This window comes from Ovis aries, chromosome X, assembly GCF_016772045.2.
Source record: "Ovis aries strain OAR_USU_Benz2616 breed Rambouillet chromosome X, ARS-UI_Ramb_v3.0, whole genome shotgun sequence".
Taxonomy (NCBI): domain Eukaryota; kingdom Metazoa; phylum Chordata; class Mammalia; order Artiodactyla; family Bovidae; genus Ovis; species Ovis aries.
Genome location: NC_056080.1, coordinates 69244126 through 69388304, shown reverse-complemented (window position 1 = coordinate 69388304; position 144179 = coordinate 69244126). Strand labels below are relative to the sequence as shown.

The 144179-nt window shown below is 39.5% G+C and overlaps 2 protein-coding genes and 1 pseudogene across 4 annotated transcripts; 1 reads left to right on the top strand and 2 right to left on the bottom strand.

Moving 5' to 3' along the window:
• The first annotated feature begins 32954 nt into the window (after positions 1-32954).
• On the top strand, positions 32955-134359 carry LOC101106237 (fibronectin type III domain containing protein 3C1-like). 3 transcript variants are annotated; one of them, XM_060408117.1, is made up of 28 exons: positions 32955-33014; positions 74031-74164; positions 75118-75234; positions 77231-77350; positions 77660-77735; positions 81293-81369; positions 87675-87966; positions 88543-89370; positions 89881-89933; positions 90255-90397; positions 92128-92187; positions 92536-92674; positions 93208-93261; positions 93367-93488; positions 93573-93747; positions 94484-94570; positions 94796-94934; positions 95524-95592; positions 95998-96116; positions 96241-96346; positions 99473-99579; positions 99784-99897; positions 100892-101041; positions 114215-114489; positions 114856-115068; positions 115520-115686; positions 132978-133099; positions 133565-134359. In XM_060408117.1, exons 3-28 carry the CDS (start codon positions 75154-75156, stop codon positions 133901-133903), a joined length of 4227 nt encoding a protein of 1408 aa, XP_060264100.1. In that variant the 5' UTR covers positions 32955-33014; positions 74031-74164; positions 75118-75153; the 3' UTR covers positions 133904-134359. The 3 variants fall into 3 exon arrangements, with proteins under 3 accessions (XP_060264100.1, XP_014960198.1, XP_060264099.1); XM_015104712.4 differs by lacking the exon at positions 74031-74164; XM_060408116.1 differs by lacking the exon at positions 74031-74164 and having other exon boundaries at positions 94793-94934.
• Positions 36539-38440, bottom strand: LOC114111619 (MLV-related proviral Env polyprotein-like). Its single transcript, XM_027963442.1, is given in 1 exon segment — positions 36539-38440. A coding segment is annotated over 1 exon segment (1902 nt).
• LOC132658802 (endogenous retrovirus group PABLB member 1 Env polyprotein-like) lies at positions 55617-57495 on the bottom strand (annotated as a pseudogene).
• Positions 134360-144179: the final 9820 nt, after the last annotated feature.

Below are 144179 nucleotides of genomic sequence, written 5' to 3'. Positions count from 1 at the left end.
TCACATCAGGTGGCCAAAGTATTGGAATTTCAGCTTCAGCATCAGTCCTTCCAATGAGTATTCAGGACTGATTTCCTTTAGGATTGACTGGTTGGATCTCTTTGCAGTCCAAGGGACTCTCAAGAGTCTTCTCCAACACCACAGTTTGAAGGCATCAGTTCTTCGGGGCTCAGCCTTTTTTATTGTCCAGCTCTCACATCCGTACATGACTACTGGAAAAACCATAGCTTTGACTACACTAATCTTGGTAGGCAAAGTAATGTCTCTGCTTTTTAATATGTTGCCTAGGTTTGTCATTGCTTTTTCTTTCAAGGGGGGAGTGTCTTTCCATTCCATGGCTGCAATCACCATCCACAGTGATTTTGGAGCCCAAGAAAATAAAGTCTGTCACTGTTTCTGTTGTTTCCCCATCTATTTGCCATGAAGGACTGTACATAATAATAAAGTAGATAATCCTAGAAGAGATATAACATTCATAAACATATATTCACCTAACAAGGAAGCTGATAAATATATAAGCAAATATTTAAAGACATAAAGGAAAAAATTGACAATAAACATAATATTTAGAGACTTTAATATCTCACTTACATCAAGGGAGAGATTATTCAGACAGAAAATCAATAAGGAAACAGTGACCTTAAATGACACATTAGACCAGATGGACTTAACAGATATCTATAGAATGTTTCATATAAAAACAGTAGAATATATTCTTTTCAAATGAACATAGAAATTCTCCAGGATAAATCACATGATAGCTAGGAAAATACAAACACATAGAGACTAAACAACATGATACTAAACAACAATAGATCAGTGAAGAAATAAAAAAGGAGATCAAAAATACTTGAGACAAATGAAAATAGAAACACAACTATCCAAAATCTATAAGATGAAGCAAAGGCTATTCTAAGTAGAAAGTTTATAGCAATATAGGCCTACATTAAAAACAAGAAAAAGAAAAATCTCAAATAAGCAACCTAACTTTACAACTAAGGGATTTAGAAAAAAAGGACAACCAAGGACTAGTTAGAAGAAGAAAAAATAATAAAAATCAGAATAGAAATAAATATAATGGAGACTAAAACAAACAATAGAAAAGATCAATGAAACCAACAGATGGTTTTGAAAACTTAAAATTGATAAACATTTATCCAGATTCATCAAAAAATAAAACAGTGAGTGTGTTCTTTTTTTCTTCTAACTTTAGGCCTCGATTGTCCTTTTCTTCCTAATTCCTTAATTGTAAAGTTAGGTTGTTTATTTGAGATTTTTCATTAGAAATAAGAGAGGACCCGTGGAAGTGAAAAAGGAAAAATCACACTTGATTATCACAGAAATACAGATAATACTAAGATAATTCTATGGAACAATCTGAAAGAGGTGGATAAATTCTTAAAAATAGACAATCTTCCAGGACTTAATCAGAAAGAAAAAATCTGTATAAAATGATTACTAATAATGAAATTGAATCAATAATCCAAAAACTCCCCACAAATAAAAGATGGATTCACAGGGGAATTCTACCAAACTTTAAAGAAAAATTAATACCAACACGGACCTACTGTATAGTGCACGGAACTCTGCTCAATGTTATATAGCAGCCTGGATGGGATAGGAGTTTGGGGGAGAATGGACACTTGTATATATATGGCTAAGTCCCTTCACTGTTCACCTGAAGCTGTCACAACATTGTTAATCAGCTATACCTAATACAAAATTTTTAAAAAAAAATTTAACTAAAGGAAAAAGCAGTATACAGTGGTTAATTTTTTTAAAAAATAAAGAAAAGCTAATACCTATGCTTCTCAAACTGATTCAAAACACTGAAAAGGGGGAACACTTCCAAACTTATTCCATGAGGGCAGCATTACACTGATACCAAAACTATACAAAAAGACTAAAAAAAAAATTGCAGTCCAATACCGTTGATAAATATATATACAAAAATTCTCAAAAAATATTAACAACCTAAATTCAACAATATATATCATGACCAAATGAGATTTACTCCAGGGATGCAAGGATGGTTCAACATCTTCAAATTAATCAGTGTGATACACCACATTTATAAAACAAAGAATAAAAATCACAAGATCATCACAATCAATGAAGAAAAAGCATTTGACAAAATTCAATATCCATTCAACATCCAGAAGAGTGAGCCCCAAAATAAACCCATGCACATATGGTCAATTAATTTACAACAAAAATGACAAGAATATATATTGAGGAAAAGACAGTGTCTTTATAAGTGATGTTGGGGGAATTGGACACCTTCGTGTAAAAGAATAAAGCCGGACCATTTTCTCACACCATGTACCAAAAAAAAAACAAATTTCAAAGTGTATTAAACTTAAATGTAAGACCTGAAACCATGGAAGCCCTAAAAGAAAATAGCAGTACACTCTTTGGGATTGGTCTTAGCAATATTTTTTTGTTCTGCATCCTCAGCAAAGGGCAATAAAAGCAAAAATAGACAGATGGGACCATATCATACTAAAAAGCTTTGGCACCGAAAAACAAATCATCAAAATGAAAATGCAACCAACTGAAAGAGAAACGATTGTTGTAAATGATTAGTCTAATAAGGGGTTATATCCAAAATAGACAAAGAACTCATACAACTCAATGTCAAAAAATAAAACAATTCAATTAAAAAATGATCAGAGGAAATGTCCATTGACAGAGGAATGGATAAAAAGAAATGTGATATATACAATGGATTATTGTTGTTGTTTAGTCACTTAAACGTGTTCAACTCTTTGCGACACCATGGACTGCAAGTATGCTAGGTTTCCTGTTGTTCACCATTTCACAGAGTTGCCTCAAATTCATGTCCATTGAGTTGGTCATGCCATCCAGCTATCTGGTCCTCTGTCGTCCCCTTCTCCTCTGCCTTCATCTTTCCCAGCATCAGGGTCTTTCCCAATGAGTTAATCTTTCATATCAGGTGGCCAAAGTATTGGAGCTTCAGCTTCAGCATCAGTACTTCCAATGAATATTCAGGACTGATTTCCTTTAGGATTGACTGGTTTGATCTCTTTGCTGTCCAAGCGGCTCTCAAAAATCTTCTACAACACCACAGTTTCAATGCACCAATTCTTTGGCACTCAGCCATCTTTATGGTCCAATTCTCACATTCATATATGACTACTGGAAAAAACATAGCTTTGACAATATGGACTTTTGTAGGCAAAGAAATGTCTCTGCTTTTTAATCCACTGTCTAGGTTTGCCATACCTTTTCTTCCAAGGAGCAAGTGCCTTAATTTCGTGACTGCAGTCATGGTCCACAGTGATTTGGGAGCCCAAGAAAATAAAGTCTGTCCGTGTTTCCAATTTTTCTCCATCTACTTGCCTTGAAGTGATAGGACTGGATGGCATGATCTTCGTTTTTTGAATGCTGAGTCTTAAGCCAGCTTTTTCACTCTAGTCTTTAACGTTCCTCTTTAGTTTCTCTTCACTTTCTACTATACGGGTGGTGTCATCTGCATATTGGTGGTTATTGATATTTCTCCCAAAAATCTTTATCCCAGCTTGTGCTTCACCCATACTGGCATTTTGCATGATGTACTCTGAAATAAGCAGCTTTGATGTATTCCTTTCCCAATTTTGAACCAGGTTGTTGTTTCATGTCCAGTTCTAACTGTTGCTTCTTGACCTGCATACAGGTTTCACAGGAGGCAGGTAAGGTGATCTGGTATTCCTATCTCTTTAAAAATTCTCCACAATTTGTTGATATCCACAGAGTCAAAGATTTTAGAGTAAGCAATGAAGCAGAAGTAGATGTTTTTTCTGGAATTTTCTTGATTTTTCTATGATCCAGTGGATGTTGGCATTCTGATCTCTGATTCCTCTGCCTTGTCTAAATTCAGTTTGTACATCTGGAAGTTCTAAGTTCACATAATGTTGAAGCCTAATTTGACAAATTTTGAATATTACCTTGCCACCATGTGAAATGAGTGCAATTGTGTGGTAGTTTGAACATTCTTTGGTATTGCATTTCTTTGGGACTGGAATGAAAACTGACCTTTTCCAGTCTTGTGGCCACTGCTGGGTTTTCAAATTTGCTGCCATATTGGGTGCAACACTTTCACAGCATCATCTTTTAGTATTTGAAATAGCTGAGCTGCAATTCCATCACCTCCACTAGCTTTGTAGTGCTGTTTCCTAAAGCCCACTTGATTTCACACTCTAGAATGTCTGGCTCTAGGTAAGTGATCACACCATCGTGGTTAGCCAGGTCATTAAGATCTTTTTTGTATAGTTCTCCTGTATATTCTTACCACCTCTTAATATCTTCTGCTTCTGTTAGGTCCGTACCATCTCTGTCCTTTATTGTGCCCATCTTTGCATGAAGTACTCCCTTGGTATCACTAATTTTGTTGAAGAGATCTCTAGGCTTTCCCATTCTTTTGTGTTCCTCTATTTACACTGATCGCTGAGGAAGGCTTTCTTTTCTCTCCTTGCTATTCTTTGGAACTCTGCATTCAAATGGGTATATCTTTCCTTTTCTCCTTTGCCTTTCACTTCTCTTCCTTTCTCAGACAACCATTTTGCCTTTTTGCATTTCTTTTCTTGGGGAAGGTCTTGATCACCGTCTCCTATACAATGTTAAGAACCTCCATCCATAGTTCTTCAAGCACTCTATCAGATCTAATCCCTTGAATCTATTTGTCACTTCCACTGTATAATCATAGTGAAAGTGAAGTCGCTCAGTCGTGTCCAACTCTTAGCGACCTCATGGACTGCAGCCTACCAGGCTCCTCCATCCATTGGATTTTCCAGGCAATAGTACTGGAGTGGGTTTCCATTTAAGTTATACCTGACTCTGCATAGAAGTTAAATAAGCAGGGTGACAATATACAGCCTTGATGTACTCCTTTTCCTATTTGGAACCAGTCTGTTGTTCCATGTCCGGTTCTCACTGTTGCTTCCTGACCTGCATACAGATTTCTCAAGGGGCAGGTCAGGCGGTCTGGCACTCCCATCTCTTTCAGAATTTTCTACAGGTTATTGTGATCCACACAGTCAAAGGCTTTGGCATAGTCAATAAAGCAGAAATAGATGTTTTTCTGGAACTCTTTTGCTTTTTCGATGTTCCAGCAGAGTTTGGCAATTTGATCTCTGGTTCCTCTGCCTTTTCTAAAACCAGCTTTGCCATTCAGGTATGACCTAAATCAAATCCCTTATGACTATACATTGGAAGTGAGAAATAGATTTAAGCGACTAGATCTAATAGACAGAGTGCCTGATGAACTATGGGTGAAGGATCATGACATTGTACAGAAGACAGGAATCAAGACCACCCCCAAGAAAAAGAAATGTAAAAAATCGAAATGGCTGTCTGAGGAGGCCTTACAAATAGCTGTGAAAAGAAAGGAAGTGAAAAGGAAAGATACACCCATTTGAATGCAGTGTTCCGAAGAATAGCAAGGAGAGATAAGAAAGCCTTCCTCAGCAATCAATGTAAAGAAATAGAGGAAAATAACAGAATGGGAAAGACTAGAAATCTCTTCAAGAAAATGAGAGATACCAAGGGAACATTTAGGCAAAGATGAGCTCAATAAAGGAGAGAAATGGTAAGGACCTGACAGAAGCAGAAGATATTAAGAAGTGACCAGAATAAACAGAAGAAGTGTACAAGAAAGATCTTCACAGCCTAGATAATCACAATGGGTGATCACTCACCTAGAGCCAGACATCCCAGAATGTGAAGTCAAGTGGGCCTTAGGAAGCATCACTACGAACAAAGCTAGTGGAGGTGATGAAATTCCAGTTGAGCAATTGCAAATCCTGAAAGATGATGCTGTGAAAGTGCTGCACTCAATATGCCAGCAAATTTGGAAAACTCAGCAGTGGCCACAAGACTGGAAAAGGTCAGTTTTCATTCTAATCCCAAAGAAAGACAATGCCAAAGAATGCTCAAACTACCACACAACTGCACTCATCTCACACACTAGTAAAATAATGCTTAAAATTCTCCAAGCCAGACTTCAGCAATGCATGAACCATGAGCTTCCAGACATTCAAGCTGGTTTTAGAAAAGGCAGAGGAACGAGAGATCAAATTGCCAGCATCTGCTGGATCATGGAAAAAGCAAGAGAGTTCCAGAAAAACATCTATTTCTGCTTTATTGACTATGCCAAAGCCTTTGACTGTGTGAATCACAACAAACTGTGGAAAATTCTGAAAGAAATGGGAATACCAGACCACGTTACCCACCTCTTGAGAAGTCTATATGCAGGTCAGGAAGCAACAGTTAGAACTGGACATGGGACAACAGACTGGTTCCAAAGAGGGAAAGAAGTACATCAAGGCTGTATATTGTCACCCTGCTTATTTAATGTATATGCAGAGTACATCATGAGAAACACTGGGCTGGAGGAAGCACAAGCTGGAATCAAGATTGTGGGGAGAAATATCAATAACCTAAGATATGCAGATGACACCACCCTTATGGCAGAAAGTGAAGACGAACTAAAGAGCCTCTTGAAGAAAGTGAAAGAGGAGAGTGAAAAAGTTCGCTTAAGTTCAGTATTCAGAAAACTAAGATCATGGCATCCAGTCCCATCACTTCATCGCAAATAGATGGGGAAACAGTGGAAACAGTGGCTGGCTTTATTTTGGAATCTCCAAAATCACTGCAGACGGTGACTGCAGCCATGAAATTAAAAGACGCTTACTCCTTGGAAGGAAAGTTATGACCAACCTAGATAGTATATTCAAAAGCAGAGACATTACTTTGCCGACTAAGGTCCGTCTAGTCAAGGCTATGGTTTTTCCAGGAGTCATGTATGGATGTGAGAATTGGACTGTGAAGAAAGCTGAATGCTAAAGATTTGATGCTTTTGAACTGTGGTGTTGGAGAAGACTCTTGATCGTCCCTTGGACTGCAAGGAGATCCAACCAGTCCATCCTAAAGGAGATCATCCTGGGTGTTCATTGGAAGGACTGATGTTGAAGCCGAAACTCCAATACTTTGGCCACCTGATGTGAAGAGCTGACTCATTGGAAAAGATCCTGATACTGGGAAAGATTGAGGGCAGGAGGATAAGGGGAAGCAGAGAATGAGATGGTTAGATGGCATTACCACTCAATGAACTTGGGTTTGGGTGGACTCCGGAGTTGTTGATGAACAGCGAGGCCTGGCGTGCTGCAGTTCATGGGGTCGCAAAGAGTCAGACACGACTGAACTGAACTGAACTTGCACTGTTGGTGGGGATGTAAATTGATACAGCCACTATGGAAGATGGTATGGAAATTCCTTAAAATAACTGGGAATAAAACCACCTTATGACCCAGCAATCCCACTCCTAGGCATATACCCCGAGGAAACCAAAATTGAAAGAGACACATGTATCCCATTGATCATTGCAGCCCTGTTTACAATAGCTAGAACATGAAAGCAACCTAAACGTGCATCGACAGATGAATGGATAAAGAAGTTGTGGTACATGTGCACAATGGAATGTTGCTGCTGCTGCTGCTGCTAAGTCGCTTCAGTCGTGTCTGACTCTGTGTGACCCCATAGATGGCAGCTCACTATGCTCCAATGCATGAAAGTGAAAAGTGAAAATGAAGTCACTCAGTCGTGCCTGACTCTTAGCGACCCCATGGACTGCAGCCTACCAGGCTCCTCTGTCCATGGGATTTTCCAGGCAAGAGTACTGGAGTAGGTTTCCATTGCCTTCTCCGAATGGAATGTTACTCGGACATAAAAAGGAATGCACTTGAGTCAGTTCTGATGAGGTGGATGAACCTAGAATCTATTATACAGAGTAAAGCAAATCAGAAAAAGAAAGATAAATATTGTATTCTAATGCGTATATACAGAATCTAGAAAAATGGTACTGAAGAGTTTATTTACAGGACAGCAATGGAGAAACAGACATAGAGAATAGACTTATGGACATGGGAGATGGGAGGAGAGGTGATATATATGAAAAGAGTAACACAGAAACTCACAATACCATATGTAAAATAGATAGCCAACGGAAATTTGTTCTGTGGCTCAGGAAACTAAAACAAGAGCTCTATATCAATCTAGAGGGATGGGATGGGGTGGGAGATGGGAGGGAGTTTCAGAAGGGAGGGAATATATATATACCTATGGCTGATTCATGTTGAGGTATGACAGAAAAATAACAAAATTTTGTAAAGCAACTATCCTTCAATAAGAAATAAAATAAAAATAAATAAGGGACTACCATATGATCCAGCAATCCCACTCCTGGACATATAACCAGCTGCTGGTGCTGTTGCTGCTAAGTCACTTCAGTCATGTCTGACTCTGTGCAACCCCATAGATAGCAGCCCACCAGGCTGCCCCGTCCCTGGGATTCTCCAGGCAAGAACACTGGAGTGGGTTCCCATTTCCTTCTCCAATGCATTAAAGTGAAAAGTGAAAGAGAAGTCGCTCAGTCTGTTTGACTCTTAGCGACCCCATGGACTGCAGCCCACCAGGCTCCTCCATCCATGGGATTTTCCAGGCAAGAGTACTGGAGTGGGGTGCCATTGCCTTCTCCGGGGCATATAACCAGAGAAAACCATAATTCAAAAAGATACATGCACCCCAATGTTCACAACAAAACTATTTACAATAGCCAAGACAAGGGGGAGGTCCTAAGATGGGAGAGGAATACTCCAGGGAGAACACTTTCTCCCCCATAAACTCATTGAAAGATCATTCGAACTCTTAAAAAATTCCACAGAACAACTTCTGAATGCTGGCAGAGGACACCCATTGTCTTTGAAAGACAGCCCATTGTCTTCAAAAGGTGGGACAAAATATAAAAGATAAAACGGGAGACAAAAGAATTAGGGGCAGAGACCCATCCTGGGGAGGGAGTCATGAAACAGGAGAAGTTTCTAAACACCAGGAAACCCTCTCACCTGCAGGTCTTTGGGGAGTTTTGGAATCTCAGAGGGCAACATAAGCGGGAGGAAAAAATAAATAAGTAACACCCACAGATTACACACCTAACAGCAACTCCCAGCAGAGAAGTAGCCCAGACGCTCACGTTCACCACCATCAAGTGGGGGCTGAACAGGGAGGTGCGGGCTGCATTGCTTAGGGTAAGGACTGGGCCTGAATGACCTGAGGGCAATCTGAGGGAGCTAACGTGAGATAGCAACCCAAACTGTGGGATAGCCAGAGAAAGAAAGAAAAGGAAAGAGAGAGAGAGACAGAACTTTCCCGTGAAAAGCTCTAACCTAAGGTGCTGCCAGCCCACTCACAGAACAAAGGACTGAGCGAATACCAGAGGAGAGGAAGCCAGCTGCCCACTCCCTGCCTGAGGCAGAGAGGCAGGCAGGCAAAAGCCAGAGCTGGAAGGTGAGGGGCAATCTTGACAACAGAGATGGCATCCTCCACCAAACCGTCCTCCACCATGAGCAGGCTCCCAGTTGCTAATGAAGTCTTCCTGGGATCCTAGATGGTTGACATCCACCAAAAGGGTCACAGCCAGAGACCAGCTCCTCAGAGAGGCACACGGCACATGTGAGACAGTGCTCCCACTGCACGCCCAGGAAACCGAGCAGCTGGGACTGGGTAGTGGATAAGACACACGACCTACCTGGGGTGAGTGCGCTTGCCAGGCACCTGGTCACCTGAGTTGCTTGGACCTGGGGAGGGCACAAAATGCAGACCCAGCAGAGTATGTGCCTTTGTGGACTACCCGAGACCCTGAACTTGAATGGTTTAGACCTGGGAAGTGCACACAACCCAGGGCCCACTTTAGACAGTTTCCCTGCAGAGCAACCTGGAACCTAAACAGAGTAGACCAGGAAAGCACACACGCTTGTGAGCAGGGGCAAACCCAGTGTGGCCCAGACACTGAGAGCACTCCCCATATGTGCCAGTGATATTTGTCTGAAATGTTTCTCTCTCCCCACAGCACAACTGAACAAGTGAGCCTAAATAAGTGACCACCTTGGCCCCCTTGTGTCAGGGCAGAAACTAGGCACTGAAGAGACTTGCAAACAGAAGAAGACAAAATAAACAGAGGGAACCACTTTGGAAGTGACAGGTGCAACAGAATAAACCCTGTAGTTAGCACCGACCACATTGGAAGGGGCCTATAGACCTCGAGAACTATAAGCTGGATCAAGGAACTATCTGAAATTGAACTGACCCCACACTGCCCTCAACAACTCCAGAGAAATTCCTAGATATATTTCTATTATCATTTCTCTAATTTTTTTTTATTTTTAAGTTATTTATTACCCCCTTTAATTTTCATTTTTTATAACCTACATTGCAAAAAATCCTATTTTCAAAGCAAATTTCATATATATTTCTTATAATTTTTGTGATTTTTGTTTAGTTTTTTTAATATTGAATTTTTGATAGTCTAACCTCTACTACAGATTTTCAATCTTTGTCTTTTGATATTTGTTACCAATTTTGTACCTATATGCTGGGAGCCAGCACAGGAGATCCCACCCATGACAAGGTCATGTGGAAGAGAACTGTTAAGCAAGGCTTTAGAACTCAATGGGCTCCCTAGGCTTTTTCAAGCATCTACCACCAAAACCAAAATCTGTCTGTTTTACTATTTCATGACTTTTACCAACTCCTCTGACATTAACATGGGGCTATTCCTGACCACCTTTCTCTGGAAAAAATCAACTAAGGGCTATAGCTAATAAGTCTTCTGGACATGAGAAGAATATTTCCAATCAAAACCCCTCTGTTGGCATTTTAGCTTGCTTGGCAGATATATCCAGACTCTTGCAGCTACGCATATGATTATTTACATCCTCCCAACTGTGAGAGGCATGGAAAGCTTAAAACATAGAGCCTTTTAAAGAGTTAAAAGTTATTAGAGTAGTGTTAGTGTAGGATTTCATTATTTGACCAATGTTTGTTGCTAAGTTCCACAGGCCTCCAAGGCCAGAAGATAATGTACACAATATTGTTTATGGAAAAGGTTTGCAAAAAAAAATCCTGGTTTCGATAAAGACAAAACAGATGTAATGTTTGGGCTGACTCTGTATGACTTTGCATCTTTCATTTCCCTCTATGTACAAGTAAAAGTATAAAAGACCCTTTTAAAAATAAAAACAATGGGCCTCACTTGAAAAAGCTTGGTCACCCCGTGTTTTTCTTTTTTCTCTTTTTCTCTCTTACTTTCTTTTTTCAGGCTGATCCCTTGGAACATAGAGGCTCCCTGCATTCACTTATCTGCCCGGGTTTCTAAGACCTGAACGGGAAGACGTTCTGTGTCTTCACTCCCTCGGGAGACCAGGAAGGCACCTGTGGCCTCCGTGAACAGGGCAAACTTCTTGTCTCAAAGTTTTATTGGCTTTCTATGTAAACCAAGGAATATCAGCCTCTTTCTCTCCTCTATTTTCTTATCTACAATATTCTTTCCTTATCTCTCTCTCTAAATCATCTGCCGACGCCGTTTTTCCTTCAGGTTCCCCTGGATCCTGCGGGGGCTGGACCCCGGCACCTATAAGAATCCAATCTTCAGTACTCATTTTTACTTAAGAGTGTGATTAATGGCTTGATTGTCCCCCACCTTTTTGACTCTCCGTTTTCTCCCCCAGGTCACCTCTATCTCCTCCATCCCCCTTCTCTTCTCTATCCAGCTCTGTGAATCTCTTTTGGTATTCCGGGCTGTGAAGAACACTTAGGCAACTGATTATTGGCTGGATCTCTCTCTCTCCTTTTGACTTCCCTCTTCTCCTCCTGGTCACCTCTATCTCCTTCCTCCCTCTTCTGTTCTTTATGAAACTCTGTGAACTCTATGTGTGTTCCACGCTGTGGAGAGCCAATAGGTAATTGATTACTGGCTAGATTGCTCTCTCCCCCTTTTGATTTCCCCTCTTCTCTTCCTGGTCACCTCTGTCTCCCTCCTACCTCTTTTCTTCTCCACGTAACTCTGTGAACCTCTCTGGGTGTCCCTTACTGTGGAAAACCTTTACACCTTTAACCTAGATGTTTTATCATCGGTGCTGTATGGATGGAGAAGTCTTGAGGCTACTGTAAGAAAAAGACTGAAAGCCAAAGGCAAGAGGCTAAAATCCAAAACTTGAGAAGACCAGAGAACTAACTCCAGGGAACATTAATTGACAAGAGCTCATCCAAAGGCCTCCATACCTACACTGAACCCAACCTCCAGCCAAGAGCCAACAAGTTCCAGAGCAAGACATACCACACTAATTCTCCAGCAACACAGGAACATAGCCCTCAGCATTAATATACAGGCTGTCCAAAGTCACACTGAATCCACAGATGCCTCAAAACTCACTACTGGACACTTCATTGCACTCCAGAGAGAAGAGATCCAGCTCCACCAACCAGAACACCGACTCAAGCCTCCCTAACCAGGAAACCTTGACAAGCCACTCATTCAACCCCATCCACAAGGAGGGACCTCCAAAATAAAGAGGAACCACAAATTTCCAGCATACAGAAAGGCCACCCCAAAAAAAGCAATCTAAACAAGATTAAAGACAGAGAAATACTCAGCAGGTAAAGGAACATGATAAATGCTCACCAAACCAAACAAAAGAGGACATAGGGAGTCTATCTGAAAAACAATTCAGAATACTGATAATAAAAATGATCCAAAATCTTGAAAACAAAATGCAGTTACAGATAAACAGTCTGGAGACAAGGACTGAGAAGATGCAAGAAAGGTTTAACCAGGACCTACAAGAAATAAAAAAGAGTCAATCAATAATGAATAATGCAATAACTGAGATCAAAAAAATTCTGCAGAGAAACAGCAGTAGAATAACTGAGGCAGAAGATAGGATAAGTGAAGTGGAAGATAGAATGGTGGAAACAAACGAAGCAGAGAGGAAAAACGAAAAAAAAATTAAAAGAAATGAGGACATATTCAGAGACCTCTCAAACAATGTGAAACGCCCCAACTTTCAAATCTTAAGAGTCCCAGAATAAGAAGACAAAGTGAAACGCCATGAGAAAATACTTGAGGATATAATAGTTGAAAACTTCCCTAATATGGGGGAGGAAATATGCACCCAAGCCCAAGAAACCCAGAGAGTCCCAAACAGGATTAACCCAAGGCAAAACACCCCAAGACACATATTAATAAAATTAACAAAGATCAAACACAAACAACAAATATTAAAAGCAGCAAGGGAAAAACAAGAAATAGCACAAAGAAGATTCCCATAAGGATAACAGCTGATCTTTCCATAGAAACTCTTCAGGCCAGAAGGGAATGGCAGGACATACTTAAGTGATGGAAGAGAAAAACCTACAACCCAGATTACTGTACCCAACAAGGATCTCATTCACATATAAAGGAGAAATCAAAAGATTTACAGACAAGAAAAAGCTCAAAGAATTCAGCACCACCGAACCAGCTCTCCAACAAATGCTAAAGGATCTTCTCTAGACAGGAAACACAAAAAGAGTATATAAAGTCAAACCCAAAACAATAAAGTAAATGGCAATGGGATCATCAGTTCAGTTCAGTTGCTCAGTCATGTCCGACTGTTTGCGACCCCATGAATTGCAGCACACCAGGCCTCCCTATCCATCACCAACTCCCGGAGTTCACTCAAACTCATGTCCATCGAGTCGGTGATGCCATCCAGCCATCTCGTCCTCTGTCGTCCCCTTCTCTTCCTGCCCCCAATCCCTCCCAGCAACAGAGTCTTTTCCAATGAGTCAACTCTTCGCATGAGGTGGCCAAAGTACTGGAGTTTCAGCTTTAGCATCGTTCCTTCCAAAGGACACCCAGGACTGATCTCCTTTAGAATGGACTGGTTGGATCTCCTCGCAGTCCAAGGGACTCTCAAGAGTCTTCTCCAACACCACAGTTCAAAAGCATCAATTCTTCGGTGTTCAGCTTTCTTCACAGTCCAACTCTCACATCCATACATGACTACTGAAAAAACCATAGCCTTGACTAGATGGACCTTTGTTGGCAAAGTAATGTCTCTGCTTTTGAATATGCTATCTAGGTTGGTCATAACTTTCCTTCCAAGGAGGAAGCGTCTTTTAATTTCATGGCTGCAATCACCATATGCAGTGATTTTGGAGCCCAGAAAATAAACCTTTTACACTTGGTGGGAATGTAAACTAGTACAGCCACTATGGAGAACAGTGTGGCAATTCCTTTAAAAACTGGAAATAGAACTGCCATAAGACCCAGCAATCCCACTGCTGGGCATACACACTGAGGAAACCAGAAATGAAAGAGACACATGCACCCCAATGTTCATCGCAGCACTGTTTATAATAGCCAGGACATGGAAGCAACCTAAATGTCCATCAGCAGATGAATGGATAAGAAAGCTGTGGTACATTTACACAATGGAGTATTACTCAGCCATTCAAAAGAATACATCTGAAACAGTTCTAATGAAGTGGATGAAACTGGAGCCTATTATACAGAGTGAAGTAAGCCAGAAAGAAAAACACCAATATAGTATACTAACACATATATATGGAATTTAGAAAGATGATAATGATAACTCTGTATGCAAGACAGCAAAAGAGAAACCATGTATAGAACAGTCTTTTGGACACTGTGGAAGAGGTTAAGGGCAGGATGATATGGGAGAATGATATTGAAACATGTAAATTACCACATGTGAAGCGAATCGCCAGTCCAGGTTCAATGCATGATACAGGGTACTTGGGGCTGGTGCACTGGGATGTCCCAGAGGGATGGGATGGGGAGGGAGGTGTGAGGGGGTTTCAGGATGGGGAATACATGTACATCCATGGCGGATTCATGTCAATGTATGGCAAAACCAGTACAATATTGTAAAGTAAAAGAAAAGAAAAAAGACTATTTCCCCAAAATATATTATTGAGTTCAACAAAAAATAAAAAGCCACAACATCCAAAGAGAAACCATAGGCCTTTTTGAGATCTAAACATAATTTTTAAACTATGATAATTGTAGTAATAACTTTTCTTGAGTCCTTAATTTAAAAAAAAAAACCTTTTTACATAAGTATTTCTTTATGAATATACTTTTGGGTTAGAAATGCCATAGTACTTCAGCTGATGACCATGCATTTTGTAATCCATGATTTGTGGTGATACCAAGACACTTGATAACGTATATAGTTACCTCCTCTGACATCCTCCTCAGAAGAGTGGATATTAGGCCTTAGTTTTCATTAATAACCCAGTATTAATTGATCATCTTGAAATTTTCTATAGTTCCTTCTCAAATCTATTTATAGACTATATATTCACATTCTCTATCACAAATTGTATATATTATCTTGACTAACAGAACTACTTGTGGATATTTCCTGTAGGTTTCTTTCTGCCTTTAAACCATTTATTTGGCCATCATGTGGGCAAAAGGAGGATCTTGATTCTTGTATTCCAGTATTTCTTTACAGATGCCAATTTGTCCTAAACTTAGCCTCTCATTTCCTCTTTTTATGAAATAATGTGCTTTACTTTCAAAGATTAATAGAGTAATTTCAGAAAAAATTTAAAATAGAGAAAAGTTACCTTTAAAAATACAAGTCACTTTGTAATCCCACCCAATCAGAGACAGCCACAGGTAAAATCCTAGTATATTTCCATCAAGTCTATCATTTATGCATATATGTAATCTTCTTCTTCAGTCACTATGTCGTGTCCAAATCTTTGCAAGCCATGGACTGAAATACACCAGGCTCCCTTCCTTCGCTCTCTCTCAGAGTTTCATACTATCTAACCATCTCACCCTTTTATGCATATATTTATATATGTACATAAACTATTAGTCATAGTTGGATGCATGCTATATATATAATTTTATATTCAGCCACAGGACTGGAAAAGGTCAGTTTTCATTCCAATTCCAAAGAAAGACAATGCCAAAGAATGCTCAAACTACCACACAATTGCACTCATCTCACATGCTAGTAAAGTAATGTTAAAAATTCTCCAAGCCAGGCTTCAGCAATACGTGAACCATGAACTTCCTGATGTTCAAGCTGGTTTTAGAAAAGGCAGAGGAACCAGAGACCAAATTGCCAACATCTGCTGGATCATCGAAAAAGCAAAAGAGTTCCAGAAAAACATCTATTTCTGCTTTATTGACTATGCCAAAGCCTTTGACTATGTGGATCACAATAAACCGTGGAAAATTCTGAAAGAGATGGGAATACCAGACCACCTAATCTGCCTCTTGAGAAATCTGTATGCAGGTCAGGAAGCAACAGTTAGAACTGGACATGGAGCAACACACTGGTTCCAAATAGGAAAAGGAGTACATCAAGGCTATATATTGTCACCCTGCTTATTTAACTTTTATGCAGAGTACATCATGAGAAATGCTGGACTGGAAGAAACACAAGCTGGAATCAAGATTGCCAGGAGAAATATCAATCACCTCAGATATGAAGATGACACCACCCTTATGGCAGAAAGTGAAGAGGAACTAAAAGCCCCTTGATGAAAGTGAAAGAGGAGAGCGAAAATGTTGGCTTAAAGCTCAACATTCAGAAAACGAAGACCATGGCATCTGGTCCCATCACTTCATGGCAAATAGATGGGGAAACAATGGAAACAGTGTCAGACTTAATTTTGGGGGGCTCCAAAATCACTGCAGATGGTGACTGCAGCCATGAAATTAAAAGACGCTTACTCCTTGGAAGAAAAGTTATGACCAACCTAGATAGCATATTGAAAAGCAGAGACATTACTTTGCTGACTAAGGTCCGTCTAGTCAAGGCTATGGTTTTTCCAGTGGTCATGTATGGATATGAGAGTTGGACTGTGAAGAAGGCTGAGCGCCGAAGAGTTGATGCTTTTGAACTGTGGTGTTGAAGAAGACTCTTGAGAGTCCCTTGGACTGCAAGGAGATCCAACCAGTCCGTTCTGAAGGAGATCAACCCTGGGATTTCTTTGGAAGGAATGATGCTGAAGCTGAAACTCCCGTACTTTGGCCACCTCATGCAAAGAGTTGACTCATTGGAAAAGACTCTCATGCTGGGAAGGATTGGGGGCAGGAGGAGAAGGGGATGACAGAGGATGGCATCACGGACTCGATGGATGTGAGTCTGAGTGAACTCCAGGAGTTGGTGATGGACAGGGAGGCCTGGTGTGCTGCGATTCATGGGGTCGCAAAGAGTCAGACACGACTGAGAGACTGAACTGAACTGAACTGAACTGAATATTTATCCAACAGTATATCTTGTGTATTTTTTCATGTATTCAGAATTTATTAAGTTCCACTGTTATTCATTACTCCTCATTCTTTGTCTTCTTATACTTAAGTTCTAAATTTTTAAATCAGTCTCTAAGTAGCTTGCTTTATTGAGATTTGGAATCATTTTTGTATTTCAAAAATACCGATGCAAAGTACTGACTCACTGGAAAAGACCCTAATGCTGGGAAAGATTGAAGGTGGGAGGGGAAGGGGATGACAGAGGATGAGATGATTGGATGGCATCACCGAGTCGATGGACATGAGTTTGAGTGAGCTCCAAGAGTTGGTGATGGACAGGGAAGCCTGCTGTACTGCAGTCCATGGGGTCACAAAGAGTCAGACATGACTAAGCGACTGAACTGAACTGAACAGCATGTTAATCTGATACCTTTATATATTGTAATATGATTGCAATTTTAGCAAAAAATAACATTTCTACTGTTATATAAATATCATTGATTTATAATGGTTGGAAAAATTAAGCTCCAATTAACAAATGTGGTGATTATTATACAATATAATATTGTTGTCTATGTACACTATACTGTGCATTGTGTCTCTAGAACTTATTTACTAATCACTGCGAATTTGTATCCTTAAAGAATATCAGTCTCTTCTCTCCATCTCCTATTCTCTGGTAATCACCATTTTACTCTGGCTTCATGAGTATGGCTTTTTAAAATTTCAGGTATAAGTGATATCATATCATACTTGTCTTTCTTATCTCAGATTACATCTGACTTATCCCACTTAGCATAATGGTCTCAAGGTCCAAAACATCCATTCTTTATCATTGCATATACCAACTTGAAAAGCAAAAATATTTTTGATTTTGTGAATTTTTTACATTTTATTCTCCAATATTACCTCTTGTGTCCATTTTTGGGAAAACATCTCAGTGATATTTATTCTTTCTAATTCTCATCCTAACTATGTACAGTATTTTTACTAGAATATATTTTTCTCAACCTAAGTATTTCATAGCTTCAGAATGAGAAGATGGCACAATAAATGATAAATTGTTTATATATGACTTCTTTCTCTTAAGAGACAATTATCCTTCCTTCAAAATCTTAAAACTTTATCAGTCAAACCATGATTATTCAAATGTTGTGAATAAGCAGTTCCAGAGTTAAGTAGTTTTGAAAATCTTTTATCTCATAATAGGTGATATATACGCATAGTGGCATAGTGTGTATATATCTGGCCTGTGTCTAGGTTATCTATGTGTCTATGTTATTGATCTTCCACATTCTCCCAGGACTGACCTAAATTCCAGCAGGGGTCATGGTGGGTACTTGAATAAGAGTAACTCCATTCCCTTGGAAGACTTTATTCAAAGGCAAGTAGTACTATTAAAACAGGAAGACAGTTATTAGTAGGCCACCAACTATATGAAAGGAAATTTTATAGTTAAGGACATTAATAATTGCTCTATTTAACAACAAAAAAGGGTTGAAACTTTGGAGAACTCTCATTTGTATCCTGTGGCTTAAGTATGTAAAAGATTATTTTGTTTAAAATTTTTATATATTATCTCTTGTTTTACATTTTTAGTCTGTATATTTATATACTTATTTTCTATTCAAATTCTATTTGTTTTTATTTATATTGTATATGCTGTGCCGTTCTAAGTTGCTTCAGTTGTGTCTATCTCTGTGATCCTATGGACTGCAGCCTGCCAGGCTCCTCTGTCCATGGGATTCTCCTGGCAAGAATACTGGAGTGGATTGCTGTGTGCCCTCCTCCAGGGGGTCTTCCAGACCCAGGGATCAAATCCACATCTCTTACATCTACTGCCTTGGCCAACAGGTTCTTTATCACTGAGCCACCTGGGAAGTCACTATATTATAGATAGATAGATATAGATAGGCATAGACACAGATATATTATATAGATAGATAGATATGCTTCATATATATCTGCTAACCTAATTAAACATTCATAAGATAATGAAAGACCTTTGAAGTTAGCTAATATATATTTCCCAGCTCACTTCAAGTTTCAGCTGTCTGTAATAGTTTTAAACAGCATTGATCTCTCCCTTCCCTAGCTAATTCTGGAATTTATTGTCTGTTTCAAATATTTTAATGTTGTTTTATTATATTCAGTTAAGCATTTTGTTTTACATAAAACAAAAAAATCACTCCCTTCTTTTTAATGTGCAGGCTTATTAATCTTTTTAATAAGATTAATCTTATTAACTAATCTTTAATAACCTTTTTAACGAAATTTAATTAAACCCTTTTGGATTTCCTTTCTTATTGAAAAGGGTCCTAAGATGGCAGAGGAATAGGACGGGAGACCACTTTCTCCCCACAAATTCATCAAAAGAACATTTAAAGGCTGAGTAAATTCCACAAAACAACTTCTGAATGCTAGCAGAGGACATCAACCACCCAGAAAAGCAGCCCATTGTCTTCAAAAGGAGGTAGGAAAAGATATAAAAGACAAAAAATAAAAGAGACATGGAGATAGGGATGGAGCTCTGTCCCGGGAAGGGAGTCTTAAAAAGAGAGAAGTATCCAAACACCAGTAAACACTCTCACGGTGGTGAGTTGGAAGCACAGAGGGCAACATAACAGGGAGGAAAAATAAATAAATAATTAAAACCCACAGATTACGAACCCAACGGTAACTCACCCAGCGGAGAAGCAGCGCAGACACCTGCACCCGCCACTAGCAAGAGGGGGCTGGGCAGGGAGGTTCGGGCTGCATTGCTTAGAGTAGGGTCCACCTGAATGCCCCGAGGGCAATCTGAGCAAACTAACTTGGGCTAGCAAACCAACTTGGGCTAGCAAACCAGACTGTGGGATAGCTACCACGTGAAAAGCCCTAACCTAAGACACTGCCAGGGTTGCACACAGAACAAAGATCTGAACAGAACTAGCTGGCTACAGACCATCCCCCTCCAGTGACAGGCAGCGAGAGCCAGAAGGGGACGATCGCAGCCCCAGAGAGACATTATCTACCAAACTGCAAGCAGGCTTCTTTGCTAACTAAGACTTCTTGGGGTTCTGGACATCCGCCTGAGAAGGTGCGCCAGTTGTACACCCAGAAAACTGACCAGCAGGGACAGGGGAGGCGATAAGTCACAGCAAAGGTGCTCGCCAAACACCTCATCACCCGAGCTGCTCAGACCTAGGAAGGGTACAAAACACAGGTCCAACCGAGTCTGCACCTCTGAGGACTAACCGAGTGCATGAACCTGAGCGGCTTAGACCTGGGAGGTGTATGCAGCCCAGGGCCAGCCTCAGACGGTTCCCAGCAGAGCAACCTAGAGCCTGAGCAGTGTGGGCAGGGAGGGCACAGGTGACATGAGCAGGGGCAGGCCCAGTGTGACTGAGACACTGCGAGCACACGCCACTGTTACTGTTTTTAGCATCGCTCCCTCCCCACAGCGCGACTGAACAAATGAGCCTAAAAAATGTCCACCACCGCCCCCTCGTGTCAGGGAAGAAATCAGACACTGACGAGACCAGCAAACAGAAGAAGCTAAAAAAGAGGGAACCGCCTTGGAAGTGAAAGATGCAATAGATTAAAACCCTGTAGTTAGTACTGACTACATAGGAAGGGGCCTATGGATCTTGAGAAATATAAGCCGGACCAAGGAACTATCTAAAAATGAACTGACCCCACACTGCCCAAAACAACACCAGAGAAAGTTCTAGATATATTTTTACTATTTTCATGATCATTCTTTTTTTTTAATTTTTTTGAAATTTTTAAGTCCTCTATTACTCCATTAATTTTCATTTTTATAACTTACTATTACTTTGCAAAAAAAGACCCTATTTTTGAAGCAAACTTCATATATATATATATATATATATATATATAATTTTTGAGACTTTGGTTTTTTTCTACTTTTCTTTAATATTGTATTTTTTAAAATCCAACCTCTACCCTAGATTTTTTTTTTTACCCTAGATTTTTAACCTTTGCTTTTTGGTATTTGTTATCAATTTTTTACATTTAAGAACCCAATATTCAGTACCCATTTTTACTTGGGACCGAGATTACTTGCTTGACTTGCTATCTCCCCCTTTGGACTGTCCTTTTTCTCCACCAGGTCACCTCTGTCTCCTCCCTCCCCCTTCTCTTCTCTACCCAACTCTGTGAATCTCTGTGTGTTCCAGATGGTGGAGAACACTTAGGGAACTGATTACTGGCTGGATCTGTCTCTCTCCTTTTGATTCCCCCCTTTCATCCTCCTGGTCACCTTTGTCTCCTTCCTCTCTCTTCTCTTCTCTGTATAACTCTGTGAACATCTCTGAGGGGTCCAGACTGTGGAGCACACATAAGGAAGTCATTACTGCCTAGCTACTCTCTCCTCTTTGGATTCCACCTCATCTCATTCAAGTCACCTCTAGCTCCCTCCTCCCTCTTCTCTTCTCCATGTAACTCTGTGAACCTCTCTGGGTGTCTCTCACTGTGGAGAAACTTTTTATCTTTAACCTAGATATTTTATCAATGCTGCTGCATCGAATGAGAAGCCTTGAGACTACAAAAAAATAAGACTGAAAACCAGAAGCAGGAGGCTTAAGTTCAAATCCTGAGAACACCAGAGAAGTGACTCCAGGGAACATTAATCAACAGGAGCTCATCAAACGCCTCCAACCTACAATGAAACCAAGCACCACCCAAGGGCCAACAAGTTCCAGAGCAAGACATACCATGTAAATTCTCCAGCAACACAGTAACACAGCCTTGAGCTTCAAAATACAGGCTCCCCAAGGTCACTCCAAACCCACTGACATCTCATAACTCATTACTGGACACTTCATTGCACTCCACAGAGAAGAAATCCAGCCCCACCCACCAGAACACCCACACAAGCTTCCCTAACCAAGAAACCTTGACAAGCCACCCGTACAACCCCACCCACAGTGAGGAAACTCCACAATAAAGAGAACTCCACAAACTGCCAGAATACAGAAAAGCCAAACCAAACTCAGCAATAAAAACAAGAAAAGACAGAGGAATACCCAGCAGGTAAAGGAACAGGATAAATGCCCACCAAACCAAACAAAAGAGGAAGAGATAGGGAATCTACCTGATAAAGAATTTCAAATAATCATAGTGAAAATGATCCAAAACCTTGAAATCAAAATGGAATCATAGATAAATAGCCTGGAGACAAGGATTGAGAAGATGCAAGAAAGGTTTAACAAGGACCTAGAAGAAATAAAAAAGAGTCAATATATAATGAATAATGCAATAAATGAGATCAAAAACACTCTGGAGGGAACAAATAGAATAATGGAGGCAGAAGATAGGATTAGTGAAGTAGAAGATGGGATGGTAGAAATAAATGGATCAGAAAGGAAAAAAGAAAAAGGAATTAAAAGAAATGAGGACAATCTCAGAGACCTCCAGGACAATATTAAACGTCCCAACATTCGAATCATTGAAGCCCCAGAAGAAGAAGACAAAAAGAAAGACCATGAGAAAATACTTGAGAAGATAATAGTTGAAAACTTCCCTAAAATGGGAAGGAAATAATCACCCAAGTCCAAGAAATCCAGAGAGTCCCAAACAGGATAAACCTAAGGTGAAACACCCCAAAACACATATTAATCAAATTAACAAAGATCAAACACAAAGAAAAAAAATTTTTTAAAAAAAAGGGAAAAACAACAAATAACACACAAGGGGATTCCCATAAGGATAACAGCTGATCTTTCCATAGAAACTCTTCAGTCCAGGAGGGACTGGCAGGACATACTCAAAGTGATGAAAGAAAATAACCTACAGCCCAGATTACTGTACCCAGCAAGGATCTCACTCAAATATGAAGGAAAAATCAAAAGCTTTACAGACAAGCAAAAGCTGAGAGAATTCAGCACCACCAAACCAGCTCTCCAACAAATGCTAAAGATCTTCTCTAGACAGTGAGAGAGTCATTTCCTAGGCAGGTTGATAAGAAGTCTAGGGGTCCCCAAGGAAAGAAGGGTCTGGAATTCTCAAGGAGGAAGAAAGGACAAACTTTTTTTTTCCTTCTCTACATTCCTTAGGATTATATGACAACAATGTATTCTGCCTGAGGACAGTCTCTGGATTAAACCTTCTGGCTAATTCTGTTATCTTAAAATGTAAATTATGGGAGTAGGTCTGGTGAGGCCTTTACAACCTCCAGACATTCTTTGCATTCACTGGAGACTATATAAACTCATTGCTAACACTAACAAGCAGGCACTCTTTCTGCCCCCTTCTGATGCCTATGTCAGAAGCTTTCTCTATCTCCTTTATACTTTAATAAAACTTTATTACACAAAAGCTCTGAGCGGTCAAGCCTCACCTCTGGCCCAGGATTGAATTCTTCTCCTCTGGGGGGCCAAGAATCCTGGCATTGTGATTCAACAACAACCTTTCATCTTGGGAGCTCATCCAGGATCCTTCAGGACAAGGTAAGGATGCTTGGAGCTCTAGTTCTTTGTTCTCTTAGCGAACACGTTTTCTGCTATGCTTTACTAACTCTACGGTGTGCTTGTGTGAATTAATGACATGCCCTGCGTGAAGCAAGTAAGGAGCCCTGCTCTGCGGTTCCATGGTGGTCTCATACGACTTATGGCAGAAACCTGTCAGGGGTTTATACTAACCTGCCAATGCCAAGAGGCACCCAATGACTTCTTTGGGAACCGACCAGAAATGGGCAAAGCATGTGGACTGAACTCTCCTTTCTCAGTCCAACTTTTCAGTCTCTTTGACCATTTCATAACTCCTTGGGAATTAGAAGTACTAACCTAATCTATTGGATCTTAGACTTTCAAGGGACTTGTGATCTATACTGTTACTGTGTACTGTGGCTTAGGTCCCAAACTTGGATTGGTAATCAAGAAAGCGCCTAGCCTCGCCAGGAATTGGAAGTTCAGAAACTAGATGGAGCTCTAGCTCCAAGAGCATCTCTGAGGTTAAAGGTTACTCAGATTGGGACTGCAATGGGTTTTTTCCTTTGATAATGCTGGCTCTTAGTGGACCAGAGGAGGCTCTCATACTGGTATGGTGATACTTGAAAAGAACGTCTCAGCTTTATGTTCATATTGGTCTTACTGTGGTCAGGAATATACTCAGGGTCGTGCACAGGCACTCAGGTGACAAATGTTTCCCACAGCAGCCTTAGCTTGGGAGGCATTCTGGAAGGTTACTCTTCACCCCAGGTAACATCAGAGGCAAGCAAAGTTAAAGGTGAAGAGCTGGACATCAGGTAGAGATGCTATCAGGTCTACCTCTGGTACATCCCCACCCCATCTCGGTGGTAGAACCGGGAGGGTCGAGATGGCGCCTGCATCAGTAAGGGACAGACTAAGTCCAACCAGGAAGGAAAAGCTTTTGGTGTAAAGTCTGTCTACACCCCCATCTAGAGCAGGGAGGGATGCCTTCAGTAGAAAAATGGCCCTGGTCGCTTTTTTTCTCTCTTACAGATGGGAGCTAACAAATCCAGCCTCACTCCTTTGAACTGTATCCTGAAAAACTGGGATAGATTTGATCCCCAGGGCTTAAAGAAGACTCACCTGGTCTTCCTATGTGATACTGCATGGCCACGGTATCCATTGGAGGATAGTGAATGGTGGCCGGTTGGAGGATCTCTTAAGTATAATACTGTTTTACAATTAGACCGGTTCTGTAAGGAACAAGGGAAGTAGGTAGAAGTAGCATATGTGTTGCCCTTTTTCTCTCTGCGAAATATGCCAAACTTATGTCCTAAGGGTATAGATTTGGGTGTGAATCCTTCAGCTCCCTCCTGTCCTCCTACTTTGCCCTTGTACCTGGGGCTCCAAGCTGAGCAAACTGAAAACCAGAGAACAGCACCCCCCCTTAGAAGGGTTGCCTTTGTCTCAGTGGAAATCCAAACTGAGATTCAAACTGCCAACGTGGAGGTCCAAACAACTCCTGTCTCAGTATGACCTCAGACTACTCTGGTTTCAGTAGAAACTCAGACCATTGAAGTAAGAGATGAGATGGAGGACAAGAGACAAAGAGAAAAAGAAAAACATGTTTCTCCAGTCTATCCCTGGGATCATATGTGCAGAGCAGCCAGAGAGACTGAGGAACAGCCATGTAAGCTGTTGCCTCTTAATGAAACACCCACTGGGAGAAATAATCAGTCTATGAGAGTTAATAAGCCTTTTTCTTATCAAGAAATACAAAGAATCAAGGAGTATCTGGGAGACTATTTAAAAGACCCCCAAAAATATATTAGAGCTTTTAAAGGTGTTACTCTGCTTTATGACCTTACTTGGAAGGATGTGATGTATATATTGGGTGGTCCCAACTATAGAACCAGACTGGGACTACAACACAGCTAAAGGAAGATGGGATCACAGTCATTTTGTCAGATGCATTCTTGAAGGACTCAGGTGCATTCTAATCCTTTAAACTATAGCAAATTAGCAGACATAGAACAGGAGGAGAAGGAAGCTCCAGGTAAATTCCTAGATAGACTAAGAGAAGCCCTTCGCAGATTGACCAAGATTGATCCCAAAAGTGAAGAAGGAAAAGTGATCTTAAAAGATAGATTTCTCACTCAGTCAGCTCCAGATATCTGCTGTAAGCTACAAAAACGAGCGTATGGACCAAATCAGTCTTTAGATACTCTGTTACAACTGGCTCAGACTGTCTATTATGGTAGGAAATATGAGGACAAGAAAGAAAGGCAAAAAAAAAAAAAAAAGACAAAGGAAAAGGCGGAAGCCATCGCAATGGCTATGAAAACCGTTCTTAAACAGCCGGAGAAAAATGCCCAGAGGGACCCAGGAGAAAAGGGATGGGCTTGCTATTACTGTGGAAAGGAGAGGCATCTCAAGCGGGATTGCCCTCAGGCATCTAAGCTGCCCCCGGCTCCATGTCTGCAAAGGACCACACTGGAAGAGAGACTGCCCTCAGAGGCGCAGGTCTCCGGGGTCAGACTCTCAAGACAATCAGGACTGAAGGTGCCTCGGGGTCCCCACACAAGCTCCCATCCTAATTACACCTGAGGAACCCTGGGTATTAATAATTGCGGGGGGCCAATCCTTTTAGATACTGGGGCAACTTACTCCGTGCTTACTGAAGCCCCTGGCCCACTTTCTTCCCAATCCGCTTCTGTAATGGGACTGTCTGGATGAGCCGAAAGGTATTATTTCAGTTATTCTTTATCTTGCAACTGGGATTCTGTGCTATTTTCACACGAGTTTCTGATCGTGCCAAAATCTCCCTCAGCCCCTTTTGGGGAGGGATATACTGAGCAAGGCCCATGTCTCTGTTTTTATGAATATGGAGCCCTCCCTTTCTCTCCTTTAGTTGAACAAAATGTAAATCCGAGAGTATGGGCTGATGGAAAATCTGTGGATTGAGCACAAAATACTATTCCTATAGTTGTCAAGCTCAAAGACCCACACTTATTTCCACATAAGAAGCAGTATCCACTGAAACCTGAGGTTAAGGCAAGGTTAAAACCCATCATCAAAAATTTAAAGGAACAGGGACTATTAATTCCTTATAACAGTCCTTGCAACACCCCTATTTTGGGTATAAAGAAATCAAATGGTAAATGGAGACTAGTTCAAGATTTACGTATAATAAATGAGGCTGCAGTTCCTTTACACCCCGTGGTGCCTAATCCTTTTACTCTATTGTCTGTAGTAATTGATTTAAAGGATGCCTTCTATTCAGTACTTTTGGCGGAGGAAAGTCAATTTCTATTTGCCTTTGAAGACCCTACTCAGCCAGCTTCTCAGTTAACCTGGACAGTTTTGCCCCAGGGATTTCATGACAGTCCTCGCTTATTTGGACAAAGTTTGTCACGGGATCTACAAAACTTTAATAGCTCTGAAGCGGTGGTGTTACAATATGTAGATGATATTTTGCTCAGTGCTGAGACAGGAAGCTTGTTCGTGAGCCTCAGAAGATTTCTTAAACTTCCTGGCCGGCTGTGGTTACAAGACATCAAGACAAAAGGCTTAGCTTTGTCAACAATCTGTTAGATATTTGGGCCTAATCATATCAGAAGGGACTAGGGCCATAGGCCCTAAGAGAATTAAACCTATACTAAATCATCCCCTACCTATGACTTTGAAACAATTGAGAGGATTTTTGGAAATCACAGGTTACTGTCGCATTTGGATTCCGGGTTATGGGGAATTTGCCCAGCCTTTATATAAACTTATAGCTGAAACTCAGCAGGCCCAAACTGACAAACTGGTTTGGTCTCCAGATACTCGAAATAAGGTTCTTCAGACTGCTCTCCTGCAAGCTCCAGCTCTGAGCTTGCCCACAGGGTCAAAATTTAATTTGTTTGTCACTGAAAGAAAAGATATGGCCTTGGGAGTTTTGACACAACCCCAAGGGCCTCACCAGCAACCTATTGCTTATCTAAGCAGAGAATCAGATGTAATTTCACATGGGTGGCCCCACTGCCTAAGAGTAATTGGGGCAGAGAGTTTATTAGCACCTGAAGCTTTAAAAATAATTAATGGACAAAACCTTACTGTACTGACTTCTCATGATGTGAGTGGAATCTTAAATTCTAAGGTTAATATTTGGATGACAGACAGTAGGCTTCTTAAATACCAGTCATTGTTGTTAGAAGGACCAGTACATAAGCTTAAAGTTTGTGGAAATTTAAATCCTGCCACTTTCCTTCCTGAGAAGGAAAATGAAACACGTGATCATGATTGTTCTCAATTCCTAACTTTAAACTATGCAGCTCGGGAAGATCTAACAGATACCCCATTAAACAATCCTGACATGGAAATATTTAGAGATGGCAGTTATTTTGTTCAGCATGGAAAGCATAAAGCAGGTTATGCCATGGTGACTGCTGAACAGGATTTAGAAGCAAAATCTGGATTACAAGGAAGTGGGAAGTATCCTGGAGAGGACTGGGAAATTGATTTTACTCATATGCCAAAAGCTAATGGATATTCTTGCTTACAAGTTTGGGTAGATACTTTTACTGGATGGATTGAGGCTTTTCTCTGTCGTAGTGAACAGGCTAAGGAGGTTATAAAGATTCTCTTCATCAGTGGAAGGCTTCCCGTGGTGGACATCTCCACTTCAAGGAAAGGACTTTCTCCAAGTCTGTGAATACCTTCGAGAACAATCACATGCGATGCCTCTTCTTCATCTGATGACATCTACCAACACTAAAATGGACTGGTGCAATATGTGGCACTTTAACTATGGACTTAATGTGTCTTTTAATTTTGATTTTAACTTGTTTTAATGACTATGTTGCCTTACATCTGTAACTGTATAACTGAATTTGTTTCTAGCCACATGTAAGCTTTTAAGTTACAAATGGTTGCTCAAACTCCTGCTACTGCTGCACCTTCCTCCAACTACTATTTGGGGCCCCTGGATCAAATATCGTCAATATGAAGATTAGGAGAATATGTTGCCTTGCCAATTTAGGGACAATGCCCCTTCTGAACTTGGAAGCAGTCATGGAACGAGAACGACACCCCTTTTCCCTAGGCAACATAATTCTCTTAAAGAAAAGGGGTAAATGACCAATGTTCATCGCAGCACTGTTTATAATAGCCAGGACATGGAAACAACCTAGATGTCCATCAGCAGATGAATGGATAAGAAAGCTGTGGTACATATACACAATGGAGTATTACTCAGCCGTTAAAAAGAATTCATTTGAATCAGTTCTGATGAGATGGATGAAACTGGAGCCGATTATACAGAGTGAAGTAAGCCAGAAAGAAAAACACCAATACAGTATACTAACACATATATATGGAATTTAGGAAGATGGCAATGACGACCCTGTATTCAAGACAGGGAAAGAGACACAGATGTGTATAACGGACTTTTGGTCTCAGAGGGAGAGGGAGAGGGTGGGATGATTTGGGAGAATGACATTCTAACATGTATACTATCATGTGAATTGAATCGCCAGTCTATGTCTGACGCAGGATGCAGCATGCTTGGGGCTGGTGCATGGGGATGACCCAGAAAGATGTTATGGGGAGGGAGGTGGGAGGGGGGTTCATGTTTGGGAATGCATGTAAGAATTAAAGATTTTAAAATTTAAAAAATAAAAAACTAAAAAAAAAAAAAGAAATAAGCAGTCCAAGAAAAAAAAATAAATAAATAAAGAAAAGGGGTAAATGAGACAGTCATTTCATAGACAGGTTGATAAGAAGTCTAGGGGTCCTCAAGGAGAGAGGGGTATGGTTTTCTGAAGGAGGAAGAAAGGACAAACATTTTTTTCCTTCTCTACATTCCTTAGGATTATACAACAACATTGTATTCTGCCTGAGGACAGTCTCTGGATTAAACCTTCTGGCTAATTCTGCAAATTATGGGAGTAGACCGGCTGTTTACAAGGATTCAGTTCAGTTCAGTCACACAGTCGTGTCCGACTCTGCAACCCCATGAATCGCAGCACGCCAGGCCTCCCTGTTCATCACCATCTCCCGGAGTTCACTCAGACTCATGTCCATCGAGTCAGTGATGCCATCTAGCCATCTCATCCTCGGTCGTCCCCTTCTCCTCCTGCCCCTAATCCCTCCGAGCATGAGAGTCTTTTCCAATGAGTCAACTCTTCGCATGAGGTGGCCAAAGTACGGGAGTTTCAGCTTCAGCATCATTCCTTCCAAAGAACACCCAGGGCTGATCTCCTTCAGAATGGACTGGTTGGATCTCCTTGCAGTCCAAGGGACTCTCAAGAGTCTTCTCCAACACCACAGTTCAAAAGCATCAACTCTTCAGCACTCAGCCTTCTTCACAGTCCAACTCTCACATCCATACATGACCACTGGAAAACCATAGCCTTGACTAGACGGACCTTAGTCGGCAAAGTAATGTCTCTGCTTTTGAATATACTATCTAGGTTGGTCATAACTTTTCTTCCAAGGAGTAAGCATCTTTTAATTTCATGGCTGCAGTCACCATCTGCAGTGATTTTGGAGCCCCCCAAAATTAAGCCTGACACTGTTTCCATTGTTTCCCCATCTATTTGCCATGAAGTGATGGGACCAGATGCCATGGTCTTCGTTTTCTGAATGTTGAGCTTTAAGCCAACATTTTCGCTCTCCTCTTTCACTTTCAGAAAGAGGCTCTTTAGCTCCTCTTCACTTTCTGCCATAAGGGTGGTTTCATCTGCATATCTGAGGTTATTGATATTTCCCCCAGCAATCTTGATTCCAGCTTGTGTTTTTTCCAGTCCAGCGTTTCTCATGATGTACTCTGCATAGAAGTTAAATAAGCAGGGTGACAATATACAGCCTTGATGTACTCCTTTTCCTATTTGGAACCAGTCTGCTGTTCCATGTCCAGTTCTAACTGTTGCTTCCTGACCTGCATACAGATTTCTCAAGAGGCAGGTTAGGTGGTCTGGTATTCCCATCTCTTTCAGAATTTTCCACAGTTTATTGGGATCCACACAGTCAAAGGCTTTGGCATAGTCAATAAAGCAGAAATAGATGGTTTTTTTTTCTGGAACTCTCTTGCTTTTTCCATGATACAGCAGATATTGGCAATTTGATCTCTAGTTCCTCTGCCTTTTCTAAAACCAGCTTGAACATCAGGGCTTTCACAATTCACATATTGCTGAAGCCTGGCTTGGAGAATTTTGAGGATTACTTTACTAGCATGTGAGATGAGTGCAATTGTGTGGTAGTTTGAGCATTCTTTGGCATTGCCTTTCTTTGGAATTGGAATGAAAACTGACCTTTTCCAGTCCTGTAGCCACTGCTGAGTTTTCCAAATTTGCTGGCATATTGAGTGCAGCACTTTCACAGCATCATCTTTCAGGATGTGAAAGAGCTCAACTGGAATTCCATCACCTCCACTAGCTTTGTTCATAGTGATGCTTTCTAAGGTCCACTTGACTTCACATTCCAAGATGTCTGGCTCTAAGTGAGTGATCACACCATCGTGATTATCTGGGTCATGAAGATCTTTTTTGTATAGTTATATGTATTCTTGCCACCTCTTCTTAATATCTTCTGCTTCTGTTAAACCCATACCATTTCTGTCCTTTATCAAACCCATCTTTGCATGAAATGTTCCCTTGGTATCTCTCATTTTCTTGAAGAGATCTCTAGTCTTTCCCATTCTGTTGTTTTCCTCTATTTCTTTGCATTGATCGCTGAAAAAGGCTTTCTTATCTCTTCTTGCTATTCTTTGGGACTCTGCATTCAGATGCTTATATCTTTCCTTCTCTCCTTTGCTTTTCGCTTCTTTTCTTTTCACAGCTATTTGTAAGGCCTCCCCGGACAGACATTTTGCTTTTTTGCATTTCTTTTCCATGGGAATGGTCTTGATCCCTGTCTCCTGTACAATGTCACGAACCTCATTCCATAGTTCATCAGGCACTCTATCTATCAGATCTAGGCCCTTAAATCTATTTCTCACTTCCAATGTATAGTCATAAGGGATTTTATTTAGGTCATACCTGAATGGTCTAGCGGTTTTCCCTACTTTCTTCAATTTAAGTCTGAATTTGGTAATAAGGAGTTCATGATCTGAGCCACAGTCAGCTCCTGGTCTGTTTTTGTTGACTGTATAGAGCTTCTCCATCTTTGGCTACATAGAATATGAAAGTAGTAATGAAAGTGAAGTTGCTCAGCCGTGTCCGACTCTTTGTGACCCCATAGACTGTAGCCCACCAGGCTCCTCCGTCCATGGAATTCTCCAGGCAAGAATACTGGAGTGGGTTGCCATTTCCTTCTCCAGGGCATCTTCCCGACCCAGGGATTGAACCCAAGTCTCCTGCATTGCATAATCAATCTGATTTTGGTGTTGACAATCTGGTGATGTCCATGTGTAGTCTTCTCTTGTGTTGTTGGAAGACGGTGTTTGCTATGACCAATGCATTTTCTTGGTACAACTCTATTAGTCTTTGCCCTGCTTCATTCCTCATTCCAAGGCAAAATTTGCCTGTTACTCCAGGTGTTTCTTGACTTCCTACTTTTGCATTCCAGTCTCCTATAATGAAAAGGACATCTTTTGGGGGTGTTAGTTCTAAAAGGTCTTGTAGGTCTTCATAAAACCATTCAACACAGCTTCTTCAGCCTTACTGGTTGCGGCATAGACTTGGATAACAAGGATTATATAACAACAATGTATTCTGCCTGAGGACAGTCTCTGGGTTAAACCTTCTGGCTAATTCTGTTATCTTAAAATGTAAATTATGGGAGTAGGTCTGGTGAGGTCTTTACAACCTCCAGACATTCTTTGCATTCACTGGAGACTATATAAACTCATTGCTAACTCTAACAAGCGGGCACTCTTTCTTCCCCCTTCTGATGCCTATGTCAGAAGCTTTCTCTATCTCCTTTATACTTTAATAAAACTTTATTACACAAAAGCTCTGAGCGATCAAGCCTCATCTCTGGCCCAGGATTGAATTCTTCTCCTCCGGGGGCCAAGAATCCTGGCGTCGTGATTCAACAACAACCTTTTTTAGGGAACAAGGTATAAGGAAGGTTGGGAAGTGCTTGCAAACAAGACTCTCAACCAGGGCTGAGCATTCTTGCAAATGAGATGTTCTGCCAAGAATCCTCTGTTTGTTCCCGTGGGAAAAGAACATTTCTTGCACACAAGGATGTTTCTCTGTTTCCTCAAAAGGGACAGACCCAGGGACAAAACGGATTCTAAGTTGATAAGGAAGTTCTCAATGCAAAGTCTTAGCTGCAGTAAATAAGTTAAGGTAAAGGTTATCTCGCCCCGCGCCTGCGCACTGTATAGTCGTTGAATCATAGTGCTTGGCAACTTGCCCTGTAGATTGTTGTGCAAAAGATGTAAAATAAAGCAGCTGCAAGAAGCAGCAGAAAGATTCAAACCACTCTGCAATGTTGGTGCTTCATTCCGTCGCTAGCATCTGGCTCCCAGCGTGGGGCACGATGGAACTGAAAGGGTAAGCACCCCGGGACGGGATGCTGAAAGGGGGACTTTCGGGAAAAAAGAAAAAAAAAAAGAGAAAAAGAAAAAACAAGAGAAAAGAAAAAACCATGGGGAATTCCCCGTCTTTAAAGTCACAATATATGGAGCTGGTTAAGGGGCTCCTGCATTCTATAGGAATTAAAACGTCTACTCCCCACTTGAGTGAGTTGTTCTGCCTTATAGAGCAGCATTGCTATTGGTTTCAATATCAAACAAAAGTACAGCTGAATTTGAAAGAATGGAAAGTGGTACAAAAGGAGTTAAGAAGGCAGCATCAAAAAGGAAATGTGATTCCTTTAAAGCTGTGGACTCTGTAGCGCTATAACACAGGCTTTAAAACTAATGGCTGCTGACAGTGAGGCTGCCTCATGTTTTCTTAAGAAGGATGATCCCCTGTATGAGGATGTGCCTGTGAGTGAGGAGAAGGAAGGAAAATGTGAAGGGGGACTTCACCTCAGCCTCTGCCCAAACCTCCGGATGATAGTACAGATTCATCCACTGAGCCAGATAGAGATGTAAGTTCGGGGGAGGATTCAGATTCTGTAGAGGCAATGACTGCTGCCTTTCAGAAGGTTTTATTAAATAGAAAACAAGCTTCCAAGGCTGTTAAATCTTCTGCACCACCTTACGCATCCTTATTTCCAGTAGCTGCCAACAAGGCTGAGGTAGGGAGAGAGAGTCAATGGTTTTGAAAGTATGGGGCAAAGTATATTTTGGGAAATGCTTAATAATGACTCTCGTCCTTTAATGTCACTGATTATTGAAGATAGACAATTTGAAGGATTAGTGGATACAGGAGCAGATGTTTCAGTTATTTCTCTCCAGCAGCGGCCTAATGACTGGAAAAAAGAAAAAAGCCCTCTTGTTTTAACAGGCTTAGGATCTATAGCAGATGTGTGGAGAAGCGCTCAACCTTTGTCATGCCAATTGTCTAATAGAAAGAAAGTATTTATTTCTTTTTACATTGTTAATATACCTATTAATATCTGGGGAAGGGATCTTTTATTTTCTTTAGGAACAACGCTCACCATCTCGTTGGAAAACTTGTAGCCACTGCTCAGATTCCTCAAGCTCTCCCATTGAAATGGTTAACTGATGTCCCTAAATGGGTTGAGCAGTGGCCGCTTCCAAAAGTGAAGCTCGAGGCTTTAGAACAATTAGTAGAAGAACAGCTTCAATCTGGCCATATCAAACCTTCCACGTCTCCTTGGAATTCCCCTGTTTTTGTCATTAAGAAAAAATCTGGTAAATGGAGAATGTTGACCGATTTAAGGGAAGTTAACAAATGTATAGAACCTATGGGGGCTTTGCAATTAAGTCTCCCTTCTCCTGCCTTGATTCCACAGAATTGGTCTTTGATGGTTTTAGATTTGAAGGATTGCTTTTTTACTATTCCTTTGCAATTGGAAGATAGAAATAAATTTGCTTTTACTATTCCAGTGTATAATCATGGGCAGCCCGTAAAACGTTATCAGTGGACAGTGTTGCCTCAAGGAATGATTAATAGCCCTACACTTTGTCAGGAGTTTGTTGATCGTGCTCTTATCACTGTGAGGCAACAATTTTCTAATTGTCTTCTCTATCATTATATGGACGGGAAATTTTACTTTGAATATTAATGATCCTAGAGGGCCATTTCAAGTTCATTTGCATATTAATCAATCTTACTTTACTATAGCATGTGTAAAATTTCCTTATTCTTTATTGTATGGGCAATGGATTTGGAATGAAATTTTGGGAGTTATATCATGTTCTGATTGTAACTTGACTCAATGTGTAAACCGTTCCTGGTGGGAAAATGTTGAAAACAAGATGGTTCATTCCAGTAATTACTCTTTGGTCATTGTGAAAGCACGGACTGAACTTTGATTACCTGTTAATCTTACTGGGCCTTGGTTTGACTCTTTTGCTGCCACTCATCTTGTGAACGCTGTACAAACTCTTCTCCATCGATCCCAAAGAATGCTTGGCATTGTCATCACATCAATTCTCGCCGTGGCTTCAGTAACAGCAACAGCAACTGTAGCAGGTCTTGCTTTGCATCAGGGCATACAGACTGCTGATTTTGACAGGGAGTGGCATAAGGATGCTTATTTATTATGGCAACAACAGCATGATTTGTACTCTCAATTGGCTACTGATGTATTGAATTTACAACACACTGTTTTCTGGTTAGGAGATCAAGTGACTCTGTTAGCTACAAGGAGTCTGTTAAAATGTGATTGGAATTCATCCCACCTATGTGTAACCCCTGTTCCCTTTAATATGAGTGAGGGTTGGGAAAAGGTGAAAGATCTTTGGTGGGACATCAGAATTTAACTGCTGAAATTATGGAACTGGAACAAACTATATTGTCAACTTTTAGTAAGACGCTGCCTGATCTTATTGGTTCTGATATACTGAAGAGTCTTCAAGAAGGATTAGCTAACCTCAATACTTTAGGGCATGTATCTACATTGTTAACAACATCCTTTGTGAATACTTTGTTAATTGTTTCTTTATGTTTCATTGCTTTTATAGTCTACCGATGCTGGCGAAAAGGGAAACAATTGAAAGAAAAAGCTTTGCGTATTCAAGCGTTTATTCAGCACCTGCAAGAAAAGAAAGGGGGAGATGTAGGGAACAAGGTATAAGGAAGGTTGGGAAGTGCTTGCAAACAAGACTCTCAACCAGGGCTGAATATTCTTGCAAACGAGATGTTCTGCCCAGAATCCTCTGTTTGTTCCCGTGGGAAAAGAACATTTCTTGCACACAAGGATGTTTCTCTGATTCCTCAAAAGGAACAGACCCAGGGGCAAAACGGATTCTAAGTTGATAAGGAAGTTCTCAACACAAAGTCTTAGCTGCAGTAAATAAGTTAAGGTAAAGGTTATCTCGCCCCGCACCTGCGCACTGTATAGTCGTTGAATCATAGTGCTTGGCAACTTGCCCTGTAGATTGTTGTGCAAAAGATGTAAAATAAAGCAGCTGCAAGATTCAAACCACTCTGCAGTGTTGGTGTTTCATTCCGTCGCTAGCACCTTTCATCTGGAAACACAAAAAGGGTGTATAAACTTGAACCCCAAACAATAAAGTAAATGGCAACAGGATCATACTTATCAATAATTACCTTAAACTGTTATGCCCAGTGTCCGAGTCCCCAAAACTTGAGAGAATAAGACGTCCACAGCAATGCAAAAGCATAAAGGGGTTTATTGCTAGCTCAAGCTAGGGCTCAAGTCTCATCCAGTGCAGTGGAGTCTTGACGAGAGCCCTGAGCTCTGAATCACAGCTGCTTATATACAGGCGGTCTTTTGTCTCAGCAATAGTGTAGTTGGCGTGTGGTGATTGACTCAACCTTGGCATCATCGGGGGGGGACCTTGGTGTCATCGGGGACCTTGGTGGGGCTTCCCAGAATTATGACTCATGCTTACAAGAACCTGAGGCTTAGGCCTAGTGTGGCCTGTTGAGCCTGTCATGGCTCAGGTCAGGTCCCATCATTCCCCCCTGTCTCCTGATCATATAGAGGAATCTTCCTCTTTGTTTTGGGACAAGGCCTGGTATTGTTGCCTGAGTACGAGTAGTTGGACTGTATTAATACGTTCCTTTACAAAAGTTACAAGCTTGTTTAGGATATATGGGCCAAAAGTGAGTATTAATAATAGCACCATAAGAGGCCCCACCAGGGTGGAAATCAGTGTTGTTAGTCATGGAGATTGTTGGAACCAAGACTCAAACCATCCCTGTTGGGCTTCTTGTTCTCTTTTCCGTTGAGCTAGTCCTTCCCTTACTTTGGCCATAGATTCTCTCACTACCCCGGTGTGGTCTATGTAAAAACATTCTTCTCCCAGAGCTGCGCAGAGCCTCCCTTGTTGCAAGAAAACCAGATCTAACCCCCTTCTGTTCTGCAAGACTACCTCGGACAGGAAAGTCAATGACCTTTCTAGATGACTAATTGACTCTTCTATGTGGGTAATGTCTTCATCTATAGCTGCCCGAAACGACGTAAACCCTTGGCCTTGGAGGGACAAGGCCGTTATCCCAGTTCCCGCTCCGGCAACCCCAAGGCTGAACATGGTTGCTAGTGTGATGGCCATAATGGGCTCTCTCTTAATTCTGTTTCCTGCCATCTGATTTGATATTTCTCCAGTCCAATAGCTATACATAACTTCTTCAAGGTGGTATAAGATTTTGGGCATGACAGCCACCAATATGCAAAACTCTCTATTTTGATTAAAAACTGAGACATGTAAGCAAGGAGTCAGTCCGGCATGAGAGCAGACCCATCAACCCCCTGCCTCTGGCACAATCCATTTTGTCTTATCTAACTCTGTGAGTTCAGCTGATTGAGTGCACAAGGGAGATCTCTCTGATGGGACTTTACCTACACAAAGTCCTTTTCCCCATACTTCTCTCATCGTGAGGCTCACCTTTTGTTCTCCCCAGTGGCATTTAGGTGGATCTATGCTAGTGGTCAGGCTGTAAGAAGCATTTAAGCCTATTGCTTCGTAATAGGGAGGGTATAGAGTGTAGCAGAGCCAACAGGATTCAGTTGCTTCTGGGTTGGTTTGGTTTAGGGTTGTATAGGCTGCCCTAACTAATTTCCATAATGGGTCTGATTTCCCGAGGTTGGGGATGTGGACCGAGGGACCGAGGGAACTGGAGGATGTGGAATCCAGTGTAGCAAGGCTCAGTGTCGGGTATGTCTCAGCTATTTTTAGTGAATCAATCTTTTCAACCAAGTTGGGACCTATACTATGCACCTGTGTTGGCTCTATGATCTGGCTGACAATTATAATTCCTCCAAAATACCCATGGGTCCATTGGGCACTAGTTTGTATTCCCCAGGACAGACTGGAAAACCAAGATCTCTCTTTTTTCGCAGCCTCTTGATTGAACCTTATTTTAACTTGTGAATAGTCAACACAGTGATGGTATGGGTCTCCGAGGGCTTGGGCCAAGGGCCCTGCAAACGAGAAGTTGAGTAGGTCTCTGTTTCCTACCTCCCAACGCCATTTTCCATCATTAGAAGTTCCACAACTCCAGGACGTACAGAAGTAGTTCTGTAGACCCCCACAAGTCTTCCGGTTGCTCCTTTGGTGGCCAGGACATGCCCAGAACCTGTAAAGTCGGAGGAGATCCTTTGCCCAGGGTACACCCACCACCTCTTTTAGGTCAAAGTACAGACCTGGCCACCAGGTGTTCGGGGGGTGTGTTCCTGAGGTTAAATTAAGTACCTCTCGCATCAGTCCATTTTGAAGTTTCCAGGTGATCCTGGCCGGCTGGTGTGGGTTTCCATTGGTGGCTCCCAGGTCGAGGAGGATGGTCACCAACAGGAGGGTCAGGGTGATTCGTCTGAGTCCTGTTGACGGGTGAGCTTCATCTTTAAAGGGTTGGAGGGATGTGGTGTCACCTTCCATTCTCTCTGGGCCTTTTCCTGTTCCTCCGGAGTGGCACAGCGCACATGGTTACAGTGCACCCAAGGTCCAATGCCATCGACCTTCAGGGCAGTAGGGGTAGTAAGAAGAACAACATAAAGGCCCTTCCATCTAGGCTCTAATGTCTTGACTTGATGCCGTTTGACCCAAACCCAGTCCCCTGGACCAATGTTGTGTGAAGGAATTGTTCCCTTCTCTTGGGCTTTATGGATTTCTTTGAGTAAAGTCCAGATGTGCAAATGCACCTTGCTTAAGGCCAACAGAGCTTTTTGGAACTGCCACAATGAAGGAGGCGGCTGGATTCTTCCCTCGAAGATAGGACACACTGGAGGGGGCCCCCCATAAACAATTTTAAAGGGGGTCAGGTTCAACTTGTAGGGGGTATTATGCGCTCAGAAGAGGGCGAAGGGAAGGAGAGTCACCCAGTCCCCACCAGTCTCTATTGCCAGTTTTGCCAAAGTGTCTTTTAAAGTCCGATTCATTCTTTCTACCTGTCCTGAGCTCTGGGGATTTTATTTGCAATGTAGTTTCCATTTGGTCCCCAGAGCTAAGGCCAGTCCCTGAACAATTTGACTCACAAAAGCAGGTCCATTATCAGAGCCAATGGTTACTGGCAGCCCAAACCTAGGCACTATCTCTTCTAGGAGTTTTTTAACTACCATTGTTGCTGTTTCCTTTTTAGTGGGATATGCTTCCACCCACCCAGATAAAGTATCGACCAGAACTAACAGATAACGGTACTCATACTTGCCTGGTCTTACCTCTGTAAAATCTATCTCCCAGTGTTGTCCCGGCCTTTCTCCCCAGTACCTTATACCCGTGTTCTGTCTCTTTCCTGGTCTCATCATCTGGCACGCCTTACAGGCACAGACTATGTCTTGTATAGTTGCCTTTTGTCTGGGAAATCGCAGATGCGCTGTCTGTAAGAGTGCTAGAGTCTTTTTTTTCCTCCCAAATGGGTGGTCTGATGTAGGTGCGTGCAAAGGTGTCGACCCAAGTTAGCCGGAAGCAACAAGTTGTCATTTTGGTCTCGATACCATCCGTCTTTGCCCTCCGGACAGTTGGTATTCTCTTGGATCCAACTTAGATCGGAAGAGGAACACTCGGGGGTTAGGGGCAGGGTTCCCATTCCCGGGGGTGGCAATCCCACAGTCAATATGGGGGCTTTACAGTCTCCGAGGACTGCTTGAGAATCCCTTCAATGGCATGGGGAGTGTAGACCAGGAGCTGTTGTCCTTACGTTTACTTGTTGGCATCATGGACCAGGAGAGCAGTGGCTGCAATGATTCGGAGGCAGGGTGGTTACCCCATGGCCACTGGGTCCAGTCTTTTAGAGAAGTAGGCTATAGGTCGCTTCCAGGGCCCCTATTGCTGCGTCAAGACTCCCTTTCTTATTCCCTGTTTTTCGTCCACAAACAGTTGGAAGGGCTTAGATGGGTTAGGGAGAGCAAGGGCCAGGGCTTTCAGCAGAGCCTGCCGAAGTTCTTGAAATGCCTGTCTCATTGGCTCAGTCCAAGTCCAGTTTTTATTCTCTTTGCTCCCTTCATACAATGGCTGGGCCTTTTCAGCAAACCCCAAGATCCACAGTCTGCAATACCCAACAGTCCCAAGAAATTCTCTCACTTGATGAGGAGTTGCTGGCTCAGGGATCTGAAAAATAGTCTCTTTCATAGCCTGTGTCAGCCATCTCTTCCCCTGCTTTATCTTATATCCTAAATAGGTGGCCTCCTGTCTAGCAATTTGGGCTTTCTTTGCACTAGCCTGGTATCCCAATGTCCCCAAAGTTTGGAGGAGGATGCCTGTCGCCTCTAGGCATGCCTCCTCGGTAGCAGCAGCTAGCATAAGGTCATCCAGATACTGCAACAAGACAACGTTGGGGTGATCAGCCCGGTACTCACGGAGGTCTTCACCCAGAGCCTCATTAAATAGCATTGGTGAGTTTTTGAAGCCCTGCAGGAGGCGAGTCCAGGTTAGTTGTCCTGTGGTCTGGCTGCCCTCCTCGGCCCACTCAAAAGGGAAGATATCTTGGCTCAAATGGGCCCGTGGCAAACTGAAAAAGGCATCCTTCAAGTCCAGGACTGTATACCAGACATAGTCTGGTGGCAGGCCACTCAAGAGGGTGTATGGGTTAGGGACAGTGGGATGAATGTCACTCATCCATTTGTTGACTTCACAAAGATCTTGGACCAGTCTAAAGTCCATTCCCCCAGGCCTTTTCACAGGTAACAGGGGAGCATTCCATGGAGATCGACACCTTCTGAGAATCCCTACCTTCAAGAGCCGCTGGATATGTGGTGTGATTCCTCGTTGGGCCTCCAGACTCAGGGGGTACTGTTTCACCCATACAGGGGTGGCATCTGCTTTCAGTTCAACAATGATGGGGGGGTCTCTGTTTGGCTAGTCCTACTCCTGCTGTTTCTGCCCAAGCCATAAGGTATTTTTGGACACAAGGCTGCACATTAGGGTCAATAGCCATGGGAGGCCTCGGCTGGTACAGTCTATATTTGTCCCTCAGCACCAAGGACAAAACCTGTGTAAGGTGCCTGGTCCCATCCATAACTGATATCCCTCCGTGGTCAAAGTGGATTTGAGCATTGACCTTAGACAATAAATCCCTCCCTAGTAAGGGAGCTGGGCATTCTGGTATCACAAGAAATGAGTGGGACACTTGTTGGGCCCCCAAGTCCACCTGACGTTTAGTAGTCCATCCATATCGTTTAGTTCTGGTGGCCTGTTGTACCCAGCTGGTTTTCTCGGACATTGGTCCATCTTTCTGGTTAAGGACTGAGTATTGGGCCCCTGTGTCCACCATGAAGCCGACTGGTTTCCCCTCCACATGTATAGTTACCCAGGACTCAGGGAGGGGGGCTGAGCCCTGACCCCCTTAATCGCTATCATCTCCTTCATATAAGATGTGGGGAAGGTGCTTCTTTCCCTGGTGGGCTTTTCCCCCGGTTTTCTTTTAGGGCACTCTCTTCTCCAGTGTTCTCACTCCTGACAATATGCACATTGGTCCTTTCTTAGTCTCTGTCCAACTTGCTTTCCTTCGTCTCTCGGCCTGACTTTACTAGTTCCCTGAGAATTAGCTCCCTGTCTTACCCCTGCAAAGAATATCTGGGCTAATTCTTTCTGATTCCTGTGGTTTTCCTTGGCCCTGAACTCTCTCTCTTCCCGTCTAACACCTTCTTTTCTTTCTTCTGGAGTTTCCCTATGGTTAAAAGCCCTCTTTGCTGCCCTCACCAGGTCTTGTATGGATTGTTCCCCTAATCTCTCTATTTTCTGCAGTTTCCTCCTGATATCTGGGGCTGCTTGATTTACAAATGCTAGCATAACTGCCATGCATGACTCATCGGCCTGTGGGTCCATGGGGGTATACTGCCTAAAAGCTTCCATTAATCTCTCAAGGAAGGCTGCTAGGCTCTCATTTGGCTCCTGTCTAACCAGATTTACCTTTGCCAAATTCGTTGGCTTCCTGGCAGCTGCTCAGAATCCAGCCATAAGAGTCTGGCGGTACACTCGGAGATGCTCCCTACCTTCAGCGCGTCAGGGGGAATCCCTCATCAGTCAGATTAGGTTGCGTTGTAGGTCTCCCATCTACCCCTGGAACATTCTTCTGTGCTTCCGACAATATCCATTCGCGTTCCTCTGTGGTGAAAAGCACTTGTAATAGCTGCTGACAATCATCCCAAGTGGGGTTATGGGTGAAAAGAATGGATTCTAAAAGGTCAATGAGGCCCTGAGGCTTTTCCGAGAACAAAGGGGTTTGAGGTTTTCAATTATATAAATCACTAGTGGAAAAGGGCCAGTATTGGTTCGTGGAGGTGGGAGCTTCTGGGTTATTTTCATCCGCCATACTGGGGACTCCCCTAGTTCTTCTTCGATTTCCCTGGGTGGGGCCCCCTTCCTGGATTGGGGCTGAAGGTTTGGTATCCCTTCGTGTTCCTCCAGACGAAATCTGAGGTACTTGAGGGGGCAAAGGTGGATGCGCATAGCGGAGTGGGAAGAGATCGGTTTCTAGGTCAATTAGGTTAGGATATACTGAGGATTCCTGGAGTAGCGGCTTTATTTGGCCGTTGTGCTCTTTGTGTTCTTCCTCTTTGGATGTTTCCACAAGAAGTACCTGTGGGATAGACGAAGTGGGGGAAGGGGAAGTAAAGGGCTGGGGAATAAAAGGTCTCAGCCAGGCCAGTGGATCTTCTACCAAATCCTGCCAGACCAAAATATAGGGAGTTCGGTCTGGGTGTTCAGACAGGCCAGGAGCAAGCACTTTCTCTCTAACTGCTTGAATAATTGGCAGGCTGAAGGTTCCCTCTCGTGGCCAGCCGACATTAAAGGCAGGCCACTTGGCGGAACAAAAAATCATTAGTTTGTTCTTCTTCACCAACACTGATAGATTTCGTGCTCTAGACTTAAAATCAGAAAAGTGGCCAGTCATAAGGGACAAAGGAGTAGAAGTTGCTTGCCCCATGATTACAGAGAAGAACACAGGAGACAAAATGAACACCCAAAGAGCAGAGACAATGCCGGCACTCACACAGACACGACAAACAGATAACAAACACACATCGGCCGAGAACACAGCACTAGGTCTACCTGGGCCCCCCTGAAACTTCTTTCCCTTGAGGTTATCTTACCAACAAGGTGTCCACAGAGCCAGCCACCTTCCCAGCATGATGCCGGGCCTCGGCCTTATGCCAGCTAGGTGTAATCCCCTTACAGAGCCAGCCGCCTTCCCAGCATGATGCCGGGCCTTGGCCTTATACCGGCTAGGTCGACCTCTTTCAGGTTAAGGAACCCCTTCTGCCAGAAGGGTGTTATTCCCCTCAGTTAAAAGGAATCCCAGATGAGACCCCAAATGTTATGCCCAGTGTCTGAGTCCCCAAAACTGAGAGAATAAGACATCCACAGCAATGCAAAAGCATAAAGGGGTTTATTGCTAGCTCGAACTAGGGCGCAAGTCTCATCCAGTGCAGTGGAGTCTTGACGAGAGCCCTGAGCTCTGAATCACAGCTGCTTATATACAGGCGGTCTTTTGTCTCAGCAATAGTATAGTTGGCATGTGGTGATTGACTCAACCTTGGGTCATCGTGGTGACTGACTTAACCTTGGTATCATTGGGGGGGACCTTGGTGTCATCAGGGACCTTGGTGTCATCGGGGACCTTGGTGTCATCGGGGACCTTGGTGGGGCTTCCCAGAATTATGACTCATGCTTACAAGAACCTGAGGCTTAGGCCTAGTGTGGCCTGTTGAGCCTGTCATGGCTCAGGTCAGGTCCCAACAAAACATAAATGGATTGAATGCCCCAATGAAAAGACAAAGACTGGCTGAATGGATACAAAAACAAAACCCCATGTATGTTGTCTACAAGAGACCCACCTCAAAACAAGGGACACATACAGACTGAAAGTGAAGGGCTGGAAAAAGATATTCCATACAAATAGAGACCAAAAGAAAGCAGGAGTGGCAATACTCATATCCGATAAAATAGACTTTAAAACAAAGACTGTGAAAAGAGACAGAGAAGGACACTACATAATGATCAAAGGATAAGTACAAGAAGAAGATATAACAATTATAAATATATATGCACCCAACATAGGAGCACTGCAATATATAAGACAAATATTAACAAGTATGAAAGGGGAAATTAACAATAACACAATAATAGTGGGAGACTTTAATACCCCACTCAAACCTATGGATAGATCAACTAAACAGGAAATCAAGAAGGAAACACAAACTTTAAATGATACAATACATCAGTGAGACCTAATTGATATCTATACGACATTGCACAGCAAAACAATGAATTTCAACTTTTTCTTAAGTGCACACAGAAGCATCTCGAGGATAGATCACATCCTGGGCCACAAATCTATCCTTGGTAAATTCAAAAAGATTGAAATCATTTCAAGCATCTTTCCTGACCACAAGGCAGTAAGATTAGATCTCATTTACAGGAGAAAAACTGTTAAAAATTCCAACATATGGAGGTTGAACTACACACTTCTGAATAACCAACAAATCACAGAAGAAATCAAAAAAGAAATCAAAATATGCATAGAAAAGAATGAAAATGAAAACACAACAACCCAAAACCTGTGGGACACTGTAAAAGCAGTGCTAAGGGGAAAGTTCATAGCAATACAGGCATACCTCAAGAAACAAGAAAAAAGTCAAAGAAATAACCTAACTCTACACCTAAAGCAACTAGAAAAGGAAGAAACGGATAACCCCAGGGTTAGTAGAAGGAAAGAAATCTTAAAAATTAGAGCAGAAATTAATGCGAAAGAAACAAGAGACCATAGCAAAACTCAACAAAGCCAAAAGCTGGTTCTTTGAAAGGATAAATAAAATTGACAAACCATTAATAAGACTCATCAAGAAACAAAGGGAGAAAAATCAAATCAAGAAAATTAGAAATGAAAATGGAGAGATCACAACAAACAACACAGAAATACAAAGGATCATAAGAGACTACTATCAGCAATTATATGCCAATAAAACAGACAACGTGGAAGAAATGGACAAATTCTTAGAAAAGTACAACTTTCCAAAACTGAACCAGGAAGAAATAGAAAATCTTCACAGACCCATCACAAGCACGGAATTGAAACTGTAATCAGAAATTTTCCAGCAAACAAAAGCCCAGGTCCAGACGACTTCACAGCTGAATTCTACCAAAAATTTAGAGAAGAGCTAACACCTATCCTACTCAAATTCTTCCAGATAATTGCAGAGGAAGGTAAACTTCCAAACTCATTCTATGAGGCCACCATTACCGTAATACCAAAACCTGACAAAGATGCCACAAAAAAAGAAAAATGCAGGCCAATCTCATTGATGAACATAGAAACAAAAATCCTTAAGAAAATCCTAGGAAACAGAATCCAATAACATATTAAAATGATCATACATCATGACCAAGTGGGATTTATCCCAGGGATGCAAGGATTCTTCAATATCTGCAAATCAATCAATGTAATACACCACATTAACAAATTGAAAAATAAAGGCCATACGATTATCTCAATAGATGCAGAGAAAGCCTTTGACAAAATTCAACGTCCATTTACGATAAAAACTCTCCAGAAAGCAGGAATAGAAGGAACATATCTCAACATAATAAACGCTATATATGACAAAACCACAGCAAACATGATACTCAGTGGTGAAAAATTGAAAGCATTTCCCCTAAGTCAAGAAAAAGACAAGGGTGCCCACTCTTAACACTACTATTCAACATAGTTTTGGAAGTTTTGGCCACAGCAATCAGAGCAGAAAAAAAAAAAAAACAGGAATCCAGATTGGAAAAGAAGAAGTAAAACTCTCACTGTTTGCAGATGACATAGAAAACCCTAAAGACTCCACCAGAAAAGTACTAGAGCTAATCAATGAATATAGTAAAGTGGCAGGATATAAAATCAACACACAAAAATCCCTTGCATTCCTATAAACTAATAATGAGAAAATAGAAAGAGAAATTAAGGAAACAATTCTATTCACCATTGCAATGAAAAGAAGAAAATACTTAGGAATATATCTACCTAAAGAAACTAAGGACCTACATATAGAAAACTATAAAACACTGATGAATGAAATCAAAGAGGACACTAATAGATGGAGAAATACACCATGTTCATGGATCAGAAGAATCAACATATTGAAAATGAGTATACTACCCAAAGCAATCTACAGATTCAATGCAATCCCTATCAAGCTACCAACGGTATTTTTCACAGAGCTAAACAAATAATTTCACAATTTGTATGGAAATACAAAAAAACCTCGAATAGCCAAAGCAATCTTGAGAAAGAATAGAACTGGAGGAATCACCCTGCCTGACTTCAGTCTCTACTACAAAGCCACAGTCATCAAGACAGTATGGTACTGGCACAAAGACAGAAATATAGATCAATGGAACAAAATAGAAAGTCCAGAGATAAATCCACACACCTATGGACACCTTATCTTTGACAAAGGAGGCAAGAATATACAGTGGATTAAAGACAATCTCTTTAACAAGTGGTGCTAGGAAAACTGGTCAACCACTTGTAAAAGAATGAAACTAGAACACTTTCTAACACCATACACAAAAATAACTCAAAATGGATTAAAGATCTAAACATAAGACCAGAAACTATAAAACTCTTAGAGGAGAACATAGGCAAAACACTCTCGGACATAAATCACAGCAGGACCCTCTATACCCACCTCCAAGAATATTGGAAATAAAAGCAAAAATAAACAAATTGGACCTAATTAAAATTAAAAGCTTCTGCACAACAAAGGAAACTATAAGCAAGGTGAAAAGACAGCCTTCAGAATGGGAGAAAATAATAGCAAATGAAGCAACTGACAAACAACTAATCTCAAAAATATATAAGCAAATCCTGCAGCTCAAATCCAGAAAAATAAACAACCAAATCAAAAAATGGGTCAAACAACTAAATAGACATTTCTCCAAAGAAGACATACAGATGGCTAACAAACATATGAAAAGATGCTCAACGTCACTCATTATCAGAGAAATGCAAATCAAAACCTCAATGAGGTACCATTTCACGCCAGTCAGAATGTCTGTGACCCAAAAGTCTACAGGCAATAAAAGCTGGAGAGGGTGTGGAGAAAAAGGAACCCTCTTACACTGTTGGTGGGAATGCAAGCAGGCAGCTGCAACCGGCCAGCGCACTAAGCACAGGCAGCTGGGCCCGGCCAGCACACTAAGTGTGGCCAAGAGGAGCTACCCCACGTCCGAGGTAAAGGAGCAGAAGCCGAGCATGCCAGGCTGCGACGGCACAGGAACAGCCGAGAACAGTTAGCCCGCAGCCGAGGTCAGGGGCGACATCCAAGAGGAGCTACCCTCCGTCTGAGGTCAGGGGCGACTTCCAGAGGAGCCAGCCTGCAACCAAGGCCAGGGGCAGCGGCCGGGAGGAGCCACCCCATATCCAAGGAGCCGTGGTTGCCTGGGCGCAGGAGGGCCTAGAGGAGCCATCCCACGTTGAAGGTCAGGAAAGGTGGCAGTGAGGAGACACCCCTCATCAAAGTAAGGAGCAGCAGCTGCGCTTTGCTAGAGCAGCCGTGAAGAGATACCCCACGCCCAGGGTAAGAGAAACCCAAGTAAGATGGTAGGTGTTGCAAGAGGGCATCAGAGGGCAGACACACTGAAACCATACTCACAGAAAAATAGTCAATCTAATCACACTAGGACCACAGCCTTGTCTAACTCAATGAAACTGAGCCATGCCTGTGGGGTAACCCAAGACTGGCGGGTCATGGTGGAAAGGCCTAACAGAATGTGGTCCACTGGAGAAGGGAATGGCAAGCCACTTCAGTATTCTTGCCTTGAGAACCCCATGAACAGTATGAAAAGGCAAAATGATAGGATACTGAAAGAGGAACTCCCCAGTCAGTAGGTGCCCAATATGCTACTGGAGATCAGTGGAGAAATAACTCTAGAAAGAATGAAAGGATGGAGCCAAAGCAAAAACAATACCTAGTTGTGGACAGAAGCAAGGTCCAATGCTGTAAAGACCAATATTGCATAGGAACCTGGAATGTCAAGTCCATGAATCAAAGCAAATTGGAAGTGGTCAAACAAGAGATGACAAGAGTGAACGTTGACATTCTAGGAATCAGCAAACTAAAATGGACTGGAATGGGTGAATTTAACTCAGATGATCATTATATCTACTACTGTGGGCAGGAATCCCTCAGAAGAAATGGAGTAGCCATCATGATCAAGAAAAGAGTCCGAAATGCAGTACTTGGATGCAATCTCAAAAACGACAGAATGATCTCTGTTCGTTTCCAAGGCAAACCATTCAATATCACTGTAATCCAAGTCTATGCCCCAACCAGTAATGCTGAAGAAGCTGAAGTTGAATGGTTTCATGAAGACCTACAAGACCTTCTAGAACTAACACCCAAAAAAGATGTCCTTTTCATGATAGGGGACTGGAATGAAAAAGTAAGAAGTCAAGAAACACCTGGAGTAACAGGCAAATTTGGCCTTGGAATGTGTGATCAAGCAGGGCAAAGTCTAATACAGTTTTGCCAAGAAAATGCACTGGTCATAGCAAACACCCTCTTCCAACAACACAAGAGAAGACTCTACACTTGGACATCACCAGATGGTCAACACTGAAATCAGACTGTTTATATTCTTTGCAGCCAAAGATAGAGAAGCTCTATACAGTCAACAAAAACAAGACCAGGAGCTGACTGTGGCTCAGATCATGAACTCCTTATTACCAAATTCAGACTTAAACTGAAGAAAGTAGGGAAAACCGCTAGACCATTCAGGTGTGACCTAAATCAAATCCCTTATGATTATACAGTGGAAGTGAGAAATAGATTTAAGGGCCTAGATCTGATAGATAGAGTGCCTGATGAACTATGGACAGAGGTTCATGACATTGTACAGGAGACAGGGACTGAGACCATCCCCATTGAAAAGAAATGCAAAAAAGCAAAATGGCTGTCTGGGCAGGCCTTACAAATAGCTGTGAAAAGAAGAGAAACAAAAAGCAAAGGAGAAAAGGAAAGATATACCCATCTGAATGCAGAGTTCCAAAGAACAGCAAGAAGAGATAAGAAAGCCTTCTTCAGCGATCAATGCAAAGAAATAGAGGAAAAGAACAGAATGGGAAAGACTAGAGATCTCTTCAAGAAAATGAGAGCTACCAAGGGAACACTTCATGCAAAGATGGGCTCAATAAAGGACAGAAATGGTATGGACCTAACAGAAGCAGAAGATATTAAGAAGAGGTGGCAGGAATACACAGAAGAACTGTACAAAAAAGATCTTCACGACCAAGATAATCACAATGGTGTGATCACTCAGCTAGAACCAGACATCCTGGAATGTGAAGTCAAGTGGGCCTTAGAAAGCATCACTACCAACAAAGCTAGTGGAGGTGATGGAATTCCAGTTGAGCTATTTCAAACCCTGAAAGATGATGCTGTGAAAGTGCTGCACTCAATATGCCAGCAAATTTGGAAAACTCAGCAGCGGCTACAGGACTGGAAAAGGTCAGTTTTCATTCCAATTCCAAAGAAAGGCAATGCCAAAGAATGCTCAAACTACCACACAATTGCACTCATCTCACATGCTAGTAAAGTAATGCTTAAAAATCTCCAAGCCAGGCTTCAGCAATACGGGAATCGTGAACTTCCTGATGTTCAAGCTGGTTTTAGAAAAGGCAGAGGAACCAGAGATCAAATTACCAACATCCGCTGGATCACGGAAAAAGCAAGAGAGTTCCAGAAAACCATCTATTTCTGCTTTATTGATTATGCCAAAGCCTTTGATTGTGTGGATCCGAAAAAAACTGTGGGAAATTCGGAAAGAGATGGGAATATCAGACCACCTGACCTGTCTCTTGAGAAATCTGTATGCAGGTCAGGAAGCAACATTTAGAACTGGACATAGAGCAACAGACTGATTCCCAATAGGAAAAGGAGTACATCAAGGCTGTATATTGTCACCCTGCTTATTTAACTTATATGCAGAGTACATCATGAGAAATGCTGGACTGGAAGAAACACAAGCTGGAATCAAGATTGCCAGGAGAAATATCAATAACCTCAGATATGCAGATGACACCACTCTTATGGCAGAAAGTGAAGAGGAACTAAAAAGCCCCTTGATGAAAGTGAAAGAGGAGAGTGAAAAAGTTGGCTTAAAGCTCAACACTCAGAAAACGAAGATCATGGCATCTGGTCCATTCACTTCATGAGAAATAGATGGGGAAACAGTAGAAACAGTGTCAGACTTTATTTTTTTGTGCTCCAAAATCATGGCAGACGGTGACTGCAGCCATGAAATTAAAAGACGCTTACTCCTTGGAAGAAAAGCAATGACCAACCTAAACAGCATATTCAAAAGCAGAGACATTAGTTTGCCGACTAAGGTCTGTCCAGTCAAGGCTATGGTTTTTTCAGTAGTCATGTATGGATGTGAAAGTTGGACTGTGAAGAAGGCTGAGCGCCGAAGAGTTGATGCTTTTGAACTGTAGTATTGGAGAAGACTCTTGAGATTCTCTTGGACTGCAAGGAAATCCAACCAGTCCATTCTGAAGGAGATCAGCCCTTGGATTTCTTTGGAAGGAATGATGCTGAAATTGAAGCTCCAGTACACTGGCCACCTCATGCCAAGAGTTGACTCATTGGAAAAAACTTTGATGTTGGGAGGGATTAGGGGCAGGAGGAGAAGGGGATGACAGAGGATGAGATGGCTGGATGGCATCACTGACTCGTTGGACGTGAATCTGGGTGAACTCAGGGAGTTGGGTACGGACAGGGAGGCCTGGCATGCTGCGATTCATGGGGTCGCAAAGAGTCAGACATGACTGAGCGACTGAACTGAACTGAACTGAAATGAATAGGCACTATGGAGAACAATGTGGCGATTCCTTAAAAAACTGGAAATAGAACTGCTTTATGACCCAGCAATCCCACTGCTGGGCATACACACTGAGGAAACCAAAATTGAAAGAGACACGTGTACCCCAATATTCATCACAGCACTGTTTATAATAGTCAGGACATGGAAGCAACCTAGATGTCCATCAGCAGATGAATGGAAAAGAAAGCTGTGGTACATATACACAATGGAGTATTATTCAGCCATTCAAAAGAATACATTTGAAACAGTTCTAATAAGGTGGATGAAACTGGAGCCTGTTATACAGAGTGAAGTAAGCCAGTAAGAAATACACCAATACAGTATACTAAGGCATATATATGGAATTTAGAAAGATGGTAATGATAACCCTGTATGCAAGACAACAATAGAGACACAGATGTATAGAACAGTCTTATGGACTCTGTGGGAGAGGGTGAGCGTGGGATGATTTGGGAGAATGGCATTGAATCATGTATAATATCATATATGAAACGAATCACCACTTCAGGTTCTATGCATGATATAGGATGCTCAGGGCTTGTGCACTGGGATGACACAGAGAGGTGGTATAGGGAGGGAGGTAGGAGAGGTGTTCAGGATGGGAACATGTGTACCCCTGTGGTGGCTTCATGTTGATGTATGGCAAAACCAATACAATATTGTAAAGTAATTAGCCTCCAATTAAAATAAATAAATTTAAATTTTTAAAAATCCTTTCTCTTTGAAAATTTAGTACTCGTACTTGAGGAAGGAAAGAGACTAAATTAAAAGACAGTGAAAACATAATGGGTAAAGTCATGGGAATTCTTAAGAAACTTCTGGGCAAGCAAGTGGATGGTATTTGTTGGTCATATATAATTTCACTTTTAAACTTAACACTTTGCTTTAGATTTATTACCAGCTCTATTCTTTATTAATGGACTATGGAAAGCTTTTTTTCTTCCTTAGGCTCACAAATTACGGAGGAATTTTCTGTGGGAATTGTGCAAGAGTTAAAAGACCAAGGAAATAAGACATGTGAGGAAAATATTGTCTGTAGTAAAGTTAACTAAGTAGGGAAACTATAGGCTATAGATATTAGTCAGCGTTAAAGTGCAAGGAAAATGATCTTAGGTCAGTTATCTATTTTGGCTACCAGATTATGATCAGGCCCTAGTTAGGTTGAAGGGGTGTGGGCAGTCCAGGAGACAGACAGGACTCAGAAAATGACTACACTGAATTGTCTTGTTTTATTTCTGAACGCCCTTCCACAAAAGGAGAACTTACCTTGAGGTCAGGAAGCATATAGTGTCTTTCTTTTGTGTTCCACACAAAAGAATATACCAGCCAATACATAACAGATGATAAACATGCAGTAACAACATTATTTCATATCCTTATTATGGGGATTAAAAGAGTTAATGCATGTATAATGCTTAGAAGAGTGCCTGGCACATGGTAAAAGGGCAATGTGTGTTTACTACTGTCTTTACTATTAGTAACTACTATTATTAGCTTTCTTTCATTCAACCTCTTACACACATCCCTGATAGTTACAAAGATGATGAAATTTGGCTGGCCAATCCCATTAGAAGGTACCATACAATAGGAGTAGACTCCAGCCTTGACCTCAGAATTAAACTGGTGTTTTGAAGGAGGGACTGAGGTTGGGCTGAAAGAAGCATAGAGGTAAGCTCAGACTACATTGTCTAAGGTTGACTGACCTCTCTGTGCCCTCTTATTTAGTGAAAAGCAAGAAAGATTGAAAAACTTTGGTTTCATGGTTGCATCTCTCACAACACATTTCTATGACCCCAATCCAATCATTTACTCATGAAAAATTTTACCGGGAGTGTGCCTCTAATAGACAATAGTAGACAACTTTATTTTTTAATGTTTTCATTTAAATAAAATAGATTTATCTGAAATAAGCCATTTATCAATTTTAAAATGCACATTAAATACACTGGATGGTTTTTATACAACTACTCATCTCCAAAATTATAATATTTAATTCTTAGCTTTGAAAAACACATATCCACTAATCTTAGACACCAATAAATTGGGTATTTTAGAAACAATGACTCCTTTAGATAGTAAGGCATTTTTATTTTTTAGTGTTCTCCCTTCCTTGAAAATTGAATATTGGATTTTGAATAGTTTGTAAGTAGGAATATTGTTTAATGATTGCCTACTGGAGTGTGATGTTTTCAGGTAAAATGTTTGTCATTTATTCAAAATTTATACTTTCCAGCTTTACTGAGATATAATTGTCACATACATTGTGACACCAACATGGCAGACTTAGAGTTTTTTACTATCTTTTCCCTATCCCTGGTGGCTCAGAAGGTAAAGTGTCTGCCTGCAATGCGGGAGACCTGGGTTTGATCCCTGGCTCAGAAAGATCCAGTTTAAAGTGTACAACATAATTGATACATGTATATATTGAGAAATGATTACCACAATAAGGGTAATTAACATATTCATCGCCTTACATAATTACCTTTTTTTAGTGGTAAGAACATTTAAGAGTTAATCTCATAGAAACTTTTCTGTATATAATACAGTATTGTTAACTGTAGTGACCATGCAGTACATTAGATTCCCAGAATTCACTCATTTTATAGCTGGAAGGTTATAACCTTTGATCAATATTTCCCCAGTTTCTTGCCACCAATTTACTCGTTGTTTCTATTAATTTGACTTTTTTTAGATTCCATGTAAGTGAGATCATAAATTTTTGTCTTTCTCTTTCTGGCTTATTTCACATAGCATAATGGCCTCAAGATCCATCCATGTTGCCACAAATGACAGAATTTCTTTTGTTTTTATGGCTAAATAATATTCCATTCTGTGTGTGTGTGTGTATGTTCCCTTTTCTCCATATCCTCACCAAAACTTTTTTTTCAATGTCATCCAAAACTTTTTAAATCTCATCTTTTCAATAATAACCATGCTAACAAGTGTGAAGTGATGCCTCCCAGACTTCCATAATGGCACACTTGACTGTGAGTGATTGTCAAAATGGGTGCTCTTTGGGTCAGGGGAAGTGAAATGGTGAAGTGTCTCAGTCGTGTCTGACTCTGCAACCCCATGGACTATAGCCTACCAGGCTCCTCCATCCATGGAATTTTCCAGGCCAGAGTACTGTAGTGAGTTGCCATTTCCTTCTCCAGGGGATCTTCCCAACCCAAGAATCAAACCCAGGTCTCCCACATTGCAGGCAGATGCTTTACCTTCTGAGCCACCAGGGGCAGGGGAAGGATAGTAGAAAACTCTAAGTCTGCCATGTTGGTGGCATCACTCAATCTAACATTTCTAAAGTGCCTACTGTGTGCTCACCAATGCAGAATACAAAAACAGGAAGACTTGCATAATCAGGGGTAAAGCAGGACTTTGACCTCGGGTCCTTAGACTCAGACTTATTGCTATGAAACAATGCAATTTTACATTATTTAGAAAACTAAAATAATGATAATAAGATCACGTGTTTTCTTGCAGAAATATTCGGTTTGCCTTATTGGTGGCTTACCCAATTAATATTTGTTTCAAGGGAATAAAGAATATACCTTTATCAAGGTAGAAGTTAATTTTAAAAAGCAGCTCTTGGCAAGAGTATATTGTAGAAGACTTTTAATAACTTATTTCCAGTTTTAAAAATATTTGTGACTTTGAAATTGGACTTTTAAAAGGCTGTAGTTTTTCAGTTGCTCAGCCATGTCTGACTCTATGTGATCCCATGGACTGCAGCATGCCAGGCTTCCCTATCCTTCACTATCTCCTGGAATTTCCTCAAATTCATGTCCATTGAGTCAGTGATGCCATCTAACCATTGCATCCTCTATCAACCCCATCTCCTCCTGTCTTCAATCTTTCTCAGTATTAATGCCTTTTCCAAAGAGTTGGCCCTTCATATTGAAAGGTTGTTGTTGAACCATGAAACGACGCCAGGATTCTTGGCCTCTGGAGGAGAGGAATTCAATCTGGGGCCAGAGACGAGACTTGATCGCTCAGAGCTTTTGTGTAATAAAGTTTTATTAAAGTATAAAGGAGATGGAGAAAGCTTCTGACATAGGTATCAAAAGGGGGCAGAAAGAGTACTCCCCTGCTAGTCTTCAGCTGGATGTTATATAGTCACTAGCAGTTTGTTAATGAAAGAAAGGAATGTCTTAAAACTCAGAATGGCACCAGGCCCCTCGTCCATAAGATGTATTTGGGGATAATCTTGGCACCAGACAAGCCATCCCGGGCCATAAAATGATTGACTTGAATCTTGTAGAAGGGCAGATTAATATACAAATAGTTTCGTTTACATAGATTAGGGGAACAATGTCTGAGTATAACATAATGGTTTGTCAAGTAGGTTCTGAGCCATTAGGCGGAACTGACTTGAAGACAGAGTCTGGGGTAAATGCATAGTACATTAACATAGATTAAGACAAACATTTCCATAAGAAAAATGCATTGGTTAACTCAAGGTTTGAGAATAGTTAACTTCAGATAGAACCAGGTGTCATTATGGCAACACAGTATTTTAAGAGTAACCTCCTTTTAAATTTAAAAGAGAGAAAAATGTCTGACACTTGCAGCCTATTTCCTCTGTTTGGAGACCCTTGGCCTTCCTGCCTATTACCCTCTCATTACCCCCTTTTCTTTTAGGAGAAATTATTGCCTAGGGAAAAGGGGCATTATTCTCATTCCATAACTATTTCTGAGCTGACAAGGGGCATTGTCCCTAAATTGGTGAGGCAACATCTTCTCCTAACCCTCATACTGAGGACACGGAGGATTTCTGATCCAGGGGCCCCAAGTAGTAGTTGGAAGAAGCTGTAGCAGTAGCAGGAGTTTGAGCAACTATTTGTAACTTAAAAGCTTTCATGTGACTAGAAACAAATCAGTTACACAGTTACAGATGCACGGAGCAAACACCAAAAACAAAACAATCAGAATTATTGTTATTAAGATGACTTTCCACCATGGGGAACTAGTTAATGTCTCCCAAAGTGAGGCAATTGAGGCTGTTGAGGCCTGATAGAGGCCATGACTAAAATAGGCTGGAGCAAGCATCCCAGAAACAGCTGAGACACTGCCCAGGTGGGATCAAAATTAATTACCCCCGATGGGAGGACTCAGCCTGTCAGCATGCTCCCCGTAGCCTGGTCTGTGCCAGTCGGGACGGGGATAGAAATCTCCTAAGAAAGCCCACGCACGTGAGAATCTAGCCAATTGGTAGATGCAAAGAAACCCTTGTAACCAATCCAACTTTGCCAATTCCCTGTCTTTGTCCTAAACCTATAAATACTACTGTAATACAGGGCTCGGGGCTCTGGCTTTATTCCACTGTGCTGGATGTGGCCAGGGCCCTGGCTGGAGCTAGCAATAAATTCTCTTTTTGCGTTTGCATTGCTGTGAATGTCTTGTTTTCTCAGCTGTGGGGACTTGGACTGGGGGCATAACAAGGCTTCAAAAGTATCCATAGCCCCAATCATCTTGTTCATGTGTTTAGTAAAATGAGTAACATTAGTGCTCATATCAGGTATATATGTACAGCATTGGGTATAAATAATGGCACAAGTTCCTCCTTGTGCAGCTGTCAGAATATCTAAATCCAATCTGTTTTGTAAAACCACCTTTCTAATTTGTGCTTGTTCAGCATTAGAGCTGAAATAGCTTTTTGAGAATCTTGTAATGCCTGTTGAGTAAAATTAGTCAAAGCATCCACTCATAACATAACATCTGTAGTTCCCAAAGAGGGAACAAACACTGCAGCCAAATAATCATATCAGTGAAATACCGACCTTGCCCACTGAATTTTAAGGTGGGGTAAATTAGCAGGATTTTCTGGAAGCTCTGAAAATATAAAGCCGTGAGTAAAGGCTAGACCCAGGGTGCATCTCCCTATCCAACCAGGGAGAAGAGATGTTCATAGGTAAGAGCCACATATCCAATAAGTCCCATGTGGACCAAGCCAGTGTGACTGAGATATCCAGTCCCAATTAGTGCCTGGCCAGACAAAGGGAGGACCTGAACTGGGGTTGGAAAACAGGGGAATGATTACATTGCATATTTCCTGAGGCAAAAATCCCAATTGTTTCCAATCATTGTAATTAAGTTGTTGGCTAACTTTTGGGGATGGCTCTGTTCCCAGCATATAGGGGCAGTAGATATTAGACGTCCTTTTTCAGGAGTTAGCCGTATAACCTCATCCCATATTTGATAAACGTCAGGTAAAAAACCATTAGATCTAGAACTATTTGCCGTATGTGTAGCAAAATGGTCATTAAACCAAGACAATGTATTATCAAAATTAAAAGTCACATTATGTTCATCGTTAAAGTACAAAGTGTTGCAGCAGCCCATTTTAGGGTTGTTAGATGTCATCAGAAGAAGAAGAGGCATCACATATGACTGTTGTCAAAGGTATTCGCAGACTTAGAGAAAGTCTTTTCCTTGAAGTGGAGATGTCCACCATGGGAAGCCTTCCACTGATGAAGAGGTGAGTGCTCCACAGACCCAGCAGTTAGACTGATTGTGGAATGCAGCGTAGGAGTGAGCCCAGGACAAGAAGGCATTGTCTTGAGGATCAAATGGTAGATTCAGAATTTTGGAGTCAGCAGAAGTAGGCTCACATAGATTATCAGGCCCATCTGAAAAGTACAAAATCAAAGCAGAGAAAGTAAAGACATAAATGATGTCACTTAGTTCTGGTCAGGGTGCCAACCTCTTAACTTGAGTGTGATGTACCCACGAATCAATTCCTGGCACTTTGACAACTGTGGGAGAAGAAAGAATATCCTGGTAAAGGCCTTCCCAGAGGGGCTTGAGGGATGGGCCCCCAGACCCCAGTGTTTTTATGAGGACCTTGGTTCCTGGCTCAAATAGAGTCTTGCTTTACTCAGAGGTTGGGTCAGGAGTCGTCTCCCAGAGTTCTGTTAATGCCTGTTGAAAAGCTGAGAGCTGAGTTACATAACTAATTAATTCCAAGGCTTCAGGGTCTATAACAATGTCTGTGTATAAGAAAGGCCTTCCATAAATATATTCAAAGGGGGACAGTCCCTTCTTTTGGGGAGCAGTTCGAGCCCTCATTAAAGCTATGGGTAGGACTTTAATCCAATTGTCCTGCGTCTCTTGAGTTAATTGGCGTAGATGTCTTTTGATGTCATTAGCTTTTTCAACCTTCCCTGAGGATTGGGATCTCCAAGAGCAGTGTAAGTGATATTCTATTCCTAGAGCTTTAGACACACCCTGAGTTACATTAGCTTTAAAGGCAGAGCCATTGTCACACTGAAGGCTCTGTGGCAGCCCAAACCTGGGGATAATTTCATGGATTAAAATCTTTATAACCTCCATAGCCTGTTCACTATGACAGAGAAAAGCCTCAATCCATCCAGTAAAAGTATTTACCCAAACTTGTAAGCAAGAATATCCATTAGCTTTTGGCATATGAGTAAAATCAATTTCCCAGTCCTATCCAGGATACTTCCCACTTCCTTGTAATCCAGATTTTGCTAGCTTTTGTCTTTGGGTTATTTTTCTAACAAACCTCACACCTTTTGATAATGTTCTTTAAAGTATTTATTACATTTTTACCTTCAAACAAATGAGAAGCCATCTGGTAAGTACTCTCTGCACCCAAATGAAAACTCTGATGTAAACCCTTAAGAATTTTCCACTGAGCATTTTCAGGAATTATTAATTGTCCATCCTCGGACTGTAACCATCCTTTATCAGTAATCTTTGCTCTTCTTTTCTCATATCTTTCTAATTCTTCCTCAGTATATTGTGTTTTTTTCTGTTCCACAGGATCTGTCCAAATCAAAGGCATCTGTAGTGAAGGGGTTTCCTAAAGTGCTGCTTTTCTGGCTTGACAGTCAGCCAGCTGATTACCTTCAGATACTCTACTCCTATCCCTGCTGTGTCCTTTGCAATGCATAACAGCTACTTCTTTAGGACAATATATAGCAGTTAAAAGTCTCTCATCTCTCTGAAATGCTTAATAGGTTCTCCTGTTGCTGTTTTAAACTATCTTTCTTTCCATATTGCAGCATGAGCATGTGAAGTCAAATAAGCATACTTAGAATCAGTGTAGATATTTACTCGCTGCCCTTTGCTTAACTCTAGAGCTCGGGTCAGAGCCACAGGCTCTGCTAACTGAGAGCACTGGTTCCCTGGGGGAGAGATTTTGCTTCTAAAACCTGTTCAGCAGTCACCACGGTGTAAACTGCTTTATGCTTTCCATCCCGAACAAAATAACTGCCATCTGTAAATATTTCCATGTCAGGATTGTCTAATGGGGTATCCATTAGATCTTCCCAAGCTGCATAGTTTAAAGTTAGAAATTGGGAACAATGGTGATTGGATGTTTCATTTTCCTTTCTCAGGAAGGAAAGTGGCAGAATTTAAATTTCCACAAACTTTAAGATTAGTTATTGGTCTTTCTAACAACAATGTTAGAAAATATAAGAAGCCTACTGTCTGTCATCCAAATATTAACCTTAGAATTTAAGATTCCACTCACATCATGAGAAGTCAGTACAGTGAGGTTTCGTCCATTAATTAATTGTTTTTAAAGCTTCAGGTGCTAATTAAGCCGCTGCCCCAATTACCCTTAGGCAGTGGGGCCACCCATGTGAAATTACATCTAATTCTCTGCTTAGAGAAGCAACAGGTTGCTGGTGAGGCCCTCAGGGTTGTGTCAAAACTCCCAAGGCCATACCTTTCCTTTCAGTGACAAACAAATTAAATTTTGACCCTGTGGGCAAGCTCAAAGTGGGAGCTTGTAGGAGAACAGTCTGAAGAACCTTAAAAGCCTTTTGAGTATCTGGAGACCAAACCAGTCTGTTGGTTTGGGCCTGCTGAGTCTCAGCTATAAGTGTATATAAAGGCTGGGCAAGTTCCCCATAACCCAGAATCCAAATGTGACAGCAGTCTGATTTCCAAAAATCTTCTCAGTTGTCTTAATGTTATAAGTGAAGCAAAGTGAAGTGAAGTGAAGTCGCTCAGTCGTGTCCGACTCTTTGCGACCCCATGAACTGTAGCCTATCAGGCTCCTCCATCCATGGGATTCTCCAGGTAAGAGTGCTGGAGTGGATTGCCATTTCCTTTTCCAGGGGATCTTCCCGACCCAGGAATCGAACCCAGGTCTCCTGCATTGCAGGCAGGCGCTTTTACCGTCTGAGCCACCAGGGAAGCCAAAGTTATAAGTAGGGAGTGATTTAGTTTAGGTTTAATTTTCTCAGAGCCTATGGCCCTAGTCTCTTTTGATATGATTAGGCCCAAATATCTAACAGATTGTTGACAAAGCTAAGCCTTTTCTCTTGATGTCTTGTAACCGCAGCCTGTCAGAAAGTTTAAGAAATCTTTTGAGGCTCGTGAACAAGCTTTTTCTGTCTCAGCACAGTGCAGAATATCATCTACATATTGTAACACCACTATTTCACAATTATTAAAGTTTTGTAGATCTCATGACAAACTTTGTCCAAATAAATGAGGACTGACATGAAATCTCTGGGGCAAAACTGTCCAGGTTAACTGAGAAACTGGCTGTGTAGGGTCTTTAAGGGCAAATAGAAATTGACTTTTTTCAGCCAAAGGCACTGAATAAAAGACATCTTTCAAATCAATAACTGAGAAATATTTGGCTCGTTCAGGAATTTTAGACAATAGAGTATAAGGATTAGACAGGGTGTAAAGGAAGTACAGCCTCATTTATTATTTGTAAATCTTGAACTAGTCTCTATTTATCATTTGATTTTTTTATATCTAAAATAGGAGTGTTGCATGGACTGTTAAAGGGAATTAATAGTCTCTGTTCCTTTAAATTTTTGATGATGGGTTTTAACTCTTTTTTAATCTCAAGTTTTAGTGGATACTGTTTCTTATGAGGAAATAAGTGTGAGTCTTTGAGCTTGACAACTACAGGAATAGCATTTTGCGTTTGACCCACAGATTTTTGATCAGCCCACACTCTAGGATTTACATTTTGTTCAATTAAAGGGAGAGAAAGGGAGGGCCCCATATTCATGAAAACAGAGGCATGGACCTTGTTCAGTATACCCCTCCCCAAAAGGGGTGAGGGAGACTCTAGAACAATCAGAAACTCGTGTGAAAATAGCACAGAATCTCAGTTACAACTTAGAGAATAACTGAAATAATATCTTTTGGCTCACCTAGACAGTCTCATTACAGAAGCATATCAGGAAGAAAGTGGGCCAGGGGCTTCAGTAAGCACAGAGTAAGTTGTCCTAGTATCTAAAAAGAAATTGACAGATTGGCTCCCCACAGTTATTAATACCCAGGGTTCTTCAGGTGTAATTAGGATGGGAGCTTGTGTGGGGACCCCGAGGCACCTTCATTCCTGATTGTCTTTAGATTCTGACACCTGAAACCTACGTCTCTGGAGGCAGTCTCTCCTTCAGTGTGGTCCCTTGTACACCAGACATGAAGCCAGGGGCGGCTTGGATGCCTGAGAACAATCCCACTTGAGGTGTCCCTGCTTTCTACAGTAATAGCAAGCCCATCTCTTTTTACCTGGGTCCCACTGGGCATTTTTTTTCAGGTTCTTGAAGAACCGTTTTCACAGCCATTGTGAAGGCTTCGACCTGTTTCTTTGTCTTTTTTTGCCGTTTTTTTCTTTTTTTTCATATTCCCTACCATAATAGACTGTCTGAGCCAGTTGTAACAGAGTATCTAAAGGCTGATTTGGTCCATATGCCCGTTTTAATAGCTTACAGCGGATATCCGGAGCAGACTAAGTGAGAAATCTATCTTTTAAGATCACTTTTTTCTCTTCACTTTCGGGATCAAATTCAGGGAATCTGCAAAGGGCTTCTCTCAGTTTATCTAGGAATTAACCAGGACCTTCCTTTTCCTCCTGCTCTATGTTTGTCAATTTGCCATAGTAGACTGTGAAGTCAAGTGGGCCTTAGAAAGCATCACTACCAACAAAGCTAGTGAAGGTGATGGAATTCCAGTTGAGCTATTTCAAATCCTGAAAGATGATGCTGTGAAAGTGCTGCACTCAATATGCCAGCAAATTTGGAAAACTCAGCAGTGGCCACAGGACTGCAAATGGTCAGTTTTCATTCCAATCCCAAAGAAAGGCAATGCCAAAGAATGCTCAGACTACTGCACAATTGCACTCATCTCACACACTAGTAAAGTAATGCTCAAAATTCTTCAAGCCAGGCTTCAGCAATATGTGAACCATGAACTTTCAGATGTTCAAGTTGGTTTTAGAAAAGGCAGAGAAACCAGAGATCAAATTGCCAACATCTGCTGGATCATCGAAAAAGCAAGAGAGTTCCAGGAAAACATCTATTTCTGCTTTATTGATTATGCTAAGCCTTTGACTGTGTGGATCCAAATAAACTGTGGGAAATTCTGAAAGAGATGGGAATACCAGACCACCTGACCTGTCTCTTGAGAAACCTGTATGCAGGTCAGGAAGCAACAGTTAGAACTGGACATGGAACAGCAGACTGGTTCCAAATAGGAAAAGGAGTATGTCAAGGCTGTATATTGTCACCCTGCTTAATTAACTTATATGCAGAGTACATCATGAGAAATGCTGGACTAGAAGAAGCATAAGCTGGAATCAAGATTGCCAGGAGAAATATCAATAACCTCAGGTATGCAGATGACAACACCCTTATGGCAGAAAATAAAGAGGAACTAAAAAGCCTCTTCATGAAAGGGAAAGAGGAGAGTGAAAAAGTTGGCTTAAAGTTCAACATTCAGAAAGCGAAGATCATGGCATCCGGTCCCATCACTTCATGGGAAATAGATGGGAAACAGTGGAAACAGTGTCAGACTATTTTTGGGGCTCCAAAATCACTGCAGATGGTAACTGCAGCCATGAAATTAAAAGACACTTACTCCTTGGAAGAAAAGTTATGACCAACCTAGATAGCATATTAAAAAGCAGAGACATTACTTTGCCAACAAAGGTCCGTCTAGTCAAGGCTATAGTTTTTCCAGTGGTCATGTATGGATGTGAGAGTTGAACTGTGAAGAAGGCTGAGCACTGAAGAGTTGATGCTTTTGAACTGTGGTGTTGGAGAAGACTCTTGAGAGTCCCTTGAACTGCAAGGAGATCCAACCAGTCCATTCTAAAGGAGATCAGCCCTGGGATTTCTTTGCAAGGAATGATGCTAAAGCTGAAACTCCAGTACTTTGGCCACCTCATGCCAAGAGTTGACTCATTGGAGAAGATCTGATGCTGGGAGAGATGGAGGGAAGGAGGACAAGGGGACGACAGAGGATGAGATGGCTGGATGGCATCACCGACTCGATGGACGTGAGTCTGAGTGAACTGAGGGAGTTGGTGATGGACAGGGAGGCCTGGCCAGCTACAATTCATGGAGGCACAAAGAGTCAGACACAACTGAGCTACTGAACTGAACTGAAAGGCTTAGCACGCACCTGCCTGAGTCCTTCAAGAATACATCTGACAAAATGACTCTGATCTCATCTTCCTTTAGCTGTGTTGTTGTCCCAATCTGGTTCTGTAATTTGGACCGCCTGATTTCCAGTGGGAGGGTGGTTATCTTGTCCTCCCTCTTTCTTCCTGATTCATTACCAAGCCATTTATCTCCGTAGGCAACCGCTTTTCCCAAAACTCGACTTTTTGAGTCAGGAGTCAGCGTTTGTCCCAATGTATACATCACATCTTTCTTAGTAAGGTCATAAAGCAGAATAACACCTTTAAAAGCTCTAATGTATTTTGGGGGGTCTTCTAAATAGTCTCCCAGATCTTCCTTGATTCTTTGTATTTTTTGATAAGAAAAATGTTTATTAACTCTCACAGACTGATTATTTCTCTCAGTGGGTGCTTCGTGAAGAAGAAACAGCCTGTGTGGCTGTTCCTCAGTCTCTCTGGCTGCTCTGCACATATGATCTCGGGGATAGATTGGAGAAACCTGTTTGTTTGTTTGTTTATCTGTTTGTCTCCTGTCCTCCATCTCATCTCTTACTTTAATGGTCTGAGTCTCTATTGAAACCAAGGAATTCTGAGGTCGTACTGAGACAGGAGTTGTTTGGACCCCTACTTGGGCAGTTTGAATCTCAGTTTGGGTTTCCACTGAAACCAAGGCAATCTTTTTTTTTTTTTTTTTTTGGTAAGGGTGGGGGGGGGTGGTTCTGGCTTTTAGTTTGTTCAGTTCGGAGCCCTGGGTACAAGGGCAAAGTTGGAGGACAGGAGTGAGCTGAAGGTGTCACACCCAAATCTGTACCCTTAGAACATAAGTCTGGCATATTTCACAGAGAGAAAAATGGCAACACATATGTTACTTTTACCCATTTCCCATGTTTTCTACAGAACCAGTCTAATCGTAAAACAGTATTATACTTAAGAGACCCTCTAACTGGCCACCATTCGCCATCTTCCAGTGGCTACCACGGCCATGTAGTATTACATAGGAAAACCAGGTGAGTCTTCTTTAAGCCCTGGGAATCAAATATATCCCAGCTTTTCAGGATACATTTCAAAGGAGTGAAGCTGGAATTGTTAGCTCCCATCTGTAAGAGAGAAAAAAAGCAACCAGCGCCATTTGTTTATCAGAGGTGTCCCTCCCTGTTTTAGATAGGGGTGTAGACAGACTTTACACCAAAGCTTTTCTTTTCTGGTCAGACTTAGTCCATCTCTTACCAATGCAGGCATCATACTCATCCCTCTTGGTTTTATCACCAAGACAGGGTGGGGATGCACCAGGGGTAGACCTGATGGCATCCCTGACTGACGTCCAGCTCCTCACCATTAAAACCTTGTTTGTCTCTGATGCCACCCGGGGTGCAATCAGAGTAACCTTCCAAAATACCTCTCATGCTAAGACCACTGAGGGAAACATTTGTCACCTGAGTGCCTGTGCATGACCCTGAGTATATTCTTGACCACAATAAGACCGATACAAACATAAAACTGAGATGTTTCTTTCAAGCATCATCACATCAGTATAAGAGCCTCCTCTGGTCCACTAAGAGCCAGCGTTACCAAAGGAAAAAAAAAAAAATTGTAGTTCCAATCTGAGAAACCTTTAACCTCAGAGATGCTCATGGAGCTAGAGCTCCATCTAGCTTCTGAACTTCTGATTCCTAGCAAAGCTAGGCACTTCCTAACTACCAATCTAAGTTTGGGACCTAAGTCACAGTACCCAGTAACAGCATAGATCACAAGTCCCTTGAAAGTCTATGATCTGATAAATTAGGTTAGTACTTCTAATTCCCAAGGAGTTATGAAATGGTCAAAGAGATCAAAAAGTTTGACTGAGAAAGGAGAGTTCGGTCCACACGCTTTGTCCATTTCTGGTCTGTCCCTGAAGGAGACATTGGGTGCCTCTTGGCATTGGCGGGTCGGTATAAACCCCCGACAAGTTTTTGCCATAAGCCATATGAGATCACTGTGGAACCGCAGAGCAGGGCTCCTCACTTGCTTCGCACAGGGCATGTCACTCATTCACACAACCACACCATAGAGTTGGTAAAGTACAGCAGAAAACGTGTTCACTAGGAGAACAAAGAACTAGAGCTCCAAGCATTCTTTCCTTGTCCTAAAGGATCCCGGGTGAGCCCCCAAGATGAAAGGTTGTTGCTGAACCACGAAATGATGCCGGGATTCTTGGCCTCTAGAGGAGAGGAATTCAATCTGGGGCCAGAGACGAGGCTTGATTGCTCAGAGCTTTTGTGTAATAAAGTTTTATTAAAGTATAAAGGAGATAGAGAAAGCTTCTGACACAGGCATCAGAAGGGGGCAGAAAGAGTACCCCCCTGCTAGTCTTCAGCTGGATGTTATATAGTCACTAGCAGTTTGTTAATGAAAGAAAGGAATGTCTTAAAACTCAAAATGGCACCAGGCCCCTCGTCCATAAGCTGTATTTGGGGATAATCTTGCACCAGACAAGTCATCCCGGGCCACAAAATGATTGACTTGAATCTTGTAGAAGGGCAGATTAATATACAAATAGTTTCGTTTACATAGATTAGGGGAACAATGTCTGAGTATAACATAATGGTTTGTCAAGTAGGTTCTGAGCCATTAGGTGCAACTGACTTGAAGACAAGAGTCTGGGGTAAATACACAGTACATTAACATAGCTTAAGACAAACATTTCCATAAGAAAAATGCATTGGTTAACTCAAGGTTTGAGAATAGTTAACTTCAGGTGGAACCAGGTGTCATTATGGCAACACAGTATTTTAAGAGAAACCTCCTTTTAAATTTAAGAGAGAGAAGAATGTCTGACACTTGCAGCCTATTTCCTCTCTTTGGAGACCCCTGACCTTCCTGCCTGTTACCCTCTTTATATCAGGTGGCCAAAGTATTGGAGCATCAGCTTCAGCATCAGTCTTTCCAGTTAATATTCAGGGTTGATTTCCTTTAGGATTGACTGGGTAGATCTTGCAGTCCAAGGGACTCTCAAGAGCTTCCCCCAGCACCACAGTTGGAAAGCATCAATTCTTTGGCTTTCAGACTTCTTTATGGTCCAACTCTCACATCTGTACATGACTACTGGAATAACCATATCTTTGAATATAAATCTTTGTCTGTAAAGTGATGTTTCTGTTTTTTAATATGCTGTCAAGCTTTCTCATAGCTTTTCTTCCAAGGAGCAAGTGTCTTTTAATTTCATGGCTGCAGTCAATCTGCAGTGATTTTGGAGCCCAAGAAAATAAAGTCTCTCACTGTTTCCATTGTTTCCCCAACCATTTGTGATGGAGTGATGGGACCAGATATCATGATCTTAGTTTTTTGAATGTTGAGTTTTAAGCCAGCTTTTTCACTCTCCTCTTTCACCTTCATCAAGAGGCTCTTTAGTTCCTCTTCACTTTCTGCCATAAGGGTGGTGTTATCTGCATATCTGAGGTTATTGATATTTCTCCCAGCAATCTTGATTCCAGCTTGTGCTTCTTCCAGCCCAGCATTTTGCATGATGTACTCTGCATATAAGTTAAATAAGCAGGGTGACAATATACAGCCTTAATATATTCCTTTCCCAATTTTGAACCAGTCCATTGTAACGTGTAGGGTTCTAACTGTTGCTTCTTGACCTGCATATGGGTTTCACAGGAGGCAGGCAAGGCCATCTGATATTCTCATCTCTTTAAGAATCTTCCACCATTTGTTATGATCCACACAGTCAAAGGCTTTAGCATAGTCAATGAAGCAGAAGTAGATGTTTTTCTGGAATTCCCTTGTTTTGTCTATGATCCGACGGATGTTGGCAACTTGATCTCTGGCTCCTCGGCCTTTTCTAAATCCACCCTGTACATCTGGAAGCTCTTGGTTCATATACTGTTGAAGCCTGGCTTGAAGGATTTTGAGCATTACCTTGATAGTGTGTGATAAGAGCACAATTGTGTGGTACTTTTAACAATCTTTGGCTTTGCCTTCTTTGGGATTAAAATGAAAACTGACCTTTTCTAGTCTTGTGGCACTGCTGAATTTTCCAAATTCGCTTGCATAATGAGTGCAGCACTTTCACAGCATCATTTTTAAGGATTTGAAAGAACTCAGCTGCAATTCCATCACCTCCACTAGCTTTTTCCATAGTAATGCTTCCTAAGGCCCACTTGACTTCACATTCCAGAGTGTCTGGCTCTAAGTGAGGGACCACAATATTGTGTTTTCCTCAGTCATTAAGATCTTTTTTGTACAGTTCTTCAGTGTATTCTTGACACCTCTTTTCAATATCCTCTGCTTCTGTTAGGTCTATACCATTTCTGTCCTTTATTGTGTCCATCTTTGCATGAAATGGTCCCTTGGTACCTCTAATCTTGAAGAGCTCTCTAGTCTTTCCCATTCTATTGCATTCCTCTATTTCTTTGCACTGTTCACTGAAGAAGGCTTTCATATCTCTCCTTGCTATTCTTTGGAACTCTGCATTCAGAAGAATATATCTTTCCTTTCCTCCTTTGCCTTTTCCTTCTCTTCTTTTCTCAGTAGGCCTTTTTGTAAGGCCTCCTCAGACAACCATTTTGCCTTTTTTCATTTCTTTTTCTTGGGGATCGTTTTGCTAACCACCTCCTGTACAATGTTTTGAACCTCCATCATAATTCTCTAGCACTCTGTCTTCCAGATCTAATCCTTTTAATCTATTTATCACTTCCACTGTATAATCATATGGGATTTTATTTAGATCATATCTGAATGGCCTAGTGGTTTCCTCTATTTTCTTCAACGTAAGTCTAAATTTTTCCGTAAGCAGCTCATGAACTGAGCCAGTCAGCTCTAGGTCTTATTTTTGCTGACTGTATAGAGCATTTCAGCTGCAAAGAATATAATCAGTCTGACTTCCATATTGACCATCTGGTGATGTCCATGTGTAGAGTCATCTCTTGTGTTATTAGAAGAGAGTGTTTGGTATGACCAGTGTGTTCTCTTGGCAAAATTCTGTTAGCCTTTGCCCTGCTTCATTTTGTACTCTAAGGCCAAACTTGCCTGTTTCTCCAGGTATCTCTTGATTTCCTTGAATTTGCCAAGGCTAGATTTATGGCCCAGGATGTGATCTATCCTGGAGACGGTTCTGCGTGCACTTGAGAAAAAGGTAAAATTCATTGTTTTGGGGTGAAATGTCCTATAGATATCAATTAGATCTAGCTGGTCTATTGTATCATTTAAAGTTTGTGTTTCCTTTTTGATTTCCTGTTTAGTTGATCTATCCATAGGTGTGAATGGGGTATTAAAGTCTCCCAGTATTATTGTGTTATTGTTAATTTCCCCTTTCATACTTGTTAACATTTGTCTTACACATTGCAGTGCTCCTATGTTGGGTGCATATATATTTATAATTGTTATATCTTCTTCTTGGATTGATCCTTTGATCATTATGTCATGTCCTTCTTTATCTCTTTTCACAGCCTTTGTTTTAAAGTATTTTATCTGGTATGAGTATTACTACTCCTGCTTTCTTTTGGCCTCTATTTGCATGGAATATCTTTTCCCAGCCCTTCACTTTCAGTCTATAAGTGTCCCTTGTTTCGAGGTGGGTCTCCTGTAGGCAACATATATAGAGGCCTTTTTTTTTTTTTAATCCATTCAGCCAGTCTGTGTCTTTTGCTTGGGGCATTGGGTACAGTAATCTGGGCTGTAGGTTATTTTCTTTCATCACTTTAAGTATGTCTTGCCATTCCCTCCTGGCCTGAAGAGTTTCTATTGAAAGATCAGCTCTTATCCTTATGGGAATCCCCTTGTGTGTTATTTGTTGCTTTTCCCTTGCAGCTTTTAATCTTTGTTCTTTGTGTTGATCTCTGTTAATTTGATTAATATGTGTCTTGGGTGTTTTGCCTTGGGTTGGGGTCTGCCCTGGTGGCTCAGAGATTAAACCCTCTGCCTGCAATGTGGGAGACCTGGGTTTGATCCGTGGGTCTGAAAGATTCCCTGGAGAAGGAAATGGCAGCCCACTCCAGTATCTTGCCTGGAGAATCCCATGGACGGCGGAGCCTGGTGGGCTACAGTCCATGGGGTCACAAAGAGTCAGAAACCACTGAGTGACTTCATTTCCTTTCTTTCTTTCTTTATCTTGTTTGGGATTCTCTGGGTTTCTTGGACTTGGGTGATTATTTCCTTCCCCATTTTAGGGAAGTTTTCAACTATTATCTCCTCAAGTATTTTCTCATGTTCTTTCTTTTTGTCTTCTTCTGGGATTCCTATGATTCGAATGTTGGGGCATTTAACATTGTCAGAGGTCTCTGAGATTGTCCTCATTTCTTTTAATTCGTTTTTCTTTTTTCTTCTCTGTTTCATTTATTTCTGCCATTCTATCTTCTACCTCACTTATCCTATCTTCTACCTCCGTTATTCTACTGTTGGTTCCCTCCAGAGTGTTTTTCATCTCATTTATTGCATTATTCATTATATATTGACTCTTTTTTATTTCTTCTAGGTCCTTGTTAAATCTTTCTTGCATCTTCTCAATCCTTGTCTCCAGGCTCTTTATCTGTAACTCCAGTTTGTTTTCAAGATTTTGGATCATTTTCACTATCATTATTCAGGATTCTTTATCAGGTAGATTCCCTATCTCTTCCTCTTTTGTTTGGTTTGGTGGGCATTTATCTTGTTCTTTTACCTGATGGGTATTTCTCTGCCTTTTCATCATGTTTATATTGGTGTGTTTGGGGTGGCCTTTCTGTATTCTGGCAGTTTGTGGGGTTCTCTTTATTGTGGAGTTTCCTCGCTGTGGGTGGGGTTGGATGGGTGGTTTGTCAAGGTTTTCTGGTTAGGGAAGCTTGTGTCTGTGTTCTGGTGAGTGGAGCTGGATTTCTTCTTTCTGGACTGTAATGAAGTGTCCAGTAATGAATTGTGAGATGTCAGTGTGTTTGGTGTGACTTTGGGCAGCCTGAATATTGAAGTTCAGGGCTATATTCCTGTGTTGCTGGAGAATTTGCATGGTATGTCTTGCTCTGAAACTTGTTTGCCCTTTGGTGGTGCTTGGTTTCAGTGTAGGTATGGAGGCGTTTGATGAGTTCCTGTCAATTAATGTTCCCTGGTGTCAGGAGTTCTCTGGTGTTCTCAGGTTTTGGACTTAAGCCTCCTGACTCTAATTTTCAGTCTTATTCTTACAGTAGCCTCAAGACTTCTCCATCTATACAGCACCATTGATAAAACATCTAGGTTAAAGATGAAAAGTTTCTCCACAGTGAGGGACACCTGGAGAGGTACACAGAATAACATGGAGAAGAGAAGAGGGAGGAGGGAGATAGAGGTGACCAGGATGAGGTGAGGTGGAATCAAAGAGGAGAGAGCAAGCTAGCCAGTAATCAATTCCCTATGTACTCTTTACAGTCAGTAACACTCAGAGAGGTTCACAGAGTTACATAGAGAAGAGAATAGGGAGGAGGGAGACAAAGGTGGCCAGGAGGATAAAGGGGGGAATCAAAAGGAGAGAGACAGATCCAGCCAGTAATCAGTTTCCTAAGTGTTCTCCACCGTCCAGAACACACACAGAGATTCACAGAGTTGGGTAGAGAAGAGAAGGGGGAGGGAGGAGATAGAGGTGACCTGGTGGAGGAAAAAGAGTCCAAAGTGGGAGGGAGCAGTCAAGCCAGTAATCTCACTCCCAAGTAGAAATAGGTACTGAAGATTGGATTCTTAAAGGTGCAAAATTGATAACAAATATGAAAAAGCAAAGATTAAAAATCTAGAGTAGAGGTTGGATTCTCAAAAATACAATATTAAAGAGAAAAGTAACAAAAATTATAAAATATATATATGAATTTTCTTTTAAAAAATAGAGTCTTTTTTGCACAGTAATAGTAAGTAATAAAAGTGAAAATTAAAGGAGTAATAGAGGACTTAAAATAGTTGTTTTTTTTTTAATTTAAAAAATGATAATAGTAAAAATATATCTAGGACTTCCTCCGGTGTTGTTGTGGAGAGTGTGGGGTCAGTTCATTTTCAGATAGTTCCTTGATCCAGCTTATACTTCTCAAGATCTATAAGCCCCTTCCTATGCAGTCGGTGCTAACTACAGGGTTTTGGTCTATTGCACATGTCACTTCCAAGGCTGTTCCTTCTGTTTGTTTTAGCTTCTTCTGTTTGCTGGTCTCTTCAGTGTCTAATTTCTGCCCTGATACAAGGGGGCGGTGGTGGACATTTCTTTAGGCTCATTTGTTCAGTCGTGTTGTGGGGAGGGAGGAACACTGCAAATAAATAACACTGGTGTATGTGCGCAGTGTCTTCACCACACTGGGTTTGCCCCTACTCACAGCATGTGTGCTTTCCCTGTCTACACTGCTTAGGCTCTAGGTTGCTTTGCCAGGAAATGTCTGAGGCCAGTTCTGGGTTGTACGCACTTCCCAGGTCTACGCTGCTCAGATTCAGGTACTCAGGTACTCCACAAAGGTGCAGACTTGGTTGGGCCTGCGTTTTGTGTCCTTCCCAGGTCCAAGAAGCTCAGGTGACCAGGAGCTTGGCTAGTGCGGTCACTGCGACTTATCGCTTCCCCCGTCCCTGCTGCTCTGTTTTCTGTGTGTACAACTGGCGCGCCTTCTCAGGTGTGCCGTGTGTCTCTTCTGGGGAGCTAATCTCTGTCTGAGACCCTCCCGGCAGATGTCAACCATCCAGAATCCCAAGTCTTGGTTAGCAACAAAGCCTGTTTGCAGTTTGGTAGATGATGCCCTTCTGTGGCAGTGATTGCTCCCTTCTGGCTCTGGCTGCCCTTGCCTGCCTGTCTCAGGCGGGGGATGGGCCAGTCCACAGCCAGCTAGCTCTGCTCAGTCCTTTGTTCTGTGAGCAGGACTGGTGGTGTCTTAGGTTGGGGCTTTTCACGGGATAGCTATCCCACAGTCTGGTTTGCTATCTCAAGTTAGTTCCCTCAGATTGCCCTTGGGGCATTCAGGCCCAGTTCTTACCCTAAGCAAGGCAGCCTGAGCCTTCCTGCCCAGTCCCCACTTGCTAGTGGCAGATGCTGGTGTCTGCACTGTTTCTCTGCTGGGAGTTATTGTTGGGCACGTAATCTGTGGGGTTTAATTATTTATTTATTTTTCCTCCTGGTTATGTTGGTTTTAGAAAAGGCAGAGGAACCAGAGATCAAATTGCCAACATCTGCTGGATCATCGAAAAAGCAAGAGAGTTCCAGAAAACATCTATTTCTGCTTTATTGATTATGCCAAAGCCTTTGACTGTGTGGATCCCAATAAACTGTGGGAAATTCTGAAAGAGATGGGAATACAGACCACCTGACCTGCCTCTTGAGAAACCTATATGCAGGTCAGGAAGCAACAGTTAGAACTGGACATGGAACAGTAGACTGGTTCCAAATAGGAAAAGGAGTGTGTCAAGGCTGTATATTGTCACCCTGCTTATTTAACTTATATGTAGGGTACATCATGAGAAACACTGGACTGGAAGAAACACAAGCTGGAATCAAGATTGCCAGGAGAAATATCAATAACCTCAGATATGCAGATGACACCACCCTTATGGCAGAAAGTGAAGAGGAACTAAAAAGCCTCTTGATGAAAGTGAAAGAGGAGAGTGAAAAAATTGGCTTAAAGCTCAGCATTCAGAAAACGAAGATCATGGCATCTGGTCCCATCACTTCATGGGAAATAGATGGGGAAACAGTGGAAACTGAAATACTGAAATACTTGAAACAATCTATCTAAATGGGGCATTTAATCATCTGTAACATTGACTTATTAACAAATAAGAATACTTAAAACATTTATACGTTAGGGAATCTAATTCCAATAAATTTTAGTTTCAAAGTAATTGAAACTCCCTTCTCAATTTTTACTGAGAGATAGTTACCCGTCTGCTTAGAATCTGTTAATGAATGGATGTCACCCAAGATTGACTCAATGATTAAATTAATCCTAGGTCTAAATTGGTGCAGAGCTATAGCAAAGATAAAGAGGTGAATAACAAACTCTATTAATATGACATACCCTGGGCACCAATAATTGTAAGTTCTAGTGGAAATGAACAGTAAGGAATGGGAGGATATATATATATACACACACATATACGCACACACACATACACACACACACATACACACACACACACAAAAACAGTTTGTTGCCAGTCTCCATTTTTTAAATGTCTTTGTAGGTTGTTTTAAATCTTGATCAATCCCATCATTAAAATGGCCTAAGAAAACAATTACTAGTCATGAATGAAACAAATTTTTGGCTATACATGTTGATGTATGGCAGAAACCAACACAATATTGTAAAAAAAATTACCCTTCAATTAAAAATAAATTGTTTTAAAAAGTCAAACCGATCCAGATTTTGACATGTTACATGAATACAATGATATCATAGCTAACATGAAAAAAAAAAACAATAAATTAGTCTAAGGTGCTTTTCACAGTTGAGTAGTATTTAAAACATTAAGTTTGTAACTGTTTCTTATAATCCTAAGCTAAGAGAATATATGCATTTTCCTGCTAGATGCATTCCATACTTCTTTAAATCTTTCATTTTTGAAAAGCTATATTCACAAGTAAAAAGTATCCAAAGACTGCATTTAAAAAAAAAAAAAACTTGGTAAGGAAATGATGTAAGCAGTGACTAGAATTATGACATAGTGAAAATTCTTTTGCATCAGTAGTTACCACGGAGATGTAGAACCACAGCAACACATTTCATTTGGAGACCTGCCTAGCTCCAAGAGGTTTCTTCTTGAGTATCCTCTTTCTCCACCTTCAAAAACATATTTTTCTTTCTGATTTTTGTCCAGGTGTATATGGACCCAAGGATCTGGACTGTTACACCATATTTTATCACTTGGTTCCATCTACACATGCAGTATTTGAACCTGGAAAGTATTCTAAGTTTAAAGGTTTGGATTTAAAGCTTTGAGCTATATTTAAGGTACTTGATTTTAGTATCTGAAACAGTTAAGATAAATATCTGTGGTCCTATCATTTTAAAAGGGATCTAGTTAATTTTTAAAGCCTTCTAAGCAATATGAAGTCTTATTTGGCAGTTATCATAGATTGGAAATTAACTGAACTTGATCTGAGTGAATCAAATGACCAATAACTTGTTTAAATCATTCTTCACACTGTAAAATGAAGCTATCTTTATTTAATGAGTGAAGAGTGAACACTCAAAGCTCTACTCTTAACTTTCGATTTTTTCATTTATGAAAACAAATGATTATTTTGAAATGTAGCCATGACACAATTTCAGTTAAGTAAATATTTCTGGAGAGAAAAATTATTTGATGGATTTTCCTAGGAATATTTCATCAGGTTTTGTCATTTAAAATCACTCAGCCGTTAGAAAGAATACATTTGAATCAGTTCCAATGAGGTGGATGAAACTGGAGCCTATTATACAGAGTGAAGTAAGCCAGAAAGAAAAACGCCAATACAGTATACTAAGGAATAGATATGGAATTTAGAAAGATGGTAATGATAACCCTGTATGCGAGACAGCAAAAGAGACACAGATGTATAGAACAGTCTTATGGACTCTGTGGGAGAGGGCGAGCATGGGATGATTTGGGAGAATGGCATTGAAACATGTATAATATCATATATGAAATGAATCACCAGTCCAGGTTCGATGCATGATACTGGATGCTTGGGGCTGGTGCACTGAGACAACCCAGAGGGATGGTACAGGGAGGAAGGAGAGAGGGGGGTTCAGGATGGGGAACACGTGTATACCTGTGGTGGATTCATGTTGATGTATGGCAAAACCAATACAATATTGTAAAGTAATTAACCTGCAATTAAAATAAATAAATTTATATTAAAAAATAAAATAAAATCACTGTGATTTAATTTGATTAATCTAAGTTTTCACTCCCTTTTTAGAAACATCACTTTTTGTGAAAGCCAAACTTTTTAGACATGACTGAACATGGGCTTGCATCTACTCTTACTGAAATGCCTCTTTTAACTCCACTGATCAATGGAGATCCTATACATCAGGTAAGGGTAGTTTTGTTTTTTGTTTTTTGTTTTTTTTTTCATTAAAACTGTTCAAATTTTTATTGAATTCAGTATTAGCTTTTATTTGGAAAAACTGTGTCACTTTTAATGATTTGTCACTTATCTTGTAAGTTTTTAGTCTTTTTATCAACATCTACTTATCTTCTTAAAACTGCTTGAGTGATATTTAACCTCCTTTTGGGTGGATTTAGATTCTTTTGTAGCCTCCACTGGCAGGCTCAGAAGTCCTGGCAATGTGTCTCAAAGTTATATGGCCCAGAGTTTATTCTGTTGAATGATTTTAAATATGACTCTAAAGTAGATTCAATTTCCTTCATACTCATTCATAGCTGTAAGTTCAACTTGCTAATATTTAAAAGCATCATTTTGAGCAACAATGACATCTACCCACAGACTTGGTCTCCAGAAAGAAAGAGGGCGTGATTTGGATTTAGCATTTACCCATTTAAGATAATCTATTGAAGAAAAGTCTTATCTACATATGTAATCTAATTTCAGACTTAAATTTAAGAAAGTAGGGAAAACCACTACACCATTCAGGTATGACCTAAATCAAATCCCTTTTGATTATACAGTGGAAGTGAGAAATAGATTTAAGGGACTAGATCTGATAGACAGAGTGCCTGATGAACTATGGACAGAGGTTCGTGACATTGTACAGGAGACAGGGATCAAGACCATCCCTAAGAAGAAGAAATGTAAAAAAGCAAAATGGCTGTCTGAGGAGGCCTTACAAGTAGCTGTGAAAAGCAGAGAAGTGAAAAGCAAAGGAGAAAAGGAAAGCTATACCCATTTGAATGCAGAGTTCCCAAGAATAGCAAGGAGAGATAAGAAAGCCCTCCTTAGTGACCAGTGCAAAGAAATAAAGGAAAACAATAGAATGGGAAGGACCAGAGATCTCTTCAAGAAAATTAGGGATACCAAGGGAACATTTCATGCAAAGATGGGCTCAGTAAAGGACAGAAATGGTAGGGACCTAACAGAAGCAGATGAGAAGAGATGGCAAGAATATACAGAAGAACTGTACAAGAAAGATCTTCACGACCCAGATAATCACAATGGTGTGATCACTCACCTAGAGCCAGGCATCCTGGAATATGAAGTCAAGTGGGCCTTAGGAAGCATCACTATGAACAAAGCTAGTGGAGGTGATGGAATTCCAGTTGAGCTATTTCAAATCCTAAAAGATGATGCTGTGAAAGTGCTGACTCAATATGTCAGCAAATTTGGAAAACTCAGCAGTAGCCACAAGACTGGAAAAGGTCAGTTTTCATTCCAATCCCAAAGAAAGGCAATGCCAAAGAATGCTCAAACTACCACACAAATTCACTCATCTCACACACTAGCAAAGTAATGCTCAAAATTCTCCAATCCAGGCTTCAGAAATACGTGAACTGTGAACTTTCAGATGTTCAAGCTGGTTTTAGAAAAGCCAAAGGAACCAGAGATCAAATTGCCAACATCCACTGGATCAAAAAAGCAAGAGAGCTCCAGAAAAATTTCTATTTCTGCTTTATTGACTATGCCAAAGCCTTTGTGTGGATCACAATAAACAGTGGAAAATTCTTCAAGAGATGGGAATACCAGACCACCTGACTTTGGCCACGTGATGGGAAGAACTGACTCACTGGAAAATACCCTGATGCCGGGAAAGATTAAAGGTGGGAGGAGGAAGGGACGACAGAGGATAAGATGGTTGGATCACTGACCCGATGAACATGAGTTTGAGTAAACTCTGGGGGCTGGTGATGGACAGGGCAGCCTGACGTGCTGCAGTCCATGGTGTCGCAGAGAGTCGGACATGACTGAGCGACTGAACTGAACTGAACTGAATGTGAAAAGGTCTCTGTTTTTCTTCAGAGCTTAAAAAAAATGAGCAAATATTGTACTTCTAGCTTATCATTTTGACATCACCATGTCAAAAGCAGCCAGCATAAAAATGACCTTATTAAAATTAAAATTACTTTTTTACTAGATGGAGAGTTATCTGGATACCACTGTTGGAACACAGTGTACTACTAATTATTCACAAATGATGACTCATCCCAAGAGATATACCAGATGGCCTTCTTGTCCTCAATACTGGGTACAACAAGTATGTCTGAATTTTTCCTTCAGATAAGTTTAGTTTTCTGTTGTTTTTTTTTTAATTTTTTTGCAGATTTTTTTTTTGAGGGGTGGAATTTGGTTCCTCCATCTCAATATACCTATTTCCTATTATCCTATTATATTAAGTTTTACTTGGGTGAGGGAGGACCTCCTCTTAATTAGTGCCTAGTTGTACTCTACTCCTTGAGCATTTTCGACCCCAATTAGTGATTTTGAATATTTTTTTCAAAAAGATAATAATGATTTTTTCATAGATTAATAGAAAATATGCCATTAAAGAATGGTTTGTTTCTAGATTATATTGGTGCACGTTAACCCTGGGGAGATCCTCACCATCAAGTCCAATGATGGGAGCATTCAAAATATTCAAGGTCAGTAAAAGTATGTATGTTGTTTGATATCAAATAGAGGTGAATTTAAATATTGGTGTGAGATGATTTTACTAGTAATCTAATTCCCTAATATCCTTTTTTTGTTTGAGCCATATTGAGTGCTCTTAAGTTTATATACTCCTCATCAGTTCAGTTCAGTTCAGTTCAGTCACTCAGACATGTCCAACTCTTTGCAACCCCATGAAACACAGCACAGCGGGCCTCCCTGTCCATCACCAACACCCAGAGTTCACTAAGACTCACGTCCATTGAGTCAGTGATGCCATCCAGCCATCTCATCCTCTGTCATCCCCTTCTCCTCCTGCCCCCAATCCCTCCCAGCATCAGAGTCTTTTCCAATGAGTCAACTCTTCACATGAGGTGGCCAAAGTACTGGAGTTTCAGCTTCAGCATCATTTCCTCCAAAGAAATCCCAGGGCTAATCTCCTTCAGAATGGACTGGCTAGATCTCCTCATAGGAGCATAATATCAACAGAACAACCAGGACTCATCTTGCTAGTGTTACTACAAACCTTCATGTAAAGTATTTATAAAAATTAACAATTAATTAAGAATTCCATTTGAAAAGGTCCAGATTTGGCAACTATTCAAAGCCTTTGACTGTATGAACCACAATAAACTGTAGAAAATTCTGAAAGAGATGGGAATACCAGACCCCCTGACCTGCCTCTTGAGAAACCTGTATGCAGGTCAGGAAGCAATAGTTAGAACTGGACATGGAACAACAGACTGGTTCCAAATAGGAAAAAGAGTACATCAAGGTTGTATATTGTCACAAGTTGGAATCAAGATTGCCGGGAGAAATATCAATAATGTCAGATATGCAGATGACACCACCCTTATGACAGAAAGTGAAGAGGAACTAAAAAGCCTCTTGATGAAAAAGTTGGCTTAAAGCTCAACATTCAGAAAACTAAGATCATGGCATCTGGTCCCATCACTTCATGGGAAATAGATGGGAAACTGTGGAAACAGTGTCAAACTTTATTTTGGGGGGCTCCAAAATCACTGAGATCAGCCCTGGTATTTCTTTGGAAGGAATGATGCTAAAGCTGAAACTCCGGTACTTTGGCCACCTCATGCGAAGAGTTGATTCTTTGGAAAAGACTCTGATGCTGGGAGGGATTGGGGGCAGGAGAAGAAAGGGTCAAGGCTATGGTTTTTCCAGTGGTCATGTATGGATGTGAGAGTTGGTCTATGAAGAAAGCTTAGTGCACAATAATTGATGCTTTTGAACTGTGGTGTTCAAGAGAAGACTCTTGAGAGTCCCTTGGACTGCAAGGAGATCCAACTAGTCCATCTTAAAGGAGATCGGTCCTGGGTGTTCTTTGGAAGATTGATGCTGAAGCTGAAACTGCAATATTTTGGCCACCTCATGCGAAGAGTTGACTCATTGGAAAAGACTCTGATGCTGGGAGGGATTGGGGACAGGAGGAGAAGCGGACGGCAGAGGATGAGATGGCTGGATGGCATCACCCACTCGATGGACATGAGTTTGAGTGAACTCCGGGAGTTGGTGATGGACAGGGAGGCCTGGCGTGCTGTGATTCATGGGGTCGCAAAGAGTCAGACACGACTCAGTGACTGATCTGAATTGAACAACCACTGATAGTTTTAGACTATCCTCTGATAGGAGACTGGTGAGTGCTTCAGACAACTCATTCATTCATACATTCAACAAGTATTTCATTAATGCCTAGCCTATTCCAGCACTAAGCTAAGTCGCTTCAGTCATGTCCGACTCTTTGTGACCTTATGGATTGTAGCCCACCAGGCTCCTCTGTCCATGAGATTCTCCAGGCAAGAGTACTGGAGTGAGTTGCCATACCCTCTTCCAGGGGATCTTCCCTAACCAGGGATTGAACCTGCTTCTGTGACTCCTGCATTACAGGCAGATTGTTCACTACTGAGCCACCTAGGAAGCCCATTCTAGCACTACACTAAACATTTAAGATAGAAAAATGTATAAAAATGGGGAAATTATTTATATATAACTATTAAAAGTTTGATATCTATATACATGTGTATATAGCAAATGTGCAGCTGGAGACAGATTCGATCCCTGGCCCCAGAGGATCCCACATGCCACAGGGCAACTAAGCCCATGCGCCACAACTACTGAACCTGTGCTCTAGAGCTCGTGTGCTGCAACTACTGAAGTCTGCACACCCTAGACCTTGTGCTCAAGAGAAGCAACCACAATGAGAAGCCCACACACCTCAATTAGAGAGTAGTCCTTGCTTGCTATAACTAGAGAAAAGCCTGCACAGCAACAAAGACCCAGCACAGATAAAATAAATAAATAATAATAATAACTTTTTAAAAAGATTTACTACTAATTATTTCAAAGTGCAGTTATTGTTTCTGTTTTTATGCCAATTATTTTGCATCTGAAGGTGATTTTGAGCTATGTCTCAAAATGCTTTGAAACATCATTTAGCATTGGGTTCCATATGGCTGCTATATACAGTTTACCATAAACTCATCTTTATTATTTTCCCCCTTATTAACAGCTAATTACCATTCTAGGCCTTGAAAAAAAGCCACATATACTTTTACAACTAAGCACTAATTATGATAATTTCAGATAAACAAAAGAATGATGACATATAAATGCCTCTATTCTGTGTTGTATTTTTATTTCCTATGTAGTGTGTCTTTAAGATAGTAAGAATACCTAGTATAAATATAAGGCATCACATGAGTAGCATTGGGTCCTTTATGTTATGTTGTTCCTCCCAAATTATTTCACTTTGCTAATATTAGTTAAAAGCCTTCATGGTAAAATTAAATTTTTTATATAATATCATTATAAAATATATTTTATGATACAGAGTAAAGCTTCTATTATTCAACATACAACTATGATAGGTGAGTAAAATGGGTAAGTAAAAGACAATTATGTGTATGTGCTAAGTCACTTCAGTCATGTCCGACTCTTTGCGACCCTATGGACTGTAACCCACCATGCTCTTCCGTCCATGGGTTTCTCCAGGCAAGAATACTGGAGTGGATTGCCATGCCCTCCTCCATGGGACCTTCCCAACCCAGGGATCAAACCCATGTCTCCTGTGTCTCCTACATTGGCAGGCAGATTCTTTACCACTGGCACCACCTGAAAAGTGCAAAAACAATTATACTGGAAGTAAATACACTAGCTGCGTATTTGGCCAAAATTTTTATGATATAAATTTCACCCAATCCCCATTAGGTGCCTTGGTTATTTTTCATCATTGTGATGAATTTGTATTGATTTATCTACATTCCTACCTAGTCTCCTATGTAAGTAAACAAAATACACTTTCAAAATGGCTGACTTGTTAACACTTGGAACTAGTTTCCACTGTGCAAAGTTAAATGGATTTTTTAAAAAAATTTTTTTTTTAGTTTTTTTATTTTTAAAATTTTAAAATCTTTATTCTTACATGCATTCCCAAACATGAACCCCCCTCCCCCTCCCTCCCCATAACATCTTCTGGGTCATCCCCATGCACCAGCCCCAAGCATAAATTTTATTAATAATAATTCTCTTTTAGGACCTGCTGATGTACCTTTGATGTCACCAAGTGGTACTTTGCCGCCAATATATCTTCCTCCTGGTTACATGTCTCAGGTATACTACTGTAGGTTTCTTTGGTATTTAGCACTAGGCCATCATTTAACAGTTCTTTGTACATTACTGTATGATAAGAGAAATTCTAGAATACCAATTATTTATTCAATTTATTGTTATCATGAATGCTAAAAAGCAATTGCAGTGATGTTTAACCAAACCTCCCTAGCTCAGTTCAGTTCAGTTGCTCAGTCATGTCTGACTCTTTGTGACCCCATGAACCACAGCATTCCAGGCCTCCCTATCCGTCACCAACTCCCGGAGTTTACCCAAACTCATGTCCTGTGAGTCAGAGATGCCATCCAACCATCTCATCCTCTGTCGTCCCCTTCTACTTCGGCCCTCAATCTTTCCCAGCATCAGGGTCTTTTCAAGTGAGTCAGCTCTTCGCATCAGGTGGCCAAAGTATTGGAGTTTCAGCTTCAAAATCATTCCTTCCAATGAACACCAGGGACTGATCTCCTTTAGGATGGACAGATTGGACCTCCTTGCAGTCCAAGGGACTCTCAAGAGTCTTCTCCAACACCACAGTTCAAAAGCATCAATTATTCTGCACTAAGCTTTCTTTATAGTCCAACACTCACATCCATACATGACCACTGGAAAAAGCATAGCCTTGACTAGATGGACCTTTGTTGGTAAAGAAATGTCTCTGCTTTTTAATATGTTGTTTAGGTTCATCATAAACTTCCTTCCAAGGAGTAAGCTTTTATGGATGCAACCACCATCTGCAGTGATTTTGGAGCCCCCCAAAATAAAGTCTGACACTGTTTCCACTGTTTCCCAGTCTATTTGCCATGAAGTGATGGGACCAGATGCCATGATCTTAGTTTTCTGAATATTGAGCATTTAGCCAACTTTTTCACTCTCCTCTTTCACTTTCATCAAGAAGCTCTTTAGTTCTTCTTCACTTTCTGCCATAAGGGTGGTGTCATCTGCATATCTAAGGTTATTGATATTTCTCCCGGCAATCTTGATTCCACCTTGACCTTTCTCCAGGCCAGCATTTCACATGATGTACTCTACATATAAGTTAAATAAGCAGGGTGACAGTATACAGCCTTAACGTACTCCTTTTCCTATTTGGAACCAGTCTGTTGTTCCATGTCCAGTTCAAACTGTTGCTTCCTGACCTGCATACAGCTTTCTCAGGAGGCAGATCAAGGGGTCTGGTATTCCCATCTCTTCCAGAATTTTCCAGGGTTTATTAGAATCCATACAGTCAAAGGCTTTGGCATAGTCAATAAAGCAGAAATAGATGTTTTCTGGAACTCTCTTGCTTTTTCCATGATCCAGCAGATGTTGGCAATTTGACCTCTGGTTCCTCTGCCTTTTCTAAAACCAGCTTGAACATCTGGAAGTTCACCGTTCATGTATTTCTGAAGCCTCGCTTGGAGAATTTTAAGCATTACTTTGCTAGCATGCGAGATGAATGCAATTGTGTGGTAGTTTGAGCATTCTTTGGCATTGCCTTTCTTTGGGATTAGAATGAAAACTGACCTTTTCCAGTCCTGTGGCCACTGCTGAGTTTTCCAAATTTGCTGACATTTTGAGTGCAGAACTTTCACAGCATCATCTTTCAGGATTTGAAATAGCTCAACTGGAATTCCATCACCTCCACTAGCTTTGTTCGTAGTGATGCTTCCTAAGGCCCATTTGACTTCATATTCCAGGATGTCTGGCTCTAGGTGTGTGATCACACCATCGTGATTATCTGGGCCATGAAGATCTTTCTTGTACAGTTTTCTGTATATTCTTGCCATTTCTTCTCAATATCTTCTGCTTCTGTTACGCCCCTACCATTTCTGTCCTTTACTGAGCCTATCTTTGCATGAAATGTTCCTTTGGTATCTCTAATTTTCTTGAAGAGATCTCTAGTCTTTCCCATTCTATTTCTTTGCACTGGTCACTGAGGAAGGCTTTCTTATCTCTCCTTGCTATTCTTTGGAACTCTGGATTCAAATGTATATAGCTTTCCTTTTCTCCTTTGCTTTTCACTTCTCTTCTTCTCACAGCTACTTGTAAGGCCTCCTCAGACAGCCATTTTGCTTTTTTGCATTTCTTCTTCTGGGGGATGGTCTTGATCCCAGTCTCCTGTGCAATGTCATGAACCTCTGTCCATAGTTCATCAGGCATTCTGTCTATCAGATCTAGTCCCTTAAATATATTTCTCACTTCCACTGTATAATCAAAAGGCATTTGATTTCGGTCATACCTGAATGGTATAGTTGTTTTCCCAACTTTCTTCAATTTATGTCTGAATTTGGTAATAAGGAGTTCATGATCTGAGCCACTGGAGAAGGCAATGGCACCCCACTCCAGTACTCTTGCCTGGCAAATCCCATGGGTGGAGGAGCCTGGTGGGCTGCAGTCCATAGGGTTGCTAAGAGTCAGACACGACTGAGCAACTTCCCTTTCACTTTTCACTTTCATGCATTGGAGAAGGAAATGGCAACCCACTCCAGTGTTCTTGCCTGGAGAATCCCAGGGATGGGGGAGCCTAGTGGGCTGCCGTCCATGGGGTCACACAGAGTCGGACACGACTGAAGTGACTTAGCAGCAGCAGCAGATCTGAGCCACAATCAGTTCCTAGTCTTGTTTTTGCTGACTGTATAGAGCATCTCCATCTTTGGCTGCAAAGAATATAATCAATCTGATTTCGGTGTTGGCCATCTGGTGATGTCCATGTGTAGAGTCTTCTCTTGTGTTGTTGGAAGAGGGTGTTTGCTATGACCAGTGTGTTCTCTTGGCAGAACTCGATTAGCCTTTGCCCTGCTTCATTCTGTACTCCAAGGTCAAATTTGCCTTTTACTCCAGGTGTTTCTTGACTTCCTACTTTTGCATTCCAGTCCCCTATAATGAAAAAGACATATTTTTTGGATGTTAGTTCTAAAAGGTCTTGTAGGTCTTCACAGAACCGTTCAACTTCAGCTTCTTCAGCGTTACTGGTCAGAGCATAGACTTGGATTACTGTGATATTGAATGGTTTGCTGCTCTTGGAAACGAACAGAGATCATTCTGTCGTTTTTGAGATTGCATCCAAGTACTGCATTTCGGACTCTTTTGTTGACTATGATGGCTACTCCATTTCTTCTAAGGGATTCTTGCCCACTGTAGTAGATATAACCGTCATCTGAGTTAAATTCACCCATTCCAGTCCATCTTAGTTCACTGATTCCTAGGATGCCGATGTTCATTCTTGCCATCTCCTGTTTGACCACTGCCAATTCGCCTTGATTCATGGACCTGACATTCCAGGTTCCTATGCAATATTGCTCTTTACAGCATCGGACCTTGCTTCTATCACCAGTCACATCCACAGCTGGATGTGGTTTTTGCTTTGGCTCCATCCCTTCATTCTTTCTAGAGTTATTTCTCCACTGATCTCCAGTAGCATATTGGGCACCTACCGACCTGGGGAGTTCATCTTTCAGTGCCCTATCTTTTTGCCTTTTCATACTGTTCATGGGATTCTCAAGGCAAGAATACTGAAGTGGTTTGCCATCCCCTTCTCCAGTGGACCACTTTCTGTCAGACCTCTCCAACATGACCCGTCTGTCTTGGGTGACCCCACACAGCATGGCTTAGTTTCATTGAGTTAGACAAGGCTGTGGTCGTGTGATCAGATTGGCTAGTTGTCTGTGACTGTGGTTTCAGTCTATCTGCCCTCTGAAGCCCTCTCTCAGAGTCTACAGTCTTACTTGGGTTTCTCTTACCTTGGACATGGGGTATCTCTTCACAGCTGCTCTAGCAAAGCACAACCACTGCTCCTTACCTTGGACGTTGGATATCTCCTCACAGCCGCCACTCCTGACCCTGGATGCGGGGTAGCTCCTCTCGGCTGCCACTCCTGACCTTGGACGTGTGGTAGCTCCTCTCAGCCACCACTCCTGATCATGACCGCTCTCTAGACTGTCTTGTAAATAATGCCTTATTCATCTAATAAATTTGGATCTCTTCATATTCATTAATACTTCATTGTTTTTGTTTGTTTCTATATATTTTAACCAGTCTTAATTATCTATTACAATTGCTACTGTAAAGGCTTCTGACAGTTGTGGGCATTATTCCCTAAAATTACTTAGTATTTTTAGTTCAGTAGTATTTCATTGTCAGTTGTCAGACTACAAGGGCACTTTTTTAAAAATTCATTTATTTATTTTATATGGAGGCTAATTACTTTACAATATTGTGATGGGTTTTGCCATACATTGACATGAATCAACCATGGGTGTATATGTCATGTGTCCCACCATCCTGAACCGCCCTCCCTCCTCCCTCCCCACCCCATTCCTCTGGGTTGTCCCAGAGCACCAGCTTTGTGTGCCTTGCTTCATGCATTGAACTTGCACTGGTCATCTATTTTACATATGGTAATATACCTTTCAATTCCATTCTCTCATATCATCCCACCCTTGCCTTTTCCCACAGAGTCCAAAAGTCTGTTCTTTACATCTATGTCTCTTTTGCTGTCTTGCATATAGGGTTGTCATTGCCATCTGTCTAAATTCCACATATATGCTTTAATATACTGTATTGGTGTTTTTCTTTCTGACTTATTTCACTCTGTATAATAGGTTCCAGTTTCATCCACCTTATTAGAACTGACTCAAATGCATTCTTTTTTATAGCTGAGTAATAGTCCATTGTGTATATGTACCACAACTTGCTTATCCTTTAGTCTGCCAATGAACATCTAAGTTGCTTCCATATCCTAGCTGTTGTAAACAGTGTTTCAATGAACATTGGGGTACATGTGTCTCTTTCAGTTCTGGTTTCCTCAGTGTGTATGCCCAGCAGTGGGATTGCTGGGTCATACGGCAGTTCAATTTCCAGTTTTTTTTTAAGAAATCTCCACATTGTTCTTCATAGTGACTGTACTAGTTTTCATTCCCACCAACAGTGTAAGAGGGTTCCCTTTTCTCCACACACTCTCCAGCATTTATTGCTTGTAGACTTTGTGATGGCAGCCTACAATGGGCACTTTTTAAAGCCTCCTCATATGTTTATCAAGTACTTAAAATGGGCAGAGGGCTTTGGCTCCTATAGAGATTAATAGGATATTACATGGCCTCAGAAATTTTACAATTGAGAATATGTCTTTTTCTATTGCTTGGCTGTGGAGATCAAGAACATAGTAAAGTCAATATGTGTGTGTGTGTTTAGTCACTCAGTCATGTCCAACTCTTTGCAAGCCCATGGACTATAGCTTTGCAGGCTCCTCTGTCCATGGGGATTCTCCAGGCAGGAATACTGGAGTGGGTTGCCATGCCCTCCTCCAGGGGCTCCTCTCAACCCAGGGATCGAACCCAGGTTTCCCACATTGCAGGTGGATTCTTTACCATCTGAGCCACCAGGGAAGCCCAAGAATACTGACTGGAGTGGTTAGCCTATCCCTTCTCCAGGGGAACTTCCTTACCCAGGAATCGAACTGGGGGTCTCCTGCATTGCAGGCAGATTCTTTACCAGCGGAGCTAACAGGGAAGCCCAAAAGTCAATATAGTATGGTTTAATTCTAAATGGAATTATCTATTTAGGCAATGTCTAACAAAAATATAAATGTATGTACCCTTTCATCCAGCAGTTCTACATTGTGGAATTTATCCAAAGATGTATTTTTATAAATGTGGAATAATAAATGTAACAAATAAAATGTAAAATGTAACAAATAAATAGCAAATAAAAAATTATTTGTTATAATACTGTTTGTAATCACAAAAGGCTGGAAACAACCCACAAGCCTGTCATTGGAGGACTGTTGAAGTATATCCATTTAACGAGATAATGGAGCACTAAGCAAATAAGCAGCAATGAAAAAAAGGGGGGGGAGGGGGAAGCCCTATGTATGATATAGAAAGATCTTCAAGTTATATTTCTATGTGTAAAAAACAAACTACAGAATGTGCAAATAATGCTACTTGTATGTAATTTAAGAAGGAAAAGCAAGAATCTGTATCCTTATTTGCTTGTAAGGCATAAAGAAATTCTGGAAGTTTTCATAAGAAACCAAGAACAGTAGTAATCTACTGGAGGGAAATAAGGTTTAGGAGGGAAACTTTTCATGTATTTTTAATACATTATGGTTTTGAACCATGACAATATATTATCTATTGTCAAAAGTTACATTTTTAAAAAATGTATGGAAAAGGAAGAAATATCTTGCCTCCCGCTTGACATAGTTTTACTTCATTATTGGTGTTTGATCCTTTATGGTTTTAGAGCATAGAATAAAAATCTAAAACATAGTAGGAAAATTCTGATTTTTATGGATTCTAATACGTTTATGACTCTGTTTTCCATCTTAGGTGGTGGAAGAAAATGGGATTCGAAAAATTATCATTGTGCCTCAGACAACCGACTACTACACGACCACGTCTGCTCCTGTACAAGTATCACACCTCATAGCACCAACTTTTATGTATCCACAAGCCACTCAACTGATATATCCCACATCTCAAGGGGAATTTCTGCCACCTTACATTCAAGAGCCTGTGCCGCAGCAACTGCCACCACCACCACTGTTGCCACCACCACCATTGCCACCACCACCACCACTGCCACCACCACCAGCAGCATTTATATATCATGAGCAGCATGGTAGTATATAATATTCTTAAACAGGAGATTTTTTAGTTTGTTAAAATTAACAGCTGTGGGCAACTATTAAAATTTAAAAAGAAGACATATTTCAATAAATTGCATTTCATGCATATATATTATGATGGATAATAAGAGGCATTGGTTTATGTCTTATGCAAAATGCCCATAAAAAGAATTTTCTATAAATTTTTTGTACTTTGACTTAGCATGTAATTTATGATATTTATTTTACTGACTGGATCTATAGAATCATATTGACAAATCATAAAGGAATGTTTTCATTATTAATGGCATACAGTGGTATTATAAAAGACACATTATAATCATCTTAAAACCTTAAAATTTGGAAGTAGAGTTACTCCCTAGGAAAATACCATCTGTATTTGCTCATGTTTTCTTTCTGTATACTTCAGTACATAATAAATACACACATTAACATCTGTATTAAAGCAAAGTAGACTTTTTTTAAGTAAAGCATGGTTTATGAGTGCTTTTGGTGGTTTGAAAAAGATTTAAAACATTTTGAGATAAGTAATTATTGTAATTATTAAGCAGTATTCATTATTCTTTTAGAAACCTATTCCCATGGGAGAGCAAATTATAACCAACTTGATGAAAGGGCTGGTGAAATGGAAGAACATATGAAGAAAGAAATGCAAGAAAGCCAGATTGATGGACACAAAAATAGCTGTATGATTACCAACACCTCACTGCTTTTGAACCAAGCTAATGATTTTTCCAATATTCCTGGTACTCTGAGCACTTACACTGTGGACTATGCTCCAAGCACCTGCACTGTTGACAATACTTCAAGCACCTACACTGTGGACAATACTTCCAGCACTTACACTATAGACAATGTTCCATGCACTTATACTACCAAAGACACCTTGAGTACCTGCACTGTGAACAATGCTCTGAACATTTACACTGCTGACAATACTCCCAGTACTGACACTGTTGACCACCCTCCAAGCACTTATATTACTGACAATACTCCCTTGAATTCTTCCATTGACCATGCTTCTAATAGTTCCACCACAGACACTGATCTGCACCCTTCCACCAATGAAAATAATGTTCAGAGCCCTTCCAGCACTAATTATGCCTCCAAGACTTCCACCTCTGACAGCACTCCCACACCACCACCTATTGACAGTACTCCAAGCTCTTCCATTCCTGACAGTGCTCCCAACCCTCCCATCTCTGAAAGTGCTCCAAGTACTTCTGCCACTGATGTTGCTCTCAATACAGCCAATGCGACCAGCACTTCCAACACTGCTAGTGCTCATGTTGAAATTAGTCATGGAAACAAATGCATCAACCCAGGAAGCGAAGACATCAAGCAGAAACCAGGTGGAAAACAAAGCAAGAGTCTATCATCAAATACTGCAGAAAAAGGTAAGGTGAGGATTTTGGTTCTGTCACCAGTGAACAGACATCCTAATGTTAGGAGTCTCAGGGCATTTTAAATATCTAGGTGCCATTTTCTGCTCCCATTTCCAGTTGCCTTTTTTGTACCCTTACTTCCCAATTCTTAATAAAACCACAATTAGGCTGCCTTTTTAAATTATGGAGAAATGATCATCTTCATGCAAAACATGTCAGGTATCTTATATACATATCACATAATTGTTTCTAGTTATCTGCCAGTAAAACATTGAAAATTACTCTATCATCCTAAAAAGTTCACATGATTTTATTTAAATTGAGAACTTTACCTTTTGTTAGAGTTTATTTAATGGCATATGTTTTAGACTGCTTTCTTTTTTAAAAACTTTTAATGTAGATTGCTAATAGGTGTTAGTAGATCTCTTGGTGATGATATATTTGTAGTTGGGTAATGGGCATCTACCTTTATCTTGTTTTTGCCAATGTAATATTTTTGGGGGGTTATTTTTCTACTTTTAGAATGCAGAACAGAACATGGAAAGTCTTGCTGTTTCAGCATTGAGAAACCTGTAGTAAGTAACTAAAGAGACTATTTAAGTATTTATTTTCATTTGCTTTGTCACTGTAAAACAGGAAAATTCACTGATATTTTAATTTGAAGCCTTTACCTGGATATAATTTCATAATCTTCTTTAGCTGTTAAGTACATAAAGATCCAGTGTGGCATTGTTAAAGATAATATTAATAGCTCATTGTTTAGTCACAGTATTTAAGCACCTAATATGAAAAGAATGATATACTTAGCATCAAGCAAGGTTTATGGAAAGATTACACCATAAATTACAAATTATAATTTTTAAGTATCCTCCTTGAATTCTTGTTATTTGTTTTAGGTTTCCGATATTCAGACAAGCTCTGCTGTTATTTCGTGGAAGACACATGGTTCTGAGAAATGCAATCATACTAAACCCCCTGTAACATTTGAATTAGCAATATCTAACAGTGGTAAAAATGGAAAATACACAAATGTATATACGTAAGTCTCTTTTTAATCATCTCTCTTTTCTCATAATTCAATTCAAATATGCTCTCTAAACCTTAGCTTACACCTAAGCTAAGTACTAAAGATTTTTCTGCAGGTTTTTTTTCAAGCTTTGGGTGTAATTTTCTACAGAAATAGTTTTATAAGTGGTGGTAGGTTGCCGGGTCAGTTCACAAAATTCATTGAATCATAGGTATTTTAGAGCTGAAGGGAATCTTAGGTATCAACTGCTCCATTCTCTTCAGTTTACAGATGTCTTATATGACAAGTTTAGACTTGGGGAATAAAAGATTTCCTCTAATTCTCCCTTCTCTTTTTTCACTTAAGGAAACATGATGGCAGGCCTTTGTGTACACAAGGGAGGAATTTGCATTGCAATGGAAATATAAGACTCGAGCTTTCCCGGGAATTTCATTACAGGCGCTCATTATAATGTGGAACTATGGTAGCATAAGGAGAAGGAAATGGCAACCCACTCCAGTCTTCTCGCCTGGGAAATCCCTTAAACAGAGGAATCTGATGGGCTACAGTTCATGGGGTCGCAAAGAGTCAGATATGACTGAGCAACTGAGCCCTCAGCACATGATAGAAGGAGAACGAGTTTAGGAAAGTGCTTAGAAGATAGAACCAGGACTAGAGAGAATACAATGGAGTACACAGTAAGAGCATAACCAAACACTTCCAACACCTTCTCAACTGGATAGGGACATGCAGTCTGAAAGAGAACAAGATGAGAGAGGCACAATGAAAAGGAAATCCTACACAGGAAAGAAAGAGAAGTTCTTCTGCCTACTAAACAACTAGGCAAGAAATAAGTCAGAGATCTCGAGCTGTCTTACAGCACCTTAAAAATCATAAACATCTTAAATTTTATTTGCTAGAATTTGTCATCTTTATTCAGAGACTCAAAGTGAAAATTTAAATGTAATTATGTAAAGTTTTATTTCTTTTATAATTAACAACTAGAAATTTTAATTTAAAAATTATAATACACAATCTTCTATATTGAGTAGAGTGATGAAAAGATGTAAAATGTGATGAAAAGCTATGTATAAAATTGTTTTGCTTGAATTTACATAATAGTCTTTTTCTGATATTATGTATTCCACAAAAGTCATTGCTTTTTTAAAAAAAATATACTTTGTCTATTCCTCTTATCACCCTACAACCTTGAGAGACCTTCACTTAGAAGCATAGGTCTTTGCTTAGAAGTAATCTTTTAGCTCTTTTCAGAGGCTATTTCAGGGTTTAGAAGCTCAGGAAGCTCCTTGAGGTGGTAGAGTACACCAAAGTTCTTATGAGTATTTGCTCAGGAAGATGTAGCTATAGGAGTACAGCCACTCTATCCACTGTAGCAGATAGGTGGCCACCTCCAAAAGACTGCTCTGTGTGAACAAATAAATTGCATGATGCATGGTGTCTTTGAGGCTTTTCATGTGAACATAATTTAAAATAAGCTAAAGACAAATCTGTATTATTACAGTGTGAAGAAGCTGTAGCAATAAAATAAAATTCCACTTCCTAGAGATATACTAACTTGGCATGCAAATAAAGAATTTTGAATTATTAATATCACATATTTTGCATTCTTATAAGATCTGTTAAAATTATCTAAACTTCAAGGAGAATTGTGCTTCATTATCAGTTGAATATATAAGATTAAGATTGTTACTTAGCTTTTAAATGTGTGTGAGATCTGTTATAATCAAAGGTTATCTCCACAGCGGTGATGAATTTACATTTACTCTACTTGATCTACAGCCATTCATGGTGTATTTTGTAAGGTAAGCACTCCACCCTACACAATCTCCCTCCATCATATAGCCAATCCCACTCTTGAGTCTGTATCAGTTCACTACCTATAATTCCTATAGTCAGCCTTGCTACTTGCTAACAGAGTGGTCTTTCGTTCAAGTTTCAAAACAAGCCCCTACAAATCCAGCATTAGTTCACTGTCTTTCATTTAAAACAGGTAAGAGGGTGGTTTCTTTGCAAGGATATAGCTTTGTTCAGTTGGAAAATTTTTTATAATTAGCTCCTAAGAAATGTATCTGGAAACTCAAGTATGCAATTTAGTACATATGTTAGGATAAATATTTGAATGCTTACAACAATTGTCATTACATTTTTAGAATTACAACTGTAAGAGGCTCAGCACACAGAACTGTGTCTAAAGTGGTTAGCTTCACAACTCCAGGTTGCAAACCAGACCCTCCACTTGCACCCAAACTGATTAACCGATCCAAGAGCAGCCTGAATTTACAGTGGAAAGTAAGAATTTTATTGCCAAAACTACCTCAAAATGTTTTCTAATTTAAAAACATTCTTTCTACTTTGTCTTGAATGTTAAATATGAAATTTTGCATGCTTCATCTGACCTATTTCCCTAGCACTTTTCCATCTCCATAATCATCTTTCTCTTTCTGTCTATATAGAGCATCAAGTAAATGATAAATGTCAATCAGAATTTCAATAACTAATGAAAGTTGAAATGTCAATTTCTATAACCTAAATACATTTGTAATTGTGGCTACCAATAAGTCTTCCTCTCAATTTACTTTGAGTACTAACTTTCTTCCTTGCATAAAATTTAGGAAGCACAACAAAACATAAAATTTGGTATGTCCTATAGACTGTAAAAAGTACATTTTAACTTTAATATCTGAATTACTTCAAAAATAAAATGCGAACAGATTACTTTTACAGTGATTTCTTTTACTTTAGTCACGTATACGTGTGTGTGGGTGGGTGGGTGTACTGTGTAAAAATAGCTCATCATAATTTTATCTTTCTGATATTTTTAGGGTTCCAATGGTAATGGTTCCAAAATAAACAGCTTCCTTTTGGAATGGGATGAGGTAAGCAGTTTTACTTTTCTAAAGCACTAATTTGTAAATTATTAATATTATGATTTTTATTTGAAATATTTTATAACGTTCTAATATTTTATGTATATTATTAAGGGCAAAGGTGAAGACTTCAAAACTTGCTATATAGGTACCATGAAACAGCACAAGATCCTTAAACTGAATGCTTCTACAAAATATTCATTCAGATTAGCTGCAAAAAATAAGTTCGGCTTGAGGTACATTGAACTACTACAATATTTAAAAGTCTATACTTCAATAAGAACTTGAAACTAATTTTTCCATCTTCATTTATTTTTCAGTGATTTCAGTGAAATAGCAGTCTTCCACACATCAGGAACTATGCCTCCAACACCTTCACCCCCTAAGCTGAAAGAAGCAGGAGTCTGCAATTTGTCACTAGAATGGTGTGCCCCAACTAACACAAATCCAAATGACAGTCTTACTTATGTACTAGAAATGGAGGAAGCAGGATTGGTAAGTTTTTCTTTCATATCCTTTAATCTTCAACTTCAGTCTTAGGTGTATTTTATATGCATTTTACTCTGAAAAAAATAAGATTTTATTAATTTAATTAACTTACTTTGATCAAAGTACATGATTCCTGAGTCTCAGTGTTCTGGATGGGACCAGTGCAGAGCCAAGGTTAAGCAAGCCTATACAGGGAGATCTTAAGGTGCCCAAGTTCCTACAAATAAGTTAGAAGCAGCAACAGCCGTAACAACAAAACAGAGACTCAGAGAAGTGTGTTAGTTCTTCAACTTTGCACCTATCCTGGACAAACTTGCATGGTCACACAGCTCTCCTACATACTTCACCAGGGCAAGCCATTTCCTCACCTCCCTGAATCTTTGATGTGGGTGGAGGGGAAATTGTTTCATTCCGTTTCGAACTTTCAAGTCTATACTGAATAGACTAGTCAACTTAAAAAGCAACTGTAACTTTTATGTTATGTATATTTTACCACATTTTAAATAAAATAACTAATTAGATTTTTGTGTAATATGTTAAGTGCCTTCATACGCATTATCTCGTTACATCCTGAAAAAAAGGAGCCCTTTAAAGAAGAAATTATCTCTATTTTTTTAATACAGAGAAACTGAATTTCAGAGTCTAAGGGCTTTGTCAGGACCATCCAGATGGAAAATAAGTTGAAGTTGGAACTTGAACCCAGGCCTGTCTCATTCCTAAATCCATTGTCTTTCATTTCCAGGGGTTGGGTTTTAAACCTCAATACAACGGAGAAGATCTTTCATGCACTATAAGAAACCTTCAGAGAAGTACTACATACAAGTTCAGGGTATGTGGATATAATTTATAACTTGTATCATATTTTAATATAAAAGTATACACTTCACTAAAGATAAAAATAAGTGTCTTTGGGGGTTGAAATGAAACCTTTTTGTATTCAGTTCTCAGAAATTTTCAAGTAACTTGCTTTACAGTGTTATTTGCAAACTGCACATTTTCAAATCACACGTTTATTTCCAATCGTCAACCAAAGTATTCTCTTTTACTCAAGCAGATCTTTGCGCGCAATACAGAAGGAATAAGCAACCCTAGTAGAGAAGTAAAATATGCTACCTGTCCAGATAAGCCTGGATCCCCTAAAAAACCATATATAAAGGGAAAGATCCATGCACACAGAGTAAAAATTGGATGGGGTAAGTAATGTTTTTCTATTTTAAACTTACTCTAAATATTAACTATTGAGAAAAAAATCTTCCTCTAATTGCCCTCAATTTTACAAAGTAGTCTCTTAATCATTTGTATGCTAAATATTTTACCATATAAATGTTCCATTATAAACTATGTTCTTTTTTCTAGTTCTCTATTGCTATCTCATTAATTCATATATGAACAAATTACTGAACTTTATATGAGCCTTTAAAATTATGGTTATTACAAGTAAGATTATATCTAATATAGATGCAGTAATTAGGACACGCTGATGATAAATATCAACTTGACAGGATATTATACAAATTATTTTGCCTCTAAACTGGAAAAATCCACTTACAATTAGCATTTCAGTCTCTTGCAAATAACTTTAAAATGTTGCTAAAGTAACATTCTAACAATGTAATTTGATTATGTTCTTATGATCTTTATTAATATCTGAATATTAATATCCTGTTAAGTTTGATGTTTGCACTTTTCTTCCATGAAAAATCTTAATGTATGAGATAACATTGCAATGAAAGACTTTTAAGTTTACTTAAGAATAATTTTAATTTTATTTCTCTTTTTCAGAACCACCCGAAGATAATGGTGGGACAAACATTTCAAGTTACAGTTTAGAAGTTAGGGAGAATTTGGATGGTAAGGCATCATGATTTTTTAATGTTTCATTCTGAAATAATTTTCAACTTTCCTAGAAGCTGCAAAAAATAGTATAGAGAATTCCCATGTGCAACCTTCACTTAGCTTCTTCTAATATTAATATCTTAGTGCAATATCATAGAGCAATTATCAAAGCCAGGAAATTGCCACTGGTATAATACTATTAACTAAGCCCCAGAACTTACTTGGATTTCTCCAGTTTTTGATAACAAATCATATTTACTAACTGATCTAGTATGATTTTATGGTTAATTCTATGGAGAATATAATTAATTACTGTAAGTAGGTGATTGGACAGTAGTTAACTTCCAAAATGGTATATACATGAGATAAGATGTATAAGCTACCTATAATAATTGGACAAATTTACTTCTATCCCTTCAGTGAATTTCTGGAACATAATCTACAATGGAACCACAAGGGAATTTCTGTACAATCACCTGCAACCTGGTACTACATATAAATTAAGAGTCTTTTGCACTTCACCTATAGGCCATAGCCAGGTGAGAAAAGAGAGAAAGAAAAGTTTTTAAATTGAGTATTGAAATGAATTGTATAATATTACTAAACGTTTTACAAAACTAAACTTGAATTCAGTAGCCATAAGGTACTTTGTATTTTTCTTAGCCTTCAGATATATTGACTGTTCAGACACCTAATCTTTCTCCTGCATCTTGCCGTCCTCCACCCTTGAATGGTAAAGTGCAGTCCAAAGAAACCAACATCCAATGCAGTAAGGCTTCTTCTGTGATTTGAATTACTGACTTAAATTTCCTGTTTTGTAACTTCTGATTTTTATATTGATATATTCGGTTGGCCAAAAAGTTTCTTTGGTTTTAAGTAAAAATTAAAGACACATTTTTCATTTTTACCAATAACTTAATTGAACAACATGTTCACCGTTTTCTTCTACTGCCTTCTGCCATTTTTCAGGCAACTTCATAACTCCATCTTCCCAAAAATTTCTTTTTGAGCAAAAGACTGTTCCAGGTGTCTTTTACAGTATTCCAAGGAATTGAAAATTTTTTTCATTAAGAGAATTTTATAAACACTGAAATAAATGGAAATCTGAAGGTGAAATGTCTGGTAAATATAGCAGATGAATTAGGACTTCCCAGACAAGCTGTAACTGTTTTTGCCTGGTCATCAAAAAACATGTAGTCTTATGTTATACTGATGGAAGATTATATGTTTTCTGTTTATTAATTCCGGTGCTTTTCATCAAGTGTGGCTTTTAGTTGGTCTAATTGGGAGCAGTACTTATAGGAATTAATCGTTTGGCTTGCCAGAGGAGCTCATAATACAGGACTCCCTTCCAATCCCACCATGTACGCAACATCACCTTCTTTGGATGAAGACGCCTTTGATGTGGTTGATGGTGGTTCATTTCACTTACCTCATGATCTCTTCCATTCCACGTTATTGTACAGTATCCACTTTTCATCACCCATCACAATCTGTTTTTAAAACAGAATGTTTTCATTATGTTTAAATACAGAATCACGTGAGGAATTATGATCAAGGTTTTTTTCGCTTAACTTTTGTGGACCCCAAACATCAAAGCGATTAACATAACCAAGCTCGTGTGAATGATTTTCAAAACTTCATTTGGATATTTGGAGTATGTCAGCTATCTACCACAAGGTATAACATTGATTGTTCTCAATTAATGTTTCAATTTGATCCTTATCAACTCCAGCTGATCTACCAACTATGGAGCATCATTGAGGAAGAAATCTCAAATAAGAAACTTCACAAACCACTTTTGATGTGTTCAATCAGCCACAGCATCTTTTCCATATACTTCACAAATCTTTTTTGGTGTTCTTACCTTTTTTGAAATAACAAATCAAAATGTGCTGAAACGTTGCTTTTTTCTTCCATCTTCAACATTAAAATAGCTACAAAAACTCACCAATTTCATTAAATCTTTTTAACTGCATGCTAGCATGATAGCTGTTACAATACAAGCTTACAAAATTGTTTTCAATGAAATTAAAGGCAGCTAAGCTTTTGTTGAAGCTGGTTTTAGAAAAGGCAGAAGAACCAGAGATCAAATTGCCAACATCTGCTGGATCATCGAAAAAGCAAGAGAGTTCCAGAAAACATCTATTTCTGCTTTATTGACTATGCCAAAGCCTTTGACTATGTGGATCACAATAAACTGTGCAAAATTCTGAAAGAGATGGGAATACAGACCACCTGACCTGCCTCATGAGAAACCTATATGCAGGTCAGGAAGCAACAGTTAGAACTGGACATGGAACAACAGCCTGGTTCCAAATAGGAAAAGGAGTACGTCAAGGTTGTATATTGTCACCCTGCTTATTTAACTTCTATGCAGAGTACATCATGAGAAACGCTGGGCTGGAAGAAACACAAGCTGGAATCAAGATTGCCAGGAGAAATATCAATCACCTCAGATATGCAGATGACACCACCCTTATGGCAGAAAGTGAAGAGGAACTAAAAAGCCTCTTCATGAAAGGGGAAGAGGAGAGCGAAAAAGTTGGCTTAAAGCTCAACATTCAGAAAACTAAGATCATGGCATCTGGTCCCATCACTTCATGGCAAATAGATGGGGAAACAGTGGAAACAGTGTCAGACTTTATTTTGGGGGGCTCCAAAATCACTGCAGATGGTGATTGCAGGGATGAAATTAAAAGACGCCTACTCCTTGGAAGAAAAGTTATGACCAACCTAGATAGCATATTGAAAAGCAGAGACATTACTTTCTCAACAAAGGTCCGTCTAGTCAAGGCTATGGTTTTTCCAGAGGTCATGTATGGATGTGAGAGTTGGACTGTGAAAAAAGCTGAGTGCCGAGGAATTGATGCTTTTGAACTGTGGTGTTGGAGAAGACTCCTGAGAGTCCCTTGGACTGCAAGGAGATCCAACCAGTCCATTCTAAAGGAGATCAGTCCTGGGTGTTCTTTGGAAGGAATGATGCTGAAGCTGAAACTCAAGTACTTTGGTCACCTCATGCGAAGAGTTGACTCATTTGAAAAGATTCTGATGCTGGGAGGGATTGGGGGCAGGAGGAGAAGGGGACGACAGAGGATAAGATGGCTGGATGGCATCACCGACTCGATGGACATGAGTTTGAGTGAACTCCGGGAGTTGGTGATGGACAGGGAGGCCTGGCATACTGCGATTCATGGGGTCACAAAGAGTCGGACACAACTGAACGACTGAACTGAACTGAACTGAAGCCCTACTAGAGCCATCTTACAGAAAATAAATGAGCATTTTGGCCAACTCAATATTAAATCTATTAAAACAGAATAAATGGTTTTCTTTTAGTGCAAAATCAAATAATGTCTAGAAAGTTATTTCTTGGTAATTAAGATCAGAAAAAATTTAAATGTCTGGGAATTAAAAGTTAACTAACACAAACTGGTATAATTTGAACTTTTTGTTACTTTAGCATAGAGTAACTGTTATATGTTTAACATATCTTCTTAAATTATATTGTGTTTTTAAGTACCATCCTTAAAATTTGCAATTTTTAAACTAATTTTGTTTATTTTTCAGATAGTAAGAAGTTGCTAAATAACACAGGGAGCCTAGTCTGGCACTCTGTGATGACCCAGAGAGATGGAATGAGGGGAAAGGAGAGAGGGGAGAGAGCAGAAAGGCATACATATGTGTGTGTATATATATATATATGTACATGCATAATTATGCTGAAGCTTGTCATGCTGCAGTCCATGGGGTCGTGAAGAGTTGCACATGACTTGGCAACTGAAAAACATATAATTATGACTAATTTGCATTGTTGTGTGGCAGAAATCAACACAAAATTGTAGTTTTTCATCCATTAAAAAAGAAAAATTAAAAAAATTGTATATTTTTACAGACAATTCTCCTACAAAAGGAAACTCTGAAGCACTTACAAATGTCAAAAAGGCAAATGGTAACCAAGATGATGCACAAGGGCACTCTGGCTCAGAAGTGAGAGACACAGTGAGTAAATTCATTCTTAGAGAATTAAGTTTCTGGTTAAAAGCAACAAATAAATCTGGGGATACTAAATTGTTCAGCTAACCATTTGTAGTTCATTTCACTTTGGCTGAATACATGCTTCTACTTCTTATCAAGGTGGGGAGTAAACATCCCTGCACAATCATTTATATGTCTGCTTATTTGTTTGTTTGTGTTTATTTGTAGTCTGGATCTCATTCGGTGACATGTGAAACTGCTCCAGTCCCAAGCCCTCCTACTCAATGTGGTATACCTGTGCTAACCTGCAAGAGTCCAACCTGTGTTGTTGTTAGTTGGGAAGTACGTTATCAGTTTATTAATTTTGGTGATATAAAAGCACAATAATTGGTTTAGAAATTGCTTTTAAAGTCTATAACTTCCTAAGGATTCAGAGCCTAGATTAGGGTTCCATAAATCTTGGACCATGGTTTTAGAACACACCTAAGACCTGTTGCTAGTGCTATTAGAAAGGCTAAGGCTATGGTAATCCTGCTTTCCAAATCTTATATTTTTGAAGGATAATAAATTTAGAAAACCAAAGAGACAATCAATATGCAACCAATTGAATTTTTTAAACTAAAATAAGAGATAGTAAAATTAAATATATTTATAGTTTTTTAAAGTTTCATTGGGAAACCTCTGGTAGTCTTTTTGCATATACCCACAGTATGACACATAAGAAATGTGACTGTGAAGTAATGAAGATTTCTTTTTTAATGTACATCCATTTGAATATCTTCCCCTTCAAACTAATCAAACTCAAAAAGAATTGGCCTAGTTATCAAGCCCCCTAGGTATCTTTGATTTTTTCTTCCCTTTTTCCCAAATTCTAGCAGAGAATTTTTAGCATTAACAAAAAACCTTTAGTCTGATAATAATAAATGATTGCCTATAATGAAAGAGAATGTAAAAATATAAAGAGAGAGATATGAATCACTTTACTGTATACCTGAAATGAAACATTATCAACTATATTACAATAAATTTTTTTAAATAATAATAAGTGATTGATCTGTTCACACCCCTGTATAAAAGCCAGACAGTACTGAGCTTTGTGTTTGATCCCACTAGTATGTTGGATTATCCAATCATTTCTCTTAATTTTATTTGAGCCATTTAATGTTAATTATAGTGTTCAACATTATGTTTATTTCTGTACTTGTCTATATTTCATTCCATTTAATAGATTATAGGCTTTGACACTGAAAGGATCATATTGTTACTTTCCATAATATTGAGTATAGTGACTCTTTATAGAAAGAGCTAAATTTTTTGTTTTTGTTGCATTTTTCAGATTCCTGTATGTAATGTTGCAGAAATCACTGATTACAGACTAGAGTGGGGACAAACTGAAGATTCAATGCACTTGATTTACACTGGCCCTTGTTTGAGCTATGAAGTTAAAGGTCTCATTCCTGCCACTATGTATTTTTGCAGAGTTCAGGTAATCCTAACAGTTCTTCCAATGTAAGCAAAGTATTAAGCTATGCTATTCACATTCATAATATACCATTTCCAGTGTAAAGACCAGAAGGGAGTCATAGACTTCCAAATCTTAAATATTCATCATATCCAGCAACAACATTCTGGGTTCCTTTTCCTTGCTTTTAAAGCCTCACATAATCTGGTACCTACTTTCTCTTTTTAAATTTATTTATTTTTTAATTGAAGGATAATTGCTTTGCATAATTTTGTTGTTTTCTTTCAAACATCAACATGATGGCACCTACTTTCTATTCCAACTTGATCTGACATTATTTTCTCTTCAGTTCTATATTTCCCAAATTTCCCTGAACTCACTTGAAATGCTTTTATAAAACACTGAATTCTGAACCTCCACTCAGACCTACTGAATCAAATTTTTTAATCCAGAGATCTACTAATCTGTATATTATAAAAGCACCCAAAGTGATAATTATCGTTAATTAGGAAAAACTGCACAAACCATACCAAACAAGTCTACTGCCACCCCAAGTATGTTTTGTACATTTGTTCATATTGGTTGTTTGCCTATCTTGTTCCATAAAGCCAAGCTTCTGCATGAATGCTTCCCTGAATACCTCAGGTAGAAGTGATCCCTTCATCTTCTACTAGAATTAGAAAATTTATAACTTTAAAGTTTGGGGAAACAGCCTGCATTTGGAATTACCTGATATGTTATCCATATAGTGTTAAACCATCAAATCCTAGGAACCCTAATACTGGTACCTGAGCTGCATGTTCCAGATTGCCTTGCATAACTGGAAGTTGGGGGGGAGGTGTTTAACTATTTTTTAGAAAAGAATCCTTTGTAATATTTTTGGATACTCTTATTTTTGTATTATAAAAATGCTCTCACAATATATATTTATTAGACAGCCACCACAATAGTTCAAAGAATAGGGGAGTTTATGAACATTAAGGTTGCTGTAGTGGGTCAGACATTAATGGTGAGACATTAATTAATTTAAAAGATATTAGAGAGGTAAAAATCAATGGACTAGCTTCTAGCCAAGACAGAGTACCCCCATAATTCCCAGGTCTTCCCTCTTACAACCAAAAAATCCTGAGCATAATACAATAAGCAAACATAGGAAAACTCTGAATGCTGAAAAGAAAGAAAAATGTGGAAGGAAAAAAATCCTGGGGAACTCACAACCTGAATAACACAGTGGTGAGCCCCTGGACTTCCTTATCATCTCTCATATAGCCCAAAAAGGGCGTGAGAGAAGTCTCCAACTCAAAATTTCCAAAAGGAACAGACAGAACAAAAACTCCAAGAAAAGCCTGTTCCACCTCAGCCCCAGCAAAATGACTGGCAATAGGGTGGCCTAACAAAATAAAACATTGTTCACAATACCCACTTTACTCCACCCAAACATCAACAGAAAAATTACACATATCCCTATCCTTCCCCACCCCTGAAATTTCAACAGGCCAAGTAGGAAGCTGACTATCCAATTTACCCCAAAAGCAAGCAACATGCTCTAATTTCCCTAGCCAGAGGTATCAGTTTTGGCAGGGCCAAGCAGGTAATTACTTCCATCCTCTGCCTGGCAGAAGCAGACAGTACTCTGTTTCCATTCCCCTGCTAACTGGTGTCAGCATGGCCAAGCAGGGAGCTTCCAGTCTTCCACACCTCTCTCATGGAAGCAGGCAGCAGCTCTCTAATTCCCCTGTAAGGGTAGTGTTGGCAAGCTCAGCCTCCACCCTCACCCAGCAGCAATGTACTGAACAAAGTGGTATGATTCAGGCTAGTTAGCTCTCTACTTTCCTCCTGCCCCTGTGTCAGTGAGACCCAGAGTGAAGCTCAACTTACATGTGCACCTACCAGCCCTGAGACTGAAAGACAATATGGGAAGCAGAGCTAGTCAGCACTCAGGCCCACCCGCCTTCACCTGCTGTCAGTAGGTTCCAGTGGAGAGCTCAGTCTCCATATCTTCTCAGCCATTAGAGAGGGATCTAGGTGTTGAGAAAGTTATGCTACTTGGTGCCTCTTTCTCCCCATTCTCTTCCCTTGGTGTCATTAAGACCCAGCTGGTAGCCAAGTTTACACTTCCACCCTTAATAAATAGAGGTGTTAGTCCTGCACTTCCCTTCTCCATGGTATCGGCACAACCCGGTGAGGAGTTGAGTTTATACCCACACTCAGAGACAGTGATGCAGTACAAATAGTTGCCCTACTTTTGCTAGAAAGAAATCAAAGGGGCCTAGACAAGAGCTGAACTTCCACCCTACCCAACTTTTGCACTATACCTCTGGAGGGAAAAAGTCTACTAAATTCAGTTCAATTCAGTTGCTCAGTCATGTCTGACTCTTTGCAACCCCATGGACTGAAACATGGCAGGCTTCCCTGTCCATCACCAACTCCCAGAGCCTACTCAAACTAATGTCCATTGGGTTGGTGATGTTATCCAACCATCTCATCCTTTGTTGTCCACTTCTCCTCCTGCCTTCAATCTTTCTGAGCATCAGGGTCTTTTCCAATGAATCAGTTCTTCGCATCAGGTGGCCAAAGCATTGGAGTTTCAGCTTCAACATCAGTCCTTCCAATGAATATTCAGGGCTGATTTCCTTTAGGATGGACTGGTAGGACTTCCTTGCAGTCCAAGGGACTCTCAAGAGTCTTCTTCAACACCACAATTCAAAAGCATCAATTGTTCAGCACTCAGCTTTCTTTCTAGTCCAACTCTCACATCCATACATGACACTGGAAAAACCATAGCTTTTGACTAGATGGACCTTTGTTGGTAATGTTTCTGCTTTTTAGTATGCTATCTAGGTTGGTTATCTTCTTTTAATTTCATGGCTGCAGTCATCATCTGTTTTTTGTTTTTTGTTTTTTGTTTTTAAATAGTCTACTAAAATATGATTAAATGAGATCCAGGTCTCAAAGTATAATATTCAAAATGTCCAGAATAAGTAATCATTTGTCATAACAAGAACCAGGAAAATCTCAACTCCAATGACAAAAAACAACAGACTCTGTGAAGTAAGTCAGAGGTTTGAGTTATCTGAAAAGGGCTTAAGCAGCCATCAAAAAAATATTCTGACCAGTAATTGTGAGTTATCCTGAAACAAATTAAAAAATATTAAAAATCTAAACAAAGAAATAGAAGTTGTAGAAGAAAACCAAATGGAAATTACAGAACTTAACAATACAATAACAAAATAAAAGCTTGATTGGATGGGCTTAATAGTAAACTTGAGATGACAAAAGATACAGTCAGTGAACTTGAGGACAGATAATAGAATTTACCCATTCTCAACACCAGGAAGGATTTAGAAAAAAAAATGAATGATTTCAGAGCCATATGAAATAACAAAATACCTAATGTCCATATCATTAAACCCCAGCAGGAGAGAAGAGAAAGAGAAGGAGTGAAAAATTATTCAAAAAACAATAAAAAGCATTACAATTTGGGGAAAAAACATAATCCAAAAGTTTTTAAAAGCTGCATAAATCCAAAATAAACCTGAATAAACCCACACAACTAAGCCACATCTTAACTAAATTCTGGAAACAAAAAAGAAAGAAAAATGTCTTAAAAGTACCTAGAGAAAAATGGTACACTACTTATAGGTGAACATCAATCCAGATGACAAAGGATACCTCACCTGAAACCATGAAGACCAGCAAGAAATGGCACAACATTTTTCAAGTAGATAGGAATTGGCAACTGCAAGCTATATCCAGTCAAAAATATTCTTCAGGAATGAAAAGAAAATAAAGACATTCTCAGATGAAGGAAAACTAAGAATTTGTTGCCAGCAAAACTACCCTAAAAAATGTCTACAGAAAGTACTCTAAATAAAAAGGAAAAGATGACAGAATAAGGTTTAGAACTTCAGGAAATAAATAACATTGGGATTTTGACTCAAGATGTTGACATATGAGTCCTGAGCTCACCTCCTCCCACAGGCACACCAAAACTATAGCTATACAGTAAGAACTCCCCCTGAAAGAAGTCCAGGAATATTTTACCCAGCAAAGTTATCCTTCAGAACTGAAAGCAAGATCAAGAGTTTTCCATGGGGAAAAAAAACAACAACAACAACAACAACTCACAGGATGGGAGAAAATATTTGTAAATCAAGGGACTGACAAGCGATTAATCTCAAAAATATACAAACAGCTCATGCAGCTCAATATCAAAAAAGCAAACAACACAATCAAAAAAATGGGCAGATCTCAATAGACATTTCTCCAAAGAATACATACAGATAACCAACAAGCCCTTGAAAAGGTGCTCAATGTGGCTCATTCTTAGAGACATGCAAATCAAAACCACAATGAGGTATTAGCTCACACCGGTCAGAATGGCCATCGTCAAAAACTCTACAAACAATAAATGCTGGAGAGAGTGTGAAGAAGAGGGAATAAACTACACTGTTGGTGGGAATGCAAACTGTTACAACCACTATGGAGAACAGTATGGAAGTTCCTTAAAAACTAAAAACAGAACTACCATATGATCCAGCAATCCCATTTCTGGACATATATCCAGAGAAAGCCATAATTCAAAAGGATACATGGATACCAATGTTCACTGCAATAGCCAAGACATGGAAGCAACCTAAATGTCTGTCAACAGATGAATAAGATAAACAAGATGTGGTAGATAGATAGATATAGCTATAGATAAAATGGAGTATTACTAACACTGAGTCATCAAAACAAATGAAGTAATGATATTTGTACAACATGGATGGACCTAGAAGTTATCATACAGTAAAGTAAGTCAGACAAAGACAAATATCATATGATAACAGCTACATGTGCCATCTAAAAAAATGATACAAATGACCTTATTTACAAAACAGAAACAGACAGACTCACAAATTCTGAAAACAAACCTATGTGTACCAAAGGGGAAAGGAAGCAGAGAAGGATAAATTGGGAGGTTGGGATTAACATATACATACTACTATATTTAAAATAGATAACCAACAAGTACCTACTATATAACATAGGGAACTCTACTCAATATTCTGTAATAACCTATATGGATAAAGAATCTGGAAAACAATGAATATAAGTATATGCATAATTGCATCACTCTGCTGTACACCTGAAACTAACACACAACATTATAAATCAGTTATACTCCAATGATTTATTTTGCTTTTATTTTATTTTTATTTGGAGAATAATTGCTATACACTATTATGTTGGTTTCTGCCACACAACAACATGAATCAGTCATAAGTATACATATATCCTCACCCTCTTGAACTTCCCTCCCACCCCCTCATCCCACTCCTCTAGGTCATCAAAGATCACCTGGCTGAGCTTCCTGTGTTACACAGCAACTTCCCACTAGTTATCTATTTTATGCATGATAACATATATGTTTCAATGATACTCTCTCAATTCATCCCACTCTCCCCCTTCCCCACAGTGTCTACAAGTCCACTCTCTACATCTGTGTCTCTATTCCTGCCCTGCAAATGTGTTCATCAGTAGCACTTTCTGGATTCCATATACATGTGTTAATATACAATATTTGTTTTTCTCTTTCTGACTTACTTCACTCTGTATAACAGTCTCTAGGTTCAGAAGCCTCAGTTCAACTGACTCAAATTCATTCCTTTTATGGCTAATATTTCATTCTATATATGTACCACATCTTCTTTATCTGTTCATCTGTCAATAGACATATGGGTAGCTTCCATGTCCTGGCTATGGTAAATAGTGCTGCAGTGAACATTGGTGTCCATGTGTATTTTTGAATTATGGTTTTCTCAGGGTATATGCTTAGGAGTGGGATTGCTGGGTCATATGATAGCTTTATTGCTAGTTATTTAAGGAATCTCTATAGTGTTCTCCATAGTGACTATATCAAGTTACATACCTACCAACAGTGCAAGAGGGTCCCCTTTTCTCCAAATCCTCTCCAGCATTTATTGTTTGTAGATTTTTTTATGATGGCCATTCTGACTGGTGTGACGTGATTGTAGTTTTAATTTGCATCTCTCTAAAGCTCAACATTCAGAAAGCTAAGGTCATGGCATCCGGTCCCATCACTTCATGGCAAATAGATGGGGAAACAGTGGAAACAGTGGCTGACTTTATTTGGGGGGGCTCCAAAATCACTTCAGATGGTGACTGCAGCCATGAAATTAAAAGACGCTTACTCCTTGGAAGGAAAGTTATGACCAACCTACACAGCACATTAAAAAGCAGAGACATTTCTTTACCAACAAAGGTCCATCTAGTCAAGGTTATGGTTTTTCCAGTAGTCATGTATGGATGTGAGAGTTGGACTATAAAGAAAGCTGAGCACAGAAGAATTGATGCTTTTGAACTGTGGTGTTGAAGAAGACTCTTGAGAGTCCAAGGGACTCTGCAAGGAGATCCAACCAGTCCATCCTAAAGAAAATCAGTCCTGGGTGTTCATTGGAAGGACTGATGTTGAAGCTGAAACTCCAATATTTTGGCCACCTGATGCAAAGAGCTGACTCACTTGAAAAGACCCTGATGTTGGAAAAGATTGAAGGCAAGAGGAGAAGGTGACGACAGAGGATGAGATGGTTGGATGGCATCACCGACTCAATGGACATGAGTTTGGGTAAACTCCAGGAGTTGGTGATGGACAGGGAAGCCTGGCATGCTGCGGTTCATGGGGTTGCAACAGTCGGACATGACTGAGCGACTGAAATGATTCTGACTGAATTGAACTGAATATAAATGAAAATGACTATATTTGATAATACTATCATATAATTGAAATTTGCCAAACAGTATAATTTAAATGTCCTTTCCAGAAAAGAAGAAAAAAGTGTGAGGTGGCAGGTGTAGGAATCCTCACATAATGTGTATTTATATCAAATCACCACAACATACCATCTAAATACTGTAATAATTTTATTTGTCATTTATATCTCAATAAACCTGAAAAGTAAAATTGTAATTGGTTAAAAACAGGGATAAATATAGTAGAATACCCTTCCTCTCACAGGTTCTTAAAATATATTTGATGTTTGAAGCAAAAATTATAACATCATCTATTGTGGTGCTCAATAAACAGGGAGGAAATACTTGAGAAAATCATATTTTTTAAATGAGGAAGGTAAAGGTACATAAGTTGAAATAATGTTTCTGGGCCTCACTCAAAGTGGTAAAACATTAATACCCACAGACTTTAATAACTTACATATATATATATTTTAATACCTGGGAAACTACTAAGAAAACTTTATAGAGTAACATACACAAAAATAGTGTAAATAAGTGAAATGAAATTAGTTTTCCAAAAAGTATTCAAGTTATCTCATAGAAAGGTAAGAAATTGGCCAAGGAACTTGTGACTTGAACTCCAGAAATGTTCAGGGAAGAGGGAAGTGGTCTGTTAACCAGGCTTCAGTTACACAAGTCCCTATCCCCACTCCTTGCCATTAAAAAATCTGCTGAGGCCAGAGACACAGTGAGCTGAAATACCCCCAGCCTAGGGGGAGGTGTCCCTTGAGGAATTAGGTCACCACCTGCCAAGTAAGAAATAGAGGAAAGAGAAACAGAAGTAACTAACAGGAAAATTAAAGGCAGACTTAAGCTGTAGCATACTAATTATTAACTTCAGTGTAAAACAGCCTAATTATACTTATTAAAAGCAGAAATGGCATAATGACTCAAAAAAATCACAGACCAATAGTCTGTCTATAAGAAACTTACTTTAAATACAATAACATAAGAAAGTTGGAAGTAAAAGGGAAAAAGATATATCATGTAAACATTAATAAAACAAAAAATCAGGAGTGATTACATGTATATAGATAATGAAGACTTCAAAACAAAGGAATTACTGGAGACCAAAAGATACATTAGTAATTCTAAGAGGATCAATGCACCAAAACACATAAGCATCCTAAACTTGTGTATATCAAGCAACAGAGCCTTAAAATATATGAAGCACAAAGTAATAACCAGAAAGGAGAAATTAGGCAAATACACACTTACAATAGGGAACTTCAACACCTCTCTCAGCAGCTGATAAAACTACTAAGTAGAAAATGATCAAGGATAGTGAACAACTGAACAACACAATCAACCAACAGGATCTAATAGACATATTTAGGTCACCACTCAACATCAGATTACATACTCTTTTCAAGTATCCATAGCACATTCCCCAAAATAGGCCATATCCTGAGCCATAACAATGTAAAATAATTGAAATCACACAAAGGGTGTGTTCTGACCATAATGAAATCAAACTAGAACTCAGCAACAGAAAAATAACAGGAATGTCACTGAAAAGAGGCAGAAGTTAAACAATACACTTCTAAATAATCCATTTACCAAAGAGGAAATGTCAGAAGAAAAAAATTTAATACATAGAATTGAATGAAAGTGAAAATACAGCATACCAAAATAGGTGGGATGCACCTAAAGCAGTGCCAAAGAGAAATTTATAGCATTATACACTTATCTTGCAAAAGAAAAAAAGAGACTCAAATCAATAATCTAAATTCCTACCTTAATTAGTAGACAGAAGAGTAAAATGAACCAAAAGCAAGCAGAAAGAAGGAAATGACCAGAAGTCAATGAAATAAAAAACAGGAGAACAATAGAGAAAAGTCAGTGAAACAAGAAGTTGGTTTTTGAAAAAAAAAATCAATAAAATTGATAAACCACTCGCAAGTCAAAGATAAAAAGAGCAGATACAAATCACTAAAAGAACAAAACATCAAATGTCACTACAGATTTGTCAGTCATTAAAAGCATGATTAGGGATGACTGAGCAACTTTACACTCATAAGTGCAACAATATAGAAGAAATGGACCAATTTCTTGAAAACCACAATCTGCTAAAACTGAGCCAAGATGAAATGGACCATGTGAATACCCCTATAGGTTTTCATCAAAGAAATATTCATAAATAAAGAAGCCCTGGAAAAGAAATCTCCAGGCCCAGATGGTTCTACTGGAGAATTCCACAAAGCATTTAAAGAAAAATTAACATTAATTTTAAATCTCTTACAGAAAATGGAAAATGAGAGAGCTCCCACTTCATTTTATGAGGACAGTATTACCCCAAAACCAAAATCAAAGATAATACAAAAAAAAAGAAATCTGCAGACAGATTATTAATAGATTGTTAATTTAGAAACATATTTTTTTAAATCCCTTGACAAAATGTTGGCATTTCAAATCTGACATTGTATAAAAAGAATTATATACCTTGACCAAGTGGAATTTATTGCAGGTATGCAAGCCTGATTCAAAATTGGTAAATCAACCAACGTGATGTACTATACAAACAAGTTGAAGAAGAAAAAATCGTATGATCACATCACTTGACCAAAAATATGTCTGACAAAATCCAACAATCATTCATGCTTTTTTTAAATCTCAAAATTAAGAATGGATGGGGGCTTCCTCAACTTGATAAAGGCCATCTACAAAAAACCTATAACTGACATCATATTTAATGGTGAAAGATGATTCCCCCAAGATTAAGAACAAGACAAAGATAATCTCAGCACTCTTACCCAACATAAAACCAGAAATTTTCAGACACTGAAATAAGGTGAGTAAAGAAAATAAAAGACATACATGCTATAAAGGAATAAATAAAACCATCACATTCTGCAAATAACATGTTTATCTACACAGACCATACCAAGGAAAGTACCAAAAAAACCTCGTAGAACCAATATGTGAAATAAGCAAGATCTTCATGACACAAGATCAACACCCCCAAATCAATCACATTTCTATATACTAACAACAAATATGTAAAAACAGAAATTTAAAGCATAATAATGTTTACAATAACTCTAGAGAAAATGAAACATGTAGGTATAATTCCAACAAAACATGTACTGTACATATGTGCTGAACTTTACAAAATGCTGATTAATCAAAGACCCAAATAACTAGAGGGACATATTGTGTTAAAAAATTGGAATACATGACATTGTAAAGATGCTTAAAGTTTAATTTCCCCAAAATGATATGTAGGTTTAATACAAATCCTATCAAAATCTAAGCAAAATTACTGATAGATACATACAATCTCATTCTAAAATTTATGTGGAAATTCACAGCATCTAAAATAGATCACTCAATCTTGAAAAACAAAACTAAGGTGGAAGAAACCACTCTATCTACTGTTAAAAACTTACTGTATGGATATAGTAATAAAGACAGTGTAGTATTAGTGAAGGGACACATAAGTCAATGGAACAGAATAGAGAACCAAGAAATCAACCTACACAAATATGCCCAACTGATTTTTGGCAAGATGCAAATAAGTTAAGGATGCCCTTTTCAAAAAATTATGCTGGAGAAATTGAATATATAGCCAAAAAAAACATAAATCTCTCACTTTATATTTATAAAAACTAACTCAAAATGGACCACAGAAAACTGAAAATTAAAACACAAAACTTTTAGAAAAAATCACAGGAGGAAATCTTCAGGATTTCCTGAAGCTAGGAAAAGAGTTCTCAAACTTGATATCAAAAGCACAAGCCATAAAATGAAAATTTGATAAATTTGAGCTCCTTAAACTTAAAAACTTACTCTGCATAATCCCCTGTGGAGAAGATAATAAAGCTATGCTACAGGCTTGGAGAGAATCTTTACAAAACACATATCCGGCAAAGGAGTACTATCTAGAATATATAAAGAACTCTCAAACCTCAACAGTTTTAAACCTGAACAACCTAGTTAGAAAATACAATTCACAGAAAAGAATATACAGGTGGTAAATAAGCACATGAAAAGATTTTCAACATCATTAGCCATTAGGGAAATGCATGATGAGATATCATGACCCACCTATCAGAATGGCTAAAATAAAAAATAGTAAAATAAATAAATAAATAAATATAACGATAACACTAAATGCTGGCAAAGACATGGAGAAACTTGATTACTCATATATTTCTGATGGGAATTACATCCACTCTGTAAAAGAGTAAGGCAGTTTCTTACAAAATTAAACATACACTTAACTATATTCCAACATTCTTGGGCACTTAGACAAATAAAAATATATATCCACAATAAAAACCTGTACATGGATGTTCATAGCACTTTTATTTGTAAGGACAAACAATTAGAAACAGATCAGATGTCCTTCAACAGGTAAATGATTAAAGTAACTGTACTACATCCATACCATGGCTAACTATTTGAAAATAAAAGGAATCAAACTATTGATGCACACAACAGCTTTGATGGATCACAGAATTATGCTGACTAAAAAATACCTATCTGAAAAATTCACATACTGCTTTATTCTATTTACATTTTTGTAAATAATGTTTTCAAAAAAACATAATTATAGTTATGAAGAACAAATTACTGGTTGTCAGGGCTTAGAAAAAGGGGGGAGGGAGAAAAGATCACTGAGGCTATAAAAGGGTAAATTGTGATGGAGCTTCTATCTTAACTGGGTTGATGATTACATGAAGCTAAACATGTGATAAAATGTCATAGAAATAAATATACACACAAATGAGCACATGTAAAATTGGTGAAATCTGAGTAACATCGATAGAATGTATTAATGTTAATTTCCTGATTATAATATTTTACTATAGTTATGCAAAGTATTACCTTTGGGGAAAGTGGGTAAAGGATACAATAGAATCTACAATGATCTCAAAATAAAAAATTTTACAAAGTCGGTGAAACTTGAATAGATGTGGACTTGGGGCTACCACCAACAGAGGTAGAAACTACAAGTTGAAGAAAAGGAAGAAAGTTTGATGACACCACCCTTATGGCAGAAAGTGAAGAGGAACTAAAAAGCCTCTTGATGAAAGTGAAAGAGGAGAGCGAAAAAGTTGGCTTAAAGCTCAACATTCAGAAAACAAAGATCATGGCATCTGGTCCCATCACTTCATGGGAAATAGATGGAGAAACAGTGGAAACAGTGTCAGACTTTATTTTGGGGGGCTCCAAAATCACTGAAGATGGTTATTGGCAGCATATTCAAAAGCAAAGACATTATTTTGCCAACAAAGGTCCATCTAGTCAAGACTATGGTTTTTCTAGTGGTCATGTATGGATGTGAGAGTTGGACTGTGAAGAAAGCTGAGCGCTGAAGAATTGATGCTGTTGAACTGTGGTGTTGGAGAAGACTCCTGAGAGTCCCTTGGACTGCAAGGAGATCCAGCCAGTCCGTTCTTTTTTTTTTAATTTTTATTTTTATTTTATTTTACTTTACAATACTGTATTGATTTTGCCATACATTGACATGAATCCACCACGGGTGTCCATTCTAAAGGAGATCAGCCCTGGGTGTTCTTTGGAAGGAATGATGCTAAAGCTGAAACTCCAGTACTTTGGCCACCTCATGCGAAGAGTTGACTCATTAGAAAAGACTCTGATGCTGGGAGGGATTGGGGGCAGGAGGAGAAAGGGACAACAGAGGATGAGATGGCTGGATGGCATCACTGACTCAATGGACATGAGTTTGAGTGAGCTCCGGGAGTTGTTGATGGACAGGGAGGCCTGGTGTGCTGCAGGCCATGGGGTCGCAAAGAGTTGGACACGACTGAGCAACTGAACTGAACTGAACTTGATGGGATAAATGAGTTTGGTTTTGGTATATTTTTCCTGAACTGTCCATATTAGCACTTTTCATTTACCTTCCCAGTTTTAGACTCTTCACCTTCTTAAATATGCAAGCTACAGATTTCCGTGTATATGTCAGCATTTTAGAACCATATTGTTTCATATTGCAATATATAAATGTAACAAATCAATGTTATACACCTTAAACTTATACAATGTTATGTGTCAATTATATCTAGAATTTTTATTCCATATTGTTAGAACTGAAGTTTAAGAAAGTTTATTTTGTGAATTTGTATATACAAAGAAATGAGAAAACTAATCACCTGTTACTCCCATTCCCAACGTTCTCTCTGTTTCCTCTTAAGAGAGATCCATGAAAATTGTAAAGAAGGACAAGATGGCATGCATTCTTGCAAATGTGATGTCACTTAGGCAAGGCCTGGTTTCTTGGGTATGAGAAGATCTCACGTGTGAAAATGAAGCCACAAGCAAAATCCAAACCACATACACACAAAAAAAAAGAAAATTTGTTTCTATGCAACAAAATGGTTTATGTACAAAAACAAAGTAATAATGAATCTCTAACAGAATATACTTTTTCAGGCTGTAAATATAGTTGGAGTTGGAATGTTTGGAGAAACTGGCATAGTAACCACACCAGCAACTGTACCAGCAGCAGTAACAGTGTTACAAGAATTTGAAAACAAAGTTCCTGCCAACTTGGCATCATCTTGCATTGCTATTCAATGGGAGGAACCAGATTGCCATGGTTCTGCAATCACCGGCTATAACATTGAATATGGACACAGAAAAATTGTGACTGTTAGTAGAGTAACAGAATGTCTTCTGAAAAATCTACAGCCTGATACCACATACAGGTAAGTCGCTTATATCTTACTTAGGTAGATGGAAAGCTTTTTGAGACTTTTGAGCAGTTCTGCATTTGTAGGTTTATACAATCTACATAGCATTTTCTTTGAAACGGATTTCTATTGTTTTAGAAAAATTGGGCATTACTAAAAGTCAATTTCTCCTCCTCATTAATAATTGTTAATAGTGACTATGCAAATTCAAGATTTTTGTTTCAGAAATGTGTCTCTAATAATTAGTATAATAGAGCTGAACTGAACTGAACTGAATAGTTAATATCCTACATAGAGTTACTAGGGGGTTAACTTAAATGTAGAAATGTATTTTCTTTTCTAAATCTAGATTAATACAGTTTATTTTTTTCTCACCACTAGAATCAGAATTCAAGCTATCAATCATTATGGACTAAGCCCTTTTAGCCAATCAATAAGAACCAAAACCAAGCCACTGCCACCTGAGCCTCCACGACTTGACTGTGTGGTCTATGGGCACCAGAGCCTCAAACTGAAATGGGATAACTCTTCAAGCAAAAGATTACTTTCTAACCTTACAAGCTATAATTTATTAATGGGAGATCGATCTGACAGGTAAACTATTTTTTACTATTTAGCATGTATTATAATAAAGATATTTAAAATTTTCCTATTTTAATTCATAACCCAAAGTGGTTTCAATGAACTAATAAAGCAGCCCATTAACATACTAGCAATACTTTATTACTTTCTTAAATTCTTAGTGATAATTCAGCTCTCTATTTTTGCCTCTTTCAAAACATTTCTTCCCTTATACAACAGATATTAATACTATGGAATATAGAGTTACCAAAGAAATATGAAAGCCTGCACTTTCGCATTGTGATATTTACAATTTGATTTTTTTTTCTTTTGTGTTTTACCTTTATGGCTTCAAGTTTATTTATTTATTTAAGGCTTATTGTAGTTTTAAAAACAGTTTTAAGTCAGTCATATAGAGTTATTTGTACCTGTAGGCCAGTTGATTAATAATATTGCTTCCTTCCATCTTGATTCCCACTTCCAGATTTTCTATTATTTATCATGGACCTTGTCAAAGTCACAAAGTACAAAGATTGAGGGAACATACGCAATATAAATTTAAAATCCAAGCATGTAATGAAGCTGGTGAGGGGCCACTGTCTGGTATCTATACTTTCACTACAAGCAAAACCCCACCAGCCACACTTAAAGGTAAGTATTATAAGCCATGATAATGAAGACTATGTTAATTTGAGTTCCAGTAGCTCATATATAAAATTTCACAGTAAGGTTTATTTTAAATATTCAAAAATAGAACACCAAAATTACTTAATTACAGACTAAAAGGGCAAGATAAAATTTAATGATGTCCCAGAATCATGATTTTTTATATGTTAATTTTATTGGCATATAGTTGATTTTTTAAATGTTGTGTTAGTTTCAGGTGTAAAGCAAAGTGATTCAGCTATACATATACATACATCCACTCTTTTTTTAGATTCTTTTCTCATATAGGTTATCCCAGAAAACTGAGTAGAGTTCCCTGTGCTATTCAGCAGATCCTTGTTGAGTATCTATCTTATATGTAGTAGTGTGTGTGTATTCATCTCAAGTTCCTGATTTATCCCTTCCCCCCATGTTTTCCCTTTGGTATCCATAAGCCTGCTTTCCATATCTGTAAGTCTGTTTCTGTTTTTGAAATAAATTCATTTGTGTCTTTTATAATATGAGTGATATTATAAAATATTTGTCTTTTTGACTTCACTTAGCATGACAATCTCTAGGTCCATCCATGTTGCTGCAAATGGCATTATTTTATTCTCTTTATGACTGAAGCTCATAATGAGCTTCCTTGGTGGCTCAGTGTCAAAAAACACACCCACCAGTGCAGGAGATTCAGGTTCAATCCCTGGGTCAGGAAGATCCCCTGGAGAAGGAAGAGAAGGAAATGACAACCCACTCCAGTATTCTTGCCTGGGAAATTCCATGGACAGAGAAGCCTGGCAGGCCCCACTCCATGGGGTCACAAAAGAGTTGGACACAACTCATAGTGACTAAACAACAAAAAACAATACTCCATCGTATATGTACTACATCTTTATCCATTCCTCTGTCAATGGGCTTTTACGTTGTTTCCATGCCCTGGCCACTGTAAATAGCACTGATATGAACATTGGGGTGCATATATCTTTTCAAATTATGGTTTCCTCCAGATATATGCCCAGGAGTGAGATTGCTGGAACATATGGTAGCTGTGTTTTTAGTTTTTAAAGGAATCTCCATACTGTTCTCCATAGTGGATGTACCAATTTACATCCCCACCAACAGTGTAGGAGGGTTCCCTTTTCTCCACACTCTCTCTAACATTTGTTTGTACACTTTTTGATGATGGCCATTCTGACTGGTGTGACATGATACCTCATTGTAATTTTGATTTGCATTTCTCTAACAAATAGTGATGTTGAGCATCTTTTCATATGCTTTTTGATCATCTGTATGCCTTCTTTAGAGAAATGTGTATTTAGATATTGTGCCCATTTTTTTTATTGGGTTGTTTGTTTTTTTTGGAAATTGAGCTGCATGAGCTGCTTGTGTATTTTGGAGATTAGTTCCTTGTTGGATGATTTGTTTGCAAATATTTTCTCCCATTCTGTGGGTAGTCTTTTCATATTGTTTATGGTTTCCTTTGCTATGCAAAATATTTTTATTTTAATGAGGTCCCATTGCTTATTTTTGTTTTTATTTTCATTATTATAGGAGATGGATTGAAAAAGATATTGCTGCCATTTGCATCCAAGAGGTTCTGCCTATATTTTCTTCTAAAAGTTTTATAATATCTAGTCTTATATTTAGATCTTTAATCCATTTTGAGTTTATTTTTGTGTATAGTATTAGAGAATTTCTAATTTCATTCTTTTACATGCAACTGTTCAGTTTTCCCAACACCACTTACTGAAGAGACTGTCTTTTCTCCATTATATATTCTTGTCTCCTTTGTCATAGATTAGGTGACCACAGGAGTATGGGTTTATCTTTAGATTTTCTATCCTGTTCCATTAATCTATATTTGTTTTTGTGCCTGTACCATACTATTTTGATTACTATTTTGATTACTGTTGCTTTGTAGCATAATCTGAAGTCAGAGACCCTGATTCTTCCAGCTCTATTTTTCTCTCTCAAGCTTGCTTTGGCTATTCAGGGTCTTTTGTATTTCCATACAAATTGTAAATTTTTTTCTTCTAATTCTGTGGAAAATGCTATTTTAATTTGATTGAGGCTGCATTGAATTTGTAAATTACTTTGGGTAGTATAATCATTTTCATAATATTGATTCTTCAAATCCAAGAATGTAGTATATTTCTCCATCTGTTTGTGTAATCTTTGATTTTTCTCAAATCAAAATTTGATTTTTTGATTTTACAGTTTTCAGAGTACAGGTTTTTTGTCTCCTTAAGTGGATATTTTATTCTTTTTGTTGCAAGAGTGAATGGGATTGCTTCCTTAATTTATCTTTTTGATTTTTCATTGTCAGTGTATAGAAATACAAGAGATTTCTGTGTATTAAGTTTGTTAGTCTTTGGGAATTTTTTTACTCAGCATAATTCTTTGGAAATTCATTCAGCTGGGTGTGTATATAGCAGTAGTTCGTTTCTTTTTGCAGCTGAGCAGTATTCCATGATATAGAATAGCCACAATTTTTTTAAACACTCACCCAAAGAAAGATACCTGGTTGTTTCCAGTTATTAGCTATTATGAATAAAGCTTCTATAAGTATTCATTTATAGGTTTTTGTCTGAGCACAAGTTTTCATTTCTCTGGGATGAATGCCTAGGAATGCAATTGCTGAAAGTTGCATATGTAATTTTTTTAAGAAACTGCCAAATTGTTTTCAAGGAGGCTGTGCCAATTTATTATACATTCCCACCAGCAATGTATGAGCAAGCCAGTCTCTACACTTTCTCATCAGCATTTGGGATTGTCATTATTTTTTATTTGGTCAGCCTGATAAGTGTGTATTGGTATTCAATTTTGATTTTAATTTGCCATTCCCTCATGGCTAATGATGTTGAACGTCTTTTCATGTGCTTCTTTATCATCTGGGTATCTTCTTGGGTGATATGTCTTCATAATTTCTCCCATTTTCCAATTGGATTTTTTGTTTACTATTGAGTTTTGAGAGCACTTACATTCTAGATATTAGTCCTTTTTTGGATATGTGGCTTGAAAATATCTTCTCTCACTTTGTAGTTTTTCATTTTCTTCACAGGGTCTTTTGCTGAGCAAAAGACTTTAATTTTGATGAAGTTATTTTTCTTTATTGTGTTTTTGGTGTCAAGTCTAAATTCTTTGCCAAAATCTAAATCCTGAAGAATTTTTCCCACGGTGTTTTATTTTGTTTTGTTTTGTTTTGTTTTGTTTTGTTTTCCCAAAGGTTTCATAGGTTTAGGTTATACATTTAAATCCATGAGCTGTTTTGAGTTAATTTTCTTTTTTTTTTTCAATTTTCTTAAAATTTATTTATTTTAATTGGAGACTAATTACTTTACAATATTGTAGTGGTTTTTGCCATACATTGACATGAATCAGCCATGGGTGTATGTGTGTTCCCCATCCTGAGCCCCCTTCCCACCTCCCTCCCCATCCCATCCATCTGGGTCACCCCAATGCACCAGCCCTGAGCACCCTGTCTCATGCATCGAACCTGGACTAGCGAACTGTTTCACATATGATATGTATGTTTCTTTTTTTTTTTTTTTACTTTATTTTACTTTACAATATTGTATTGGTTTTGCCATACATTAACATGAATCCGCCATGGGTGTACACATGTTCCCAATCCTGAACCCCCCTCCCACCTCCCTCCCCATACCATCTCTCTGGGTCATCCCAGTGCCCCAGCCCCAAGCATCCTGTATCCTGCATCAAACCTAGACTTGTGATTCATTTCTTACATGACATTATACATGTTGCAATGCCATTCTCCCAAATCACCCCACCCCCTCCCTCTCCCTCTCCCACAGAGTCCAAAAGACTGTTCTATACATCTCTGTCTCTTTTGCTGTCTCACATACAGGGTTATTGTTACTATCTTTCTAAATTCCATATATATGTGTTAGTATACTGTATTGGTGTTTTTCTTTTTTTTTTTTTTTTTAGTTTTTTATTTTTTAAATGTTAAAATCTTTAATTCTTACATGCGTTCCCAAACATGAACCCCCCTCCCACCTCCCTCCCCACAACATCTCTCTGGGTCATCCCCATGCACCAGCCCCAAGCATGCTGCACCCTGCGTCAGACATAGACTGGCAATTCAATTCTTACATGATAGTATACATGTTAGAATGCCATTCTCCCAAATCATCCCACCCTCTCCCTCTCCCCCTGAGTCCAAAAGTCCGTTATACACATCTGTGTCTTTTTTCCTGTCTTGCATACAGGGTCGTCATTGCCATCTTCCTAAATTCCATATATATGTGTTAGTATACTGTATTGGTGTTTTTCTTTCTGGCTTACTTCACTCTGTATAATCGGCTCCAGTTTCATCCATCTCATCAGAACTGATTTGGGGCTGGTGCATGGGGATGACCCAGAAAGTTGTTATGGGGAGGGAGGTGGGAGGGGGTTCATGTTTGGGAATGCATGTAAGAATTAAAGATTTTAAAATTTAAAAAATAAAAAACTAAAATTAAAAAAAAAAAAACAAATGCATTCTTTTTAACAGCTGAGTAATACTCCATTGTGTATATGTACCACAGCTTTCTTATCCATTCATCTGCTGATGGACATCTAGGTTGTTTCCATGGCCTGGCTATTATAAACAGTGCTGCAATGAACATTGGGGTACACGTGTCTCTTTCAATTCTGGTTTCCTCAGTGTGTATGTCCAGCAGTGGGATTGCTGGGTCATATTGCAGTTCTATTTCGTTTTTTTAAGGAATCTCCACACTCTTCTCCACAGTGGCTGTACTAGTTTGCATTCCCACCAACAGTGTAAGAGGCTTCCCTTTTCTCCACACCCTCTCCAGCATTTATTGTAAATTTTTGGATAGTAGCCCTTATGACCAGCGTGAGATGGTACCTCATTGTGGTTTTGATTGGCATTTTTCTGATAATGATGTGATGTTGAGCATCTTTTCATCTATTTGTTAGCCATCTGTATGTCTTCTTTGTAGAAATGTCTGTTTAGTTCTTTGGCCCATTTTTTTATTGGGTCGTTTATTTTTCTGAAGTTGAGCTGCAGGAGTTGCTTGTATATTTTTGAGATTAATCCTTTGTCAGTTGCTTTGTTTGCCATTATTTTCTCCCATTCTGAAGGCTGTCTTTTCACTTAGCTTATAGTTTCTTTTGTTGTGCAGAAGCTTTTAAGTTTAATTAGGTCCCATGTGTTTATTTTTGCTTTTATTTCCATTACTCTGGGAGGTGGGTCATAGAGGATCCTGCTGTGATTTATGTCCGAGAGCATTTTGCCTATGTTCTCCTCTAGGAGTTTTATAGTTTTTGGTCTTTTGTTTAGATCTTTAATCCATTTGGAGTTATTTTTGTGTATGGTGTTAGAAAGTGTTCTAGTTTCATTCTTTTACAAGTGGTTGACCAGTCTTCCCAGCACCACTTGTTAAAGAGATTGTCTTTTCTCCATTGTATATTTTTGCCTCCTTTGTCAAAGATAAGGTGACAACAGGTGCATGGATTTATCTCTGGGCTTTCTATTTTGTTCCATTGATCTATATTTCTGTCTTTGTGCCAGTACCATACTGTCTTGATGACTGTGGCTTTGTAGTAGAGGCTGAAGTCAGGCAGCCTCCAGTTCCTCCAGATTCCTCCAGTTCCATTCTTCTTTGTCAAGACTGCTTTGGCTATTCGAGGTTTTTTGTATTTCCATGAAATTGCAAAATTATTTGTTCTAGTTCTGTGAAAACTACCATCGGTAGCTTGATAGGGATTGCACTGAATCTATCGATTGCTTTGGGTAGTATATTCATTTTCACTATACTGATTCTTCCAATCCATGAACATGATATATTTCTCCATCTATTTGTGTCATCTTTGGTTTCTTTCATCAGTGTTTTATAGTTTTCTATATATAGGTCTTTTATTTCTTAAGGTAGATTTGTTCCTAAGTATTTTATTCTTTACATTGCAATTGTGAATGAAATTGTTTCCTTAATTTCTATTTCTGTTTCCTCGTTGTTAGTGTATAGGAATGCAAGGAATTTCTGTGTGTTGATTTTATATCCTGCAACTTTACTGTATTCATTGATTAGCTCTAGTAATTTTCTGGTGGAGTCTTTAGGGTTTTCTATGTAGAGGATCATGTCATCTGCAAACAGTGAGAGTTTTACTTCTTCTTTTCCAATCCGGATTCCTTTAATTTCTTTTTCTGCTCTGATTGCTGTGGCTAAAACCTCCAAAACTATGTTGAATAGTAGTGGTGAAAGTGGGGGCCCTTGTGTTGTTCCTGACTTAAGGAGAAATGCTTTCAATTTTTCATTATTGTGGATAATGTTTGCTGTGGGTTTGTAATCTATAGCTTTTATTGTGTTGAGATGTGTTCCATCTATTCCCTCTTTCTGAAGGGTTTTTATCATAAATGGATGTTGAATTTTGTCAAAGGCTTTCTCTGCACCTATTGAGATAATTATATGGTTTTTATCTTTCAATTTGTTAATGTGGTGTATTACATTGATTGTTTTGCGGATATTAAAGAATCCTTGGGAGAAGGCAATGGCACCCCACTCCAGTACTCTTGCCTGGAAAATCCCATGGACGGAGGAGCCTGGTAGGCTGCAGTCCATGGGGTCGCTAAGAGTTGGACACGACTGAGCAACTTCACTTTCACTTTTCACTTTCATGCATTGGAGAAGGAAATGGCAACCCACTCCAGTATTCTTGCCTGGAGAATCCCAGGGATGGGGGAGCCTGTTGGGCTGCCGTCTATGGGGTCGCACAGAGTCGGACACGACTGAAGCGACTTAGCAGCAGCAGTAAAGAATCCTTCCATTCCTGGGATAAAGCCCACTTGGTCATGATGTATGATCTTTTTAATGTGTTGTTGGATTCTGTTTGCTAGAAATTTGTTAATGATTTTTGCATCTATGTCCATCAGTGATATTCGCCTGTAGTTTTCTTTTTTTGTGGCATCATTGACTGGTTTTGGTATTAGGGTAATGACCGCCTCATAGAAGTTTTGGAAAGTTGTACTTTTCTATGAATTTGTCCATTTCTTCCAAGTTGTCCATGTCATTGGCATACAGTTGCTGATAATAGTCTCTTATGATCCTTTGTATTTCCATGTTGTCTGTTGTGATTTCTCCATTTTCATTTCTAATTTTACTGATTTGATTCTTCTCCCTTTGTTTCTTGATGAGTTTGGCTAATAGTTTGTCAATTTTATTTATCCTCTCAGAGAACCAGCTTTTGGCTTTGTTGATTTTTGCTATGATCTCTTTTGTTTCTTTTGCATTTATTTCTGCCCTAATTTTTAAGAGTTCTTTCCTTCTACTAACCCTGGGGTTCTTCAATTCTTCCTTTTCTATTTGCTTTAGATGTAGAGTTAGGTTATTTATTTGACTTTTTGTTGTTGTTGTTGTTGTTTCTTGAGGTAAGCCTGTATTGCTATGAACCTTCCCCTTAGCACTGCTTTTACAATGTCCCATAGGTTTGGCGTTGTTGTGTTTTCATTTTCATTCATTTCTATGCATATTTTGATTTCTCTTTTTAATTCTTCCATGACTTGTTTGTTATTCAGAAGCGTGTTGTTTAGCCTCCATAGTTGGAAGTTTTAATAGTTTTTTTCCTGTTCAGTTCAGTTCAGTTCAGTCGCTCAGTTGTGTCTGACTCTTCGTGACCCCATGAACTGCAGCACGCCAGGCCTCCCTGTCCATCACCAACTCCCGGAGTTCACTCAGACTCATGTCCATCGAGTCAGTGATGCCATCCAGCCATCTCATCCTCTGTCGTCCCCTTCTCCTCCTGCCCCCAATCCCTCCCAGCATCACAGTCTTTTCCAATGAGTCAACTCTTTGCATGAGGTGGCCAAAGTACTGGAGTTTCAGCTTTAGCATCATTCCTTCCAAAGAAATCCCAGGGCTGATCTTCAGAATGGACTGGTTGGATCTCCTTGCAGTCCAAGGGACTTTCAAGAGTCTTCTCCAACACCACAGTTCAACAGCATCAATTCTTCAGCGCTCAGCTTTCTTCACAGTCCAACTCTCACATCCATACATGACTACTGGAAAAACCATAGCCTTGACTAGACGGACCTTAGTTGGCAAAGTAGTAATTGACATCTAATCTTACTGCCTTGTGGTCAGAAAAGATGCTTGGAATGATTTCAATTTTTTTGAATTTACCAAGGCTATATTTATGGCCCAGGATGTGATCTATCCTGGAGAAGGTTCCGTGTGCACTTGAGAAAAACGTGAAATTCATTGTTTCGGGGTGAGATGTCCTACAGATATCAGTTAGGTCTAACTGGTCTATTGTATCATTTGAAGTTTGTGTTTCCTTGTTAATTTTATGTTTAGTTGATCTATCCATAGGTGTGAGTGGGGTATTAAAGTCTCCCACTATTATTGTGTTATTGTTAATTTCCCCTTTCACACTTGTTAACATTTGTCTTCCATATTGTGGTGCTCCTGTGTTGGGTGCATATTTATTTATAATTGTTATATCTTCTTCTTGGATTGATCCTTTGATTATTATGTGGTGTCCATCTTTGTCTCTTTTCACAGCCTTTGTTTTAAAGTCTGTTTTATCTGATATGAGTATTGCTACTCCTGCTTTTTTTTTTAATCTCCGTTTGTGTGAAATATCTTTTCCTAGCCCTTCACTTACTCTGTATTGTCCCTTGTTTTGAGGTGGGTCTCTTGTAGACAACATATATACGGGTCTTGTTTTTGTATCCATTCAGCCAGTCTTTGTCTTTTGGTTGGGGCATTCAACCCATTTACATTTAAGGTAATTATTGATAAGTATGATCCTATTGCCATTTCCTTTGTTGTTTTGGGTTTGAGTTTATACACCCTTTCTGTGTTTCCTGTCTAGAGAAGATTCTTTAGCATTTGTTGGAGAGCTGGTTTGGTGGTGCTGAATTCTCTCAGCTTTTGCTTGTCCTTTTGATTTCTCCTTCATATTTGAATGAGATCCTTGCTGGGTACAGTAATCTGGGCTGTAGGTTTTTCTTTTTCATCACTTTAAGTATTTTCTGCCATTCCCTTCTGGCCTGAAGAGTTTCTATTGAAAAATCAGCTGTTATCCTTATGGGAATCCCCTTGTATGTTATTTGTTGTTTTCCCTTTGCTGCTTTTAATATTTGTTCTTTGTGTTTGATCTTTGTTAATTTGATTAACACGTGTCTTCAGGTGTTTCACCTTGGGTTTATCCTGTTTGGAACTCTCTGGGTTTCTTGGCTTGGGTGGCTATTTCCTACCCCCTCTTAGGGAAGTTTTCACCTATTATCTCCTCAAGTATTTTCTCACGGCCTTTCTTTTTGTCTTCTTCTTCTGGGACTCCTATGATTCAAACGTTGGGGAATTTCACATTGTCCCAGATGTCCCTGAGGTTGTCCTCATTTCTTTTAATTCTTTTTTCCTCTCTGCTTCATTTATTTCTACCATCTATCTTCTACCTCACTTATCCTATCTTCTGCCTCCGTTATTCTCTAACCCTCCAGAGTGCTTTTTATCTCATTTATTGCATTATTCATTATATATTGACTCTTTTTTATTTCTTCTAGATCCTTGTTAAACATCTCTTATATCTTCTCAATCCTTGTCTCCAGGCTATTTATCTGTAACTCCATTCTGTTTTCAAGATTTTGGATCATTTTTGCTATCATTATTCTGAATTCTTTTTCAGGTAGACTCCCTATCTCCTCCTCTTTTATTTGGTTTGGTGAGTATTTGTCATGTTCCTTTACCTGCTGGGTATTTCTCTGCCTTTTCATCTTGTTTAGATTGCTGTGTTTGGGGTGGCTATTCCATATTCTAGCAGTTTGTGGTTCCTCTTTATTGTGGAAGTTCCTCCCTGTGGGTGGGGTTGGATGAGTGGCTTGTCAAGGTTTCCTGGTTAGGGAAGCTTGCATTGGTGTTCTGGTGGGTGGAGCTGGATTTCTTCTCCTTGGAGTGCAATGAAGTGTCCAGTAGTGAGTTTTGAGATGTCTGTGGGTTTGGTGTGACTTTGGGCAGCCTGTATATTGAAGCTCAGGACTATGTTCCTGCATTGCTGGAGAATTTGTGTGGTATATCTTTCTCTGGAACTTGTTGGCTCTTGGGTAGTGCTTGCTTTCAGTGTAGGTATGGAGGCTTTTGGATGATCTCTTATCAATTAATGTTCCCTGGCGTCAGGAGTTCTCTGGTGTTCTCAGGTTTGGGGCTTAAGCCTCCTGCTTCTTGTTTGCAGTCTTATTCTTACAGTAGCCTCAAGACTTCTCCATCGATACAGCACTGATGATGAAACTTCTAGCTTAATGGTAAAAAGATTCTCCACAGGGAGGGACACCCAGAGAGGTTCAAAGAGTTACATGGAGAAGAGAAGAGGGAGGAGGGAGATAGAGGTGACCAGGAGGAGAAGAGGGGGAATCAAAAGGGGAGAGAGCAATCTAGCTATCCCCTCCATATCTCAGTAAACAATTCCCTATGTGCTCTCCACAGTCTGGAACCCTCAGAGAGGTTCACAGAGTTACATAGAGAAGAGAAGAGGGAGGAAGGAGATAGAGGTGAGCAGGAGGAGAAGGGGGGGGTTCAAAAGCAGAGAGATAGATCTAGGCAGGACTCTGTTCCCTAAGTGTTCTCCACAGCCTGTAACACACACAGAGATTCACAGAGTTGGGTAGAGAAGAGAAGGGGGAGGGAGGAGATAGAGGTGGCCTGGGGGAGAATAAGGAGAGTCAAAAGGGGAAGAGAGTAATCAAGCCAGTAATCACACTCCTAAGTAAAAATGGGTACTGAAGGTTGGATTCTTAAATGTACAACATTGATAACAAATACCATAAATCAAGGATTAAAAATCTAGAGTTTAGAATTTCAAAAATACAATATTAAAAAAAATTACAAAAAGTATAAGAAATATATATGAAGTTTGCTTTAAAGATAGGGGTTTTTTTGCAAGGTAATAGTAGGTTATAAAAATGAAAATTAAAGGAGTAATAAAGGACTTTAAAGAAGAAAAATATTTTTCATTTAAAAAAAAAGATAATAGTAAAAAATATATCTAGGAATTTCTCTGGAGCTGTTGTGTGCAGTGTGGGGTCAGTTCAGTTTCAGATAGTTCCTTGTTCCAGCTTATACTTCTCAAGATCTATAGGCCCCTTCCAATGTAGTCGGTGTTAACTACAGGAATTTTAACCTTTTGCACCTGTCACTTCCAAAGTGGTTCCCTCTTTGTTTTGGCTTCCTCTGATTGCAAGTCTCTTCAGTGTCTAATTTCCGCCCTGACACAAGGGGGCGAAAGTGGCCTCTTGTTTAGGCTCAGTCATTCAGTCGTGCTGTAGGGAGGGAGGAACACTGCAAACAAATATCACTGGCGTGTGTGGGAAGTGCTTGCAGTGTCTCGGCCACACTGGGTTTGCTCCCGCTCATGGCCTGTGTGCTTTCAGTCTACACTGCTCAGGCTCCAAGTTGCTCTTGGGGGCGCGGGCGGGGGGGGGGGGGGGGGGGGGGGGGCGGGGTGCGCCTGGGTTGCATGCACTTCCCAGGTCTAAGCCACTCCCAGGTTAAGGTTATCGGGTACTCCACAAAGGTGCAGACTCTGTTGGGCCTGCGTTTTGTGCCCTTCCCTGGTCCGAGCAGCTCAGGCAACCAGGTGCTTGGCAAGTGCAAGCAACGAGTGCGTCTTATTATCTTATTATCTCCCTAGTCCCAGCCGCTCGGATTCCTGGGTTGCAGCAGGCGCACCCATCTCTGGTGTGCTGTGTGTCTCTTCCTGGAAGCTGATCTCTGACTGTGACCCTCCCAGCGGATGTCAACCATCCAGACTCCCAGGAAGTCTTGGTTAGAAACTGCAAGCCCGTTCGGTTTGGTAGGGGATGCCGTCTCTGGGGCCAAATTTGCCTCTTTCTGGCTCCGGCTGGCACCGCCTGCCCCCTGCCTCCGGCAGGGGATGGGCAGGTCGCAGCCTTCTAGCTCTCCTTTGGTTTTGCTCAGTCCTTTGTTCTGTGAGCTGGCCAACAGTGTCTTAGGTTAGGGCTTTTCGCAAGATAGTTCTCCCTTCTTTTTTTTTTCTCTCTCTCTGGCTATCCCACAGTTTAGGTTGCTATCTCACGTTAGTTCCTTCAGATTGCCCTCAGGGAATTCAGGTCTGATCCTTACCCTAAGCAGTGCAGCCCGCTCCTCCCCGTTCAGCCCCCGCTTGCTGGTGGCAGATGCGAGCATCTGGGGTACTTCTCTGCTGGGAGTTGCCCTTAGGCATGTAATCTGTGGAGTTTATTTTACTTCATTTTTTTCCCCTCTCGGTTATGTTGCCCTCCAAGATTCCAAAACTCCCCACAGACCTGCCGGTGAGAGGGTTTCCTGGTGTTTGGAAACTTCTCCTCTTTTAAGATTCCCTTCCCGGGATGGATCTCTGGCCCTAACTCTTTTGTCTCTCTTTTTATCTTTTACATTTTTCCTACCTCCTTTCAAAGACAATGGGTTGATTTTATGGGTGCCTGATGTACTCTGCCAGCATTAAAAAATTGTTTTGTGGATTTTGCTCAGCGTTCAAATGTTCTTTCGATGAATTTGTGGGGGAGAAAGTGGTCTCCCAGTCCTATTCCTCTGCCATCTTAGGACTGCCCCCTGTGCATTAATTTTATATCCTACAACTTTACTGAGTACATTGATGAGCTCTAGTAGTTTTCTAGCAGCATTTTTTATGTATAGTATCATGTCATCTGCAAACAGTGACAGTTTTACTTCTTCAGAATCACATTTTTTTAAATATTTTGAGATAAACTAATCCAGCCAATCACACTACGACTAGTGCCATTTTGAGAGGAAGAAGCTGAGTCCCCAAAATGGTAACTTAGCTAAAGAACACTATGAACCAGTGGCTGAGGCAAGATTAGTACTGTAGGCTACTGATTCCCATCATAGTTTCCTTTCCATTTTATCTATACTTTCTCAAATGGATTAGTACACAAAGTTCATCAACTAATAGGCATGGTTATACTGATTACAGCTGAGAAAAGCCCACATAAATTTAGTATTAGGTACATATTTGTACATATTTAGTACAATTTTTTAGCTTCATATTTGGTAATTAATACATATTTGATAGGGCTTCCCTGATGGATCAGTGGCAAAGAATCTGCCTGCCACTGTAGGAGATCCCCTGGAGAAAGAAATGGCAACCCACTCTAGTATTCTTGCCTGGAGAATCCCATGGACAGAGAAGTCTGGCATTCTACGATCCTTGAGGTTGCAAAAGAGTCAGACACAACTTAATGACTAAACAAACACAACATATTTGATAATTTCTCAAACTCTGAATTTAGTTCTCCTTATAGGAGTAAAATAAAGTGTTGTCGGTAATACATAACGAGGCCGAGTAGTCATGAAATCTCAAGCTTTGAGGATTTTTTCCTTTCCAGTTGTGAAGTTCAGTTGCTTTAATCCATCCACACATGAGTCCAAGCACTGTTATGAAATGGTTTTCACTGTAAAACTAACTGGAACATATTGCAATTAAACATGATTTGGATAACAATACCTTGCTCTCTTTCTATATATTTAAGCACCATTTTCCTCAAACATAGAAAGATTAAGAACATGGAATAAAGATGCTACATTCCTACTAAGTTTCTGTTTTTCTTTCCTAAGTCAGTTTCCATCCTACTTTCCTCACACACTTTCTGTGATCTTAAAATTATTAATGACTGTGAGGATTCTTCCAAATGTATGATACATCATGTAAATACAGTGCAAGAGATTATATCAGTAGGGATTCAACCAGAGTAATAAAAGTTGTAAGCTTCAGTTCAGTTGCTCAGTCATGTCCATCTCTTTCTGACCCCATGGACTGCAGCACGCCAGGGTTCCCTATCCATCACCAACTCACAGAGCTTATGAAAACTCATGTCCATTGAGTCAGTGATGCCATCCAACCATTTCATCCTCTGTTGCCCCCTTCTCCTCCTGCCTTCAATCTTTCCCAGCATCAAGGTCTTTGCCCAGAATCAGTTCTTCACATCAGGTGGTGAAACTATTGGAGCTTCAGCTTCAGAATCAGTCCCTGCAATGAATACTCAGGACTGACTTCCTTTAGGATTGACAGGCTGGATCTCCTTGCAGTCCAAGGGACTCTCAAGAGTCTTTGACAACACCACAGTTCAAAAGCATCAATTCTTCAGGGTTCAGCTTTCTTTACAGTTCAACTCTCATATCCATACATGACTACTGGAAAAACCATAGCTTTGACTAGATGGACTTCTGTTGGCAAAGTAATGTCTCTGCTTTTTAATATGCTGTTTAGGTTGGTCATTGCTTTTCTTCAAGGAGCAAGCGTCTTTTAATTAATGGCTGCAGTCACCATCTGCAGTGATTTTGGAGCCCAAGAAAATAAAATCTGTCACTGTTTCCATTGTTTCCCCCATCTACTTGATGTGAAGTGATGGAACTGGATACCATGATCTTAGTTTTATGAATGTTGAGCTTTAAGCCAGCTTTTTCACTCTCCTCTTTCACTTTCATCAAGAGGCTCTTTAGTTCTTCGCTTTCTGTCATAAAGTTGGTGTCATCTGCATATCTGAGGTTATTGATATTTCTCCCGGCAATCTTGATTCCAGCTTGTGCTTCCTCCAGCCCAGCATTTCACATGATGTACTCTGCATATAAGTTAAATAAGCAGAGTGACAATATACAGCCTTGACGTACTCTTTTCCTGATTTGGAACCAGTCTATTGTTCCATGTCCAGTTCTAACTGTTGCTTCTTGACCTGCATAGATTTCTCAGCAGACAGGTCAAGTTGTCTGGTATTCCCATCTCTTTAAGAATTTTCCACAGTTTGTTGTGATCCACATAGTCAAAGGCTTTGGCATAGTCAATAAAGCATAAGTAGATGTTTTTCTGGAGTTCTCTTGCTTTTTTGGTTATCCAATGGATGTTGCCAATTTGATCTCTGGTTCCTCTGCCTTCTCTAAATCTGGCTTGAACATTTGGAAGCTCATGGTTCACATACTGTTGAAGCTTGGCTTGAAGAATTTTGAGCATTACTTTGCTAGCATGTGAGATGAATGCTCTTGTGTGGTAATTTGAACATTTCTTTGGCATTGCCTTTCTTTGGGACTGGAATGAAAACTGATCTTTTTCCAGCCCCGTGGCCACTGCTGAATTTCCAAATTTGCTGGCATATTGAGTGCAGCACTTTCACAGCATCATCTTTCATGATTTGAAATAGCTCAACTGGAATTCCGTCACCTCCACTAACTTTGTTTGTAGTGATGTTTTCCAAGGCCCACTTGACTTCACATTCCAGGATGTCTGGCTCTAGATGAGTGATCACACCATCATGATTATCTTGGTCATGAAGATCTTTTTTGTACAGTTCTTCTGTGTATTCTTGCCACCTCTTCTTAATATCTTCTGCTTCTGTTAGGTCCATACCATTTCTGTCCTTTATCGAGCCCATCTTTGCATTAAATATTCCCTTGGTATCTCTCATTTTCTTGATGAGATCTCTAGTCCTTCCCATTCTGTTCTTTTCCTCTATTTCTTTGCATTGATTGCTGAAGAAGGCTTTCTTATCTCTTCTTGCTATTCCTTGGAACTCTACATTCAGATGCTTACATCTTTCCTTTTCTCCTTTGCTTTTTGTTTCTCTTCTTTTCACAGCTATTTGTAAGGCCTGCCCAGACAGCCATTGTGCTTTTTTGCATTTTTTTTCCATGGGGATGGTCTCAGTCACTGTCTCCTGTACAATGTCACGAACCTCTGTCCGTACTTCATCAGGCACTCTGTCTATCAGATCTAGTCCCTTAAATCTATTTCTCACTTCCACTGTATAATCATAAGGGGTTTGATTTAGGTCATACCTGAATAGTCTAGCAGTTTTCCCTAGTTTCTTCAATTCAAGTCTTATTTTGGCAATAAGAGGTTCATGATCTAAGCCACAGTCAGCTCCTGGTCTTGTTTTTGTTGACTGTATAGAGCTTCTCCATCTTTGGCTGCAAAGAATGTAATCAATCTGATTTTGGTGTTGACCATCTGGTGATGTCCATGTGTAGAGTCTTCTGTGTTGTAGGAAGAGGGTGTTTGCTATGACCAGTGCATTTTCTTGGCAAAACTCTATTAGTCTTTGCCCTGTTTCATTCCATATTCCTAGGCCAAATTTGCCTGTTACTCCAGGTGTTTCTTGACTTCTTACTTTTTCATTCCAGTCCCCTATCATGAAAAAGACATCTTTTTTGGGTGTTAGTTCTAAAAGGTCTTGTAGGTCTTCATAGAGCCGTTCAACTTCAGCTTCTTCAGCATTACTCATTGGGGCATAGACTTGGATTACAGTGATATTGGATGGTTTGCCTTGGAAACAAACAGAGATCATTCTTTCATTTTTGAGATTGCATCCAATTACTGCATTTCGGACTCTTTTCTTGATCATGATGGCTACTCCATTTCTTCTGAGGGATTCCTGCCCACAGTAGTAGATATAATGATCATCTGAGTTAAATTCACCCATTCCAGTCCATTTTAGTTTGCTGATTCCTAGAATGTCGACGTTCACCCTTGCCATCTCTTGTTTGACCACTTCCAATTTGCCTTGATTCATGGACCTGACCTTCCAGGTTCCTATGCAATATTGCTCTTTATAGCATCGGACCTTGCTTCTATTACCAGTCACATCCACAGCTGGGTATTGTTTTTGCTTTGGCTCCATCCTTTCATTCTTTCTAGAGTTATTTCTCCACTGATCTCCAGTAGCATATTTGGCACCTACTGACCTGGGGAGTACCTCTTTCAGTATCCTATCATTTTGCATTTTCATACTGTTCATGGGGTTCTCAAGGCAAGAATACTGAAATGGTTTGCCATTCCCTTCTCCAGTGGACCACATTCTGTCAGACCTCTCCACCATGGCCCGCCTGTCTTGGATGGCCTCACGGGCATGGCTTAGTTTCATTGAGTTAGACAAGGCTGTGGTCCTAGTGTGATTAGATTGACTAGTTTTCTATGAGTATGGTTTCAGTGTGTCTGCCCTCTGATGCCCTCTTGCAACACCTACCATCTTACTTGGGTTTCTCTTACCCCTGGACGTGGGGTATCTCTTCACAGCTGCTCCAGCAAAGCGCAGCCACTGCTTCTTACCTTGGACGAGGGGTATCTCCTCACTGCCACCCCCTCCTAACCTTTAACGTGGAATAGCTCCTCTAGGCCCTCCTGTGCCCGTACAGCCACTGCTCCTTGGTCGTGGGGTTGCTCCTCCCAGCCGCCGCCCCTGGTGACCATATAGAACTGTATGAGAGATTTCAATGTTTTCAAGACCACTTGGGGAAAGTGGAACCATCTAAGCTGAAATTCTCTTTTTCTAGCACCTAAATTGCACCAGTTGAATAACAATACTTGTGAGGTCAAATGGGAATCTTTGAAGCCAATAAATGGAGATTCCATAGTTTACAGTCTTCAGCTCATCAGTGGAAGAGGAACTGACCTGGTAAATTCTTATAAATTTTGTCTTTGTAATTTAGATTTACATCCTCCTGGAGACTGAGCTCTTGTCAAAGAGTACAATATTCTTTTATGATGTTGAAGATAACTAAATCTTATCCAAAAATCCTATCTGGTCCTAAATATTTATGTACATTCTACTTACTTGGGAACAATTTGTTTATGTATTTAACTTAATATTATTGGATGTAGTTATTTTTAGATTCCACTGACCATAAGCCCAAGCCATTTCAAACCAACTGCAATTTAAAGTTTAACAGTTACAAGTTTTTGTTATTTGTTACATTGAAGAAAATTACACCTAAATAGTACTGGGTTCTCAAGATATTAGAGACTGTAACAGTAAACTTTTATTTTGTTGTGAACATATTCATGCAATGTTTCCTGTTGTCAAAAACTTTTTGTTTTTGGTAAGAAAATATAATTTTAATTTTGAGTCTTTTTCATTTAGATTTACAAAGGACCAAACACATCGTTCTCCTTTTCCAACTTTCTCACAAATTCACATTACCACTTCAAAGTCTGCGCTGGACGTCAATATCAGAATTCTGCTGGGATACAAGAGCTCTGGGGACAATGCAGCCCAACTGCTCTTTTCTCAACCTATAAGCAACAGCCAGGGCCTGGCAAAGATGTTAGAGGAAGGCAGGGAAGCAGCCCTAGTGAAGCGAAACATGAAAAGCCCAAGATAGAGATGAGTGATGATACCTTTGTCCTGATCCTTGTGATAGGATTTGCACTAATTGCCATTCAATGTGCTACTATGATTCAGTACCTCCTTATCAACTAATCTATTTTTACACATTTTCTACTTTTTTAGGAAGTTCTAAAACAAATTACATCAAATATAGAAATTGCTAGATGCATCTCAGTTCTTAAAAGTAAATCTTATTGGGTAGAAATCCTTATGAACTTTTATCTGACATCAAAAGAACTGCCTTCAAGAAATTCATTTTTAATTAAAAAAAAAAGAAATTCATTGTGGCAGTAGAAGAGACTTTTTTTAGAAAACAAGTATATTTTAAATTTGAGAATTTTAGCAACACTCCACTATTACGTAAAATGACCTAAAACCTCTCTTGAAAACTATTCCGTCTTAATTTTTCAAATGAATATTTTGCAAAGTTTTAAGAGTTATGAGAGGATAAAAGCATTTCAGAATTTTATACAGAACCAAGTTGTAAAAATCAATTCTACGTGTCAACTTACATTCATATGAAATAATAAAAAGTATCTACCAACTTTATGTACTGTACTGTAATTTTTTCAAGGTAACATACTCAGCTGTTTGGCTTGTGCTCTGATAATTACTTTGATAGTGGGAAAGTAGTAATTTACAGCACTTTGGGAGTAGAAGTAGGGAAGTAGGAAGCCATTTTATACCATTCTAAGCTCTTTCAAATACACCCAGTGCTGATTATTCTGTAAATAGAATAATTAAACATGATACATATGATTATTCATATTTTACATGGAATATTTAAATGATTTATTCTCAAAATTGATGCATTCATATTTATTTCTAGTTATAAATGAAGCATCTCTCTCTATTCTCACAATCTTTCAGGAGCTGTTTTGGCCATCTTGCAAAGGAGATGCCACCCTCTCCAAAGAATATTTCTTACCTTTATTGAAAATGTTTAAACATTATCTCTATTTCAGTTTCCTCTTTGTGTTTCAAAAATGAAAATCATAAGCTGGCCCATTTTCACATCAGCTAATTTTGGCATACCCATTTCACTGATATGTGGTATGTTACAGAAAATTTATTTAGGTGGTTGCTGTTCAATTTAGAGCCTGATGTATTGTTTAAATATGAAAAACATAAAACAATTTTCTTCAAAAGTAAATTGTGATACAATATTAATCCACATTCTAAAAGAATATTACCTTCATATTTTAACTTTAAAGAATACCAAAAATGAAAATTTTAATGTAATAACTTGTTATATATACCACAGAAATAATATTTAAAGCCTATTTTAAAAATATATCTTATCAGTCTTTCTTCGCCTACAAGCAAACATTTCCTTAAAGTTTTACCTAGTGGAAAATATTTTAAAGGTGTATTTAAAATCTTACCTATATAGTAATTTGCTTTTAATGGAAAATGGAAAATTCTCTCAATTTAGAATACCTTGTGAGATTGATTTCTTGAGAAATCTATATGCAGGTCAGGAAGCAACAGTTAGAACTGGACGTGGAACAACAGACTGGTTCCAAATACGAAAAGGAGTACATCAAGGCTATATATTGTCACCCTGCTTATTTAACTTTTATGCAGAGTACATCATGAGAAACGCTGGACTGGAAGAAACACAAGCTGGAATCAAGATTGCCAGGAGAAATATCAATCACCTCAGATATGCAGATGATACCACCCTTATGGCAGAAAGTGAAGAGGAGCTAAAAGCCTCTTGATGAAAGGGAAAGTGGAGAGTGAAAAAGTTGGCTTAAAGCTCAACACTCAGAAAACGAAGATCGTGGCATCTGGTCCCATCACTTCATGGGAAATAGATGGGGAAACAGTGGAAACAGTGTCAGACTTTATTTGGGGGGGGGAGGCTCCAAAATCACTGCAGATGGTGACTGCAGCCATGAAATTAAAAGACACTTACTCCTTGGAAGAAAAGTTATGACCAACCTAGATAGCATATTCAAAAGCAGAGACATTGCTTTGCCGACTAAGGTCCATCTAGTCAAGGCTATGGTTTTTCCAGTAGTCATGTATGGATGTGAGAGTTGGACTGTGAAGAAGGCTGAGCGCTGAAGAATTGATGCTTTTGAACTGTGGTGTTGGAGAAGATTCTTGAGAGTCCCTTGGACTACAAGGAGATCCAACCAGTCCATTCTGAAGGAGATCAACCCTGGAATTTCTTTGGAAGGAATGATGTTAAAGCTGAAACTCCAGTACTTTGGCCACCTCATGCGAAGAGTTGACTCATTGGAAAAGACTTTGATGTTGAAAGGGATTGGGGCCAGGAGGAGAAGGGAACGACAGAGGATGAGATGGCTGGATGGCGTCACTGACTCGATGGACGTGAATCTGAGTGAACTCCGGGAGTTGGTGATGGACACGGAGGCCTGGCATGCTGCAGTTCATGGGGTCACAAAGAGTCAGACACGACTGAGTGACTGAACTGAACTGAACTGAACTGAACTGTGAGATTGATAATTAAACTGAATACACTTTAATTAAACTGAATACACTTTTTACTGCTAAAAGTAAATGTTTTGCAGCTTGTATATTCCATATACCTACGTTCATCAAACTAATGTAGAACCTAAAATTTACACATTAAAGTATTACTATCATAAGAAAAATTTTAAATACCAATAAAAAATAACAAAATTATTCCCCTGCTATTTTTGAAATGGGACTTGTACAAGTTTATTTATTTGGAATAATTATCCCCTTGATATTACATATTTATCTCCTCCCAAAGAAACTAGAAAAATTAAAACCAATTCAAGATGTCTTTTTTTAAATTTATTTATTTTTATTGAAGGATAATTGCTTTACAATATTCTATTGGTTTCTGCTATAAATCAACATCAATCAGCCATAGGTATACATATGTCCCCTCCCTCTTGAACCTCCTCTCACCTCCCACCCACCTGACCCCTCAAGGTTGTCACAGAGCACTGGACTTGGGCTCCCTGCATCATACAGCAAAATCCCACTGGATATCTAATTTTACATGTGGTAATGTATATTGTTCAATGCTACTCTCTCAAGTCTTCCCACCCTCTCCTTTCCACCTTGTGTCCACAACTCTGTTCTGTATGTCTGCATCTCCATTGCTGCCCTTCAGATAGGTTCATCAGTACCATCTTTCTAGAGTCCATATATATCTAGATGTCTTTAACTGGCTGTTACAACATTGTTTTATAAATCTTGTTTCTGACTTCTTTCTAATTCTAGGGCATTGTATATTCTGAATATCAGAAAAATAAGGTTCTAGTCTCATCTCTACTACTAACAAATAGTATGACCTCAAGAAAACCCACAAAAATAAACTCAAATGGATTAAAGACTTAAATGTAAGGCCAGAAACTATAAAACTCTTAGAGGAAAACATAGGCAGAACACTCTTTAACATAAATTGCAGCAAGATCCTCTTTAACCTACCTCCTAGAGTAATGGAAAACAAAAACAAATGAAAACTAATTAAATTTAAAAGCTTTTGCATAGCAAAGGAAACTATAAACAAGGTGAAAAGACAATAATCAAAATAGGATAAAATATTTGGAAATAAAGCAACTGACAATGGATTAATCTGCAAAATACACAAGCAGCTCATGCAGCTTAATATAAAAAAAGAAAAACTCAATAAAAAAGAGGGCAGAAGACCTAAACAGACATTTCTCCAAAGAAGACATGCTGATGGCTAATAAAAACATGAAAAAGTGCTCAGCATCACTCATTATTAGAGAAATACAAATAAAAACTACAATGAGGTATCACCTCACACAGGTCAGAATGACCATCATCAAAATATCTACAAACCATAAATGCTGGAGAGGATGTGGAGAAAAGGGAACCCTCTTACATTGTTGGTGGGAATGTAAAGTGATAAAACCACTATGGAGATTCCTTTAAAAACTAGGATATTGATGTATGGCAGAAGCCAACACAATATTGTAAAGCAACTCTCCTCCAATTAAAAAAAAAATTAAAAATGGGAATAAAGCTACCAGCAATCCCACTCCTTGGCATACACCCTGAGAAAACCATAATTTAAAAAGACACATACATCCCAATGTGTCTATTTGACACACTCTAATACTTAGGCCCTGATGCAAACAACTGACTCCTTGGAAAAGACCCTGATGCTGGGAAAGATTGAAGGCAGGAGGAGAAGGGGACAATAGAGGATGAGATGGTTGGATGTCATCACCAAGTAGATGGACATGAGTTTAAGCAAGCTCTGGGAGTTGGTGGTGGACAGAGAAGCGTGGTGTGCTTCAGTCCATGGGGTCACAAAGAGTCGGACACGACTGAGTGACTGAACTGAGCTGATCCCAATGTTCACTGCATCACTATTTACAATAGCCAGGACATGGAAGCAACCTAGATGTCCATCGTCAGATGAATGGATAAAGATGTTATGGTACATATATACAATGGAATATTACTCAGCCATAAAAAGGAATGAATTTCAATCAGTTGAACTGAGGTGGATGAACCTAGAACCTGTTATAGAGTGAAGTAAGTCAGAAAGAGAAAAACAAATATTGTATATTAATGCATATATATGGAATCTAGAGTAATGGTACTGATTAACTTATTTGCATGGCAGGAATAGAATCGCAGACATAGAGAATGGACTTGTGGATACAGTAGGGGAAAGAGAGGGTGGGATAAATTGAGAGAGTAGCACTGACATACATACACTACCATGTGTAAAATAGATAACTAGTAAGAAGATTCTGTATAAAACGGGGAGCTCAGCTTGGTACTCTGTGATGACCTAGAGGGGTGGGATGCAGAGTTGGGAGGAAGACTCAAGAGGGAGGGGATATATGTATACTTATACCTGATTTGCCCTGTTGTATAGCAGAAACCAACATAACATTGTAAAGCAATTATCCTCCAATTAAATTTTTTTAAAGAATGGAATAACAACAAGATCCTACTGTATAGCACAGGGAACTATATTCAATATCCTCTGATAAATCATAATGGAAAAGAATATGAAAAAGTATGCATATGTATGTGTATAACTAAGTCACTTTGCTGTACAGCGGTAAATAACACAACAATGTAATTCAACTATGTATGCATGCTAAGTCACTTCAGTCATGTCCAACTCTTTGTGATCCAGTGGAACTATAATCAGTTTTTTTTAAGTTTTTTGATGTGGGCCATTTTTAAAGTCTTTATTGAATATGTTACAACACTGCTTCTGTTTTGTGTTTTGGTGTTTTGGCCACAAGGCATGTGGTATCTTAGTTCCCTAACCAAGGGTCGAACCTGCACCCCCTGCATTGGAAGGCAAAGTCTTAACCACTGGACCACCAGGGAAGTCCCTATAATTGATCTTTAAAAGGGAAAAAAGAAAACCCTTTCCCCTCTATAAGCATCAATTGTATAAAATATTAATAAATAAAACTTACAGATAGATGATCTTTAAAGCTCTTTTCACATCTAAGAGTCTATCCTGATACATCAACTATAATGCTGGTATACTAAACTCAAGCAGATTAAGTCAGTAATTCCACATAGAGGTAGACAAATAGCAATTAGGCAGAGTCATGAAGAACAGTAGACACCTAATAGGTACCATCTTGGGTCCAATTCACTGGAGTCCTTATTCTTTAGAGGACCGCAGATTTGCCTTGCCCGTTTTTATCTTCTTTCTTCTATACCACTGAAAAACCAAAAATCTCCATAACATTTCAGCTATTTTCTTACCCATGCAGCAAACCTATAACTGCTTCTTGATTGTCTAAGAACTGTTTACTGCTCACTACCTGAGAAAATAGAAGTGTGAAGAGATCCCATCAGTGAATGTCTTTCTTCTTAAAGCACATAATTGTCCAAGATGTGAGCAAAGAAAAGCTCATGAAAAGTAGTTCTTGGTAGAAATCAGATGATGTCAACAACCAACTTAAGCATATGTTCATGCCCCTTGGGGGTTCTCACATTTGTCCCACAGATATGCACTGCTTCCCCTTTAATACATGTACCAGATTTAGATTAAAACCCACTTTCCGGGTTAACTATAAACAGGCACAACAGATCTTACTAGGGTGATGAAACTGTTCCAAAATTGTATTAAGGTGATAACTGCATAACTTGGTAAGTTTATTAAAAATTACTGAATTGGATGGGGTAGGGATGGATTGAGAGTTTGAGATTAGCTGATGCAAAGTCATATATAGAATGGATAAGCAACAAGGTCTTACTGTATAGCACAAGGAACTAGATTCAATATCCTATGAAAAACCATAATGGAAAAGAATATGAAAAAGAATATATATATGTATAACTGAATCACTTTGATGTACATCAGAAACTAACACAACATTGTAAATCAGCTATACTTCAATAAAATAAACCTTAAAAAACATTGAACTGTATGCTTAAAATGAGTTAATTTTATGTTATGTAAATTACACCTCAAAATGTTATTTACAAACAACCTTACTATATGACCGGGCTTTCCTGGTGGCTCAGACAGTAAAGAATCTGTCTGCATTGCAGATGACATGATTCTCTACATAGAAAACTCTAAAGATACCACCAGAAAATTACTAGAGCTAATCAATGACTATAGTAACGTTGCAGGATATAAAATTAATACACAGAAATTTCTTGCATTTCTATATGGCAAAACCACTACAATGTTGTAATTAGCCTCCACTTAAAATAAATAAAAATAAATAAATTTAAATTTTTTAAAAAAAAGCTTTTGCACAACGAAGGAAACTATAAGCAAAGTGAAAAGACAGCCTTCAGAATGGGGAGAAAATAATAGCAAATGAAGCAACTGACAAAGAATTAATCTCAAAAATATACAAGCAGCTCCTGCAGCTCATTTCCAGAAAAATAAATGACGCAATCAAAAAACAGGCCAAAGGACTAAATGGACATTTCTCCAAAGAAGATATACAGATGGCTAACAAACACATGAAAAGATGCTCAACATCACTCATTATCAAAGAAATGCAAATCAAAACCTCAATGAGGTACCATCACACGCTGGTCAGAATGGCTGTTATCAAAAACTCTACAAACATCAAACCTGGACTGGCGATTCATTTCATATATGATATTATACATGTTTTGAGGGAGGGGGGTTCAGGACGGGGAACACGTGTATACCTGTGGCAGATTCATGTTGACGTATGGCAAAAACCAATACAATATTGTAAAGTAATTAACCTCCAATTAAAACAAATAAATTTATATTTTAAAAGTCTATAAACAATAAATGCTGGAGAGGGTATGAAGAAAAGGGAACCCGCTTACACTGATGGTGGGAATGCAAACTAGTACAGCCACTATGGAGAACAGTGTGGAGATTCCTTAAAAAACTGAAAATAGAACTGCCATGTGACCCAGCAATCCCACTGCTGGGCATACACACCGAGGAAACCAGAACTAAAAGAGACACATGTACCCCAATGTTCATTGCAGTACTGTATACAAGAGCCAGGACATGGAAGCAACCTAGATGTCCATCGGCAGATGAATGGATAAGAAAGTTGTGGTACATATTCACAATATAGAATATTATTCAGCTATTAAAAACAGTGCATTTGAATCAGTTCTAATGAGGTAGATGAAACTGGAGCCTATTATACAGTGCGAAGTAAGTCAGGAAAAAAACACACCAATACAGTATATTAATGCATATATGTGGAATTTAGAAAGACAGCAATGACGACCCTATATGTGAGACAGCAAAAGAGACATAAATGTAAATTAAGAACAGACTTTTGGACTCTGTGGGAAAAGGCGAGGGTGGGATGATTTGAAAGAATACCATTGAAACATGTATATTATCATATGTAAAATAGATGACCAGTGCAAGTTCAATGCATGAAGCAGGGCACTCAAAACCGATGCTCTGGGACAACCCAGAGAGATGGGGTGGAGAGGGAGGTGGGAGGAAGGTTTAGGATGGGGGACATGTGCACCCATGGCTGATTCATGTCGATGTATGGCAAAAACCACCACAATGTTGTAATTAGCCTCCAATTAAAATAAATTAATTTTTAAAATTAAAAAATAATAAATGACAGGGCTTTGAGTGTGAGAACAGCTGGCCAAATGCCTGCTGGGTAGAGAGCAGGCTATAGGTTAGAGTTGCCAGATTTAGCAAATAAAAATAGGGAACACTAAAAATGTAAACTCCCAGATGTTCAAGCTGGTTTTAGAAATGGCAGAGGAACCAGAGATTAAATCGCCAACATCTGATGGATCATGGAAAAAGCAAGAGAGTTCCAGAAAAGATCTATTTCTGCTTTATTGACTATGCCAAAGCCTTTGACTGTGTGGATCACAAGAAACTGTGGAAAATTCTGAAAGAGATGGGAATACCAGAGCATCTGACCTGCCTCTTGAGAAACCTATATGCAGGTTAGGAAGCACCAGTTAGAACTGGACATGGAACAACAGACTGGTTCCAAATAGGAAAAGGAGTACGTCAAGGCTGTATATTGTCACCCTGCTTATTTAACTTCTATGCAAAGTACCTCATGAGAAATGCTGGGCTGGAGGAAGCACAAGCTGAAATCAAGATTGCCAGGAGAAATATCAATAACATCAGATATGCAGATGACACCACCCTTATGGCAGAAAGTGAAGAGGAACTAAAAAGGCAGAAGTGAAGAGGAACTAAAAAGCCTCTTCAGTTCAGTCCAGTTCAATCGCTCAGTCATGTCCGACTCTTTGCGACCCCATGAATCACAGCACGCCAGGCCTCTCTGTCCATCACCATCTCCCGGAGTTCATTCAGACTCACGTCCATCGAGTCCGTGATGCCATTCAGCCATCTCATCCTGGGTCATCCCTTTCTCCTCCCACCCCTAATCTCTCCCAACATCAGAGTCTATTCCAATGAGCCAACTCTTCGCATGAGGTGTCCAAAGTACTGGAGCTTCAGCTTTAGCATCATTCCTTCCAAAGAAATCCCAGGGTTGATCTCCTTCAGAATGGACTGGTTGGATCTCCTTGCAGTCCAAGGGACTCTCAAGAGTCTTCCCCAACACCACAGTTCAACAGCATCAATTCTTCAGCGCTCAGCCTTCTTCACAGTCCAACCCTCACATCCATACATGACCACAGGAAAAACCATAGCCTTGACTAGACGGACCTTAGTTGGCAAAGTAATGTCTCTGTTTTTCAATATGCTATCTAGGTTGGACATAACTTTTCTTCCAAGGAGTAAGTGTCTTTTAATTTCATGGCTGCAATCACCATCTGCAGTGATTTTGGAGCCCCCCAAAATAAAGTCTGACACTGTTTCCACTGTTGCCTCATCTATTTCCCATGAAATGATGGGACCAGATGCTATGATCTTCGCTTTCTGAATGTTGAGCTTTAAGCCAACTTTTTCACTCTCCTCTTTCACTTTCATCAAGAGGCTTTTTAGCTCCTCTTCACTTTCTGCCATAAGGGTGGTGTCATCTGCATATCTGAGGTTATTGATATTTCTCCTGGCAATCTTGATTCCAGCTTGTGCTTCTTCCATCCCAGCGTTTCTCATTATGCACTCTGCATAAAAGTTAAATAAGCAAGGTGACAATATACAGCCTTGACATACTCCTTTTCCTATTTGGAACCAGTCTGTTGTTCCACCTCCAGTTCTAACTGTTGCTTCCTGACTTGCGTACGGATTTCTCAAGAGGCAGGTTAGGTGGTCTGGTATTCCTATCTCTTTCAGAATTTTCCACAGTTTATTGTAATCCACACAGTCAAAGCCTCTTGATGAAAGTGAAAGAGGAGAGTGAAAAAGTTGGCTTAAAGCTCAACATTCAGAAAACGAAGATCATGGCATCTGGTCCCATCACTTCATGGCAAATAGATGGGGAAACAGTGGAAACAGTGTCAGACTTTATTTTTTTTGGGGGGGGGGTGTCTCCAAAATCACTGCAGATGGTGACTGCAGCCATGAAATTAAAAGACACTTACTCCTTGGAAGGCAAGTTATGAGCAACCTAGATAGCATATTAAAAAGCAGAGACATTACTTTGCCAACAAAGGTCCGTCTAGTCAAGGCTATGGTTTTTCCTGTGGTCATGTATGGATGTGAGAGTTGGACTGTGAAGAAAGCTGAGCGCCGAAGAATTGATGTTTTTGAGCTGTGGTGTTGGAGAAGACTCTTTGAGAGTCCCTTGGACTACAAGGAGATCCAACCAGTCCATTCTGAAGATCAGCCCTGGGATTTCTTTGGAGGGAATGATGCTGAAGCTGAAACTCCAGTACTTTGGCCACCTCATGCGAAGAGTTGACTCACTGGAAAAGACTCTGATGCTGGGAGGGATTAGGGGCAGGAGGAGAAGGGGACGACAGAGGATGAGATGGCTGGATGGCATCACTGACTCGATGGACG

What these genes read in the sequence shown, in the direction of transcription:
- LOC101106237 (XM_060408116.1), top strand. Translation starts at nt 75,154, where the DNA reads ATGACTGAACATGGGCTTGCATCTACTCTTACTGAAATGCCTCTTTTA. An exon ending in AAAAATAAGTTCGGCTTGAG is followed by an intron (nt 93,489 to 93,572) that starts GTACATTGAACT and finishes TTTATTTTTCAG; the next exon opens with TGATTTCAGTGAAATAGCAG. An exon ending in AAATGGAGGAAGCAGGATTG is followed by an intron (nt 93,748 to 94,483) that starts GTAAGTTTTTCT and finishes TTTCATTTCCAG; the next exon opens with GGGTTGGGTTTTAAACCTCA.